The sequence below is a fragment of the Macrosteles quadrilineatus genome, unplaced genomic scaffold, assembly GCF_028750875.1.
Source record: "Macrosteles quadrilineatus isolate MER2022 unplaced genomic scaffold, UCM_ALF_1.0 Scaffold_8__2_contigs__length_117827958, whole genome shotgun sequence".
In the NCBI taxonomy this organism is placed as follows: domain Eukaryota; kingdom Metazoa; phylum Arthropoda; class Insecta; order Hemiptera; family Cicadellidae; genus Macrosteles; species Macrosteles quadrilineatus.
In genome coordinates this window covers 77,038,223-77,182,401 of record NW_026542601.1, presented here as the reverse complement: position 1 = coordinate 77,182,401, position 144,179 = coordinate 77,038,223, and the positions used below count along the sequence as shown (strand labels likewise).

Below are 144,179 nucleotides of genomic sequence, written 5' to 3'. Positions count from 1 at the left end.
TATAGAAGCCTCCCCTGATTATATTACCATTTTCATCTTTCAAGATATAAGTCACAGGCTTTGTATTCTTTACTTCTGCTATTGTAAATAGCTCCCCTGTCCAATTCGGGGTATATCCTTTACTAAAAACATGTTTATACTTGGAAATTCTCACACTATCACCTACCTTATATCTTGGCTTTTTAACTTGCACTACTTTAGAAGTCAACCTCTCATGAACATATTTACTGTTCTTAATATTCACTTGGTTAGGCTTCATTCCTATAGATCTATGCACCTTATTATTATATTTTCGAATTAACTTTGGAAGTAAATCCAACCATTTATAACTCCCCTGAGCACTAAATTCCCTATATAACCAATTCTTTAAAGTTCTCTGAAACCTCTCCACAATTGCAGCCTTAGTTGTAGAAAATGTGTGATAGTGATTAATATTTAATTGTTTCATTAGTTTGCTAAAATATTGATTAAAAAATTCTTTTCCATTGTCAGATTGAATGTTTTTAACCCCCTTTGGTAGAATGGTTTTAATGGCTTCTGTAACCACCAAACCCGTCTTATTCTTTAGCGGAGCAGCATAAGCTTTTTTAGAAAATGTATCTATTAAAGTTAAAATATATTTATTGCCAGAATTCTCTCTAGCATAGTTTTGCATATCAATTAAATCTATTTGTACAGTTTCGTTTATACCTAATACTTTAAAAGACCTTCTAATGAAATTCTTTCTTGCAGGCTTATGAAGTTCGTATGCAATTTCATTCATTTTTTATAACATCATTCTTTCCTTGTACTGTAAATATATTACCATTAGCCCCAATCAATAGATTATCTTCCATTCTTTTAAATACATAGTTTTCTGGTATATATGGTCTATTATCTATATACTTAAATCCACTCAAAGATGTGGGGTCGGCAACTAATAAATCAGGATTGTATTCCATCAAATTAAATTTTCTTCCTCCATATACAAATTTTGATCCATCATAATACATAGCTTGTGACATTAAACAAATATCATCTAAATATTCCCCCATTGGCAGATTTCTTATATATTGTTTTTTGGCATCCCAACATTTTTCTTTTTTATCAAAAGTTATAGTCTGTTCTTTTGTAACACAGTCAGTGTCATCAACGGCAGGTTTAACACGTACTAACCTTTTATTATTAAAATCCCAATAGCCTGCTTCCATTTTTGGAACTTGTGAAACATTCACAGCATCCTTACTATCTGTACCTTCTATCAAATTGCTAAGTTTCTGTTTCTTAGCATTCCAAACACCATTCTCTGATTCTAAAAATTCATAATTATTATCGTCTTGTACAAATTTACCATCTTCTTTTCGTATTAAAGTCTGTTGTAAAGTGGGCACATCATTTAAACTTTCACCCTTTTCTACATTAGTAATTTTCCGTTTCTTAGCATTCCAAACACCATTCTCTGATTCTAAAAATTCATAATTTTTATTGTCTTGTACAAATGTACCACCATCTGTTCGTATTAAAGTCTGTTGTAAAGTGGGCACATCATCTAAACTTTCACCCTTTTCCACATTAGTAATTTTCTGTTTTTTAGCATTCCAATTTTTATTCTTAGATTCTAAAAACTCATATTTAGTTTTACCTTGTAAAAATACATCACCTTTTCTAGTTAATGTCTGACCCAAAGTAGATACATCATCTACAAACTCCCCATCTTTAACATTACCAATTTTACGGTTTAAACAATTCCAACTATCGTCTTGTAAATTTAAAGTAGGTTCATTACTAGCCCTGGGTTCTGTAGGCTTATTATATGGATTATATAAACGATAAAATTTATCTATAAACATATTTTTATTTAATAAATAATTCCACTTTCTCTTAATTCCTCAATAATGGAATCTATTTCATTATCCACTCCTGAGTTACCGGCTTGGCGACTTAGCCAAAGAAGTCTTAACCTATCTACAAGCTCATTAGGATCATCCCAATAAATATAGTCTATTTTATTACCAGTCACTTGTCTCAAACCTTCACCAACAGATTTAAAAAGAGGTTTAATTATATTAAGATATTTAGTATGTCTATTACTTGAAATTGGTGCACCATCTTTGTAACTCTTTAAATGTCCATTTGTGGTTTCCAAAATCTCTTTATAATTTTGCAAATCAACCTGAGTATAATCCTCAGGTTCTTTTAAAGTTAACAACTGCCACAAGCCTTTTGTCCCCTTGTAGGTTTTATTTGCAACTGTGACATCATCATTGGCAATATCAACTTCCTTATTTCCAATAAAAAATTTATTTGCTTCTCGTCTAATACCATATGTAGTGTCTGTCATACTACTTTTACTGAGGTAATTTCCTAAATAGTCTGATGCTAAAAGACCAAAATCTAATTTCTGTGGAGTGGATTGCTGTAATGGTTGTAATGGTTGTAATCTTGGTATCATTGATATTCTAGATGGAGTCATTGGGAGTATCTCCATTTGAGGCCTCTCTGTTTTGCCAATAGCTGTGATTTTTTTTAATTCTTGTAATGGCTCTATTAAAGGTTGGAATGTTTGGAACCTCTCTTCAGCCTCTAGAAACTTGCCACGTTTTAAAGCTCTATATTTCTCTCGTATTTGATTTGCAGAGTCAACCAATTCTTGTTGAATGTTTTTCATCTTTTATTTACATTTTATTTATCTCATTTGACAAAGGATTGTACTCAAACACTTTATCATGTATTATCAAACAATATGCAGATGTATTTGCTGGCACATTTTCTGCAGTTTCAATCTCTAATTTAATATCAACAATTCCTTCCTTCACTGTTTCATTTTGTCTAGAACAGTCTATTACAATTAGTGGATATTTCTTCATAAACTCAGCCCTACTAATCATAGGATCTGGGATAGTATTATAGTAAGTCTCTCTAAACCTCATAAACATCTCATAAGCTTTAGAGACATCTCCATTTTCAAAGTCAAGATTTAAATCACTATAAGGATAATATTCAGAGTTTAGAAACACTTTGAGATTTTTTAATTTACAGTGATCAAATTCATCAGTTCTTTTTCGTGCACTATTATCCCTAGCTGTTTGGAAACCAAATATAATATACCTAGGCTTCTCCAAACTTGAAGATGTCTTTACTGACCATGTATGTCTTGTAGTATTGGGATATGAAGGAAGTTCATGCAGCTCTAAACTTCTAAATGCAATTTGCAAATTTTTATTTTGCAATAACATCTTTTGTAATTGTAACTTCTCCCCATCTGATGGTATCACATGTGGCATGACCCATTGAATAGAGTTAAGTGTAATTTTGGGAATTGTATCAGCAGTGCCACTGGCTGGAGCACTAGTGGTTGTTAATATACAATTCAAATCATTTTTGGATCTTTTCAACACCAATTCTTGTTTGACATTTACTAAAACCTTATTAAAATCCTCGAATACACCCATTAACAACTCTAATGGCAAACAAGTACTGAACTTGCCACCTTTATGGAACTCTTTTAAATTCGTGTCAGAATCAAATGCTACATTTGACAATTTAGTAGTTTTATTGTAAGAGCTCAATATTTTCATAAGACTAGAAATTCCTGGGTTTCTTACAATGTCTATTTCTTTACCTGCGACTTCATATCTAATTTCATCAAATAAGAAAGCAAATGCATTATTTATAAAATGACCTTTATCATGATTTTCAATTTCTCCCTTAATATACAGATAACTCCTACATGGGAGAGTTAGCAAATCTTGATTATTAATACATATTCGAATTTCATCAGAATTATTTATTGCCAAAGTGTTGTGGGGAACATAGGAGTGATTTGTAATTTTAACCACACTATCGTCGAATTGGGATTTCCCTGTAACGTCTAGAAAATCTTCCATTTTTATTAATAGAAAATTTTAACTTTAGTCCTATTGACTTTAGGAACCTAGCATTTTGTACACTTATAGATAAATTCTTATAAATTCTCATATCTTTTTTATATGACAAGTAATTGTAGTTTCTTCTCCGTTAAAGTCAATTGCCTTGTCGTGTTGATCGGCAAATGTAATACTGACAACATCTAAACTTCTCTTATTTACAGGAAAATATATAATATTTCTTGGAACTTCAATAATTTTGTAGCCAGGAGGAGCTTCTGGATAAAAGCTATGTATGGTGTGTGATTTGTTGCCATTTAAATAGGACCCGTTTGCAATATTACATTTTACTCTAATCACATTTACATTATTAATGTTTATTTTATTTGTAGATTCAAACTGAACACCAGGAGTAGAAACACCTTTAAATCCCAATAAGACAGACCCTAAACATGGTTTTGTAAAATCAAACACATGGCTAGAAAGTAATGTCGCTTTCATAGTTTTATTATTAGCTGTAAGGAAAAAGTCTGGGATTTGCTTTTGAATTTCCTTTGCAAGCTCAACCACCTCATATGTTCCTTCAGAAATTTCTATTGTAACTGGAGCATTGTGATCATAATAGAAAACATCATCACCTTTTCCAATGGTTAATTTGTTGCCTTTAAGTTGATTTAATTTTGGAATAAGCCCTTTGAATAAAAGTTTGGATTTAGTATTAATTAATGCGTCTCCATTTTTATCTATTATAACTTTAAGTTTACCATCTAATAACTGGTTTAAATCATCAACTGAGATATCTCCTTTTGGTAATGTTTTTTTCTCTACTTTATAATATGTTAAAGTATTTAGAGGTTTTTTAACATTAAATATAGAATTATAACTTTGAAAATCTACTAATCCAATTACATAATCATCATTTAATTCTATGGGAGGAAAGAACACTGACTTAAGCTCTGGCTCTGTACCCGAAAATGTTATAGTAAATGAATCCATTTTTATAAACAAAAATTTTTTATGAATGATAAACATAAAATTCCACAAATAGAACTATTTAAATCTTGTATTTGATCGGTTGTATAGAAGATTTTATATCCCTCAAAATATTTAATTACTTCTTTTGGAGGTTGGATTCCAAATGGGTCAAAATAAATTACAATATCTTTATTTTTACGATATGCTGTCCAATGTGTGCCAGATGAGCTATCCAAATTAACTATTCCGCACTCTTTTACTCTTGGTTTTAGATTTTTTAGCTCGTTTTTTAGGTACACCCCCCGGAAGTGAGGCACGTCTTTTGCGGCCTCTAACAGCTGGTAGTTGTCCATCTTTTTTATTAAATTTTAATCCCATTCCCATTTTTGCTTTTGCCTTCATCAAATTTGTCACGGCATAAGCAGCTGCTCTTTCAGCAAGATTTGCGTCCTTGGCCGTTACTCTAGTCCAAGCTAAGTCTGCTAATCTCATGTCTGCTTTGTTCCGAGCAGCGGTATCAGGATTATTCATGTAGAATATGTCATGCTCTTTACAATAAGAGTCTAGTTTATTTTTTGGAGGTACATTTTTAGCTAAATTCTCATGTACATTCGTCCCAGGTCCACAGTACTGATAAGATGGTATGTGAAGTGGAAATGGAAGGTTATTTATAAGAGTATTCAATAACCCTCGACCCCTGTAAGGTTTTAAGAATAAACCTTTCCCCTTTTTACATGTTTTCTTATTAACATTTTTTACCATTTTTATTATATAAAAAATGTCTTTTATTCAACAAAAACATAAATTTAAAATAGTACATACTAAGGAAAATATACCAAAGAAGTTGGGTCTATTTCCTACCAATATTCGATGTGTTATTTGTGGTCCAAGTGGAAGTGGGAAGACGGTTGTAATTTACAATTTAATTGTAAGAAAGGTAGGATTAAAATTTACAAACTTATATTTAATATCTAAATCTTTAGAACAAGAAAAATATAAAAAAATAATTGAAATATTTAGTTTGTGTGATGAAGTGAAATTACACACGTTTACTGACTGTGAAATCACACCAAATGATGTAAAATCACAGTCAGTTGTTGTATTTGATGACATAAATAGTCCAAATATTACACAATTTTTCTCAATGGGTCGACATAAAAATATTAACTGTTTTTACTTGTGTCAATCTTACAGCAAAGTACACAAACATTTACGTGATAATGTAAATTTCCTTATATTATTTAAACAAGATGATTTAAATTTAAAACATGTATATAACAATCATGTTGGTAATGACTTTTCATTTAACCAATTTAAAAATCTCTGTCATCAATGTTGGGATAAAACTAAATATGGCTTTTTCGTAATAGACAAAGAAAGGTCAAAGAATAATGGCAAATATAGATTTATGTTTGACCAATTCTATCAAGAGGATGGTAAGGGTAAATAAATAAAAGACTTTTTTTAACATTTGCATTTATTTTGCATCTACATACATTTTATGTTTGATCAATTTTATAGTGACCAAGAGCAAGAGTATTGATGCCATCTTCCAGAATAAACCTCTTGTCATCGTCAAAGGATAGTACTTTCTTTTTCATGGTCAAGGTTTGAAGATGATGATTTGTAGATTTAATTCTTGTCACATTCTCATAGTAATCTTGCCCAGTTGCAAGGCAGTTCAAATAATGTTGATGTCTGAGGAGATGTTTAACAGTGGCACCATCAGCTCCTTTAGCTTTCTTCACCTCTAAAGCTTGCTTGTCTTCTTCATATAACCATTTTAGAGGAATATAAGAATATAACTTTGGTCTTAAACCACAATATTCATACATAATATGACCATCTAATTCGTCTTTAAACTTGCCTGTGACTTTTTTATTTTTATCAGAGTATAAGAAATGGTCTTTACTATATCCAGAGGTATCAAAATAGTGCAAGTCACATTCTATTTCCTTGTAAAAGTCCTGTGTAACTATAGAATACATTAAAGAATCTGTATCTGTCATAAGAAATCTTTTGTTCTTAAATTTTGACATATAATTATAGTGGAAATCATACATTATTACTTTACTTATATCCAAAATTGTCATTCCTAAATATATAGGTTTATTAAACTTTACAACTAATTTATTTAAATGTATAGCATGTAAATTGTTATCGAACTTTTTGCTACAGTCAAACCTTGGATTAGTGACATATTTTGTTAATAGTGACTCATCCTTGAGATAAATGTCACGAAACTTTCGTTGATTCATAATTGTTCGACCAAAGAGACTATTATTTAACAATTTGTAAAAGTCTTTTTCGAAATCATTTTTAGCCCATTTTCGTTTTTCAATATTAAAATTAATATAGGGCACAAGCCATTTAGACTGTCTAAATTTTAAAATTCTGTGGTATTTTGTAACAATCAAACCCAATTCCTCATATTTTTGTAATGCTTTGTAATGTAAAATATATTTAGTTTTGTCATTTAAATTTGGTATTAATTTGCCATTCATTTTCTCAGGTGCTAATGGATAGTCATTATGTAAATCATGTAAGCTTTTATCATATTTTAAATCAACTTCTAAAATGTATCCAAACTCATCATTTTGATTGTATTTGTAGTCTATCTCATTAGTCCAACGGAATCCATCCACAGGCAGTGGCTCGCACATAGCTGTAGAGTATAGTGAGTTACAGTCTAAATATATTAAATAGACACTCTCTTGATTGGGATCATAGTGTTCACCCATATATCTATTATTTGCTTTAGCGTAACGTGTAGAAATCATACTGACTCCTCCTCTAATCGCACTTTCTATGAACAAATGCATGTCAATATCTTGAAATAATTGTAATTTTATACCAGTCATTCTAAGACAGGCCTCCCATGTAAGTCCAGGAAGTGAATACATATGTACGGGGTCAAGTTTGTAATCTTTTAAGCACAGGTCTCTAAAAGTCTCAAAGACATCAGCCAGTAGCAATACATCTGTTTTAAGATATAAATCATGATATTCTTGTAAATTATTTATATTAAAATGGGACCATACATTTTTAGCATGTTCATATTCATTGGGAGAGATATGTTCTTTAGTTAGAGTACTATAAAATGCCTCAATTGGGGGTAGAGACTCTGCAAACTTATCTGGTCCCGTCATATATTCATAGGGAAATACACCTTTACGTTGTAGTAGTGGATTTTGTATGAATCTAAATGTGTTTAAATTGGAAGCCAATTTATACAATGGAAGGGACAGAAAGTTGTATGAATCTAAAAATACTAAATCGTCTACAGAGAATGATATATATTTTTCCATATCTTTAGCTATACAATTTAATTTACATTTATTAAACTTTCCCAAATGTTGCATTATTAAATGTCCATCGTAATTTTTCAAGTTATGGAAGAATACTGGGATTTTCTTTGTTGCTTTATAGTTTAAATTACAATCATTGTGGGCAGCTCCACGGTATTGGCCATTTGAATGACAATGATCTCTCACCCTATCAAAATATAAGGGCTTTTCACAAATATAACAGTGTGTTGAGTTTTGGAAAGATACCTCTTGCTCAGGAGTCATTGCTAGGGGAATATATATTGCCATTTGATTTTTAATATAATCATAAGTCTGAAATAATTTTTCAAAAAACACATCCATAACATTTGTACCACTGTACAACTCTTCAGAAATAATTTTTGAATCTTTTACTACGACAAATGCAAATCCCGATGGAGTATGTATATTAGAGTTTATAAAGCATTCAAAATCTGCATAAATCACATATGGAGCTTTAAGTTGATATTTATAATTTTTAAATTGTAATGTATCTTGTTTAGACATTTCCACTCGTTGGGCGTCAAAGTTTTTACAATATGTTGTGTGACGTTCTAATATGTCATTAGTATAAAAATGTTGCAAACACAACTTGCAAAAATGCTTCTTATGGTCATCTTTTGTAGAGTGGAACATTAACTTATCAAAATCACGAATTAAACAGTAATGTGATTTACGACCTTGTTGTAATAACAATAGATCTATATGAGTACTACTATTTAGTTTGGTTGTTCTTAATGGATATATACATTTATCATATTCAACCCCAAATACATTAACACTTATGTTATTTTGTATTTCAAATTTATCTATATCAGATATTTTCACAGGATATTTTATGTTTGTCATATTCAACTGACTTTCATAGGGTACATAATTAGAGACTCTATTAGCACTTTCATTGATACAATTCCTTGGATATAAAGCTGCTAAAATTGACCAAAGGAAGCATTTATTATCTGAATTTTTTATATTTAAAACTGCATGTTTTGATTGAATACTTTTTGGTGTGGGTATATATGACTTTGGAGTTAGGGGCTTATACTTGTAAACATGCAGCTGCCAATACTTAGTATGGTCATATATCCAACCACTGCCTTGGGCTTGATATTTGTGAATGGATGCATCAATCTTTAAAAGTGCATTTTTAATTTGAGGCTTTAAATCCTGCTTCTCAATAGTTAAGGTAGTAAGACTTCTAAAATCCGCTATACATTCTTTTTCATTAACTAATTTTCCATTTTTATCCATTGAATATTTTATAAATTTAATTCTCCTAACTAAAGTCCATTTTATTGGGATAGGACAAGACTTAAGAGTATTTTCAAGTTCAGCTCTAATCGATTCACCAACAAATTTAATCATTGTGTATGGACATTTGTTACAGGAATTGACATGTCTTCTAAAATGTCCAACAACATTCATTTTACATAAATTACAAGTCTTGTGACTTTGTAATATATGTGATTTTAGAGCCACATTATTATCACAGATTAAATTGCAAACTTTGCACAGTTTCACCTTCATTTTATGAATTACCTTGTAGTGGCGAATCAGGTTACTTTTGGTGGAGAGCGACACGGAGCAGTGTTGACAGGTCGGCATCATGCACGAGAATGAGGTCTTGGGCCGATGCCACCTCTATTTATAGACTTTTTGAAATTTGCAAAATTTTTTACCAGAAATTGTGAAATTTTCTAAATTTTTTACTAGAAATTAAAAAAATTCAAACAATTTAACTAAAAATTACTTCAACAGGAGGTCTCCCAACTAGGACTAGACCACTAGAGACAAGAAGACCGACCATGGGTCAGGAGCAGGACCATGGGTCGGGAGCGCGCACACGCCATGAGCCGAGTTCACGTACAAACCTCGCACTGTCAAGTTGATGATTTTGAGAATATACATGTGAATGCATATGGATTTGAAATAGTAATAGTGTTATACAATGGTATTGAACATTTATATAGGCCTGTATAGGCCGAGAGCTGGATTTTTAAAAAAGTGGTCAAAAAAAGCTCACCATGTTATTCTTATGGGGAAAACGTGCCTAAAGTGATGGCTCTTTCTGGGTTCGCCACTACTCTACATTTACACTTGTAAGGGTCAATAAATATAAGAAATAGCTTTTTTAGCTTAATATCGAATATATTTATGGGGAATAAGTAAGAAATAAGGTTTAACAATTATATAGGGATATTTAGGCAAAGATCAGGATTTTTGGATTTGGTGGCCAAAAAATGATCCCATGTTATTTCTTATGGGAAAACGTGCCCCAAGTGCCTTTAAACCGGTAGTTCGCCACTACTCTATGATAATTTAGTCTCGAAATCCAAATGTTTAGACCTATCTATAGATTATATCCGCTTGTTTGGATCATACAAATCTAGATAGTATTTTTTAAATTTTAAATATGGTATTTTTTTTTATTAAACTCATTATGCACTACAGACATTTTGCGTAAAATTTACTTTGCTAACATACACTCTCATATTTGTTACGGAATAAAGATTTATGAGGGAACAAGTAATTGTAACTATAATCAAATTTTATATTTACAAATTAATGCTACAAGATGAAACCTTAACCTGGATTAATCCTGTGTAAATTTTTTCCGAAAAATAGGAGATGAAAAATAGTGGAAAAAAGGCACTACGACTTATTTGCGTTGTGCACCACGAATATTATGTAGAAAAAATTTCGAAATTTCGTACATACAGCTGAAGAAGTTAAGACTAAATATTTTTCATAGTTTAGAAATTTTAAAACGTGAACTAATACTGTATTTCCTTAATATTGTTGTTGGAAGACGGCAATTGCTAAAATACCGTGCGCGTAAACTAATTCATTCATACCTCGTGGTGGTCATCTAAGTCGATTATTGGACAAACTAAAAGTCTTACGAAAAAATGTTTGGAACAAAAATTGAAGAACATCTTATTATCTATACTTTTCTCGCTGAAAGTTTTCATCTGACAAAAAAATAAAAAAAATCCTCGCTCACTTACTTTTTCATGTTTACATTGAACAACCTTTTCATATTTTTCATTATTAAAAATTAATCATCTGCACGAACTAAATTTTATTTATATAGTATTAAACATCAGTTTACGCAGAATTTAAATATGTAAATTTCATCCTCTCACTATTTGTATTACAATTTAGACGAACGTGCAAAGCGACAGGGAACGCACCACTTCGAATAGTCTCGCCAACATCGGAAACTCTCTTCCAGCATGTGTGTGTGTAATGGGTGCGTGTGTGTGCGTACGTTATCGTTTCCTGCACGGACTGTACCCATTGTCACTTGGAGTTATGAAACTTGGTGTTATGAACCCTTGGAGTTATGAAACTTGGACTTGTGGTCCTTGCAAATCTGTACGTTTGGAGTTATGAAATTTTGTATTTTAATTTACTTGGTTTTATTTTAACTTGGACTTATGAATCTTGGAGTTATGAACGCTTGGAGTTATGAAACTTGGTCTTATGATATTTTGGTTTTAATTTACTTGGACATAATTTTACTTGGAGTTATGAAATGTTGTATTTAAAAGTACTTGGAGTTATGAAAACTTGGAGTTATGAACCTCACCCGGAGTAGACTGGGTTTTCTTTTTTCCTTCCATATTTTGAATACCATATTTTTACAAAATGTATTACTCCATTGTTATCTGTTAATACATATTTCAGTAATTTCTGTGAAATAACGTGTCTAGGCAGTATTTTGTGTGTGTATGTTACATTTTAATTTTCGAGTTAAGTTCGTGAGTCATGGAAATCAACGGTAAATGGTCATGGATAGTCATGGAAAGTCATGGAAATCAATGACAAATTTTCAGTGGACACCCTGGCACTTTATTGATTTAAATTTATGAACATAAATTTATTAAAATATTGAAAATAAAACATATAGAATTGAAACTGAAACAATATGAATTAAAAATCTATATCTGTACATTTTTAAAACGATTCAATATTGTTAGGGATTTACTCAAGGGAGGTACAGAAGAGGATTCGATGACGTCAGCTGTCAGAAAAAAAGTTGTTGACGTAATCGATTGAGCGATCTGTTGAAGGTGGAATATCGTACTCGTACTAAGTTTATCGCTATCGTATAGTTTCGACTTTCGTTATTGTATGGCTGTCGGCTGCCGTTTGTTTATATTTATGTGCTTTCCTCATCACTCTCCTCCTTCACTTCAACTAAGTTACTAAGTTTAAGTTTACTATTTATTTATAGGCCTACATACAGTTTAAAGTTAAAGGTAAGTAATTATTCCTAATTAACTTTTGAGGTATTAATAATTAGGCTTAAGTTATGGCTATTTTTAATTTGTATTATGGACCACATGATAGTCCAAACCCAGAAAAACCTAATCTTAACCTGATTTGCTTAGTTAATATAGGCATAGGCTAGTCATTGATTTGTGTTTGTAAAAGTCAGGCCCAGAGTAGGATGACCAGGTTGTTTCAGAATAAAAACAGGACATTCAAACAAATCTCGGCCTCCCCCGTAACTTACAACACACACCTGAGTGTCTAATTAAATTACACAGAGGGTCTCTTATTTGCTAATTTTGTTGAGGTAGAAATCAAGTACGTTTAGGCCCTTTTATCAACCTGGTTTTAAGCTTTTAGACCAGTAAACTTACCTAATCTTATTTTCCATTAAAACTTATTTACACATCACACGATTGTCATAGTTGTTTTAAAAATACATTAATGGCATGCAGCTAGGGGCTAGGCAAGGTAAATACTTTTGTGAATCACCACATAGGCCAACTGAGAATAAAATAATCCAACAAAATTTTTAAGGGTTTTAGATCTTAGGGTAAAGTTTCTTAACTGGGCTATGCTAATATCGATTGAAACTACCTATCGAATTGGAAATATTGGTTAATAATCGATATTTTAAAATTGATCTATTATAATGTAAAATTAAACTATCATAACCTAACCTAACCAACCAAACTTGCTGACGGTGAAAAAATCGCATGAAGGTTTACTAATCGAATCGATAGTTTCAATCGATATCAGCATAGCCCAGTTAAGAAACTGTACCGTACCCTTTATTACTAATAAAACATAGGTGGTAATAGCCTACCGGTATGTGAAACTAAGTTATTGATTTTAAGTATCATGAGCATCTTAAATTTAATTTTGTTATCGTTAATTTGTATGCTGGGAATAAAGTTAGGCCTACAGTTAACTTATAAATTACAGAAATTCATAATAAACTAAAAAAATGTTTTCTGTTTTGTTCTAAGAATAACTTGCTCACTTGCTTAAGAATAACATTAGGTTAAGTTATCCTTTTCGCAGAGGATACGCAACCGGGACCGTGGACGTGGATTATGCGTCCGGCAGTTATGCCTACAGTCATAACCTAACCTAACCAACCAAACTTGCTGATGATGAACAAATCAAATGAAGGTTAAATTCTGTTCATAAAATAAAAATAAATGCAAAAAATTCTAACCAAAGATGTACAGTTAAGAAGAAATGGGATTCTAAGCAAAATCTTTGACAAAAAGTAACTTCTAGGGCCTATCACCGATGTGATTCGATCTAGATACCTCATGTACATCAGCCATGTACTTTATCTACACACCACGAACACCAATGGCTAAATATCGTATCGTTGTGGAAATGGTGTTCCGGTCCCCCACAACCCGGTGACGTCAATGCCGGGTGCCTAAGTAATCCACATTCGGTAACCAGACGCGTATCCTCTAATCTGCGTTTTTGTTTGTTTTTTTTTATAAAGCAATAGGCCTTATTTACTTATAAAAGTTATAACCAAACAAATTGAAAAAAAAACCAAAGTGAACTTAACCAATTTCAAATAATAATAGGCCTAAGTTAATACTATCTATAACCCTCTAAGATTTAGCCAATACATAGTGTAGGCTAATTGAGTTAAAACTTTGATATTCAAATTCATCGCCTCATATTACTATTGGTGTACTATTGCTGTTACAAACAAGTCAATCTATTGATTACCGGTACCTAAGTTATTTCACCTTCAATTAGTTACGGTAATCATATAGCCTAGCAATAATGGTACATTCATTGAGTAGACCTAGGCCTATTTAATGTAAAACAAAAGTAAGAATGTAATGCATAATACGCTATCGTTGACGCGCCGAGACCCTGAGTCCTTATCTAACCCAACCCAACCACAATGCAATAATATCATTGTTTTCAATTATTCAAAAGTGTTATTATCATTAGTCGTAGAATCAAATCCAATCGACAAATTATAAATATGAACGACTAAGATTGATTAGTAAGAACAAAGTAGGCCTAACTTACTTATAGACTAAATTTTGTGTAGGCTACTTCAATGTGTATCGGCAATCAAACTGTCGATGTGTTCACATTTTGTGTTTTTCATACTAACCGATTAAACTGTCAGCACATGCAGGAGCCCGGAACATTTACATTCGAAGATAATGTGTGTTTTTAATAACTTAGCTGATTTGTTGTCACGTCAATTTATTACACGTTCTTATTAGAATATTTTGAAATAATGCCTTAGACCTATGCAAATATTTAAATAAAATGAATAATGTTAAACTCTACTCTTTGACAAGCAGTCCTGATCATTCAAGACCCCAGCATGATTGATATTGACTACAATCATACCGATAATTAAGTTAATCTATTATACAGTATTTGTTTCAGGGCAAAAAGTGCTGCTGTCGCAACCATCAATGATTAGGATTGGAGTGGACGAAGAAACATTTATTTCCATTTTATTTGATTTTAAAAGTTTTTGTAATTTCTTTACATAATTTGGTTTTAACTTGCATAGAATATAATAAATAGTTTTGTCTAAACTTTGAGTTTTTATCCACCAAAAGTTGAAAAATAGATTTATTTTTTAATGTAAAATTTATAGTTGAAGGGTCTGACTGAAGGGAGGTACAAATGAGGCAAATTTAGTTCAAATTTCCTCCGTGAACAGCGCTGTATAAGAGAGCACAGCAGGCCATGACGTCATCGTTGATTCGGTCGAGTACTCGAGTCGTCAGTCGCCAACTATCGATATAATCGATAGATCCTACTACAATCGATATTTGCCCACCGTAGTCGTACGTTTACGTCATCGTAATCAGACTGGTTGGTTTGTGGTTATGTTACGACCTTTGATCTCTGGTTACGACACACTTGAAAAAAATTGACAGTGTGTTGTGTATATGGAATATACCGCGAAATCCCTCACTATGGGAACATACTCATACTGTATTAACATAAATAAAAATTAATCAGTTTGAGTGTTCTTTATCCAAGGTATTAACTTATACCATGCTTATACTCTATTTACAAAAACATTGCCAAACTTAGACTCAGGGGCTTCCATGAAATAAGATCAATCATTTCTTTACATAATTTGGTTTTAACTTGCATAGAATATAATAAATAGTTTTGTCTAAACTTTGAGTTTTTATCCACCAAAAGTTGAAAAATAGATTTATTTTTAATGTAAAATTTATAGTTGAAATAGATAACTGAACCAGACACTTTGTGTGTCACCAAAGATTGCGGCTTTTCACTGTTTTAGTCAAATAATCGTAATGTCCAATTGTACATAAATCGAATTACAGTTTTATATCAAATTGATCATCAATTGGACTAAATATACATATCAATGTTTGTGACGTTTGTACATTCATTGAACATTAAATAGTCTCAATTTGTACAAACATGAATGTGCATATGATGTTCACTAGATGTCCAATTGAACCTTAATTTAACCTAAATTGAATAACAATTTGATGTAAAATTGATCATCAATTGATCGAGATACGCACATCATATGTATATCGATGTTTGTGACGTTTGTACAATAATTGAACGTTAGTCGTAATTTGTACAAACATGAATGTGCATACGATGTTCAGTTGAACATTCTTGAACATCAATTTAATGTTCAATTGATGTACATGTGTTATATGGGTAGGAACGTATTAAAGTGATGCAAACAAATGTTATGTAAATGGTTAAGGCCATTTACCAAATAAAAATATAGACATATGGAATATCAAAATGAAGCTTAGAGTGTGTAGATTTTCTGAAAAGTTTTGATATGGACAAACTCCCTAAGAGGTCTGCCCCACAGACTGATTTCCAAAGGGCTACGCCTTGCATGTTTTGGAAGTTAACGTTATTTGAGTAATTTAGTGAACAACAGCTGGCCAGTGCAATTTACAATATAGTTTGTTGGTTTATGTTCTTAAAAGAGGTGCAGTGAATAGACAGTGAAGCTATCTCTAGCCGTTTGATACAAGTGAGTGGTTAAAGGTGTTCGAAACACGATGAATATGAGATTAACAAACCATGTATGTCGTTCGTTCCAAGAGGTTGTAACCGATTTTTAACAGGTCGCCATTTCATTGACAAGTATTTAAGTAAAGTATTAAAGACGTGAAAGAGAGAGGCGAGTTCAGGTACAACCCTACCCACCTTAGGACGTAAGGTTTGAAGGCTCCAATGCTTTTTTACCATCCTTTCAGATGACAATTTCTCGAACTTGGGCCCTTTAAATGAAATATAAAGTCAAAGTTGATTAAATTAATTTAATGGTGGCTTCTGTACACCCGTGAATTTGCGGGTAGAACCTCTTATATTGTTAATAGCAGTTTTCTTAGACTTAATAATATATTTTATCTAACAAAGTAATGTACCGGTAATGTCAAATCTGACGTGAGAAGCGAAGAGAGGATGATATGTTGTGTAAGTGCCGTATCTTTTCCTGCAATTTCGTTGATCCTTTTTATTCCAAAAACTACAGTTTGAAACTATTTTATGCCAAATTTATTTTCAAAGTTAAGGTAAGTTTTTTGGATCTATTGTGACTCATACAAATTAGTTGGGGTCTATTATTGTTTTCAATTTAGGATTGTTGTTATCTTGCACTAGTCCTATATCATTATTCTGGTGGAAAGGTTGGTGAGATTTACATCCCTGGGTAAATCTTGACACCATCTTTGACCAAATGAAATTATTTGTACAGGAATATTATAGTAGCCTACCCGTTATAGCTTGCCTATATTCGATTAGCTACGTTAGGTGTAGCCTACCTATACATTATTCAAAATTCTTTATTGGGAGGATACAACTTAATAAAAAAAGCTAGACTTGTCCGCTTTAAATTATCAATAGTGCTGATTTATTAATGGCATTTTTAAAAATTAACTCCAAGACAGAAACTGGCCTAAGTTAATATAAATTGGCTTTGGAACCGTAATGAAAATGAATGCCTTTGAACCAGTCTTTAAAAGCTAAACGAAAAAGGGACCTAAATAAACCATTTTTTGCCAAGTTAACCAATTATTTCAAGCTAAAGATTTCTATTTCAACCGGTATATTTAACATAATTGATAAATGATTGATCTTATTTCATGGAAGCCCCTGAGTCTAAGTTTGGCAATGTTTTTGTAAATAGAGTATAAGCATGGTATAAGTTAATACCTTGGATAAAGAACACTCAAACTGATTAATTTTTATTTATGTTAATACAGTATGAGTATGTTCCCATAGTGAGGGATTTCGCGGTATATTCCATATACACAACACACTGTCAATTTTTTTCAAGTGTGTCGTAACCAGAGATCGATGGTCGTAACATAACCACAAACCAACCAGTCCGATTACGATGACGTAAACGTACGACTACGATGGGCAAATATCGATTGTAGTAGGATCTATCGATTATATCGATAGTTGGCGACTGACGACTCGAGTACTCGACCGAATCAACGATGACGTCATGGCCTGCTGTGCTCTCTAATACAGCGCTGTTCACGGAGGAAATTTGAACTAAATTTGCCTCATTTGTACCTCCCTTCAGTCAGACCCATATTGTTATAGTCTAGTAACCAATCATTAGTAAATACACAAAACCATTAGCTGCTTCCAAACAAAACAGCTGTTACAACACCACTTTGCGACGTTGCCACTTCGAAGGCCGCGGCCGTGGAGGCGAGACGGTCGTGAACAATGAGTAAGCACTAGATCCACTTCACTCCACTCGTCAAAACAAAAGCAAACGACAAGACGAAAACAGTTTGCAGAACACGACGACGAGGTATTTACTCAGGGGAGGTATATAGATGAGCTTACGATGACAGCTGTAGTGTAGGCTTCTCATTAGCTGAGGGAACACCATTACCGTAACAATAAGGTTTGCAGCCATCGGCCTCGGTGGTCTAGTGGTTAGCGTGCCGAGAGTCCCGGGTTCGAATCTCACTGGTGGCACTAACTGTCATTATCAGCAAGTTTGGTTGGTTTGGTTCGGTTATGACAGTTTAATTTTATTATTAAGTCATTATACAATTTTAATTGAGCAAATTCTAGTTTTATTTAATAAACGGAAATTATTTTTTTTTATTAATAAACTTTTTTTTATATTATTTTATTATCAGCAAGTTTGGTTAGTTCGGTTAGGTTATAATAGCAATTTTATAATAAAAAAAATATAAAATTGAATTTGAGGCATTTATAATTTTATTTTACGAACAGAACTATTTTTGCGATTAGTAAACCTTCATTGATTGCCAAAATGCTCTCTTCTACAGCGCTGTTCACGGAGGAATTTTGAACTAATGCCTCAATCGTACCTCCCCTAAGTCAGACCTCGACGACGACATTAGGAATAGGATTCATTTTTTTTGTATCCATACTACTACATAACCTAACTTAACTCAACTAGACATATTTACAAGAACTTGCCATAATTTCATAATATTCTTGAAATATAAATAATTGGCTTTCATAAGCATGTTTATCCATGGTAGTTGTTACTTGCATGAGTGTGGCATGATTAGACATATCGTAATGTGAATGATATACAAATTATAGTCAATTTAATTAAACATAACCTTAAATTTGGGTCTTAGATATGAAGACATGATATTTGTCTCTTGTTTTAATGCATTTGTTAGTAGTATTTCAAAACTTAGAGGGCGTAATCATCTAATTAGACTTAACTCCACTCAAAAAGACGAATCATTAATAAATTTACTTAATAAGACATTCAAAATGCCCAAACCAACTCCTCATACTGTTGCTTTAAAGAAACAACGCCTTAAGTTAAAAGAGAAGAGCTTAAAATATAATCCTGGTATTGTGAATCTTCAAGTTCTTGGAAGTGGTGCACATGGAGCTCCGAGGTGTTTATATGTATTCACGGACCAGTCAAGGTAAGTTAGCCTAAGTGGAAACAAACGTTATTCCTTAGAGTGCCAGGCGAGAAATAAAAGTAACGCTAAAAAAATGCCGATGATTTTTCCCGAAGGTCGCGCTAAAAATGCCGAGCGCGATCTGGCGATTTTTAGGTTAAAATTTCGTAAAAATCGAATTTTCGATATTTCGACCAACGAAAATCGATGTATCGCATCTAGTAACTTTCGACTCAATGTTAATATATGGGTTAAAAGAATCCGAGTATCCATTCGGTTGTTATGACAACTGTTCGATCATTACGAAACGTCCGGTCAGCCGGACGTTGGCACTTTTGGCTCGTTCTAAAAACGTCCGGTCGGCCGGACGTCGGCACTTTTGGCTCGTTTTAAAAACGTCCGGTTCCCCGGACGTTGGCACTCAAAGGGTTAAGTTAGGGGTATATTTATACTCACTAGGATTGGTGTGAACCTGGCAATAACTTAACTCAGCAATAAGTAGTGTGCGGGCCTGATAAAATCTATTGCTGGCCGTTTTGCAGAAAAATACGGCCACGTAGGTTATTACCGATAATGTCACCTGATAGAAAGGACACATTAACGGACACAACAGTATCAATATCATGTACCTGGAGACTAAGTTAGGGGGGGGGGGGTAAATCAGCAATAAATAAGTTAATGCGTGCGCCCTATAAAATCTATTGCTGGCCGTTTTGCGGAAAAATACGGCCGCGTAGGTTATTACCGATGTTGTCACCTGATAGAGGACCACATTAACGGAGGTAGGGTTCCCAGAGACCCTTTATCAAAAAAGAGGACATTATGACTCGTGGAGCTTAACCCTCCGAGTGTTATTTGTCGATGCTTCGACACATAACATACTTTGTGTAGTGTTTTGTGTCGATGCATCGACTCACAAACACTGTTTACAGCGAAGGCTCTATGACTGACAAAATCGGATTGAACTGGATCAAGTTAGGTATCGTTTTATTTGACAGATTCAGAGCTTTCTCCGGAGGCCTGTCTCTAAGCGCTTTTTCATTTTAGTTCCAAAAATATTGTAGCAGACAGCTGACGTGTGTATTTGTAAACAGCTTGGTTAATCTCGCACCGATGACTGATGTGTTTTATTACGTTTATCATTGTTTTAGTGTTAAAAATCAAAAGTAGTGATATACGTGGTGCATTATAAGAAGATTTAAGTGATTTTGAAGGGCTTGTTGATGATCCTGAAGAAATAGGTAGTGATATTATGTAAATTATCAGCCAGATTCCTAGCTATGGTTAGGCTATGCATTCTTAGCTAAACGCTATGTACTGAAATCTGTTTTTTTGCCCATAACTTATTTATTTGCAAATCTACTTCCTTTTATATATTTGTACCTAATCCTCATAAAATTTATAACAAAGTGGCTATTTAAAAAATATTTATAGGCCTATAATTTATACAATTTCATTGAGCACGAACATTTTTTTTTAAACAAATGTTCCTTATGTTTTATGTATAATATTGAAGCCCATGATTTTCCAAACAAAATGGTATATAGAACAGTATAATTAACATTGTTTTCAAGCTTCTCAGATCCGTTTTATTAAAACTCTGCAAATGAGCAAAAAATAGGCAGACATTAAGGCCAAAACAAGGGACACTCGGAGGGTTAAATAACTTGTAGGGGGGGGAGGGTCTCCTAAATTTTTAAAAATGTATAATTACTTTTATGCGTTTTAAGGGTTAAAAAAAGTGTTTAGACTAGCCTATTCTAGATACTTAGGTATACTAGAACTTTCAGCATTTTGGAATTTTTTTAAACTGAATCGCCTATTGTCTGACAATTCCTGAAAAAAAATAGCCTAAGTTACTTATATTGTAAGTTTTAGAAATTTTAAACTAGAGTTTTTGATTTGCTAGCCATTTTTTACTATCACTAAAATTGCTTTAAATTTTCATTCAACCATGCTTGTGTTAACAAATAGTACAGTATTGATAAAATTTGGCAATTTAGCCTGGGAGTAGGGATCCCAGACGTCCTCTTTTTCCCGGACACGTCCTCTTTTTGGGTACAAAAAAAAACGTCCGGGGGGATTTTTGGCAATACTTTCAAATGTCCGGGATTTTGACTTTGTGAGAAAATAAAAAAATATTTCTGCAAGTATTAATATTAGCAATCAGCTTTTATAATTAATCGTCATCATAACATTAAACTAAGTTAAAATACTACACTTTAATAATATCTTACATATAAAAGTGTCATTTCCTCTTTCTTTAGGTCAAATTTTGTGTATAACGTACGCTAGAATCCATTGGAAATACTGTAGAACAAAACAGAACGGAAGGCGAAACTGAATAACTCTGCTCACTAGTAGCCAGTTTGCCAGGCCAGTAGCATACTAGCGACCGTCGGCCGTCAACCAGTGACTAGCTCTTCGTCTGCTTACTTGCTTACTTTACGTTACATGCCTACTTAAAAAATAATTATCTTACTTTTTAATTTGTCCGTGTTGATCGTCCTTAGGGCCTACCCTAATGCCGAAAAGAAAATGTGTATTTTCAGAAAAGTTGAAAGAAAAGTTTACTTGTTTTAAGCGTGGTCGACATGAACTGTTGCTTGCTGGGCAGGTATAATGCAGCCGTGTTGGGTGCTAGTTCTTAAACACTTCTTAGATAAAATAAGTTCTCTGGTTCAAAATCATGGTCTGATTTTGGACAATTTCTGTTTAGCATGCACATTGGCACCAGGGTGTTTTTTGTAAATCAAACATGCTTGAATGTGTTGTAATGTTGCGGTATTCCTTTGATATTAAAACCACAAGTCTCAATAAAAAAAAAACAAAAAAAACATGACATTATACGAGTACAAGTTTATTTTTTAACATTTCTTGACCTTTAAAAAATAAACTGGGAAGCTTGAACACATTAAACTAGGTCCTCAAAATAGCTTAAAAAGTACTAATTTTAGCACGTTATTTCCAAATTTTTCCATACCCCCCAGGCCCCCCGGTGGCCCCCCCCAAATATACGTCTAGGACCACCCTTGGTGAGTAATTTTGTCCTCTTTTTTGATGGAGGGTCCCTGGGAACCCTAAATTAAGGCTTTTAACTCCAAAACTTTTGTCTGGATTACTGGACCCCCCTCACTTAATATAAAATTACTGGATCAAAAATATGTTTTGTAAGACTTAGGAGTCTTTAAACAACACATTTTGAAGCTTAGTGGTACAATCCATGGACTCCAAACTCTGGTGATGTTTTTACTACAGTGTGAAATGCAGTTTCTGCAGCAATACAAGCCAAATAATTGAATTTAGAGCCAGGTTTAAAGAACAAAACTGTCAGTTTCTTATAATTTTTATTAATTTATTCTGTGGTTAATAATTTTGATAAAAGTCACCTGCTATCAATAAGTTAGACAAAATTTATAATGATTTTCCCTAAAAAAATCTGCAAGAGTACAACCATTGACTATTGAGTCAAAGGTACAAAATAATAATTATGACTTGCATGTTAGTCCGACACGCCTACAAGAAATGGGAAATTGCCAGATTAATAAAAAGCTAGTAATCATCATAGGATTAAAAATAAATTTTCAGTATGTTTACTGAGTTAATCACCTTTAACTTACAGGCAAAAGTACAAACAATTTATCCAACAAAACAAAGCCTAGGCCTACATACTTACCTTTAATGTAAGTAACTTAGGAAGCTGAGCTAACTATTGAAACTAAGCTAATTTGCTCTGTGTTTCTTGTTATAGGTATCTTTTCAACTGTGGGGAGGGTACTCAGAGACTAGCACATGAACATAAGATGAAATTATCTAAATTGGAGCACATTTTTGTTACTCATACGTCATGGGAAAACATTGGTGGACTGCCTGGCGTGTCACTGACCATTCAAGATGTAGGCGTTCCGCAAATCACTCTTCATGGACCCCCAGGCACGGTATGATTGTCTGTTTAGAATCGTCTATCCGTTAACTAAACAAGCACTCTCTAGATCTTATTGTAGGCTACAGCCAATAAGTATGACTTAAGAAAATCTAAAGCCAATGTTGTTTAAATAATGTTTCTTTTTTAGAAATGTAATGATGATGCACCAGTTTGATGTTACCTGCTGTAACCCATAAATGTTATGTGCAAAAAAAAAAATACTTTGACTTTGATAAAACCATTACTTAAACAAAGCTTTGAATCATTCATCCAAATGCATTTAGTCTCTATCATTTATCCAAACGCATATAGTCTCAAGTCTAACTAGGAAAAGTCCATGGTTGATATTTTTCTGATAGTTTCATCAGCATGAGGAAAACATGGCTTGAAGTTGTGTGAATCTGAAGCAAGGCGTTTTGGTGAATTTTTGGTCCAAACAACAACATACAGAAGCTATATGGTTGTTTTATTGTGTCATACCATTATCTACTTAATAGGCCCTACTCTTGAGTATCTAGTCTCTTGTTTGATCAGATTGCGACCAAAGTTTTTGTTTCCAAATATTTCATAATAGGTAAAAAGAGAAAAAAAAATTGGTAGGCCTACATTTTGTTGGAAAAAAAACCATGTTAAATAAAATAGGCCTAGTTGTATGATGTCCCCTACTTTTTGCGGTTACGCTTCGTAGTAGTTTTTAGTCTATTCAATGATGGATAAACCTTTAAGTTTATTTTAAAAATTACCTTCCATATTCCTTTTCCCCAGTGTCTCAGTTTGGGTCTGGAAAATATGGAGGCCACCTCAGTTTTAATGAAGTTTAAAACAATGTACATTCCGCACCAGGCTTTCAATCATTAGGATGTGGCATAGGGCGTAACTTTGGTGTCTTAATTTGTCTTAAAACTTAGACAATCATTTACCGTAGGTGAATTGGATGATCTTACAGTGTAATGTTTGGTTCTACAGGACCTAGTCTTCTCAGGAACTCGAAGGTTTGTTGTTCTGCGTCACTTGGCGGTTCAAATGGCGTCATGTGAACGTGACACTGTGTTTGAGGATAACATATTGAGTGTGAGATATGTTCCACTGTACAGTACGGCAGGGCGTGCTTGGCACAATACTCCACTATCTGACAAGTAAGTTGTTTTAAAATGAGAACAGTAGACCAAGACCCCCGCCTATCTGATTCTGTATTAACGGCTACTCTGATTTGTCATACAGTGGTGGAGAAGCATTGGTTCTTATGACCATTCTACACACTCGTGCAACTTTGGACACTAGTGCAGCCGCGTCAAATGCAGTTATCCAGTTTATAATTCAACAGTTTTTATACCCTAAATATTTAAATACAATGGAAATCCATTCAATTATATGTTTGTCTGAAGGTTTCAAAATAGTATCTAACTTTATTTTGATATCTTCTGGGCTCTGGCAAATACGTCACTGGTTTTTTCATACACGTTCCAGTGTTTAACTCTTCAAAATCTCTTCCTCTATTGCAATAACAGTAAAGAACGAGAAGCGAGAGCACTGCTTTGAATGTCGTACACCCTCAAGACTGCCGGCGTGTGGCTATACGACTTGAGTCACGATCTTGCGTTTGACAAGTAAGATGTGTCGTAGCACGACCAAAGTTAGTGTGTGTCACGGGCTTAACTGAGTTGGATTCTGCTAATTCCTCTCTCTCTCTCATTCTTAATATTGATTGAAAATAGTATTAAATTATGAAGTTCTTAAACTTCTAAGATTGGCAGAAGCATCATTAACTTAAGTTTATAAACTTTTACGTTAACACCCCACCAGCTGTTATCTACGCTCCTCTGTATGTATAATCTTGTGCCATGTGGTAGTAAATCAATGGTTACGATTGTAGATTTCTGATTCCATCAATATTTTTAGGTCTCCCGACCGAACCACTCCAGATGACTCAACCGATGATGACACTGACTATTACGCTTACTGGCACAAGGGACCAAGGTCGAGATCTAATTCTCCAACAAATACTGGAAGTCCAGGCAAAAGCAAGAAACGTCGCCACCTTTCACCAGGTCTGCAACTATTTTATGCTAAGCTCGTTTCAGTTGGTAGCAGTTCACATGTAAAGTTGAATGAGTGGTCAGCATTTTTCAATAGTTTAAAATTCAAATGGCAATGAATAATGATTGATCGACCTTTTGAAGTCTGTTTGGTGTCATTATTTTTATTGAAACAAGTTCTTTCAATTTTGATGCAACTCAACATAGTCTCTCATCAAGGATTTTTATCTTTTGTGGAGCTGCCTAGATATGTAGGTTAAACTTATATGGTAGTGGAATTTCATTCTAAAAGTCAAAAACTAGTTTTAATTTGAAATAAAGTACATTTTTCATTGCATGTCATCTGATAATAATTTGCTAAACATGCATCTACTAATGGATTTTTTCAAGTTAATCTCTCGTCAAGGATTTTTATCTTATTGTGGACTGTCACCCACAAGGGTCATCTGTTTGGGAGCTGCCTAGATATGTAGGTTAAACTTATATGATAGTGGAATTTGATTCTAAACATCAAGAAACTAGTTTTGATTTAAAATAAAGTACATTTTTTATTGCATGTTATCTGATAATCATATGCCAAACATGCATCCACTAATGGATTTTTTGAAAGTGTAGCTATAGGCCTAACTAAGCTATATTTTTTTTATGACCAGATAACCGTAACAATCCCCGTAACCTTCCACCACCCGGCAGCATCAGTATGGCATACATATGTAGGCTACAGGATCGCCCGGGGACACTTGACTTGAAGGTGAGCGGATATTGGCAAGGGAAAGATAAGCAGTTGTAAAATGTCAAGTTTCAATGCAGTACATCAACCTATTGTAAGATCCTAGGGCAAAATGATCATTTGGCATTTTTTCAACACTGATCATTTTTTTAAACTACACCACACTCAGTCAATGTATAGAAACTGTAATGATTTTTTTTGCTAGAACTAGAGTAGAACTCCAATATTATCCAAATCAATTGGGAGCGTACAACATTCGGATGGTTTAAAATTCAGATAATTGGATTTTTACCAAAATTCGGTGTATTTTACAGATAGGCCGAATGTAGCTGAGCTTTTACGATTGTGATCGCAAAACGCATCTATAATGATTTTGCAATCTACAAATTCATGCTTTTTCCATGATCTTGACTTTTGCCTTCTTTAATAGCCATTCTTATTACTGTGGCTTTGAGTTTTTATGGTTCTTTCTGTAAATGATTCGTATAGTTTGAGTTTTACTGTAATAAAATCTCCTCTTCCTGTTTGAGTGTGTAACGTACTTGAAATTGAAGCGACTGAGGGATCAACGTAATAGGACTTGCTTGAGTAATTTGCTCTTAAACCAATTCACCAGACCGTTAATACCAATACTGACAAGCAAAAGGCAAACAAATTATTCAGGTTTAATAATTGTGCTCATCACTAATGTGTAAAGTGTCTCTTTTTGACCTGAGCTCAAGTTCGGCGAGGTTAGGAAATAGGCGAGGCATTGTATTTAATTTACTCAAAACATTTTCTCTCCAGTAGGCTTTCTGTGTAAAGGCGTGTCGGTAATATTTCTTTTTTGTGGTAGGCCTGTGTTTCACGAGGGGTGCCTCCTGGTCCACTACTCGCCAGACTAAAGGCAGGAGAAGACATTCAACTGCCTGATGGGACTATTGTTATGTCGAAAGATGTCAAATCACCCGACGAACCTGGGCCTGTATTCATAGGTGAGTGTTTTATAGTTTTAACTCAAAGACTATTAATTTTAAAGGCGGTAGGTTCTAAAACACAGTTTGTTTTCTTCATTGGAAACAATTTTGTTTTAGTGTCATTAAAATGAGGACTCAATATGCCTAGCTGGTATAGTCCTCGCCACCCTAACTTGAGGCAGCCCAAACTGACCTCCAGGGCCATTACCGGTTGGTCCCGCACGATCTTTTTACAATCCTATTAGCGACGCTTCGTTGGACGCCCTAGTACAATATTAACATTAATACAGTTATAATCATAATCTGATATATTAATGTACTCGTTTACATTAACAACATAAATTAAACAAACATTTCTGTTTTTGTCCCATGTAAAAGGGGCAATTTTTACTGTTTTTGAGCTATAAACATAATACCATGTAACTTAAGTATAAACCGTAATCATTGTCTGTTTTGGATGGGACAAAAACATAAATGTTTGTTAAATCAATGTCATTAACGTAAACAAGTAAAATTAATACATCAGATGAATTTTAGCAATGTTAATATTGAACTAGGGCATTCATGGAAGTGACGCTAATAAGATTGTAAAAGGGTGGAGCCGGACCAGTCGGTAATGGCCCTACCCTGCAGGTCAGTTTGGGCTGCCTCAAGTTCAGGTTGGGAGGACTATAAGATTATTTTAAAAGAAAAATAATCTTTTAGCACATTACTGTACATACTTTGCATGTTATCCAAAATAAAACTACTTAATTCGTGGCACGAGTCGCTTTTAGTCTCCTACTTGACACACCACATTCCTGGATTTCCCCAAAACAACACCAACCCTTCACCTTTATTCAATCTTAGTTGCGAGTTAGTGAGTGTGGTTAAGTTGCGGAGGTTTTTTCTGTGTGCATTCTACTGCATTTTTTCAACTAAGAAATCTGTTTTTGGCAAGAATTTTAATATCTCCTGAAATATGCTTATCCTGATACATGATTAATTTATTATCAAATACATTTGTTTCAGATAATTAGACCAATTCGCTAATTAACAGGGCAAAAATGTGGTTCGGATTCCACTATAAACAGTAGGCCCCTTAGTTGCCATTGGCTGTATGGGCTATTAATTTAACAGCTGTGTATAAGGAACATGTCCGCCTTAGTCACTAACAAGACTAAGCGCTCACTCGAAGGTTAAACAATGTTAAAAATTGTACAGTGGTGGAGTGTCCGAACGAGGAGTTCCTGGAGAGTTTGACGCAGGAAGAGTTGTTCAAGAGACACCAGAGTGAGACACAGAGAGTAGAAGACGCAGCATCACTGGTCGTGCACTTCACTCCAGCTAGTGTCATGACTCATCCCAGGTACCACATACTGCCTGTATAAGTAAATACTAAATACTTAGTTTGAAAGTAGAGACACATTTGGCATGATGAACCTGCTATTTGGGTTAATATATTGTAGTAGGCCTAGTTTAAGCCGCGGTAGCATTTTTAGCATTTCGCTATACACAACTTTAAAATGCTACATTGTTTTTGCAGGCTATAGCAAATTTGCTACTAATAATATTGAAGATGTAATATTACTGGACATTTTTTTAAATGCTTAATGAATAATATTTTTGCTACAGTTGTCTGAGAGTTTGTAGAATTTTTTCTTAAACAATTTTCATCCCAGCCTATACTCTGTAAAGTAGGCCTGGTTTAATTTTCGTGTAGTCTTGACTTACAGATAAAAGTAAAATGGTAATTTAAATTATACTATGATTAACTTCCTCTACGGGTTGATGACAATTCTATCATTCACTATGTAGCCGTCTTTGGAGACTTTGCAGATTATCAAGCTCTGCTTTTGTTGAGATGCATAAACATTGAACACGTACAACTATAACACTTATACGTTTCACATAGAATATCTGACGGCATCTTAAAACCACCATGTTAGGATATGTAATGGCTGCTGATGTCATCAAAATAGTGCTTGCCTGTAGTCACAGCAATTGTCACACTATTTACCAAAATATATGTTTGAGTGTGTGTGTTTAATGTTTTGTGTGTAACGTGAGCAAAGCTTGGTAATCTTAGGATGGATCTAAATAAGTAAACAACTTTCATCCACCCATACAGAAGGTTACAGAATCACTTGTAAGAACCAATTAAAATTTTTTTTATTTATGTATTATAGTTGTGTCACCAGTATTTCTGAGGTTGATTTTCACTAGTCTAACATTCATTCGTCAGTTTCATAATTATTAAATCCCCTTCAATTCGGGACCAGCATTAGTGAGGCCATGTCTATTGCTTATTTTAATTACGTTTAGATATGTTTCCCAACCACACCTAAAAACCCCGACATTCGGGCAAGACTTATTCACTGACAGCCCATTGTCAATCCAATCCTGTCCAACATCATGCTGTACTGGTACTTGTTTCAGACCTTAATTTGTAACCTATTTAAACTGGTTAAATAGGATCTTTTTTAACTTCCTTGTCATTTTTAACTCCATAAGAACATTGTCCATTTCATACTGCAACAACCTTTTTTGCATTTATCAGTCGTTAGCCTTGGAGCTTCATTCGGTAAACAAAATTGTAGCACTTTGAACAAGCTTTTAATACTTATGGATTGAACGAACATTGGAGCGATCAAAGTTTTTTTTTTCGGACAGTCATACCAGAGATCTTTTGATCCAATGTACCATTTAAAAGTAAAAACACTTTAATCATTCTGTACCTCTGGAGAGAGTGTTCATTCAACTGAACAGAAATTTACTGCTCACAGCAAACAAGTGTGAACTGAAAATCACTTAGCGTATGGCTTTGAATGTGTTCATTCCACAAACTATGGATGTCCAATCAGAGCGTTTTTTCATACATCCAATGCTTAAAATGAAAAGGACTTAAATTAGTCTTGTATAGGGATTGTTTAGTAAATAGTATAGAATCTTACAAGCCACATCTTATACATGTGAGGTGGTTGCAGTTACCGCAAGTGGATGTCGCTTTTCCCTCCAAGTACACAACACCTGGTCCTCAATGACAGCAACACCTGCCTAGGCTCAGTAGCTGTCCATAGGATACAACACAAGCTGCGACTACTGTCAGAGGACATGTTCCCACTACTGGCCGACCACTACGAGGGATCACAGGTCAGTTGTGACTGCTGGTGAAAAATTGTCATTAGTCTTGAATAATTAACTTCCACGATTACTCTATCTCACCTCCATGGTAAACTCTCCCAATAATCCTAAGTTAACGTAGTAAATATATTCTCACAGTCACATAAACGTTTGAAATCATAGCAAAGTTATTAAATAGTTTTAATTAGTTTGCCATTTTGAAACCTTGATGTTCAGGTTTAATCTGTTATGTTTAATTATTTCCTCAATTTCCATTTTTTAGCGTCTCTAATTTCAGTCATCCATCATCAAGATTTTTGCATTTTTTCCGTATTTTAAACATGCAGTTTATTTTTTTAAATAACTCAATATGCAGCAAGATCAAAATACATAGCTTATTCCTTAGTCGATGATTCTGAGTTAACACCTCTTGAGGAATTGTTAAATACGGCCACTCACCAATAGATTTTATCTTTGTGATAATGCAGCGACCCTCCAGGATTAGCCTTAAAACAGTTCTGGGCTAGAACCTAGAGTCCTAGGATCTAAAGTTGGGACGGTTAAAAAAAATAATAAAAATAAAAGTAGAACCCACATAAAAAGGTATAGCCCGCAAACCACTTACTTTTCATACCAAACTTATTAGGGTAGGTTTCAAAGACAGTTACACCTTGATAACAAACTCAGAAGCAATATTTATAGTTGCTTATGATTATAATTGAGCACATGTTGTTTTGATAAAAGTTTTATTTGGTTCTTATAGTTTGCTTGATTCAGATACAACATTACCTTTTATTTTTAACTCCACATAGCTACATCACGAAAAAAATTATACTTTTGGAAACTAATATAGCAAGATATTGACAATAGCATTATGTTTTAAGTCTTACAAACACAATAAGCTTAGTGTTATTGGTCCAACCTAAAAGTAAAATTATATTACAAGGTTTTTAATACTGTACTAATTGGATCTAAGACATGTTTTATAAAGTTTCAATTTACTTACTGTTTGAATTTTTATAATTTTCCTCTAGAATGGCTCAATGTCAAAGCACTCAGAAGAAAACGACCTTGATAAACTGAAGGAATCTTTCGCCATACTTCCTGGCCAGACGCTCAGCACGATTCATCTCCGGCCGCAGAAAATCTTAGATTGGTGAGTTGTTTAAGTTTTTACTGTACGACACTCATAACAATACAATTTTTGTACGAGAACAAAAGTTTTGTTGATTGATTGCAGGTCCCCAAAGTTGCAGATGATGCCTCAAGCTTGGCGACAGGAGACTTTGTCCGTGGAAGGTTTCCCAGATGAGTTGGCTGCACTGAGACAACAGTTGGCAACATTGCCAGAGGACGGAGAGTACCCTCACGTAGTGTTCCTAGGCACAGGCTCTTGTATTCCCAGCAAGACAAGAAATACCAGCGGCATTCTGGTAAATCTCAGGTGGGTTCGGCTTTCTTACTAAACTCTTTTGTTGGGGGGGAAATTTATATTTTACATTTCTCTTACTTTCAATTAAATATAAATTTTAACTTTTTTAAATATATATTTTTAAAAGTTAAATTTTAGATATAAATTTTAACTTTTTTTGTGACTGGGGAGAGAAGTTCAACTTGAAAAGCATTACCCATCTTCATCTTTTACTTCTCATCATTTATCAAATTATCAAAATCTTTAAGAGAAAATAGTATTTTGACAATATGACACTTAGTGAACAGAATATGTTTTTAATGTTCTGTGTTGTTAAAAACACTGTGAACCGACAGTGTATTCCATGAATAAAATTAAAATTTTGTTAACAGCTCATTAAACTACAGTAAACCTACCATTAACCAATGGAAAGAGGACAAGGCCGTTTTGGATAACGTATTTTTCAGATTGATTATTGGTTGGAATTTAAAGGTTTTGCCGGTTCAAAGTGATTTAGGCCTACGATAGTAGTATTTTATGTTATTTAATGTTTGTCATCTAAAAATATACAATAATATTGAAAACAACTTTTTTTAAAGTAATCAACAGTCGTTTTCTGAACTTTATCTCTATCACAGTAAGAGATCCATTTCGTCGTCTGCTCTATTACATTTTGTTGGCAAATCCTAGCCTACTACCAGCGCCACAGCCGACAGTTCCCCGCCTAGTTAATTTTTTAATTGATATACATTTTTTATCATTGTTTTAGTTCGAAGGGGTGCTGTTTTCCTGTTAATATGGGATTTTCTGTACGTCCAAGTAGGTGGGATATCTATCCGAGAAGCCGAATGTCAATTATGAAATCATAAGAGAATTGCACCTCACAACATTTATAGTATAGAAAGTTCAAAAATGTATAAAAACAGTAGTTGTGATGCAAGTAAATATTCATCTTACAAATTGCAACTATATCTCTTATCTAGAATGGTTATTTATTTGACATTTCTAGATTTACTAGTAGAAGCCTAGATGGCCTAGAAAATCTACATCTTTTCTATATCTTGTGGGACATTATTTTAAGTTGACTGTTTGCAGTCATGGGTGGATCCAGTTTGTTGAAAAGGGGGAGGAGAGCTGTTTTGAAATAATTTCATGTAGAAAGAACTTTGAACTTGAATTATAAAGCAATCTGAAGGCAATAAACACCATGTACTCGTATACTTCTTGGTTTTAGCTCTTTTGAACATTTATTATCCAAAAGTGGGAGGGGAAGCCCCCTGAATCCTACCATGTTTTCAGCTATTTCCTTATTCTTAAGAGGTAAAAAATGTCTTAAAACAAAAACTTACATTTTCCTGTCCACATAGGCCCTGGGAGTGTGGGTGAAACGTGCCCACAAAGCAAGGGGTGAGTCAGTTCAGTACAAGAGTTGAAGTGTAATGATAAAATGTAGTGTTGGGTACCAGTATCCTAACCCACAATATAACTGTCGTGGAGCCATACTCCGTTGCGCTACAGACTCACCAGTAATACACGTTAATAAGTACAATTTGTCTCATTAGACTTTATATACACTTTAAGGAAACAAGTGTGTCATGTAGTGTTCAAAAACCAGAAATGTATATGTTATGTTACAGTGAGTCGACCTCCATGATAATGGATTGTGGAGAGGCGACATACGGACAACTAGTCAGGATGTACGGGTGTCGGACTGGTAATGTCTTGGAAGGTATGTACGATTTGTACAATTGTAGTGGTGGTATGAACTAAAAATCTCTCATCTCGAAAACAAAAATAAAAAATCAGTCTCGAATCTCAAACTCAAAGCCTAAAACTTTTTACTAGCCTGGTTAAGGTTACAAAAAATGCAGGTAATACTGCATTGTTGTTACGAACCTTTAAAAAGCTACTGACTTCTTAGGATTGAACCGGCAATCTTTTGGTTATGAGACTAAATAATATCACATTTAAATTTATTACCTGTAGTAATAAAATACATTAGCTTTTTATACTTCAGCACTGAAATGTTTTGTTTTTAACTGTAAGTGTGGTTGTCAGGTCTGCGAGCTATCTACGTGTCTCATCTACACGCAGACCACCACATAGGGTTGGTGGCGCTGCTGAGAGCTTTGCCGAGGTCTGGACGTCCCGTCTACCTAATGGCTCCCAAACAGATCAGGACTTGGCTGACAACCTACCACAGACACATTCAGCCCGTCATGCACGGAGTTAAACTGGTGCCTAACGATCAACTGGTGAGTCGTAGGACAATATGTAATGTTGGGTATAATTGGTCAGGAAACGACCATGTCAAAATAAAGTCCTACTCATCAACGTTTTTGCACAGTTGACCACGAATCCACAGTATGTGACAGTGGAAGCCATATGAAAAAATATGTCGTGTAATAATTGTAGACTGTAGACCAGTGTTTCCCAACCGGTGTGCCGCGGCACACTGGTGTGCCGGTAGGCCTCTGTAGGTGTGCCGTGAAATTTTAAGTAGTTTTCTTTTTCTTCTTCCTATTCTACTTCGTACATTTGTGAAGCTGCATTCCTATCAATGAACGCAATCAAGACCAAAACCCGTTCTCAACTTATGTCTTTTGAAGATGATATGAGAGTCTGCTTGTCGACCATTCGTCCAAGAATTAAACTTTTAATGAACAAACGTCAAGCACAAGTTTCCTACTAGAACTGAAACCAGGGTTTATTAAATATTTCTCACTCATTAATTGGTAAACTCATACAACATTTTAATCAAGCTCAATGTTTTATTATTATTCAAAACTTTCCATTTAATAAACACTAAATAATGTACGTTAGATAACAAATTGTGAGTTTTATATTTTTTACCTTGGTAAACCCACCTTTATATTATTTACACAAATTTTTATATTTACTAGTAAAAAACAGGTTTTACGGAGTAAGATGTAATTGAAAAAAATAGTTTTTTATGCACTGTAATTTTAACCAACAATATTTTTGTAGACAAGTGTGCCGTGACTACAATCGTGTTCTAGTTAGTGTGCCCTGAACGGAAAAAGGTTGGGAAACACTGCTGTAGACCCTCATTTACAGTAGTTATTATCTGGTGGTTAAGAGTTTAAGTTAACTCAATGTGGTTAAGAGAGGTCTTAACCAAGCCTGGATAAATCATTGGATAAATCCTCTACCAATTATCAATTTACTGGTCATACATTTTGAAACTGGTTGGGTTAGGCCTAATGTATTTTAACCAAGTGTTGTTCAAATACCTTTTCAACTTTGATGATTAAAAAGGTTACTGGTTGTTACAGACAACTCGATGTAGTGCCATATCGCATATCACTAGGGTGCACAGTTATAAGATCTTTGCTCAAACATTATTTATTGTTTGATTTGGTTTCGTGAATAAATATAAATAATAAGAGAATAAAAGAAACAATTTATTTCTCTGAGATTAAGGATGTAACATATAACACGAGAGCCTAGGTTTTAAGCCTGCTATCCTAACAAAAATCCTATACAAGTGTTATTCTTGTTGTGCAGCTGTACAACAACGCAACACTAGACTCGGATGTTGAGGCTGGTCTACTTGATGCTCTGGGCCTCGCCCAAGTGCGGACCTGCACAGTGACTCATTGTCCGAATGCCTTTGGTTTCGCCATCACCCACCGAGACGGCTGGAAGATCACATACTCGGGTGATACAATGCCTTGCGATGAACTGGTCAAACTGGGCAAAGACAGTCACTTGTTGATTCACGAGGTAGGTCTTGGTTATTGATTAAAGAATCCTTGGAGGCTGGTGGCCATCTTGGGTTAATTTCAAAGAACTGCGGACAAACTGTTTATCATCCAACAATATTTTTGCAAACACCAAAGTGATTATGATTTTACCATTTCAAAATATTTGGATTTTAATTCAAATATCAAGGACCCTGATAAAAAATTTTATTTTAGCGAATTTCCCTATAGGGAATAAGCTATTACCGTAGGTCTCATGGTAAGACCTAGACCCGGGACCGATTTACTTTTTCGTTTTGAGGTCCCCAGAGACCAAAAACACCATCCGTTCAAATTCATATATATATATATATATATATTTATATATGTGTCCGTTAGCGCGATAACTCGAGCAAAAATGATCCGATTTTGATGAAATTTGGTACAAACGTGTAAACCTACATTTATTCGAACGAGTTCGCGAACCAGCATAATCGGACCATGGGAACAGGGGTTTATGGGGGGTTTTATGGGGTAAAAATGGGTTTTTCCCCTTTTTTACGCTAAAAACTAAAAATTTTGCAATTTCTTTTTCAACCATTTTGTAGAGCTTAAAAAAAGAAATAATTTAGTATATTGAAGCGCTGTTGTATGCCTAACGGTCACGGAGAAAATTTAAAAAAAGTGTAATTTAAAATTCCCATGTTATTCTTATGGAGAAAATGAAAACTGTTCTGGTTTACTTGTTTAGGGATATATTGATAAAATTTGGCAAATTTATTTATTTCATCCTATACTAATTGACATATGGTCAAAAACACTTTTTACCTTCCCCGTAGCAGCAAACCTAAGCACTTGTTAAATCTAATGTTATTTAAATTGGGAATAAATATGTCTTATTTATAGAAATGTTTTAGTAAAAATGTAATCAGACAAGTTGAAATTCGCTTAGTCTGCAGGTTGGCTGCGGCGGGGGTATTTGTTTTGTTGTTTTAGTAAAAATGTAATCAGACAAGTTGAAATTCGCTTAGTCTGCAGGTTGGCTGCGGCGGGGGTATTTGTTTTGTTTGCTAGGATCCAAGAACTCTTAAGTTAGAGAATTGACTTTTGATACTGCAGTAGACTTCCCATCTCTTATGGACTAGCTGAAGCTATTTTTTTACACATATATAACATAGTTGTATGAGCTTCTCCCGGTTATACAGGGTGTTTCCAAATTGTCTGGACATATTTTGTGACTTGTTCCTTGGGCTAAGACAAACATAAAATGCCATATAAGTATGGGTCTAAAATGCCTAGATTTCTGTTTGTGATTTTTAAGAATTATTTCATATCTTGGGCATTTTTCAAGATAGAAAATTCAAAATTAGTATAAATATGTATTTTAGTAGGTAAAAAGAGCTGACAAAGTTTTGTTTCAATATCTCAAGCTGTTTCAATTTGTCGGCCATTTAAAATCTTTAATGCCGAATTTCATGAAAACCGTAAATATTAAGAAAATTGTTTTCAGATCAAAAAGATAGAAAATTTAAATCCAAATCAATTGAGACCTTGTTTGTTAAAATCGGATGACAAAGAACCGAATTATCAGTTTTTTTTCTACATTCGGTTATGCAATTTAATAGGACTACCATACCGCTCTGTAAAATAACAAAAACAAATAATAAACAATACATTAGATATTAGATATAAAATACATGAAATAGCAGTAAAACCTGCAGGTAGTTTAACAGTCATTGCAAATTTTCAATTTTAGGCTACTATGGAAGATGATTTAGAATCTGAGGCCAAAATAAAAATGCACTCCACAACAAGTCAAGCCATTGAAGTGGGAAGACGGATGGGGGCTAAATTCACCCTCTTGACTCACTTCAGCCAAAGGTATGTACTGTAATGAGACATATAAGTAGTGAAGGTTGTTTGCAGTGCTCTTAAAATTAAGAACTATAGTATATTTCTTACCAAGAGTAGAAAGTAAATCATTACTTATTTGTGACCATGTTTGAAGTGGGAGATTTATCGACCATGGTCTGGAATATGTATAGTTTCACTTGTGTTTTGAACGTTACTTTTCGCTACACTACAGAGACTAATTATTTTCTTGGTTAAAACAGACATTGTATCTATATATTAATACGCAAGCAGTTTTCTTTTCACAGTCATAACACGATAACGGCTTGACGGATTTTAACGTTTGATGTGTCAAATTAAAGGTATTTTCATGTAGATGTGCAAATACGTCTCAGAATATATAGAAAGGGCATCACTTGAGTACAGTTAAGGGCTAAAGTTTGTGAAGTGCGCTATCTGTTGACATTTTATCAAACTCAATTCCCTTTGTTTACAACTAAACATATGGACGTAGTTTGAAATACTTTTTAAGGTTAACCACAGACTGCAGGATTTATTACTTCCAGAGCAAAGCTGGAATTTATATTTGTATTCAAACGTGTGTTAATTATGTCTGATTCATAAATTAATAGTGTCCTAGCAAGACTTGAAAACAAATTGTTTGTAATCGTTTAATTTATTTACCTAACATCGCATTTTCCAAAATATCGTGTTGTTTTGGTGTTTCAGTTCGCTGTGATGAAATGAATGTTTGAAAGTGATTATTTACAGTGCAGTTACCCATTACATTACCATATCATGTAATTTACACTGTATATCAAAGTTCCGTTGTAGTGTTTTATGTTTTTTGGTTTAACTTTCGTATTTTATCTAAATTTAAGATTAAATGCCACCTGTAAGACGAAGAACTGTGAGTGGCTGGAGGAAATGCGAACGTGACCGCTTGCATCAACCTCCCAATACGTTAAATTGTTTAAATTGTGGTTGCTTCCATTTTAAGCACAAAAAAAACTGGCCGAGACAGTAAACTTAATTGTTGCTCTTTGTTGCCACAAATGAGAGAACCCTTTACCTCATCTGCGGAATTCATCATACTTTTAAGAACTTATTAGAAACTCCCAATCTGAGAACAGGGCTGTGAGGCTAGATCTAGACATTATTGGGACGAAATTCGTCAATTAAATTCCGCCTTTGCCAGGTCAGCTCCGAAGCTCATTTAGATCAAAGGACCAGAATCTACAATTTCAAGATCCATGACACGTTTTACCTCCGAGTAGGTAATCTAATTCCTTAAGAAGGCCATCCTGAACACGCACAGATGTATAAGTACGACGTTGGCACCCAACAGCGCATGAAACCCAATTGAAAGAAGGAATGCAATGAAAAATGTGTGGGAAATAGGGCCACATTGCCAACCCATTTGCCCAATCTTTTAAAACTTTGGCAGAAATGTGTAGGGACGAGAGATCCGAGGAGTCAAGTGAGATTCTTATGTACATAATAAGAGACAAAAGAAGTGACTTTCCTAGCCACAATAATGCTATACCTGGATAGATGTTGCACCAATTTTAAAGGCTGAAAACAGTGCACCACCTGGCCAAATAAATCTTAGTTTCTTTTTTCAAAAAATAGTGTTAAACGCGAATCCGTTCTAGATCCGTCGTTGGATCCACTTGCATACCTTCTAATGTTCCCAACCGGAGACTTTGGTTGGACCCCCTAATTTAAATACGCCTAAAACAGAACCTTACGGTAGTAATAATTTAACAATGCTTCGAACTGGTTGGCGTCAAAAGAGGGATTTAGGTCTAGACATATCTACAATAACATATCTGAACAGGTCTACATTAGGTCTTAAAAACTCACTTTACAGTGTGTAGTTGACATCTACGTTCTCATAGAGGGCACCCACCTACTGCACATAGAGATAACCAAAGCAGTATGAGAGCGGATCTATATTTAAATATTGTAGGCTACTTTTATAATTTTTTAAAACATAATATTTACCATATTTCTTTAATCAGTCATAGACTTTAGAATGACTCTTTAATTGAGGTCTTGATGTTTGTGTTTTCGTTGTTTATTTTTCTATTACAAGTTACAGTTTTGCTCGATTCCGAGCAACAGGTTATCTAGTATTTCTTTATTACAGTTAGGACCATAACAAAACTCATAAAATTTTTTAGGTTATGCCTTAAATTTAAAGTTAACTTTACTTTGGTTGTACAGTTTTGGTTTATATTTTATTGAAACAGTTGACAACACAATAACAAATCTTTGTTTGTTTACGTCGGCAAAATCCAAAAAAGATAGTAAACATTACTTTCGCATAGTACACATTCTTTTTCCGTTGTAAACAATGTAATGATGAGTTTTCGCAGGTGTTAATGTAACGAAAACACATCATTGTACAGTAGTGTAGCTAAAAAGACATACAAATTGTATGTTGTTAATGATTAAGATGAACAGGGTTATAGGCAGGCTTACCAAGTGGATTTAAAATATACTCGTGAACAAACGGAGAACACAAAAAAAATACATGGGATTGTTTGAACGCTATTCATTTCTTCAGTTGTTGAGACTGTTCTTGGCGTCAATAAAATTCTTTTATTAATTAATGGTCTCTGATTGATATGAGATCTAATGATTATCACAATACTAAAGTGTCTGGCCTGTGCAAACCATGCCAAGTTTTTTTGAGTACCAGTCTTACAGTTAAATAAAAGTCTGTGACCTTGAATTTCACAAAGTACATCGATTAGCTACCAGTTTTGTTTGTTTAGTACACATGTAGTTTATTTAAAAAATTGCTTTTCGGATGGTGCTTCAGTGAATTAAAATGTAGGCTACTGTTTCAAACTACTTAATTTTTAATTTCCTAATAAAAGTCTTCTTGATCTGTCCTAGGTATGCCAAGGTGCCTGTATTCAGTGAGAGCTTTACGCCCGATGTCGGCATCGCATTTGACAACATGAAAGTTCGGTTCTGTGATATCCCCAAGCTACCTAAGATGTACAACGCCATGAAGCTCATGTTTGCCGAACATTACGAGGAGATGGAGCAGAAAGCAATGAAGAGACAGCTGACACTGGAGCGAGAACAGAGAGCAAAGGGTCTTGTAAACTAGTAAACAATGTTGGTACAACTTGTTGTGTTTCAGATAGCCTACTTCCCTTTTGTCTTATTGGTGTAGCTATTAAGTTTAGAAATGTAAAGAGAAGTTAAAACACTACTTTTGGAACCGAGAACATAAACAGTTGGCCACATTTTCGTGAATACTAAACAGTCTAATTCAAATTTGTTTTGGATGAGAAAATGCATATTTAAGTCTCGCTATTCTGTGATTTTTATGTTGACCATGTTTTTTTTTAAGAGGTTGTCAACCTTTTTTAACCTTGTACTTGCCCGTCCACATAGACTGTGGGTGGAACGTATCCAGCAAAACAAAGGGTCAGCCGGTACAGTACAAACGTCTAATCCAACAGTGTGCATTGGACGAGGCAGTTAAGAAGCACAATATTTATAGCAACTATATCGTATTTGGTGAAGTGTACTGATAAAAAGTAGTGGCAGGTACCAGGATCCAAACCTTTGATATCACTGCCTTGGGCCTCAAGTACTGGGGCGCTATCAATTAACTATAGCCTCCTCTAATACAAGGCCGCGGTGAGAATAAAGTGGCAACACCACTGTATTAACATGGCAATATAGGCAGGACATTACACACACCAACGCCGCGACCTTGTGTTAGAGGCTATGATTGCCCTAATATTAATATTTAGTTTATCACCAGTTAAAACCAAAAGTTTAACTTAACTAAAAATTAGCTTTTTAAGCAAAAATTAACTATTTTTGGCAAGGATTATTCCAACAATCAATAAAGGTCAATGAAACAAGGGAGAATGCATCTCTAATAATTATGACATCTCAAATCTTTATCTCAATTTAGTATTTTGTTGTGCAATTTAACACAATTCTACTTTATTTCAAATAGCCTAACTCGAAATAGAGCAAAATTATGATTCATCTTAGTAAGCATTGACTTTTGGACACTAATGTTTGGACATTCCACCTATGTAACTCACAGAATGTGCAAGTCAAAAGTTTTATTTTTCTGCCTTAATTTTTGTTACTGGGGTAATTTAGTTGATGATACATTAAAGATACTAGCTAATAATATGTTGTCTTGTTTGGAATACAAGTTGACATGTTCCAATTTGGCATGAACACTGTTTAAGATTTATAGGCTACATGAATAACAAATTCAAAACATTTTTATTTTTGGGGCTACTATACACAAGGGAATAACTAATTAGAAAATACCACTTAAAATTTTTATTAAAACAAACAAAGTATAAATTTGCAATACAACTAATGTTTGTTAAAAAAATCACACTCACATTTCGTCACAACGGTCTCTGCAGGAATTACACCTTAAAATATTTTACAGTAAAAAAACTCAAGATATTAAATGTGTGCTTGAAAATAAACTAAACTCAACTAAGATGGCAAACTCATAAATTAAAACTCTCCTAAAACACAAACCGTTAATTGTTTCAAACAAAATATAATTATAGTATTTTACAAAATGTGGATTGGGGTGTAGAGAATAGATACAGGCATAATCAATAGATCACATTTGAAAGTATTGTACATGTTGAGAAAGAATATCTAAAGACCTGTCAGCTGCGCAAGGTGTTGTGGCATCATTCAGTTGATCAGGTAGCCTTTTTGCCAAGAGCTCGCTGCGTTTGCGCTGTCTTCTGCTTCACAAGATCGTCTTTTGCTGAAAAGATAAAAGGACAATGAATGAAATCAGCTGGAAAGAAGATTGTGTTTTTTAAAAGAGCAATTATATCGAACAATAAAATTTTTTTTTGGGGGGAAAAACATTGCATATGGTGCTACACAGGTGTTATATACACCTGAAACGGGTTTTGCCTTTCCATATGGTGTGTCCGGATATAGTATAAACACCTATGTGCTGAAAACTAAAATTATGTGTTTTTATTTTATGTAAAAAATCACAGTTTTTGTTGTGTGTGTCAAGAAAGGTCGTAAATGTAGTGTAGGTCATACAGTAGAGTCCCGCAAACTCGGCACTCGATAACCCGGCAGTCTGGATAACTCGGCCATCACCTGGCTTAGAAAATTTGTGATTTTTTGAATCCGAGTTAAACATGGGCTCAAGTCAAATCATTCGCAACTCGTACCAAGGATTTGTTGTACTATATCTGATGACTTAATCCTGATTTGTAATATAAATATAAATAAATAAGGCAGCTAAAAGGAATAAAAATTGTATTGTTCTTATTTTTAACCCTAGTTCCCGATAATCCGGCATTTCACAAACTCGGCACCCTTCCAGTCCACATTACGCCGAGTTTGCGGGACTCTACTGTAGTAAAAAAATATACCCACAGTAGATGGTTCAAAACTATTGATAGAGATTACGGCAATGATCTGAAACACTGCGAGTATCAAAAATCACTGCGCCAAAACAAAATTGCTAAAAACTAAAATACCAGGAATAATTCAAACAAAAATACCAAAACTAAATGATCAGGGGTCATTCAAAATCAGTTTGCTAACTTAAATAAAATGAATAGCCAAATAAATCATTAGGAGTTCTAGCTCAGCTCCTTTTGCACTACTTACACTTTATATTAGGATCAACATTTCCAAAAGAAATTTTATACTTTAAAGGAAAGCCAAGTGGGTGGTAGGATTTTCTTAAAAAGGATATTGTTTGACCCCTTTTAAAAAACATCCAAAAACATTTGTTGTAGTATGCTGTTGTAGTATTTTGACACCCCCCTATAATTCTATAAACTCTCTATAAATTGTGGATAATGATGTAGTGTCAGCACTAATAACATTTACAAATGTAGTTTTAATGTAGCAAAAGTTAAATGGAGATGTATGAATTTATATTTAACTTTCTTAGATGTTTACAAGTTTTCAGCTTTCTGCAAATTCCCATTCACTCTTAAAACTGGTTCTTGAGAAGGTTTATTGGTTTATGGATTGCCATTTTAATTTTGGTGTGGTTAAAATTAGCATGGTGGTAAAAAAGCCTAAGATAAAATATCTTACTGCGTTTCACGTGTTCTGAGAATTTTAAGACCGCTAGAGTTGCTGAAACTGCATTTAATATAAATGGCTTAAGCCATTAAGGACGCTCTGTAACGTCAGTGATGTTGATTATACCTTTCTTTTCCTCCTCCCGTCTCTTGGCTGCCTCTGCTCGTTGCTGTTTGACGATTGCCAGCCGTGCCAGGTCCGCACGTGCCTGCTCGGTCTTGCCTTCCGCATGCAGCTTCTGGTAGTGAGCCGTCGCTCTCTGTTTCTCAAGCTCCTCTCTACAACAACGTCCTTTTAGTTTGGATCTTATACTCACGGTACTTGGTAGTAAATAAATCTACTTGTGCACAACAATCAGTCTAAAATTAGAGACAGCCTAAATATTAAGAACATAAGACTTTTTAATTGTTATGAACGTTTTAATCAGTTTATATAGCTATAATATTTTGGTAATAATTGGGTATCATATTATATTTTAGATTTTGTGATAAAAGTGTTAAGGTGCGTTCACAAAGAAAGCTGGTTACAAGTAACATATTTTCAGCGCTTGGTTTTTGTTAAGTCAATGTCTTCATCAAGTGATGAAGAGTTATTTTTGCTTGAAAATGTCAAATTAAAAATGTGTCAATTAGAATAAAAGTCGGTGTTCATGTAACTATCCACGGAAGAGGTTTTTGCGGAATACCACCATCTATTTCCTCGATTGACATTGGACAAAGTGAAGGTTACTTTTCTTTTATGAGAATGGAGTTAACCACGTTTAGTTACAACCTCAAGAAACTCTATTAGCATGTAGTTTGAGGTGTTTGTCCCAAATAGCCCCTCTTCTAAAGACTTGAGATATCAGTTTTCATTGACATCCATACTGCACAGTTGTTTTTCACTGGCTGTTTCGGTCAACAAAAGCCGGAAAACAAGTAGGTACAAAATGTTCTTGCATTTTATAACTACGTTTTTTATAAGTTTATTCCGATAAACTTTGATTAACTTGTGTCTTGGGTTGTTGACAGTCTCAGGAATGATCAGACAAAATGTTATATTTGTAATACAGTATGAAAGTTTATTTTACACAAGAGTATTTAGGACCTGAAATGTGTAGTCTACTCTTAAGATAGTTGCCTGTTTACATATTGACAGGTATACCAAATTACACTAGCAAAAAGGTTTACTAGGCCCAGGTTATTTTATTAACACCAACTGAATGTGTTTTATTCGTTATAATTTATAACGATATTATTTTATTGCTATTTTGTCATTATGTCTACTCACCTTTCTTTCCTCGAGAGTTCTGGTTTTGTGTTTTCGTTTACAACTTCATTTAGTTTGGACAATTTCTTCGCTTTCTTCTGTACTCTGTTGGGATTCTCCACCTCTATCAGTTTTTCTACGCCCTTCCCCTTTCCCTGTAAAATGTTGAGAGTGATACACCTTAAATAGATAATGGTTGTTAAGGAACCCTTCGTAAACAGACATTAGTCAAAAGTTTTTGAAAATATTTAATGCAATCCATTTTATAAATGCACATCAAAAAAGCCTACCTTGAAATTATCAAGATTTAAGATAAAATGTTAAATTCATGTACTATTGTAAATAGTGCTTGATACAATTGGTTCAAAAATATTTTAAGGGTTTTAAACTATAGCCTAATAATAGGTTCTAATACACGGCCACAATGTACAGGAGGTCAATATCATAAAAAATATTTGACCACATTTGAATAATTACCCGTGAAAAATTTTAAATTTATTTCACTGAATTTTGTTCCTAAATATTTCAAATCGGGGTTTATTGGTTGTAGGTTAAACAGGTAAAAACACTGGCATTTTGTTGATACAGTGGCTAAGTTGTGGATAATTTATTATCAGAGCTGTTCATATCAAATTTATCTCTTACTCATTCTTTAATGTGCAAGATATCACTTGTGTTATATTTAATACACTAAAACCAGTGATTCCAATCAAATGAGAGAATGAATTAAACATTTAAAATTAAATTATTAATGAATTAAAATTACAAGCTATTAATAAATTATTACATCCAATGTTGGTTTCTTATTTTAAATCCAAATCCAACCAAATGCATGGAAAATAATCACCTCTTCCTCGCTTTCGCTTTCACTTTCAGAGGTTGTTTCACTGTCTGAACCCTTCTTCACGTTTGTAGCCGCATCTTCTTCTTCTTCGCTGGATGATTCCTCGCCTCGTTCTGCCTTCAATCACATAAAAAAATTCACAATCATTTATGCCAAATGTGGTCTGCTAAGAATCCAATTAATAATAAACAGTGTGTATATTCTTTTAAGTTTAGTAAAACATATTTTTTAAAGTAAACTTTTTTTTAGAAATATGTATTTGGTAGTCTACAATGGACATCTTCCTGATTTTGCTGTTGGCAGTTCAGGTTATCATTGTATTGCATTTAAACACTTAAGTGTCTAGATACTTTTTGTTACAAATTCAGAGTAAACTTATCAAATAATTTACTTACCCTCCACTTTCTTTCTTTTTCTTCTCTTCTTCGTTGCTCCTCCAACTCTTCGGGGTTTGTAAACCTCCGGTTCCTTCCCTTGTGGTTGGTGTATTTACCTACAATTTATAAAAAATATTGTTTTAGTAAATAAATATACCCACGCCACAGTAAACCTGCAGACTAGGCAAATTTCAATTTACCTGGCTGGATTTCTGCTCAAATATTATTTTAAAATTGTCATATTTACTTCGTAATTAAATTACTTTGAATGTTTAGGTTTGCTGCTACAGGGAAGCGAGCGTTTTATTTGAAATTTTCATAGCTTAGTATGAAAAAAAATACCCCCTCTGCAGCAAAACTGCAGACTAAATAATTTCCATTTTACCTGATTGGATTTTAAATTAAACCTAGCGTCAGTAATACTATATATCTTGAAATCCAGCGGAAGGATTTTGACTAAATTTTGTAATTAGGGACTTAGGCCTATAGCCTTCAAAACGTGATTGGAAACAGCCACTACCACAAGAAAATTTGTATTTCGCTACACAACTCATTTAAAAATTTAGCACTGGCCTTATATGGGTTGCCAAGAAACTACCGGTATGTTGGCTGAACAAAATAACAAGTAAAGAGTAAACAAAAGACTTGTAACATGTTAAGTAACAAGCCATCCACAGAATACTAGAAAATTAAAATACCGAACAGTACAAAGTGATAAACATCAGCTGTAACCATTGAGCAAAGATTACACACTGAATATTAGCCTACCTGATAGTTTGGGGAAAATAGAACAAGTCAGTGCTGATTAGAGTTTTTTTGTCCGTGACGTTTAACTGCACTGGCGTCAACTCAATGGGTATTTATTGCGGTTAACATGGCCATAGGAAAGTGACCATGGGAACCTATACAGATCTATACAGTATATCACCAGAAACAAGGTTTTCAGCTGAAAATAATGGTGCAAAAATGTCTCTGTGCTCACAAATATAAACGGAACTACGGCCATTTGAAGTTTTGTTTACTTTTGTAAATATACTAGGCCTAACCTATTTGTTAGCCTACGATATTATTCATCACCAGTAACTTTAGATCTTACTTTAATTCTAAGTGATTAAAGTAACTATTAGAGCATTAGACTCACTTTTAACCTGAAACTAACGGTGCAAAAATTCTCAGAGGTCACGGATATTAACAAAGATAGTTTGATGTTTTGATTTATCCCATTTCAATGAAAAGTATTTAAAGTATTCTATTTACATTCTTGTCTGCTTACCGCATTACGATCAACGATCAACTAAAAGCAAAACTGAAAAAAATGGAAATACGAAAACTGAAGAGGAGAAGAGAAGAGTTTAAAAATAAGTTAATGCAAAGGCATTCAAAGTACATGTTTTACAGACATCCAAAACACAACTGAGCACTGAATATTTCATATATCTTATCTAGGCATGGGTGGAAGGCAAGTTGGGCTTTATGCGGAGTCATGTTTGAGTTTTTGAAATTGTTATTTTGTTGTGTTTTTAACCCACTATTTCAATAGCACAACAGCCTGTGTGTAATATAAATTATCAACATCATCTCTGTTCACTATATAACCTGTACACTTTATCTTCCTAATCTAACCTAACTTCAAAACACTAAATACAGCCACGAATCCGCATAAACCCAACTTGCTTTCCACACATAACTAAGCTGCCTAACACATATATTCCTTTTCTGTCATAAAAAGTAATCTTTATGTTTTACAGCAAGTTTGGTTAGGTTATGTTGGCTTAGAAACAATTTCATTTTATGATTAATTTAATATTATCTTAGTTGGTCTTTTGAAAGAGGTAGCTTATAAAAGTATTCTAAAGGTACATGGTAAAAACTTAAGCCAAACTAAGCTTGGCATAGATTATTGAAACTGGAACTGGATGAGTGGATGGATATCCAAATCTCTCTTGGCCACCTTCAGTAACATTCAGTTCAGTTGTCTAGATGGCAGTTTTGTTGTTTTTTGTTTCCCAAACTATTGATATTTTAAAATTAGCGTACAAGTTACTTACTTTTAACGGCCGTAGTTCCATTACCTAATATTTGTGAGCGTAGAGAAATTTTCACACCTTTTTTCAGCTAAAAATCTAGTTTCTGGTTATATATAGGCTAAATATATATAGGCTACTTAGGTTCCAATAGTCACGTTAATCGCAATAATTACCACTCAATGTTTTACTCTTAAGGGTTGATTTTACAACCTGTGTTTTATAGTTCACTTAATTTGGTTGTAGGCCTATTCATAACAAATTAAAATTCTATTAAAACGTAAATAATAAAAGCCAAAATGACTTGTAAAAATAGTAGGTTCCATTAATATTGCTCTTACAATTGAAATAAACTATGTTAAGAGATGTTTCAGGCCCCTCGGTACTATAGTCTGTCTAGAAAATAATTGTGCGGTTAGAATTCAACATATGATTTCCCTATCATAGGAACCCTCATTTACCCTTTTCTAAACTGAAATCCCCAAACAATCATCTGTTTTATATTGCAGACATTGTTTTTAGGAAGTGTTTGTTTATTATGATTGAACTAAGTTACCACAGAATAAAACTAGATGATTTATTTTAATTAATTCTAGTTTGGATTGTAATATCTTGGCACCTTTGGCCATTTCTAATTAACACTAATCAAGTAAACTCAGACAACTGCATAATATTAAATTGCACAAAATACCAACAGAATAATCACAATGTTAGGCCTATTTAAACCACTAAATGTAATCAAATTGACACCTGTTGCAAAATTATGAACAGTAAGAACCAGCTGTAGGCTAATATGCGGTGGTGGAAGGGGCCAGGGTGAAAGCAGGGGAAAACAAAATTGCCCTTCAACCGCACATTAAATTCAAACAGAGTATATCCCAGGATAAACTGGCTGCACTTCAGTATCTGTCCTACACTCATTCGAATTAAATATCAATATAGATTATTCTATATAGGCTATTATATCGATTATTTCATTTGGTTAGTTTTAGGTTAGGGTACCGGTAACCTAACTAACCAAACTTTATTGAATGAAATAATCAATATATATATCGATCGGGTACAGTTTCTTAGCTTGGCTACGCTAATATTGATTAACACTATCGATACAATTAGTAAACCTTCATTCGATTTTTTCATTGTTAGCAAGTTTGGTAAATGTTATGAAAGTTTCATTTTAAATAATTGATTACCGGTAGGTATAATTAAAATATTGATTACTAAACAATATTTTCAATAGATAGTTTCAATCGATAGTCGTGTAGCCCAGTTAAGAAACTGTACCCAAAGAGGGGCCTAGGCTAAGGACTACAAGTTTAGTTTACTTCTCTTCTAGCCTAGCCTTAGGCCTATCATCTATTTTTTCCATCCACCAATCGATATAAATAGGCTAACCACCAAATTACTTGTTTAGACAAATCAGCAGGCAGCTTTGTTCCACAAATTTTGCTTAAATCCCGATTGCCTTGCCAACTCGTGACATTGATTCTGCTTGAATATTAACTTAACCTATAAAAAGTGGGCTAGATCTAGATGGGACCAAACTTGTTTAGAAATCTCTAACCTAAATTTCATATTGCTTTGATTTAAATTTCTGAAGTAAATTTTAAGGCGTTAACGAAAAAGAAATAATAAGAAAATACATAATATAATAACTCACCTCTAGGCATGATGAAACTTTAAAAATTTAACAAATTCCACAGCACAGACAACTTTATTAGATAGATACACGAAAATGGTGGTGTAAAAACGCAACGTAGAAATATTTTTTCCGGTAACACTGAAACTGAGGGCAAATTAAAGCCAGTAAAAGAAGTGCTAAATGTACTATAAAGTTTGCTATAACCGCCACAACGCTTTTACACCGACATAATTAATCTATGCTTGAACCATAAACTAACCAACGCGAAGTAGACTTCTCATCCCATCGTACATTTTGAAGCCCGTTTTTTTTTGTGTCTGGCTTATGACCGGTGACACTGATCGCTAGTGTCGACGAAATTTAGTTTATATTATTTTAAGGGTGCATCCATGATTTGGGCTTTACTTTTTGGTTATATTGCTAGGGGACGAGTTTTTGTTTACGGTTAGATTGTTTTATTTGGTTAAACGAGGTTTTAAATGTCTGGATTACCAAGAAACAAATAGTAACCAAAACACATCTACAGTGCAACGCACAGAACTAGCAATCAAATTGGTGTTTCTGAACGACATGCTTTTAGGTGAGGGCGAGGTGTTTATTGCTTTATTCACGAAGATTATTGTGGGCTTCACTCCTTTATTTTTGTCTGTGACTGTGATGTCCGGGACTCATCAAAACACACACACACACACACACATATATATACAGGGTTAGTAAAAAGTGTGGAGACCCCCTGTTATTTTTTTAACGGCCCATACTAGAAAAACTAAACTCGGCACACCATTATGGCATGTTATGAAGTACTTTTTGGGCATAACCACCACTTGGTGTTCATCCCCAAAATGGGGGATTTTGGGGAAAACTAAAAAATTTCAAATACAAAGACCCATCGAGTGACCCCTCATTTTGAAGGTCCTGGTAAATGAAAACCAACAACGCAAACTAGAGGTCTCTATCTCAGTTCAGTACAAAATTGCAGCCGATTGAAATTCTCATAAGTTCCCAAACCCAAAATGGGGGATTTTGGGGGAAACTCAAAATTTTTTAATGATAAGCCCCATTGAGTGACCCCTCATTTTGAAGGTCATAATAAAAGAAAACTAACAACACAAATTATAGGTCTCTATCTTAACACAGTAAAATATGGCAGCCAGTTCAATATAAAATTGCAAGTTATTTCCGATTTTAAATATTTCAATCACCTTCCATTTTTTACTGAATTGAGATAGAAACCTCTAGTTTGCGTTGTTAGTTTTCTTTTACCAGGACCTTTAAAATGAGGGGTCACTTGATGGGGCTTATCATTAAAAACTTTTGAGTTTCCCCCAAAATCCCCCATTTCGGGTTTGGTAAGCAAGTGGCTATTAGGCTTAAAAAGTACTTCATAACATGCCAAAAAGGTGTGTAGAGTTTAGTTTTCCTAGTGTGAGCCGCTACAAAATTTACAGGGGGTCTCCAGACGTGGAAAGCTGCAAGTTAAATTCAACTTCTGAGAATTTCAATTGGCTGCCATTTTTTACTGGATTGAGATAAAGACCTCTAGTTTGCGTTTTTGGTTTTCTTTTACCTGGACCTTCAAAATGAGGGGTCGACCTTCTAAAGACTCGATAGGTCTTTGTATTTGAAATCTTTTAGTTTCCCCCAAAATCCCCCATTTTGGTGATGTACACCAAGTGACGGTTATGCCCAAAAAGTACTTCATAACATGCCATAAAGGTGTGCCGAGTTTAGTTTTTCTAGTATGGGCCGTTAAACAAATAACAGGGGGTCTCCACACTTTTTACTAACCCTGTATATATACACACACACAACACGAAATCGTCCACGGCATCAAAAGTCCGCGGAAAGTTCCTCTTCCTCAGGGTGGAAAAATACTATTTTATCCCGCACGCGGGGCGAACGGCACAATTTTTATTTCAGCTGCAGTTTTGAAATACGGACAAAATGGGAGTTTAAAAATTAGAAAAAAAAATTATTATAAAACTAAAAAAATATAAAATTAAATTTTTAATTATAAAATTAAACTGTCATAACCTAACCTAACTAACCAAACTTGCTGATAATGAAAAAAATTGAATGAAGGTTTTCTAATCTCAAAAATGGTTCTATTCATAAAATAAAACTATAAATGCCTCAAATTCAATTTTATAATTATTTATTATAAAATTAAACTGTCATAACCTAACCAAACTTGCTTATCTTACTTGCAAAAATCTTAGACAAAAAGTTAGTGCCACCGATAGGATTCGAACCTGGTAGACTTCTCATCCCATTGTAAACTTTGAAGCACGTTTTTCGTGTCTAGCTCATGTACGTGACACAAAGGCGCTAGTGTCGACGAAACTTTATTTCTATTATTTTAGGGTTAATTTCTTGATTTGTGCTTTACTGTTTGGTTATATAACTAGGGGACAAGTTATTGTTTATGATTAGATCGTATTATTTGGTTAAACGAGGTTTTAAATGGCTGTAATAACGGGAAACAAATTGTAAACAAAACACGACCTCTACATAAACAGTACATGAACTAACAATAAAATTGTCTTCAGCTGTTCCATAAGGATGAGAAATCTAGCTGGTACCTTCAGCTTCTCAACCCAGCATGTTATCCATTAGACCACTGAGGCCGATGGCTCCAACTCGTATCGTTACGGTAATGGTGTTCCCTCAACCAATAGAATGCTCTCATTTTGGCCGTATTAAAAATACTGCAGCTGAAATAAAAATTGTGCGGTTGAACGCCTAACCACGACTGCCAGATCAGCTGAGCTTGGAAGAGGACGGGCATGGGCGGGGGTAGGTGCATTGTTGATAAGCCACTCACGCTCCTGGCCACATCTCGTAGTTGTTCTCGTTCGTTTTTAACAATGTTTAAGTACACCGTAATGACATCCACCGATGGTCGTGAAAGTGGCTCGTCTTCTATTGCCATGAAAAGCTACTCTGCCGTATTTCGTTTCTTCCAATCAGACACCTTGTAAATAATTGCAGACGAACCCCAATCAACAATATGATTGAGGAAACGAAATACGACAGAGTCGTTTTTCACTCAGTGTAGTGGGGTCTTGCTTCACTGATCTTGCACTTGCATCCACTCACGAACCCGTTCATGCTAAAAGACGACGACGTTCACACAAAAGAAACCGATTTTTATTGCTGCTACCAAAGATTACACATGCTACGCAAAGATTTGTGAGTACAGTAGCATGTGTAATCTTTGCTGCTACGAATTGGAGTGACTGTGGAACTATTTTTAATGGCTATAGGAGAAGAAATTTGCGAATCGTATATTGGATAAACAATATACAATATTATTCTTTATTAACATTAGTATCTTTGGATTTTGATTTTATATAGATAAGCAAAGTATTTTTTTTTTATTCTTCCAATGACATAGCCAAAATAACGGAACATTAAATTCAAGAGCAACTGGTGGCCAACTTGTGTGAGACTCTTGAATTGACCTGTCTACACACTATATTACCTCATCTACATTGTTGGACACAGACCTGGTATTGTTTGTCACACTTTTTCAGGTAGGACCTATATATGTTTCTGTTACATATTTTTTCGATGAACTCTCCAGGGTAAAACAGTCCACATAGACACAGTTTTAATTTAGTAATAATTGCATCCTTGTGTAATGCTATGACATACTGTAAAATTTAAAAATATTTTTTTAAACTTATAATGAAATGTTTATATCATTAAGGATTTAAAATTTGTTTCTAAGTGACATTTAAGATTTTTTATTAAGAGCCTCACGCCCCACATCCAAAAATATTTATAAAAATACACGTAGGGAGGTCTTTTAGAAAAACAATTTAATATTTTGTTGTATAGTGGACTAAGATGATTGCATAATGACATGGCAATGACTGGAGTTTTGTGTATATAAATCTAGTCTAGTGTACTTAATTGTCATTTGGCTGTAAACATTAATTTGTTTAAAAATATATAGGCCAAAGCCAGGGGAAAATATTTTGAAACTAGGTACTTAATAGCAATAGCTATACAAATTATTAAAAGACAACATCTTCTTACATAAAAATATGTGACTGTGGTTGGTATAGTAGAATAACAAACTACTCAAGGCTATTAATATCTTATCAAAATGAAAGATTTTAATTACTGTTATTGAGATTTGAATACAGATGGTCCTACTACTTGCCTTTTTCTTTGCTTTTCTAGTGCATATAGAAATGAGTAGTGGTTGTACTTCTGGTAAGATTCCATTTTTCATTGTTATTCAATCCTATTTTCCTTTATTTGAAATGATATTCTTAAGTATTTTTTTTTTAGCTTTTCCGCCAGGTGAGCCACTATTTACAATGTCCTCAATTATTTGGCAATAAAGTATAATTTTTTTCTCAAAGTACTAACGATCTAAAACAGTGTTTAAATTCATAAATTACTAAAATCTTATATTACTAATTACTTGACAGAAACTTATCATCATATGTTTATTTTTTATCTCAACTACTTTGATTTTGATTTTAATGGTGCAAGTGACAGCTAATATAATTGAAAATTCGTAAACTTAATTTAATTGGATATCATTCTTTTTGTCTATGATATTAGGTAAAAATTAAAAATGTATCATTAGCTAATCCATCTTTCTCTTTCTATTATATTATTAAAGTGATACAATCAAATTTTATACAAAACGGTTAAGATAATTTACCGAATAAAAATATAGGCATATGGCACATCAAAATGAAGCTAAGAATGTGTATATTTGCCGAAAAGTATTTTATATTTACGAACTTCCAAAGGGCTCTGCCCCACACGCTGATTTCCGAAGGGCTACGCCTGGCATGCTTCCAATGTTTAAATTATTTAATTAGTTAATGAACCAGCTGGTCAGTACAATTAACTGGTGTTTGTTTATTTACTCGAAAAAGAGGTTTGTGATGCTTTATGTAGATTGATGAGGGTTATGTTTGGTTTGAAAGTGAGGTTGTATACGTTTTGTAAAGTATTGCCATAGATAAAACAAAATTGCTCAACATTTAATTTTTAAATTTATATAGTAAGCTTATATGTGAAGAGGCTTGACTAAAATTGAAGAATTATAGTAAAACATGTCATTCATTAAGGATCACTCTGAAGCAATTGATGCTATTGCTTCACTAGGGTGTCTTGTCATATTCTTATGGATCTGGGATCTATTAACATCAAAAGTAGGGCTTTAAAAGTAAGTAGGTTTACGCTTTTAAATCAGTTTATATTTTGAAAGTAAATCATAGACTTGCATGGTTTAGACTTAACCAATTTCAATTTTTGATTACGCCTATATAATTTTAAAGTAACTCAAAGTTTTTAAATTTTAACATTGGTCTTGTGGGTTGCCATGATGGTTACAAAATAACGACGTAAATGTAAACAAAATAAAGAATAATAGCATATTTTAAAATCAAGCCACACCTAAACACAGTACAAGGGGGAAAAAATTGGATGATGACAACTGATCAATACATGGATCAATACCCACGGCCGCCTTTAACTCCAGGCCGCGGCCTTCGAACTGGCAACGTTGCAAGTGGTGTTGTCACAGCTGTTTTTGTTTGGAAGCAGCTAATGGTATTTGTGTATTTACGAACGATTGGTTACTGGACTATGACAATATTGTCTCCGTTTAAAAATGTACAGATATAGATTTTAATTCATATTGTTTCGGTTTTAAATTCTGTATGTTTTATTTTCAATATTTTAATAAATTTATGATCATAAATTTAAATTTAAATCAATAAAGTGCGAATTAATGAGCTGATGTCACCTGTCTGCCATGTTATCTTATGGGAAGTCTGTCACTGAACAACACCACTTGCGACGTTGCCAATTCTACCAGGTCACGGCCTGTAGTTAAAGGCGGCCGTGTCAATACCAAAGAGAAAGTCTTAGGTTTACATTTAAGTCCCGATTTGGAAACGACCATTGATCGAATAGACAGTCTTAGATAATACATAATCTTTTAGGTACAGCATTTAACAGATTTGATTTGTAGCTAAATAAGGTTATAACAAATAACATTTTATCTTAAACAATTTGTCGTTAAATCGTAAATCACATTCTTGAATAGCAAACTTAAACAGGTCCACGACGTAGAAAGTGGTGAAGGAAGTAGTAAAGGTGAGAAGTGCGGAGTGTGGGAAACGTTTGTGGCATGGCAGTTAGATAATTGTATCTAAAATAATAAAATGCCATGGGAAGGGAACAAGGAAATAGTAAAGGCTGGCAATGCAGAGTGTGGGACCGTTTGTTGCAGTTACATTAATGTATCTGCGATAATAAAAATGTTATGGGAAGGAGGGAAACAGGTCCAAGACGTATGAAGTAGTAAAGGCTTGCAGTGCAGAGTGTGGGAACATTTTGGGGCAGTTATATTAATGTATCTAAAGTATTAAATGCTTTGGGAAGGGAGGGAAATAGGTCCAAGATGTAGGAAGTGAAGTGGCGAAGGAAGTAGTAAAGGTGAACAGTCTGGAATGTGGGAACCGTCTGTGGCAGTTAGATTAATGTATCTGCAATCCTTAAATGCGATGGGAATGGAGGGAAACAACAGGTCCACAGTTGGAAGTGGTGAAGGAAGTAGTTTAAAGGCTAGAACTGCTAGCAGTGCTTTGTGTGGGAACATTTGTATTTTGTATTTTATATCTATAAACATTTTTTATTTATTGCTTTATTGAAAATCATGAAACATGATTCCTCCGCTTTCATTGCTATGAAAGCAATCCTAGTTTAATATTGTCTAGAGTTGAGATTTTGTAACAAGTTCGATGTGTTTCATTGTCAAAGATGTTGAAGACTATAACTACTAAGAAGGCCATGCTCTATTAAAAGATTAAAAATACAAAAAAAATCTAATTAAAATTAGAGAATTTAAAAATTCTCTCCTTGTACTATCCACTATGGTACATTTGGTCAAATTTGCTCTTTTACCAGGGCATTATGTACTCATATTTTCACACGTAATGGAATTATAGCTACGTACACAGTCTCTCTTTTCTTCAGGAACAATGCAACAAAATCGATACTAGGCACAATGAGGTTTTTTTATAATTACGCAGTAGGCAATGTGGGATTATAAACTAGGAAATACCATCATATTAATAATCTTGATACTATAATATTTTGTAGCCCAACCTTCTATTATTATTATTCTATGGTTGTTACTCTTTGGTATGTTTGTTTGGGATTTGTGTTTTTGTGATATCAAAATGGCGACGCCTGTCTGCGTCTGCGGCCGAATGGAGTATTATTGAGAATGTGTGATGTGACCCGTTGACTGTTGTTATCGACCGAATTACACAATTCAACTTTAATAAACATAATTATTTTCCACAGTTACCATATCTTATACGCATTTGATGTGAGTTTTGTTTTGAGAGTGATATCTTTATATGTTGTTTTTGTTCTTGAATCAAACTTCGTTCAGCTAACAGGTCAGCATAATCATCGTGCAATTGAGGATTTAGGCTATGCACTAACGGAAATTAATATATTGTTTTGTGACATTCGCGAAGAACTGTATTAAGTGTTTCAGAATATAAACGTAGAACTATACCATTAAATTTTCGATGAATGTAACTTCTACCAATAGGCCTACTCTTTTTGGTAATGTCATCACCTAACAATGATTTAGATAACAGTGCTTTGGGGTTAGAAAAATCCGAACCTTTGATTGATGATTCTAGGCATATCATAAACAAAACCACCACAGGCCTACATGAATCCTCTGAAACCCAGCTGAGCAATAACGCTGTTACAAACTCTGTTGATAAAGTTAGTGCCAGTTTTAAAAGTAAAATGAGCGAAGTAGACTCAGATATCAACGTTGCAGAAAAAAATGACTCTTCTAGTGAAGAAGCCATGCAATTGGAGTATCATAATACCAGTGAAGATTGTCTTAATGATAATATGACTATTGACAAGAAAAAACTTAATATTAATGATGGAGATGATAATAGTGCTGAGCCAACTGTCAGTGAAGACGACAACCTACTCTCTGAAATTTCCAAATTAGTTGATCAGCAACATGGTGACAGTGATTCTCAGATAGTAAGTGAATCTGACTGTCAAGACAATAATGTGGAAAAGGACGATGCAATTGACATGGAAAGCAACATTGATGAAGTAAACAATGATGTTGAAGGCAACAGTGAAGGTAAGTTAGATAGTGCTCCTCAAGATAAAGTAGGTAACACATTAACAAGCGAAATAAAGAAGCCGAAGGAGAGTGCTGTTCAGAGGCTAGCGAGCTTGGGTCTAATTCCTGAGGAAAAACCTGTTGTGGAAGATAAAGAAACAATTCTAAAAAAACTGGCTAGTCGAGGTGGAATTTCCATTGTGCCAGCAGGATCCAGGCCCTCACCATCAAGTTCTCCAGTGTCAGTAAAACCTGTGTCTAGTAATGTATCACCAACCAAACAAGTAACATCTAAGACAGGATCTGTGAAGCCTTCATTGACGTTGAAACCTCCAGTGGCTGGGAAATCTCAAAATATTAGCAATCCTTCTGTATCCATACCTACTCCAGTGAAACCTATTTATAAACCTGGGCCTAAGTCTGCAAAGAAGAAAATAAAAATTGATCCCGGTAATTCTTTAGACATTGAAAAGGATTTTAACTCTCTTATAAATATCCTCTCTACTGGGGCTGATGTGAGTAGCACTTCAGTTACCTCCAGTACCGGTACTACTGAAGAAAAAAGTGTATCTGGTGAAATTGTTTCAGAAAAAGTAAATGAATCTAAACTTGAATCCCAGCTTGAAATGAATGAAGCATCTAATCAGAGTACAAACGATGGACATGTAAGCGGGATGGACGTCGATACAAATGACGATAAAACCTTCGAGTCAGAAACTGAAAGTCATGATGACTCTAAATTGGATCAATGTTCTGAAACTGATGAGAAAGATCCATCCAAAAACAAGAATAAAAATGTTATTGAAGAGGGCTCTGCTGAAATACTTCTCATAGCAGACAAAAATGTATTTTACAATAAAGTTCAAGAGTTCAACAGAGACATGAGGTATGTTAGTTTAGTTAGTAAAGTACCTATTTAGGCCTTAAGCTTAGCTAGGTATTCGGTCCAGCTACTAAAAGTCTAGTTTAAGTGAATTTCCCATAGCCTATAGAGAATACCCTAAGCTATTTACTGTAGGTGTCATGGTAAGACCTACCTAAACTTAGAAACACCATCAGTTTAAATTCATAAATAAAATTATGCGTTTTTTAGGTCGATAACTTGAGTTATTAAAGGAACACTTCTGTTTTATAAGTAAAAATTATCCAATTTTGAATGAATTTGGTACAAACTAGTATAGGTTTAAACTTCTACGTTTATTCAAACAATTTCCATAAACTAAGTTAGCATGATCAGACTGTGTGGGAACAGCAAGGCATCGAGTTATGCCAGAGATACTATAACTCATTAAACCGGCCACTATCAAACTTGAGAGATAAGACTTATACAGTAGATTCCCTCTTATCTGGACTCCTTGGGACCGAAGCCAGTCCGGATACCGGTAACGGTTTTTCCGGTTAAACCGACATCCCCACAAACTCATTAAAATGGACCGTTTACGGTACTGTGATATTCAACTTAAATTTAGGAGAGCTTTGTATTTAGACACGTGATTACTGGTTTCAGTACTTCCTGCCGATCTAGTCCGGTTAAACCAATGTGCTGATAAAAATTGTCTGGTTTTGAAGAGATGTAATTTTTGCTGAGTGTAGTTTGGTTAAACCGATGTCCGGTTAAAATGTGTCCGAATAAGAGGGAGTCTAACTGTACTGTGGTTGGCTGGTTCTAACTCACTCGAATGCCCTGGACTGTATAGAAAAAACGGGCACTTAAGCTAAATAGGTAATTATTTTGAAGAAGAATGTGATGAGATAGCCTAAATGGTATATTGTAAGTAATTAACTAATTTACAGCAAAGATTGTGTAATTAGCCTTTTTATTTAACTAAAAAGAAGTAACTGTACAGTAGTAAGTGTGAAGGACCTAGTCAACATTATATTATTACACTAAATACGGTACATATTTTTATTTAGGCCTATTGTCAAATTTGTAAAATTGTCAAAATTGTAAAGTCAAAAAATTGTAATGTAAAACTGTATTGTCAAAATTTGTAAACTGTGCCTTTTAAATGCCCGATATTGGTTTGTATATCTAAGCTATTTTGTTACAGTATTGCAGCTCTGACAGTGTTTTCTGAGATGCATCAACAGGATCCCAGGATTCGAAACCGGGGCATAAAGCGGAAAGCCAACGACTCAAGTGAAGCTGACTCCAACCATGCTGAGGGGACGGAAGAGAACGTTTTTGAAGCTGGAAAAAAGGCAGAGGTACAATTGCTGTTTAACAGACATGTAACATAGGCCTACTTAAAAAGTTACGATAGCCTAAAGATTTTAGGAGTAGAACGCCTTATTTGACTTTCCTTGTTTCAAAAACTTCTTTAAATTTGAATTTTTATCATGACTCTTAGAATTGCAATTTTATGTGATCAGTGTAAAAAAACATCACTTATTCTCAAATATTCTTAAATGGCTGAAATGATTTCAAACATATGGAAACTCGGTTTCACAAAAGTAGAGACATTAGCCTACACTATTCTCTTTCTATCGACTATGGAAAAACAACTTGATTAGGTAATGTACTGAGTATTTGACATATTAACGATGCGTGGAGTTGGAATAAGGCCTAATACTGTACTGCACACCCAGTCAAAGTGCAGTCCCTGCCTTTTCACCTGCTCCTTTACCCGCCATAGTCCCATAGTACACCCCATAGTTGGTGAGACTGTTTTGCCATTGGCTAGTCACTTTTTTTGAAAAGCTACGTATGCAAAACCGGAAACAAGCATTAAGTATTGCACTCTTAACCGACCTATAATTTTATCTGTTTCATAACAGTGTTGAAACAGTTTATAAATGCTATTTTCATATCATTTCCTACATATTGTAGTAAGATAACTTAGTTTTTGTAAAAATTCAAAAGACAATAAAGAATATTTCATTTCACTATTTTAAAGTGTCATCTAGTTGTAGTCAAATTCTAATGCTAAAAATGTCTGAAATAATCTCCAAAATAACCCAAATAGTTGAGTTAAATGACGTGTACCTATGTCACAGATTAAATTATCTTTCTCTGTTAACTTACAGAATGGAATTACCATCCTGGAGGCTTTGTCTGCCACTGGTCTTCGCTCTATCCGTTACGCTCGAGAGATTCCTGGTGTCAAGGAGGTGATCGCTAATGACTTCAATGAAGACGCTGTTGAAACGATAAAGAAGAATGTGGAGCACAACATGGTGGAAGACATGGTCACTACCAGCATGAGTGATGCGTCGTAAGTCTCTAGCATGTCATTGAATACACAATGGTTAGGGCCTAGGCTTAGTTTGGTCTGAATGTAAACAAGATTTTAATACTGTGTGGTAGTGCCTCAGTATACTAGCTTTTCCATTTCAAATGTGAATAGCTTAGGCCTATAGATTTGTGCTCTGACCTTTTTCAGTGTTTTGCAACCATATAGCAAAAGTATTTTAAAAGTTTGATTCCTCCACAAAATGTTATTATAAACTTTACAACTCAAAGTAGAGTTACATGAAATTTTATAGTGGATGTGGAAAAGAAGACTTAGCCTACCTTACCAAAAACAGTTGAAAGTACATAAACACCCCTAACACATTAATTAAATTGTACTTTAGAGATGCTAATTGAAGAAGGAGCTAGTGGTATAGAAAATTCTATGTTTCAGGTGTTGATACAGTTTACTTTCAACTATTTTCAACAGTATGGTACACCTGCTGTTCATCCTATACAGTATTAAATCCTTAAAAACTAGGCGCAAACCCATCCTTGCCAACAATTTTAGTATTCAAATTATGGTTTTTAGTAGTCTATACAAAACTACATCTGTCTGACAGTAAAAGTCAACAGCTGGGCATGTAGAAACAGAAAGGCAAATTATAAAGGAGATATAGTTAACAAATCTTTATGTCGGGAAGCGAACCATATTTAAATAATAACCAAAAACGGCTTTGATGTAGGCTGTTAATGTACCAACGGAAAGATGCACCGGAAGGGTTCGACGTCATTGACCTGGATCCTTACGGGTGTCCCTCACGGTTCCTGGACGCGGCCGTACAGGCAGTGAGGGACGGAGGACTGCTGCTGGTCACTTGCACTGACATGGCCATCTTGGCTGGTAACTCTCCTGAGTCATGCTACGTCAAGTATGGTGCCGTCAGTCTACGCATGCCTGCTTGTCACGAGATGGTGAGTATTGGTAAAGGCTGGACCACAGTTCTAGGCGTCTGGCTGACGCATGCGCATTAATTTGCTGTGTTAATTCTCCATCTGTCAAAACTTGGGCTAACATATGATTAAATGCAAATTAGTTACTACGCATGCGTCAGCCAGACGCCTAGAACTGTGGTCCAGCCTTTAGTAACCACTTCAGCAATTTACACAGTCCATTCATTGGCACATGACTGAGGCAACAATATCTTGTCAAAGTATCTGTTATATGAGCTCCATTCCACCTGATTGAGTTGAGCTGGACCTTGACCCTAAGCCAAGTTCCACAACCACATGTGAGCTTTTGCATTCGTTTCACCTTAAAGGCTTTTAGGCTTAAAACCTAGAAGATAAGAATTTAGTTTATTAAAGCTCTAGGAACATAAGATAACAGAACAGAGTACTCTCACTATTACTATTTATAGATGGGGATAGTCTTACCACAATATTTAGGTTACATATGGGCAACATATTTTTAGGTTGAACCTAGGGATTCTTGATACCACCTATTCTTGCACGATAATAAAAAGAATGTTTTTTTACCACTAAGTATACGAACCTTGTTTGCAGGGGCTGAGGATAGCTCTGCAATGTATAGAATCTCATGCTAATCGCTACGGCCGATACATCGTACCTCTGCTTTCCTTCAGTGCAGACTTCTACATTAGACTGATAGTACAGATATACACATCACCAGTTACCTGCAAGAAAACCACAAGGTTTGTGTTTGTGGTAGTCAATACACCTAAAAGTTCAGTCCTGCAAAATTCTTTGGTCTATGAAATAGTTCATGGGAAGAAATATGGATCTTTAACTTTTATTTACTAATTGACAGAAATATTGAATGTATAATTTTTGTCAAACTAGTAATTTAATTCTATACAAATGACAGTAAAAACTGAATACATCTTTAGTTAAATTTGAACTACTTGCTATAAAATCAGTTTGTAGTAGGTACCTAAACATTTTCATAAAAACCTAATAATATTTTCTTAGTTTAAATTTTATTTTCCAGCAAGTTGGCGATGGTGTATCAGTGTGTGGGGTGTGGCACCCATTCCTTTCACCCGCTCGGAAGTACCTCCCAGGTTGGCCACAACTCCCAGCCAAAATTCTCATTAACCCAAGGCCCGCCTGTTGGTACCAATTGCTTCCACTGCAACCACAAACATAACGTGAGTATTGCGGCTCTTTGGGTGCATTTTCAGTAAACTTTGAAGTAATACTGGGTAACCCACTCAACCATGAAAACCGTAAATGAGCTGGGAATTTTGTCGACCATAAAAAACTAAGACTGAGCGAAAAATGTTACGCTTAACCGTAGATACTGGAATGTGCAGATTCCAATTGTCAATTCATAAAAACATTCATCGATTCATCTTTTATTGGCAATATTAAGAAATTATTCTTTGTTGATATTCATCATTGAATTTAATAGTTGCTCTCAGGATAATGATCTCTTGCAATCTTGGTGACATTGTATATATTTAATTATTAACTCAAAAGACAGCCTCTTCAATTGCTTTAATATATCTAGATTCAGATTCCCATCCTTAACAAAGGTCAAAGCTCGTTAGAACCTCACTAGTTAATTTTGAAACGGTTTGTTTGAATTGATTAAGTATTGTTATAATCTAAGGCTTACCTTACGATCCAATTGATTTATTGTGGAGACCTAGGTTTCTACGTCGGATAGTTATCGTCAGTCCTAGGCTAAGCTAAACTTTGGAGGTTAGGATTGAAAAGATCATGGTCATGCATCTAAGTTCTCCACTATATCTTTGTAAATATTTATGTATATTCAGTGTTGGTATTTGTAAAACAGGGTGTCCACATTCTGGAAAGTCAGGGATAGTCATGGAAGGTCATGGAAAAAAATTCTGGTCATTGAAAGTCATGGAAATAGGAAAAAGATCATGGAAAGTCATGGAAATTCCCAATGATGGATGATTTGAGGGGACTATTCAATGCTCTAGCCGGCCGTAACTCCGACTACTGTAGCATTTTTCAGGATTTTTCACAAATATTCAACGATTCAATTTATTACAGTTGTATTAGTTTATGAGTTTTGAGTTTGTATTAGTTCATTGTTGTACCATTGTACTCCATTGTTATCTGTTAAATACATATTTCAGTAGTTTCTGCAAAATCTAGGCAGTACTATTCGTGTGTGTATGTTATATTATAATTTGAGTAAAGCTAGTGAGTCATGAAAATCAATGGTAAATGGTCATGGAAAGTAATGTAAATTAATGACAAATTTTCTGTGGACACCCTGACTTAAGCCACTTATGGAGTGACGACGTGTAAAATAGAGTTTTATCATCATCATAATGCCACACAATGGGCAACATATTGTTGAATGTATCTTTGTCACCATCAAATTGTATCGTATGGAAAATTAAAAGATAATCTATAAAATAATAGAACTTCAACTCTATAAGATGCTCATCCGCCTAGTCTGTGAAAATAATAGAATTGGCAACAGGTGGTCCTTGCTATTTTACACGGAGATTTCAATAAACTGATATCCAAGTGTGCTCTTGCCATTAACACCTTTCAATCGTGCCCAACTAAAAGAATGGCTGATATTTTTGTGTATTATACGTCTTTTGTGTTTGAAGTATTAAGAAATAAGGGAAAAAGTATTTCGATAGTATAACCCTGTACAACTTATTTCTTTTCAATCAAAATTATTGCGTCCTGTTTAAAAGATAACAATCTGGGTAGTCTTATAGAGCATTAGGAAGATTAGTAGAAAGTATTGTACTTTACGACAAGGTTACGTCAAGATCTATATTGAGATAATTATTGATAAACAACATAAAGCGAATTTCAATCGTGAAGATTTTCAAAATTGTTATTGTATCCCTGGGAACTACTGAACAGTAAACGTCTATTCCACCATTGTAAACGGCGCTTATACAGTTGAGCGGGACCCGCTTGAGATACTGCATTGAGCTTGTATCGTCACAAAGCCAGTTTGTTGTTCTTTAAGTCAAACAGCTGTGTGCGCTCCGTACAAGTCACACCAATGTGTTGGAAGTGATGTAAATGTACAATCATTTGTTTTGGCCGGGACTTATTATCATAGACATAATACAGGGTGTCCACATTCTGGAAAGTCAAAGATAGTCATGGAAAGTCTTGAAAAAAGGATTTCAGTATTTTCTGTGAAATAACTTATCCAGGTATTATTGGTATTATATGTGTGTGTATGTTATATTATAATTTTCTAGTAAAGCTTGTGAGTCATGGACATCATGGATAGTCATGGAAAGTCATGGAAATCAATGGCAAATTGTCTGTGGACACCCTGTAAAAATTCTATTCACCCGACAATATCTCAAGTAAGAGATGAAAAACAAAAAGTTTAGCTTAGCCTAGGACTGACGCTCCTGTGAGATAACGCTCCGGTGTAGAAACATAGGTCTCCACAATAAACCCATTGGACCGTAAGGTAAGCCTTCGATTATAACAATGTTTAATAACGATCCAGAGGCAATTTCTCCAAATGATTAAGTATCTCCATTTCATCTTGAATCGGAATGACATATCGTGTTGCATGTGTTGTACCGCAGTTACTGTAGTTCCTCGAATCCTAGATCTGTATGCCTCAACTCCATGTTCCTTATGTTAAGTTGTGAATTTAATTTTCATAGTTTTAGCTACATTACAGTACAATGTTTATTCATGTGAAATGATAACCTTTTTACCTATTTGTGATTTACCCTAGTGTCTTGGCATCTCTACTTTTTTAACTTTTACTTTAATAATAAATCCTTAACATTGCAGATGGGAGGCCCTATATGGACGAACCCTATATACAGTACAAAGTTTGTAGAAAGCATGCTGCAAGTGTTGGAAAAGGGGAGGTTTGGAACTGCTAAGCGAATGCAAGGTAATTTTGTTGGTAATACAAGCACAAACGTATAATTTTAGACTTTTCATTGATCCTGTGTCAGATCAAAGTGGAAATAGGGATGATTTTTAGAGATCACAAACACTGCTCAAGGGGCAGAAGGCCTAGCATTCTTATTTATTTGTCATTATTTATTTAGAGCAAACTGTAAAAGAGGTCCTTCTTGATCCATCTCACTAAATAAGAATTTGTATATCATTAATTACTTTTCATGGTTTCACAGAAAAAAAAACCCAACAAGGAATCAAAATTGCTATAGGCTACATTATTTTATTTGTGACAAAAGTTGTACATGATCAAAAAGATATTCACAGAAAAAAATTGATACTGGCTCATTGCTTATAAGTTGTATGGCTTCTTCCGCTAACAGAGATAATCCAATTTGTTAACAAAATGTTAGTACTATCTTTAACCAAAACGTTCTAGTTGTATAACAATTTGGCTGGTCCATATGTAGATGGGAGTTGATACTAGGCCTACCTAGTATCAACAATGAAATAAAACTAATCAATCCATTTTGCCAAACCATTTAAGTCCTATTATAGTATTGCCCTGTCAGCTTAGAGTGAGCAAAGCTTGATTAAATAGTAGACAGTTTATATTATTTTTTTTTAATAGAGAACAATATTAACATCTTCTCAACATGCATCATAACTCCGGTAACTTAATGATACATTTGTTTTGTATAGGAATGCTGGAAGTTATCAGGGAGGAGTTACAAGATGTTCCATTGTACTACACCATTTCAGGGCTGTGCACAAAACTACACTGTCAGGCCATACCTCTGATAGACATCAGGTAATTATGTAGAATAACTCAGTCTAGCTGATAATATAAAAAAGGGCACAAGCCTCTAGATTTAATTTTTTCGTTGGGATAGCATGTTTACCTCCACAGGAAAGTCCATTCTGGCACAGTAAAACAAATACTTTATTGTGTGCAGTTTATGTGTTTCTTGTGCTAGAATGGTCTCTTTTCCATTAAAGTCTATCTCAACAAAAATTCTTAGTCCACTAAATTATTTTTTCTAATCAAGTCAGTCAATCAATAAATCAATTTTTATGCAGCAATACTCTCCTGGATATGTATTTTAAGTAGGGATGGACGGGATTGAATTTTTAGTTCGGAACGGGATTTTTATTTCCTTCCCAATTTTCAGGACAGGACGGGACGGTATTTTTTCCTGTGCAAAAATAGGGTTTGTTTTAAAAGTCTTGAGTATTGCAGTTACCAAAAAAGACAAACAAAATCAATTTTTACAGTTTGTGGCACTGATCTATAAAAACTTATAACGGGTCAAACAAATTAAAGGTATAGAAAAAGCTTGTAACTAAATAATGTCATATCTGGTGAAATTTAACTGTAAATCATCAGTCTCATTATAAAATACCCTTACCTAACCACAAACAGGTAGGCCTATTGGAACAGACTATCACTACATTTTAAAACTGATTGTCAAAATGACTCTCGGTCACGCCACGATCTTTGAAATGACGACGGTTACGCCGCGATGGTAGAAATGACTCCCGGTCGCGGTGTGATCTTCAAAATGACTCCGCAGTTACGACACGATCTTCAAAATGACTCAGCAGTCATGGCGTGATCATCGAAATATTTAAAAATGTAGCCTATTGCATTGTTGTACCCTTGTATTTTTTTACTAGAAGAATAATGTTATTAAAGGATATAACCGTATTTACAATCAAGCTATTAAAAACATAAGTGCCTAAATTGCCAAGATGTTTAGTTAATGTTCTGTTGTAGGTCGGCCATTTTGAACGCTGGCTACAGAGTGTCTGCCTCCCACGCAGCACCAACGGCCATCAAGACCAACGCACCCTCCAAGATCATCTGGGACATTATGAGGTAGAGTTTGGCTGTAGTTGTTTAACTCATTATATTACCAATGAAGTACCGTACTTATGAACATTCAGTTTGCGATCAATTTGGTATGAACCCTTATTGACGCTAACAGACGAGTTTTAACGCTCAACCCCTCTTCTCACATATTTCCTTTTGCTCTCTTTCAAGCCACCCAAGTTCTGTGTAAGAAATCATTGATAATAATGTTAGAATGTTTTTTTTTTGTTGGACCAATTTCTTTAAAATTTTTATTATCTTTTAGACAAAATTCTTTGCTTATAATACGTACAAAATACACATACCTACCATAAAGTCTATGCTAAGCAAAACTTTAAATTGTGAGATTGTAATCCTAACTATTCTATTATTATTTTATTTTAGCACCAAGATTACCTGGACTTTTTCTATGACAAGCTAGCTGATATCCCTTTAGCATAAAAATTACAATCCTTGCATTAAACCTTTCCTTAAACATGACTAATTAATTATAATTAAAGGACAATCAAACTAATTGTTATTATTGACAGTGATATTCGGTAAAGTGTTTGAGAAACGCTTGGTAAGGTTTGTACCACTCCCAAGTTTGTTATCTGCTGCAGATGTTGGGTGCATATGAACCCTGTATCAGAGAAGCGTCTAGTCCCGGGGTCCGTCGCCGCAGCCATCATACTGGAGCCGCCCAACCTCATAGCTAACTTTGACATCCACCCTCGCGCCAGGCCAAGCAGTGCCATCCGCAAACTGGTCAGGTACCAGCAGAACCCGGAGAAGAACTGGGGACCCGGCACTCGAGCTCGGTGCAAGTAAGTACCAGTACCACTCGTCTTCATGAATGAGAAGCATTCTAGTGTACCTTTTCGCTTCAGTCTTTTTCCATCTGGATGTTCAACCTTTTGAAATACAAGTGGAATTATAAACAGAACTAAACTTCCATTTATCTATGCATATGACCTACAAAAACGGCTTCGGATTTTTGTTGACCACGTTTTTTTTAGCCAATTTCCCATTAGGGAAGAAACTATTACCTTATTAGTAGGTGGCGCGGTATACTTGTTCATTTTTATGTCCCCAAAGGCCAAAAACAAATCTAATCAAATAACAGTGGAAACATCACTAAGGATTCGCACACTATTAAGGATTCGTATCCCGTCTCAAGTCCAAGTTAGGTCTGGTTCGCGGTGTGCATCTCATGGTACCCACACAACCAAAAAAATAATCACGCTTACTGGTTCAAGAAATCCGCATGATTTTTTTGTTCAATCCTGAGTGTTAGGCTACATTTGACGTATCATGCTTAAATAGTTGTTTAAACTTTGCTATATTTTGCTACAATAGTTTAATCATTTGGAGTTTTTTTTTATTAAGTAGAAAAAATCAAAATAGCAGTCATAACTGAAAATCCCGATTTATCCCGCATCCCGTTTTAATACTGCTCACGGTCTAAAAATCCCGTTTTCGTTATAATAATCCAGCGTATGGATACACTGCTCATGAGAAGCTCATCTGTCTCCTCTAAGATAAACAGTGGGATTGTATTAAATAAACATAGGTTAATTTAGAAAACACCTCATTGCAGTAGTAGAGTTTCTGATGGATATAAAGATTAGCAAATTAGTTAAGTATGTTATTAAAACAAGTACTATTATGGCTTAAGCTTATAGGAATGAAATAAAGGATTAATGGTGTTTAACACTATCAGTCCTTCATGGTGGCTGATATAAAATACCCTTAGCTCCTTTTATTCAGACTGAGCAGCTTGTTTTACTCTTAAGGTTTTTAGATCTTCAAGGCAAGGTGGAGAAAAGGCATGTGTTTTAGACTGAAACTTCAATTCATTTTTCAATTTACTAATTTAGCTAAACCCAGGTCTACATTCTAAACACTGTACATGATAGTAACAAATGGGTGTGTAATATAAATTTTGAAGCTTACATCTTGCATTTTTAACAGCCCACAACCATGTGAGCTGCCGAAATTGAGAGTTCGTAGAAGAGCCTTTTGTCAGACTATTCCTGTCTTCTGGGGTTATTGGAAAAGTGGGCTGTTAACTAAACTGTACCCTCTGAGATCTTTTACTTGGGAGGTACGTCGTATGTGACCACTGATTGATTTTGAGAGGAGTAAACAATTAAACACTCCTTATTGTAAAAAGCCATTAACAATACCATTAGATTTGAATGATTTTGAATGAATGAATGATTTAGAATGTAGCATTGATGGTTTCATTTAACATTTTAAGGAAATTTAAAAACTGTCTGGCCCCATTCATGTGAATGATTGAATCACTGGCATTTATTTTTTACCTAAGAAAGTAATTTTTTGATCAAATTTATGTATTCAAACACTTTTTAGCGAATTTCCCCATAGGGAAGTAGCTATTACCGTAGGTGGTACGGTAAGACCTAGTACCGGAACCGATTTACTTTTTCATTTTGATGTCCGCAGAGGCCAAAAACACCATTCATTCAAATTTTTATAAACATCCGTGAACGCGATAACTTAAGTAATTTTTGTCCGATTTTGATGAAAGGTGTAAGGCAGGATAAACTTGAACGAGTTCGCGAACCAGCATGATCGGACCATGGGAACGGGGTTTTACGGGGTATTTAAAATTCCTTATGTTATTCTTTAAGAGTATGCCGTGCTGTAAAATGTTGTAGTTTGCTTGTTTATGGATATATTTTGATCAAACTAGGCAAAATATATCCATATATCCATTATTTTATACCAAGTTATAAATATTTTATTAAAAAACATATTTTATTAGTTTCCTTGCAGCAAACCAAGGTGTTAAACCTAATGTTATTTAAATAGTTTTGATTGCAAATCAATTCAGACATTCAGACAAATGGAAATTTGCTTAGTCGGCAGGTTTGCTGCGGCGGGGGTATTTCATTTCAGAGCATCATTAAAATTCATCGAGTACAATGCATTTATACATTTTTTTCTCTGTGGTTTTCTTTATGAATCCTATGTTATTACAGTAGAACCCCTCTTATTCAGCGACTAGAAGACTGAGTCCCTGGCAAGATAAACTAACCTTTTGTAAAAACGAAATTTTTTTCCTAGTCTAATAATTATTAATCACTAAAAGTAGGTTGAAAAGTCAAAAGCAGTGTTTAAGTATATTGGTAGGTCTATTATTATTATTATTTAGAAAAATTCACTGTTAGTTAGTAAAAACGAACACACATTTTATTATAAAGGTTTAAGTGCCAAGTGGTTAAGTAATGATCATAAAAATATTATGATTTCAGATATCATAAACACTAGATGTGTAAAATTTCACACATTTTTTTTGTTCTTAGACGCTAGGCACGAGCCCATGATTGTTTTTCTTCACATTAGTTTAGGATAGACCTAGGGGTTGCGGAATTCTCACTTAGATAAAATCCATTGGTAATTGGCAGGATTCTAACACAGGACTGAAAACTCGCGCTCTACCACTAGACCAGCTCACTCCCCCAGAGTTTTTCACACTAGAGCAATTATTACTAATAACTGGTAATGATTGTTGATGGTACGAAAACGGGTACCGTAACTGAAGTCACTCAGTTTTTCAATATCTCAGTAACTGTCTGAACTCAAAACTTTTCTAGGAAACTTTGAGCGTGGTTTTTTTATAAACTTTCAGAAGAACAAACATTGTCATTCTCTATTATTAAGTTACCTATTGTTAAATACAATTTTTGTTTTCAGCAATGCCGAAGAAACGAAGAATGAAAAGAGGCAGATTAACCAAAATAAAAACAAGAATAAAAAGCATGTGTCAATCATTGAAGTTGTAACCATAGATGATGAAGACGAAACAACAGAAGAAGCGAAAACAGCGGAAACGTAAACCAGACCTTGAGTTGATAAAGAAAAGATAATATGTTGTGCTTCACAGGACTTCAGTCGAGAGTATTTAAGAGTGGATTATTTAAAACAAGCTATAAATTTTTATTGGTTATTTTATACAATTTCCTCTGTTATTTGATATTTTATTTACCTACAGGGTATTTTTTACATTAGGTCCAAGATTTAGGTAGAATGATTAAGAGAGATATTTTCATTTAATATTTGGATACTTAATTTCTCTAAATTAAAATAATTTTGGTTAAAAAAAAACAATCAATTATGCTGTGTATTGTAGCATTTGATTATTTAAAGAGATTTCTTAGTAATATTTTTCTAGGTTTTTTTATTGTATAAAATTCTAAAAGAGGAATAAGTATCTTTCCTCTATACTGCAAAATTTAAATAACTTTGCAGGACAGATATGTTGGAAGTTGAATATAATATTATATTATGATGTAAATAAAGACAATTTTTACTTAATTCAATAAGTACTACAGACATGCTGTACAAAGATGTATAATTGAAGTAGAGTTTTGAGTGTTAAATAAATGTCATTTGTGGTATTTATGCTTTTGGTTCTTGGAAGGCTGTAACAAGCATCCTCATCCCTATAATTCATTTACAACTTGTTGGATTTAAGAGTCATTGGAGGCTAGCAGCCATCTTGGATAATTTTAAACAGCTGCTGAAGAGCTATTTATCGTCCCCAAATATTTTTTTCAAACACCAAAAGTGATTATAATTTAAATATCTAGTATACTGTGAGATTAGAAATGTTGTGTAAAGTTTGTAAGGCACTTGCGAAGGCTCGTATGTTAAATTTTCTACTCGTGTCGTTAACACTGTCTTTATGCGATCGTTGTGTAAACTGCTATTTAAACTCCATGATTACCTTACAGTTTGGGTGTAGTCTATTGACTTCGCTATTGTGGCAATAGTTTATTTTAATTTTAAGGTAACTAAACGCTTTCACAATTTAGCAATTAGCATAACAAAGGGTTTGACAGTTCCCTTTTAAACAAATAACCTTAAAAACTCATCTGGCGTAGTTATAACATACACAGAATGAAACCTTGTTTAAATCAGATCTGAACAATACATTTTGCGGAGATATAGACCCTGGGTTGAATCAGTATGGCATTTCAATATTTCAATGGAAATAAAACAACCGGTATCAGTAATCTGACACTTAACGTCTCCCATTAGCTTGCCTACAACCCTTATCATGGGCAAGCAGTGGGAGAAAGTATGGTATTTTATGGCTAGAATCACACAAGTAGCAATAACTCTTGAACCGTAATTTTTACAGCAATGGTGGCTATACCACTGTTTAGAATAAATCACTTAAACTCGTAAATTTTTACAAAAACAATACTTTCTCCATTTACTATGTCTAGGAGGAGAAAGTAAACGGGTATAAAAACCTGATACTGATAAATTTATAAAACATTTGCTAAGACGATATAGTTTTTAAATTTTGCATGACATTTATACATGAAGATTTAGATGTTATTCACGAAAAATAAAGCTATATGCAAAAAAGGAAAGAACAAAAGATCATATAAACATTTTATTGGAAAATAATACAATAGTATCAAAGTATGTAAAAAAGTTATAAAATACATTATATAACTTAGAGAGCAATTACAGTAAGGTTACATGGTTGTATGATGTAAACAACAACTAATAGTGTCATAGGAACAAACTTAACAAGGATTGTCGTGTCTAAATATTTATAGGATCGTCACGGCCGCGAATTCGCCGCGCAAGTTGCATGTCCTTGGCCATTAGTGTGACGCGTCGCGCGTGGATCGCGCACAACATCGAATCTTCGAAGAACTGAGTCATGTACAGCTCGGCAAACTCCTGCAGAGCTTCTAGTGCCAACGTCTGAATCCTGAAATATCATTCAACCATGGTCAATAAAATGTAGGACTTTAGGCTGATTGTTATTCATTTTGAAAAGACATTTCTTCAAAGAATAGTTGAATGTAATATAAAACAAACCATAATGACATACGTTAAATAAAATACAGCCTGAAAATAAAACAAACAAATTGTTGCCTAAAATAAGTCATATCTCTTCTACTTCTAGACTGATAATGGTAGTAAGTGCCTTATGTTGACACAAGTTAATTTTTATGGTCACCACTCACATCCATGTTGTATCCGAAAATGGTATTTTTATCAAAGTGATTTCTCACCTTTACCGCCTAAATACACCCTTTCTTGACCAAAGATTTTTAAAAGAAAAGATCAATGAATTTAGTGTGAAGTGATATATTGTTGGCTATGTTGGCAAAAGTTCATATTTTTTATATGATTCACCATGATGTATATGAATGGCAATGATTTTTTTTTGTATAAAAAAGTAGAACTGTGACTTAACATTTCAGTGGATTTTGTACTTAAAGAGTGGGATTAAAAATCAAATTAACAACCTTCCGAGTGATAGTGTTGTGAGGATAGATTTGCAACTACTGAGCTAAACAGTTACAAAGATAACTCGTCCTAGCAAAGGACTTGCTCTATAAAGAATTGCCAGTGTTATGCTGTGCTCTTTTGTGTATTTACAAGCCTCTGGATTTAATTTTCTCAAGGAAGCTATCTGAATAGAATCATTCCCAAAAAAATTAAATTATTACTTTTATTATAAACCCAGCACTGTTGAAGTTTTTTCATATAAAGCCCCTGGCTTTGTTTAACTAAACCTCTACGGCCAAACCATTTTAACGGTTAAACTTACCTCAACGGTTCACTACCATAAGGGTTCATCTCCATGATGATTTCCTTTACCAGCCGCATGAATGGCAGTTTAGGGATTAACAGCTTCGTTGACTTTTGAAGCGCTCTGATTTCCATTAATGCTCGAGTGCCAGGTCTGAATTTTCTCTTTTCTGCGACCATCTGAAATGAATAAAACAGAATTTCGTAATAATGGTGTAGTTATTTTATGAAATGAAAAATTTTAAGTTTTTTTTAGTTTATTACAACAAGGTAACTAGGTGCACAATTCTAAGGCTCATTTAGTGACAAATATAACAAAATCAGGTAAACTTAATTTAAAAAAAGTGAGTTTTTTAGACATTTGGGTCAATATTTTTGTTTCTCAACCACTAACAAATTTTCAACAAAATACGTTTTATTCGTAATAAAAAAAATAAATCCTCTTGAGTTTCAAAGAAAAAAAACACTCATCATGAAAGGAAGGGATTTTTCAATTTCCACATAATAAATCAATAAGGGCCATACAATATAATAATACCGTACTAAATTAATCCAATAGACAAAACAGGTACTAATTAGATTCAACAATTCATGAAATATTTGTAGAGAAAATCCTAAAAAAATACAGGGTTATTCTAAATGATGGACCCATTTTTAATGCTTTATAATTTTTATACTATTAAACTTAGCGCTATAAAATACACATCAAACCAAAAAGCAACTCAAAGAGTTTATGCCGTCCAAAGACACATCATTTAACAATATCGATCCAACAGAACTGTAGATTTAATTGTACAAAGTTAAAAAGTAATCTCCAACTTTTTTTACCACTAGAAATTTGGAGGTTACTTGACGTTTTTGCAAATAACATTTAAATGGTGAGGAAATCGACCAAAGTGGAAGGTATTATTCCGAAAGAGAATAAAATTTCCTACAATCTACTATTATGCATTTTTTGAAAATACTCAAGAAAGGTACCAAAAATTGCCTCAAAATTAAAAAAAAAAAAATTGAAAATCCCCGTCTTCAATTGTAGACAATAAACATAGCAAACATTAAATTTCACACTTTTTTATTTTAAGCCAAATTTAGGCTACATTTATTGAGTATTTTCAAGATATGCGTAATAGTAGATTGTAGGAAATTTTATTCTCTTACGGAATATTACTTTGGTCGATTTCCTCACCATTTAAAAGTTATTTGCAAAAACGTCAAGTAACCTCCAAATTTCTAGTGGTAAAAAAAGTTGGAGATTAGGTACTTTTTAACTTTGTACAATTAAATCTACAGTTCTGTTGGATCGATATTGTTAAATGATGTGTCTTTTGGAAGGCATAAACTCTTTGAGTTGCTTTTTGGTTTGATGTGTATTTTATAGCGGTAAGTTTAATAGTATAAAAATTATAAAGCATTAAAAATGGGTCCACCATTTAGAATAACCCTGTATAAAGGTGTGACAGGAATAAAAAGTTTTAAGCCTAAACCTCTGCCTGTGAAACTTGCTAAATATATAAATGAATTTTTTTAAATAAATAAGTTAACTTTAAAACGAGAACATTTTAACTAAACAAAATTACATTTGTGTTTAGTAAGTATAGCAGTAAAAAAATTCTAAATACATAGCTAAATTTTGAATGTAAAAACAAAAAGTGATTGCGATTAACCTTCACGATTGAATTCTCAACTTTCGATTCGGGAAGATGAAAAGCAATGTCGGCAAGGTCCCGAGGCCAATGTTGAACAGCTATTTCCATCCATCAGCTGATATTCGATTCATACCTTCTGGCACAATAGGTCTGCAATCATGGTTGCTTGCCAAAACTCCTACAGTATTTGACTGTCTGTCTGGTCGCGTGTTTTGATTGGCCACCGAGTGATTTTCCTAGTTTTGAAATTTAGAAACATAACTTGTAGTCGTTACTGTAGCCCGTCTGTCAGCATTGAAATTAAAGTGTTATAGGCGAATTGAGTGAGTTTCCATTGTAATAACAAGTAAATTAAGTGCAAATAAGCATAGTGAAGATAAACATTTATTTTTATTTTTGATTATAGGCCTAAATATTTAATATTCATAAATATTAAATTTGCTTAAAATTTGACGAAAAACTTTTGGTTGTAGGATTTCCCTGGAAAGTTTTATTTACCAAACTTAAAAATTAAAAAGTTATTACAAAATCTAAATAATCCCAAGTTGTTCGCTGATTTAATAGTTTTTCCAAAATAATTAACTTGAGGCTATGTTGAAAAACAAATATAAAATAAAACAATCTTAATGTATGTGAAAATAGCAAACTTAATATCATTACTACTAAATTACTAAGAACTACATTACCGTTACTAAGTATTAGGCCTACCTTCATTCAAATATGCTTGGTGTAATCATCTTTTATTTTAAGAGGATTACATTTTCTTAAATGGAAGAGCAGGATATGGGATAGGCTGCAGGAAATATGTAAAATTCATAAATTAGTTTATAATATGTCTAGATAAAATACATTCTTAGTAAAGCTTTGAAAGAACTTGTTTGCTGATTCGCTTTAAAATTTAATTGAAAATCCTATACGCTTCGAAACTTATTCATAGTGTGGTTTCTAGTGAAGTGATAAATCCAAGAACAAAAATGGAAACATGACAACATGCAACGGGAGTTACGAAATAATAAATTTAAACCAGGTAAGGATCACTAATATACTAGATACTGCTGTACCGGTATTGTAATAGGAATTAGTCATGATCCCACAACACCACGTAGGTAGGTTACTTACACCATAAATACAAGGGATAGTTCTTACAATAGTAAAATACCCTCGCCACAGCAAACTTGCAGACTAAGCGAATTTACATTTGCCTGAATTGATATACAATGAAATATGTTTGAAAAATCATTAATTCGGTTAAACGAGTACCTAGGTTTGCTGCTACAGGGAGGCTAATAAAGTGTGTTTTTTTGTAAAATATTAAGAGTTTAGTATAAAATAAATAAATAAATTTGCCATTCTTCTCCATAAGAATAATATGGAAATTTTAAATTTACAACTTTATTGAATTTTCTCCGTAACCAATAACCGCACAAAAACACTTCAATATACTATTAAATTACTTATCTTTTTAAGCTAACAAGATATAAGACAAATTTGGTGGTTGAAGTTTTATTTAATTTAAAGAGTTGCCTCATTGGAATTTTACAAAAATATTTCCATAAACAACACAAATTAATTCCCTGTTTGGATGACATTAGATTTAACGAGTACTTAGGTTCACTGCTATGGAGCAGGGGAAAAATTCAGTCAAATACAAAAAAAATTAAAAAAAAATATAGGTGTAACACTGGCATTAATTAGGCCGAAGTAGCCTATTTACTTACAGATTTTGATTTATTGACCGAGGCATTTTTTGAGACCTTTGTGGATTTTTTGCCAATACTTTTTCTGGATTTTGGAGGCAATTTCTTTTTTACACTCCCTCCTAGAGAGTCGACTGAAACACCAGTCGTATCCAGAGATGTCAATGTAGAATTTGTTTTTGGGCTCTTCTCCATGAACAGTTTCTTTCTGAAATGTACATAAAGTGTCATTCGCTGTTCCTAAGTTCCATATTTACTAAGCAGATGCTTAGTAGCTTAATTATTTTGTAACATGAAAAGACAATAAAATACAATCATTAGGCCTACAATAACCAAGCTAACACACAATTAATAGTTAGTGGGATGCACAATTTTCAATGTTCATTGTATGTGAAAAATAACTTAGGCTAACAAAATTAATAGGAAAAAATAACATGATACAATATAATAACAAATATAAGCAAGCAACAGCAATCAGAAAAAAGTTAAAAATCAGTTCATCCAGTTGGTTAAAAAATTTTCAAAAAGGAGCTATCACCCGCCGGCACTTCTTTCACCATATATTTGTTTGGCTCATTAAAGATTTGTAATTAAACTGAGTCAGGCTACAATTGAGCGCCAAATTATTGCCACAAGAATGTTTCCCCTCAAAATGAAGGTTCCTCACTGAAACCAACAATTTATTAAGCGAAGATATGTGACCACATTGGTCGGTTAATACAATTTAGATTACATTTTAGAACTTAATCAGCTAACTAAAACCGCTGACAATCAGTTTGGATTCAGTTCAGTAATGAATATCCAATTGTTATTTCACTTGAAACTAGTCTAGGTAGCCTACTATTTGCCTACAGGGCAGATAAAGATTAATGAGTATTTTATGGCCAAATTATTGGTCTGATGCATTTATTAATTACTTAAACGATTTTATGTTGAAATGTTACCGAAAACCTGTAGCCCCAAAAACACATTAGTTTGTGTTAATTTTTAATGTTTAATGATAGTAAAATGACAACTCTAATGCCAATAAAATTAAAAATTCTCAACCTCTTTCCATGAGAGTTTTTATTGATTCAATCTGGGAACCGTCCGCCTATTTTTTTATCATGTTTTGATTTATTTTATGTACAAAAAAGCAAAATACTGCATAAAATAAGTTAAGTTTTTGGTGGACATAGACGGGGCTATGTCCCGTACTGATAAATTTATAAACTTTCATGTTATGGCTAGCCCCGGGACATAGACACATGTCTAGCCTATGTGAAAGTTCTCAAAATGTCTAATTTAAAACAACTTAGGCTACAAAGAAATATATCTTGTCGGGTCATTCCATATCAAGTGATCAAAATAAAAAATAAAATTTTCCCTTATGTTTTTCATTCTTGTTAGTTTTTGGTTTATTTAATATACACATAAAACCAATTTAAAATTTAGAAAAAAAATATTTTTATCTCCTTTGGTTTTTTTGTAATCTTACTTTAAAGTTCCAAAAAAAGTGTGGTTTTGCGCTTAAAGGGATTTACGTTTTATTTAATATCTCAAGAAAGAATAAAGATTTTAAAGGTAAAACAAAAACCATTCTTTTCAGGATTAAATTAGCTTTAATTTGATATACAACATGACAGTATTTAAAGTAATTAAAATTTCAACCCCCCAAACTCAAAATTTCAAAAGCCAATCCCAAAAAACGCATATGATTAAAAATTTTCAAAAAAATACCAACGATCCTTAATGTTATTAATAATTTATGTCCAAAAATTCAAGTTGGGATCTCAATGGGATCCATATTAAAATAATTTTTTTGTATAAGCCTGCAATGTAAATAGACAAGTCGTAGGCTACAGGGCTAATCGTTACATTCATTAGCTACAAAAATGTCTAAGTAACGTAACATACAATAAAAAGCTCAGTTGTACAATACAAGTACAGTAAGCCTAAAGTGTCTAAAATTTGGTAACTTCACTTTTTAAATAAGATATCAATTTCCTTTGATACAAGCTTCTTTGAGGATGAAGAGCAAGTTAACCCAGATTCAGAAATAATTGCGGAATTGAAAGAAAAATTTCAGAAAACTACAAAAAAAGTGAGAAGTTCTTGAGACTTACAACATTACCTAAAAGTTGGACTGTGAAAAATTGAAATCGAGTTTGGTGTCAGTAATAGGATGGCCAGAAGAGCTAAATCGTTAGTTAAAGAAAAGGGAAATAATGTCATGTCCAGACCCAAAGCCAGGAAACACTTTGGACCAGAATGTTGTAGATAAAGTCAAAGCTTTTTACAACTCTGATGATGTGAGTCGAATTATGCCAGGCAAGAAAGATTTTGTAGTGATGAAAGTAAATGGATAGAAAGAAAATGTGCAAGAGAGACTGGTTTTATTAAATTTAAAAGAATACTTTGAACCGTTCAAAAAAACAGAATCAGCTGTGAAAATTTTTTTCTCAAAGTACGCTGATTTAAGACCGAAGAACTGTATCTTGGCTGGGGGAAATGGAACTGACTCTGTTTGCGTGTGCACAACGCACCAGAATGTAAAAGGAATGATTGTCGGAGGAAAGCTGAAAAAGGTGAAGATTGATGAAGCTACTGATCTTGGCGATTACAAACAATGTTTGTCACAAATAATGTGCCAAGAAAATACCCCTGACTGCTACCTAAACAAATGTGTAAAATGTCCAGGAGCAGGGTGTCCACAAAAAATTTTTCATTAATTTCCATGACTTTCCATGACTATCCATGACCATTTACCATTGATTTCCATGACTCACGAACTTTACACGCAAATTATAATATAACATACACACACAAATATAACTGCCTGGACATGTTATTTTGCAGAAAATACTGGAATATGTAATAACAGATAACAATGGAGTACAATAGGTACAACAATGAACTAAAACAAACCGAAAACTCATAAAATAATACAACTGTAATAAATTGAATTGTCGAACATTTGTGAAAAATCCTGAAAAATGCTACAACAGTCCGGGTTACAGCTGACTAGAGCATTGAATGGTCCCCTCAAATCCATCCATAATTGGAAATTTCCATGACTTTCCATGACTTCTTGCCTATTTCCCTGACTTTCAATGACCAAATTTTTTTTCCATGACTTTCCATGACTATCCCTGACTTTCCAGAATGTGGACACCCTGCAGGAGTATTAAAACCAAAGAACTAAAACTAAAAGAAGTACTTCTGAACCACTTTGAAGAGGGGATGATAGAGACCATCACATACAAACAATGGGTTTCTGTGGATAGGTGTACATTTGAGACATTTTGCGAGACTGTAGAAGAATTTGTGGACAGTTTTTGTGAACAGCTTGTTGAACTAAAGAATCATTCATTCATATCCCGTCAGCAATCCAAGTACTACAAAGATTTGAAAGAAAACATCCAAGAGGATAAAGCAGTTGTAAGTTTGGACTTTTCAGAAAACTACTCTTTTGTGGTCCAAGACGAGGCACAGTCTTTCCACTGGAATAATAACCTCTGAGCTACTGTGCATCCATTTGCTGTTTATTACAATGAGAAAGGAGAAATTAAGTATACAAGCTTTGTAATAATATCAGAATGCTTGATTCACGACTCGGTAGCAGTCCATTTATTTCAATTGATATCTTATTTAAAAAGTGTTAAAAAGTAAATTTTATTACGGTACCAAATTTTAGACACTTTAGGCTTACTGTACTTGTATTGTACAACTGGTTAGGTCTATAGACTATTAGCTTTTTATTGTATATTACATTACTTAAGACATTTTTTGTAGCTAATGAATGTAACTATTAGCCCTGTAGCCTAAGACTTGTCTATTTACATTGCAGGCTTATACAAAAAAATTATTTTAATATGGATCCCGTTGAGATCCCAATTTGAATTTTTGGACATAAATTATTAATAACATTAAGGAGTAATGGTATTTTTTTGAAAATTTTTAATCATATGCGTTTTTGGGATTGGCTTTTGAAATTTTGAGTTTGGGGGGTTGAAATTTTAATTACTTGAAATACTGTCATGTTGTATATCAAATTAAAGGTTATTTAATCCTGAAAAGAATGGTTTTTGTTTTACCTTTCTATCTTTACTCTTTCTTGAGATATTAAATAAAACGTAGATCCCTTAAAGCGCAAAACCGCGCTTTTTTTGGAACTTTAAAATTTTTTTTTTCATATTTAAGCTTCTTTTGCATAGATGTATCTAATGTAAAAAGATCAATCCTGTAAAAAATGGTGAGGTAATTGGTATTTGATCACTTGACATGGATTGACCCTGTCAAATAAGTTATAGCCTAACCCAGTTTGTCCATTAGTCTTATTATAGGCACACCAACCTCAGCCAAAGACAGATTCCTCAAATAAGTTGCACATATTACTTCTGTGCAAAAAAAGTTTGCAGCCTTCAGTTTTCTTTTCCTCTTAAGAGTAAGTAACATGGAGATCTTATAGGCTAAGATACCTAGGCCTACCGTGATTTTAATTTTCTTTGTAACCTTTAATTTTACAGCATCGCTTCAATATAGGCCTACATACCTAATTGTTTTTAAGCTCTTTGAACTTAAAAACCTGCGATGGCTGTTAACATTTCCATGTTTTAAGGGTAAAAATTTGAACCCAATTTTTGAAAATTGCAAAATACTCAGTTCCCATGACCCAATCTAAGTTAACTTACTTAGCTGGCTCGCCAACTCACTCAAGTTTATCCCACCCTACACCTTCAAGCCAAATTTCATCAAAATCTGACCAAAATTTACTCCAGTTAACTTATCCCGTTTACGGACAAAAATAAAAATATCTTAATATAGCCTAACTTAGGCTAAATATCTTAAGATACGTAACTTACGGTGTGTAAACATTTTAACGAATAGTGTTTTTGGCCTCTGGGGACATCAAAATAAAAAATTGAATCGGTCCCAGGTCTAGGTCGTACCATACAACCTAAGTTAATAATAACTTAGGAAGGCCTAATAGGCTGCAAAAATTTGATAGTCCTATCCTAGTGGTAGATAGGCCAACCGGAAGAGAGGCATAACTTAGGCTATAACTTAACTTTGGCATAGGCGTAAAAAATTCAATTCAAGACCTTTCAAAACTGCCTGTAAGCCATCCACTTGTCTTAGTTTAGGCCTATCAATTTAGCCAAGGTCTAGTTAGCTGATGTGGGAATTGAACACATTTTCATAACCAAACTAAATGGAAAAGTCTGACATTCAAAGTCAAGATACTAAATAAATATGGCAGCCTTTCATAATGCAATATTAAAGGCCTAGGCCTTTACAATTTGGTTTCCAACTAGGCCTAGGATATAGGTAGCCTAGGTATTATTATTATCCTAAATACTTACTTGGCTGCCACTTGTACCAACTTTTTATTCTCTAATATTAGAGAATCTGTCTTCCTTCTTACCATCTTAAATAAATACAAACGACTAAGGTTAAGGTTTACGGGAAAATATCAAGTCAATTATTAAACAATGAACGAGGAATGGACTTTTAGGTTTTTAACGAAACGACGTTAGACGTTAGTCTTAAAATTTGAACTGACTAAAATTGACGAATGAAGAAGTTTTATCTTGAAGCTTAAAGTTTTTCTTCTTTCCCTAACAAAATGAATACGAATGTGATTTCTCTCCTTTGCCGCCAAAATCAAAATACACCTTGCTTGACTAAAGATTTCCAAAGAGATTATGAAGTATGGCATACCACCAGGAAAAGATCAATGAATTTTGTGTGAAGTGAAAATATATTTTGTATATATTAATTATTCTCAGAGTGGAGGTGTTTAGGGAAAATTTAAACAAGTGTAAAAAAAACAATTTAAACTATAGAGCAAGCGAATTTATTTCACATTTATATTATTACAAAACATAAAATAGAATTGACCAGTAAAACCTACAGCTTATAATAAATAAGCATTCATATAATCTTTGGTATGACCACGACCGCCTCAAAGGTGGCCGTGAGTATGACTATGTCAAATAACTGTTTACAAAAGGCAGGCATTTTCATTTGTATATTATTCACTCACTAAAAAAAACTTTAATATGTAAATTATATGCCTGTAAGATGATTATTACATTTACTCGGTTTGGTTCTTTTACAACACATCCCATTCACTTTTGTAATGGAGGTTACTGGAGGTAATCGGGAATCTTTAGGTTTGTTGGAAACATAGTTTAGTTTGTGATTGGGTTATCTGGTACTGTCATATAAAGGGGTGTGTTTAATCTATATTAGTGGATATTGCATATCGCGATCGCACCTACAAGCCAGTGTTTTTGCTCACCTGGGGCCCATTTCATAATAAGCTACAAGTTACAAGTTACAACTTGTAACTTGTAATTTCGATTAGATTTGCATTGGGTGATCAGTTGATTTACTAATAATATTAGTTTGTACTTTATTATGAAATGGGCCCCTGTTAGGTGGTTTAGTACTGTAGCTTGTAAACTCGTCCTGTGTAATCGAACCTTTTAATTGTATTATAATGACGATACGATAGATAAAACATAGTTAATATATATGACGATACTTAGGGTGAGTCAATTATAATAGACTTAACTCCAGTTCGGTGTTTTAAGAGACAGTTTTTCCACCGAATAAAGTAATACAACTAAATGGGTAATGACAAAGGAAAAATAAACATCATTCCATGCCATGGTGCTTCTCCTTGTAAATCGAAGTACCCCCCCACCCCCTTTTAGCCCACCTCCTTTTCGAGGGCTTTAAAGTAAGTTTGGGAAAGACAAACTATGATAACTAAGTTTAGAGTAGGAAAAGCTGAAAAATTTTCCCCAAAAGCCGGAACACTTACCATACGGTACATTAATCATACTAAAATTATTAGTCAAACTTGTTACAATTTTATCAACACGATTGTGGTCACCGTATACAATATTTTTATAGAGTCGTGCAACAATTTTAAACACGTGTTAGGGACTAATTCCCGACTAAAGCTAATTCGGGAGATAAACCTTACGGATTGTATACTGAGTATGAGTATTTCATAGCGCTCATGCGGAAATTGTACACTAAAGACTCTGTTTCAACCCGCTAATTGCAATCCCAATTATTGTTATTGCTAATAATAATACCGTGACCGGCCGGTGGTTCAGAGGTTATTTCTCATTCTTCAAAAATAGGATCTACAGTATTCCACAAAGATTATTGTTAGGTACATTTTATATAACAAGAAAGTCTCTTTTGTAGGCAAACGGAACTGACTTTATATTATTGGAGGTCTGCCTCCACTAGAGAATATAGACATATAGAGAACAGAAAATCTAAATAAGTTAATCACTTTAGAGTTTAGAGTAGGGGTTATGCATGAATTTATTGATAAGTGAATTTGAAGATACTGTAGTAGTATTTTAATATAATCAAACTACAACCCTTTCTGAATACTGTATATATTCATCGAAATTTAACCATTTTGTCGGAACGTTGTTAGTTCGACACGAACTTCATATAGTATATGATCTATTTCGCCAAGGGCTGTTTTGGTTGAAAACTAATTACAACTCGCAAAAAATATCTGTGGAGACTGGAGAGTGGAGATACTGGAGAATCGATAGAATTTGTGAGTGACTGAGGCAGACGACAGAACCTCGGTTTTATGTGTCTTGAATCTTGATGACATTCCTATTTTATCCCCGAGTTTGTTGCAGAACAGATCATAATGGGGATGAAACCTCCCCGGTGGTTAGTTAAAGGAGGAACGAAAATTAAGTGCAAGAAAAAAGGAGGACTGTCATATCCATCAAGTTAAATGAATTTGGTGAATATAAATATAAAAATTACTACCGTAGGCTAAAATTTACTTGTATAAAAATTTGTTTCTATCTTTATCAATCGTTAAGAAATTAAAAATAATAATATTCTGATACCTTATCTTATGCCTAGTTGTTGGGCTTTTGAAAACATCCAAGCACAATCTTTTCTCGATTTTAAGCATGGGTGAATTTCATTTCAGAATCTGAACTCGGGGGTGATTATTTTTTCTTGCGGATATTTCTTTGAAGATTGTTATGCCATCGACAAAAGGATTTGTACATTTAAGTTTTAAGTTACATTTCGTCATTATATTTTGGCATTTTTGCCTGGAAGTCAATCAATCAATCATTGAGATAGGCCTCTAATAATGAGGGTTGATAATTTAACTTGTTGTTTAACTTTCACCATAAATCATGTAGCCAATAATACTACCTAACTTAATGTTAATAAATTCGAAGTTAGCAATTTTTACACAAATGTTGTTTTTTGGAAGGTGTTATTATTCCTAAGTAGGTTAGGTCCTAGGTATGTCTATTTTTTTTCGTTGTGACTTGATTGGGGTTGGGGAGGAAGAAATACGGTAACTAGGCCTAAGTCAAGACATTAAAGAATACGTCATATGAAATAACAAACAGTTGTTTGGATAGAGATTTTTTCTCCAAACTGTCACTGATATGTTTACTTCAAAGGCTTTTTACAAATAAAAGGCCTATTACAACTACTTCCGAACATGTAAGTTAACTTATTGTACTTGTTGGCCTATGAAAATCCAAAACCAAGAGGGATTAATAACCTTTTGACCTAAACAACGGACTAAATATATTGCAAGTACAATACATAAAGTTAGTTTGTAATTGTAAACAAAATACAATGACTAACTTTGGTAGATCAGGAAACCAGAGATTCTGCGTGTATCAAACTGTAACTGTAGGGTACTTGAGTTTTTTATATATAGGCTAAGTTAGGACTGGGGAAACTTACAGTTTAGGTAATTGTCGCCAGTTTAGCCCACAATTTAGGCTTCAATTTCTTAAAACAGCGTGTCAGTGGCTGTTGTGACAACTAAAAACTCACAACTGTAGTGGGGGTTCACAGATTTTGCTGTGATTTTGAGTAACTTAGGCTTAATAAACTTATTTATGATGTTGTTATAATCGTATCAGTGGTTCACAGATGCTGAAAAAATCACTTTTCCCATGTGTTGATTTCGGTTTTGATTCATCACTATTTTGCACCCATTGCTGGACTGGACCACCGTAGACCTATGACCCATCTCCTTTTTTTCTTTCTTACAGTCAATATTTTTCCTACAGTAAATTATTTGCTTTATTAGGCCTGGGAAATGTGTAATGTTGAACTACGGTATATACTTAATAATAACTATGTTTGTAACTTAGATATATTTTGTTGCAGGCTAAAATATTCAGTCTTGGTTGTTAGTTTATGCAATGCAAATTTTAACACATTTTAGTGAAAAATTTTCACTGACACAACTGGTAAATTGTATTGTAACTAAAATATTTCGTTGAAAATGTCCAAAACTCAAAAACCTCGTTTTGGTGGGGGGGGGGGGGGAAGCGAGTTGGTCTAGTGTTAGAGCACGGGGCATTGGAGCCCGAGGGTGAATAAAAACAAGTAGGACGAGTATTTACTTACAAGTAAAGTATAACAAGACTTTGGACACTAAATAAACTGGTGTGAATTAAGTGTACAGTTTGCTCGTGAAGGTTTACTTGCGATCCGAGGATATACTTGCAAGTATTTACTCGGATGCCAACTAAGTAACATTAGAAACGCAAGTAAATTCTTGTAGCGGTGCATGAGTACACCAGATGAAACTGCAGATTATGGCTGTATGCAGTATACAAGTACTGTAGATTATTACCAATTTGTGTTGGTTTTTGTTGTTCATGTCTTATTGATTCCGATCAAAATTATGTCCACATGTGCATTTTCCTCATCGTCATTATCTTCTTCGAATGTGTCTTCTACCTCCCAAGCGTCATTCAAATGCTTTGCAATTTTGTCAAGTTACTAGTTTGGGTACAATATTCAGCGCTATTCTCACTTGGCTTGACAATATAGGAAATTACGTTTGAAGTAGAGTCCAAACACTCATTCAATTATTACTCTTTTTTAAGCATGGGTCAAATTAAAATTCCGTTCGTGAGCAATTCTTAATTCATGAAAAAGAGTTTTAATTAGTCAAGGAGTAATTCCATATCCACTTTTACCGTGGAGGCAAATCTCACCATCATAGTTCCTCAATACCACTAAGCCGCCAAATCTTACTGGCATGTACACTGCCTGGCCATTGGGCGCAACACTTGTATTTTTTTCATTGGCGTCACAAGTCATAGCTGCACGTTTATTGGTGTTTGACCTTTTCTGTTAACATATTCCTCATTGAATCCCGAAGGTTTAATTATATGAACATGAGTACAGTTTTTCAATACCAATGCGGAATTTTGATGCCCATAGCTTCATACATTTCCATAGTACTAGACAATTCAATCCAATCTTCTGACTTCACTACTATCTGGTCCAATAATGGCAAATGTTTTGCAAACAGTAGGCCTACTTCTTTTCATTCCAATATCGTTAGTGACCTCACTTTGATACTCCGGGTCACTGACCTTTCGGAAACAAATTTCCATTTTTTCAGTGACATTCATCCTCCACCTCGAGTATCATCTGTGTGCTCATCAAGGAAGTAAGTTTAAAAAAAATCCTCACTTTTGCTATTGAACCATTGTATTCTCTTAGATTGATCGGAACTTACATTTTGCCGTCGTCCGTAGTATTTAACTCAACTCAAATTCATAAATGCACCCATCGTACACATGCGAGTACGACTGACAAGTCTGGGGTCAGGCAAACTTGCCACTGTGCAAGTATTCACTTGGCCTGGGAGTATATACTTGCGCTTATTCACACCAATTTAGGCGTTTTTCAGGGGTATTCACTCGCAAGTAAAAGTAACTTGTTTTATTCACTACATTTTAGATTTTACTTCTCTTTTGAAAATTATAATTACCGTATTTACTTGCCCTACTCGTTTTTATTTACCCGGCCCAATGAATTTTATCTATGTGATAGTGCCGCGATCCTCTGGGACTAGTCCAAAGTGATGTGTAAAACAGTTCCAGGCTAGAATCCACCATCCTGGGATGTGAAGGTGGGACAAAAAAAACATTGTATTAAATACATCGATATTTTAAACATTAAACCAACCAATTCTCAAATTTTTACTTTTAATAATTCTCATAATACAATTTAACTAAGAGGACAGCTCAATTTGAAATGTAAACTAGATTTTCAAGACACTATTTGAAATGAAGTGTTGAATGTGGGTTAGATCGTGGGGAGGTGTGAGGAGGGGGGAGCAAAGATTAGAGGTTGAAGTCGGTCAAAAAGAGGATCAAAGTTTCAAGGGTTGTATTTTACTCTGCAATGACACTGTAGTGCTGCAACATCAAGACGAGGTTGCTTCTAGCAATATGTTACACTTCAGTTATTACTTTTTAGTAAGTTTGCCATATCTATTAAATTTCACTCTTTTCGTTATTTTTTAAAGTGTATCTTTAACATGGCAATGTGAAACATTACAGCATCCTTATAATTATAGTATAGAGGAAACCTTATTGTTAACAGATATGTAAGCCTGTTCACTAAGTCTTAGTTCTTTTTACCTTGGCAAAACTATGTTATTATACAAGCAGTCTCACTATTTTGTAATTTAAAATATTTATTATTTTTTATTGTTACGGTGTTTTAAAATTTCCAAATCATTTTTTCACTTTGAATCCTAATGACAAACAGCTAAATGATAGTAATAATACAATGATAACCCCACCGCAGCAAACCTGCAGACTAAGCGAATTTTCATTTACCTGACTAAATTCCTACTGAAATAATTCGTTAACATTTTCAGATTTATCAAATAACATTTATTTTAATGATTACTTTCAAGTTTGCTTCTACAGGGAAGGTAATAAGTGTATTTTTTTTTTTTATTGAAATATCGATAGTTTAGTATAAAAAACAAATTTACCAAATCCAATGAAAATATATCCAAAAACAAGCAAACTACAACAGCTTATTATTATAAAAAAAATTACATAATAATTTTAAATTTACTGTAAAAAAATGCTTTTACTGTTAGGGTTCAGAAATGCCAACATAGGTACTAAATTATTTGTTTTTAATCTTTACAAAATATTCCGGAAAGAAGTTGGAAAATGTTTTGTTTTGAAGGTCAAAAACGAGAAAAACATATTTTTACCCCACTAAACCCACAATAAACCGCATTCCCATGGTCCGATCATGATGGTTTGTGAACTCATTTGAATAAACGCAAGTTTACTTGTTTGTACCAAATTTAATCAAAATCGGATAATTTGTACATAAGTTATTGTGCTAACAGACACATGTTTATATATATTAGCCTAATTTGAGCGGGTGGGTTTTTTGGCATCTGGGGACATCAAAACCAAAAAAGTAAATCAGTCCCGAATCTAGGTCTTACCATAATTAGTGAGGTCAGTTATCAAAAGATTTAAACAACTTTTGAAAGGAATAGTCTAGCTTATTTAAAATGTATTTTAGTTCAGAAAGGTTTTAAGACCTATCAATCTTTAACAGGAGCGGGTTGTTAATTCTCCATTTTACTTTCCCAGTGCATTTTTTCCTATTTTCTCCTGTTACCACTACAAGTCAAACTTATCAACAGTCTAGTATTGTCCCCTGACTTAACTTGTAAAATTTCGCTGAGATGTGATTTACTTAACGGAGGTTTTTGAATTATTAAGTCCATTATTGTTGTCCCTGTCCCCCAGTAACGGGACAAAAGCTAAAACTAGGATGTATGGCAAGTCTTAGGATAAGGTATAGTTTACTTTGAAACACTGTGGTTGGTTTTTTTCCTTCGTGATTTAAGGGAGACACACAAAACACAGTATTATTTACTCTTATTGTTAAGCTGTAATCATTTGCTGTTTGTTACAGAATCCATCCTCTTCGGCCAGCACAGCTTCATCTTCGCGGCTAAGAACAGTCCGGGCCAAATCCGGATCACTCAGCTTTATTTCCTCGAAATATGAGGTAGGCCTTTGCCTCAATTGTTTAAAATAAGCATTTGTTTACTCAAGCGTACTGGGTACTGCTTTAGTTTCTTTGTTAGCTAAATTTTTCTCTTTGGCTTTAATTATTATATATTTGTTCATCAGAAACAACTTAATAAACAGTTGTATTAGACAATGGAAGAAAATTATCACTGGGCAGTTTTTGTAATAATGAACTAACACAAATTCCAGACTATAAAAATTAGTGATGGCACCAATAATAATTTATCCATTTTCTGAAATTAACTGCAATTTTTTCCACTGTTAAAATTTAACTAAAAAATGTCTCTTGTAAGTTGATCCTGAGAAAAGTTGACTGACTTTTTTATGATTGATCAAGCTGCCTTGATTATTGGATTTCTTACTAAATGAGTAAAAGCAAAAATGAGTTGTAACCGGCTGTCTTTAACCAGTAACAAAGCTATCTCATTAATTTAAAACTCGTACACGCACCTTGGTATGTCCAGGTTGTCTGAATCTATTCTGACTATGCTTTAAAATATAGACTCTTTTATTCTATGGCTTTAACTTTACTTAATACCCTGCCTTCTTGAAACACTACTGAACTAGTAAATCTACTTATGATTTTAGATTGAATGAAAGTTTATAGAAATCCATTTGGGTTGATCTGGGGTGTAGCCTAAAGGATTACACACATTAAGTTCTTCATTAAATTACATTTTTATTTGTTTTCTGATTTATAAACATTTTACTTGTCCCAATACTTTGCTCACTTGAATGACTACGAAGCAATGCAAAATGTTTAAGCTATTTTAAAACTATAGTCTATAGTATAGTCTATTTTATACTAAGTCTATTTTTATTGAGTTTCAATCAATAGGAGATTATCTGTGGGTAAAATTAATTTTACGTGTAAAATGTTATAAATAATTAGAATCTGAAATGTGAATACAAGTTGCTGATTATAATTGTTTTCCAGAGTTTGGATTATGACACTTGCGAGAACAAACTTCTGGTCGATGAGGAGAGGACTCGCGGATATCCGTATGTTATACAGGTAAGCTACAATACGACGTGACTGCTTACTTTATTAGTTTTCTCGTTGTAATCTTCAGCAAATTTTCACAATTGATTTTCCGGAATATTTAAAGATTTTAAGTTTAAAACATATTCTTTGACATTTCTAATGGAGTGGGAATGATAATAAATTACTTTATGTCCTTAAACAGAGGATGTTTCTTTTATGGAGTTCCAAATGCTTCTGGAAAGGAGTTTCTGAAAAAGATAAAGATTCTTGGTGTAGAGTTTAGCATAGTGTTTAATATGTGTTTTTTTCTGTTTTTTTCCAATGGCTATAGCATATTTCATGAAGATATTGTGGTGATATTCTTAAGCCTCATAACACATTAAAAGTATATCTAAAATTTGTCCATGTAGACGTCATTTTATTTATTCCTTTGGAAAAACTAGTAGTAGGGCCTAATGGTGTAAAATACGATAATGGTGGAATTTTTTCCTCAGAAATGTTTTTTTGTAAGTGTTTAATGCTGTTTCTTATGCATTTTGTTTTGAGTGGTTTTTACAATCAAAGGATAACTACAGTATCTGATATCTTGTACAAGCAAATGGCCATGTTGGTCGGTGTATAAGTCTGCTGATCGTAGCTATAAGTCAGATTTGTTCTTTTCTTTCATACAAATTACGGTATCTTAAAACAATTTGTAGCAAATAAATAAGTATTGACCGTTTGCAGGTTTGCTCCCAATCTCTTAAATTTGCCGGGTTTAATTACATTTAGTTTTTAACAATTGATAGAAATGTTTTCATATTTACAATTAAGTTTGTAATATTTCCTGTGAGTTGTATCACAGCCAATGTCGGACTATCGATAGTGTTGCGAATGAATGTTCTTCTCTGTTCCAGACTGATGTTGCGAGATGGTTTTTGTTCTTCCTGATCGGACTATTCACTGCTGCCATCGGTGTGTTTGTGGATATCGCGATCGCACAGATAGCTGACTATAAATACTCTTATCTTAGAAGCGGTATCCTTTACTAGTATTTTAGTTTGAGTGGAATGCTTGTTTATTATTTACAGTATTTGAATACCTGGTAATAGTCTACAATTATTTTTAACATTCAGTAGCATCATGCAGATTTAAATTTGCCTTGAGTGGTGTGGAAAATTAGAGTTGGTTGTAGATTGTTTTCCAAAAATGCTACCAGCAACCTTTCTTGTTGCTTGGGTTGTTGCCATTACTTAATGCGTTAAAGTTGAAGAAAACCTGGTACCTCTTAGGCTAAAAAGAATTAAAAATCAATTGCCTGAAGGAATTTAACTAAAATAGCTTAATTGTATGCATGATGTAGAGATAATTGATTGTTTATCTTAGTTTGAAATTATTAACCATTGATAATGTGCTACATTGACAAATTAATGTTTGTAATTGATACAAAAATATTAATAGTTGCTGGTATTCTGAAACACTAAAGGTTTTGTACATTATTTAAATAGGTCTATAGTAATGTATATCTGTATTATCAGTATTATATCAGTTATCTTTACCTAATGTTTTACTTTGTATAAAAGAAAACATTTGGTTATTTTGAACAGAAAGAATGGACTATTCTACATTAGATTCATTCAATGCAAATACTGAAAAATAACAATCCGATTGTTCATAGTAAAGCACCAACTTCCGGTGTCATTAATATAAATGTTAGTAAAGTTAATTTAAAAGCCATTCAGTTCTGAGTTCTACCAAAATTGGACTTTTGAAAGATTGTACTTGGTCAAATGTGTGGGGGCCGTATTTGATGATCTATTTAAAGGAATACCTAATTTGGAATGGCAAACGTTCAAGAGCATTGTTTCCCAACAGCTTGTCGTAGTGATTTTCTGCCACAAAAATAGAGTGTAAAAGTTCAAAAATTACCTTGTTTTTTTCAGTAATAGGTCTTACCGGTACTAAAATAGTCCCACTGTTGGTTCCAATATTTAAGATTTTTGTCTTGGTTATCTTTATTAATTTTAGTACAAAGTTGTGCATTTTACACTTATTTGCATTCTTTTATGTATTTAGGCCTAATCTCTTTTCCATGCATATACATTTATTTATTGGAGTTTAATGTTGATTATGTAATTTCATTGCTTTTTAGATACTTTGTCAGAAATGTCTAGAAAAATGCACTAACACAGAGCAAAGTAGAATAAGCTACAGGTTTAATAAAATGGGTTTAACCAGTTGTTTTATAAGGCCAGTGATAGTTTACGATAATAGGCTTTATGTAGAATCTACCCTATCTATTGCAATTGGAAAAATACTATTTATTTTTAATGATAAATTATGTTATTATTGTTTTATTTTAAGTTTTTATAGATATATTCCACTATTGTGTTGTTATTTGCATCAACATTCTCCCTGTTAAATGTGTTACAAGATTTTTCAACATTTTACTAATTTAGAGTCGGCTTTAACATGTCACAATGGTTTTAATGCAAATTGTTGACATTTCACTGATTTATCACTTTTCTCATTTCACTGTTGTCGTGTTGCCTCCTTGACTCTGACCACAGTTATGAACGAATGTGTCGCCAACCAATGTTTCTACAAGACCTACTTTGTGTGGCTCGGTCTTGTCATGTTTCCTGTTATGGTCGCTTCTATTCTTGTTGTATACGTAGAGGTAAGTTGTGTTTTAAAAATCTATAACCAACCCTACATATTTGATATAAGAACAAGTTACAAAGAAATTTCACCCTTCATGTCTTTATATTCTACTGGAGTAAATTTAGTACTATTTTACACGTGTCCGGATAATATTTTACGTTGGGTCTTAGTTTGAACCTTTTGACAACAGACAGAAATAATGTTTTTATTATTGTTCTTCAAAGAGTTTAAAGATGTTGTTGAAATTAAAAACTGCAGACCACAACTTTGCATAAATAATAACTTTGTATGGTAATAATTTTTTTGTTTGATTCATTGCAACTGGATTTCTTTCTCCTCAAATTGGTTTGGAGGCAATCATAGTTTCAAATGCAATTAAAACCTGAGCTTGCAGTTTGTAGTGATTGATAAACAATGTTACTAAAATTGTAAATATAATTTTTTTTCAACCCATAAACAAATTGTAGTCGACACAATAGCACAATAGAATTCTGCGTTTGGCACGCATTCAATGGATGCAAAGGAAGAAAACAAATCCGTGGACAAATACAAATAACGCTGGCAGTGAGGTTAATCAATATCAGGTGGTGTTGGTGCAATTCAGGTGGCGGTGGCGATTAACAACAGCTGGCACGGTGCCATGATTGCTCTTGATTGACCCTTGTGTCCACTTTGCCCACATGAACATAAACACAGTCCGGTTACTCTCAAACGTCGTTTATTTTAATCACTTTTTCCTGATTAAAGTCGTTTATGTGCTGTTTAATGCCATTCCTGATAGAATTATTTTTAACCTTAGTTTCTCATGTAAGTTATAGGATTTAATTGTTTTCCTGACATTGTTGCCTGGTTTAAAAAAAGGAAAACTTATAAAACCTCTTTTTCAAGCTTCAGGAAACTTTTTAAGAGCTGCGGTTTGGCTTGACTATACCAAACTTAATCTTAAAATATAAATTTTCCTTAAAACGGTAATTTATCTTTTCTAAAGCATCCAGTTGCTTTTTTTATAAGATTATTCATGCTGAAGCAATCAAGTGTTTCTTGGCTTCTCTTTTATACATAGTGTAAACTAAACAAACAAAAAACAGTTTATATAAAATAATTTATAATATAAATTTAACTTCATTTACTTATTTTTGTTGATTTACATCTGTTTTAGATACATGCACTGAAGGAAAACTTTTGGCTGAATTTTGAATTTTAAGCCTTTTATAAATTGATCTATTTATTTGTGATTTTTTTGGTACTGAGGGATTGCTATTATAAACTGATTAATATAATACCAGGAGTTTGACACTCAAAACCACTTAATTTGGTTTGTCATAAATTATTTTTAGCCTAATCAAAGTATTGTGGTGTTTTAAAATATTACAAGTAAAAAACATTGTGCATGTAGTTTTTAATTCATTTTGAGGAAATAAAATCAAATAAAAACAAATAATAGGCTACTTTTATTTTATAATTTAAATACATAATGAAACTAGAATACAATACAACTTTTATTAGATTAGCTAAAATAATAAAGCACATAAAAATGTATTTTTGCCTACAAAATATTTGGTAAAGATTAGATAATAAGATTAACTTAAAAGAGGACTTTTTTTTGAGTTTTGAGATCGTTACACAAAAAATATCTTTGTTTTCTTACTTAGTTTGTTAATTAATGATGCAATATGACGAAACATATAGTTTATCACACAAGCAAAAAGTGTCTTTTCAACCCTCGCTCATTTTTCAAGCAAAACTTGAGCTCAGGTTGAAAAGAGTCACTTTACTTACGCCCTAGTCATAAGATAAACTTAAATTTGGAAAACTTATCTTACACTTAATTTTGAGTGAACAAATCGCTAAGCATTAAAAAGATTAGAACTACATTTTTGTTTTTTCCCCCATTGAGTTTATAGGAAAAATAGGCTGGCTTAGTGTACCCAGGCTCCAACAAAAAATAAATCTAAAACATGAAAAATGTGCTCTAGTGACACACTTGTCATTCAGATAGCTTTACATGACTGTAAACATCAGATAAAACATTTATTGTGTTGGTGAGCTTGTCCAATGGTTGGTTCGGCCAGAGCCAAACTGTGGTGTGTGTTTCATCTTTAACTCATGTTCATGTTAGTTTTTTACAGTTCTCACATATTTGTTGTTGTTTCCATGGTAACTAAATTTTACGATTTTTTATGTAGGCCTACCACAGAAACTTGGGAAATCATATGAAAACTGTTTTGTGTTAAATTTAATACCGTACATACATTTTCTTAACCAAATCAAGTATTGTTATAATGTAATCATGCTTATACGCTTTAAAAATTTTAACCTGCAAAATAATCTAGTTAATTTAAACATTGGTTCTCAGTGCAAAAGAAATTTTAAGTATTTAAATAGAAACTAATCCACTTATTGTACTGTAACCATTCAGTTTGCTCAAACAATTAATTTGTTTAACTTCCTAATGCATTGGTTGTTTTGTGGGCACATAGTTATTGTAAAAATGAATAAACAGAAAAAACTGCACTCTGGAATATATTCCAAACTGCTCGACTAAGTGTTAAAAAAAGTTTACAAAAAAATAAATCCATTTTATTTGTTATCTAGATCACAAAACTGGCTGAAAGATCAATTTCGTTAGTTGAACAAAAAAACCCACCATTCAGTTTATGTAAAAATTTGAAACATTTGTCCAGTAACAATAAAAACAACAGTGCAACATTTTTGTTTGAGTTTTTGTAAACAATAAATTACTATCAGTTTTATTTCAGTGTACGCTAGATCTATATTTAAGTTCCAAAAATATCCATCACCAAATAAAAACAAAATTAGGGTTGAATACCTTTTCTAATTTACAGACCATATAAATACAAAAAGAAATAAAAACATAAAAAAACCCCAAAAGATACAACATCATTTTATTAATAACATATTTTATGTTTGTATTTTATGTAAATATATGTTGGAATCCTATTCCAGCGATTAATATTAAACTGTGTACATAAACTGACCAAAGTATTTGTAATTTTTACAGACACAAAATTAAAAAAAAAAATATAGATAATTTTAATAAGGAATTTAATTATTTTATTTTATTTTTATTATAATAATTTTAAATATTTAAAATATTTATTATTTATTTCATTTATAAAAAATCTTTTTTATTTATGTTTAATCAACCTGAAGTTTTACCTGAGGACCCAACATGTTGGTAAAATAGTTAAATAATACTTCCCTACTAATTGAAATTACTTTGAAACAGCTGTTGACTTTAACTTGACATATTCCACAGCCACTGTGATCGTGTTGGTAGTTGGTTGTTGGCGGCCGGCCAGCTGATTGGGTGGGGATTGTCTATTTGACACACTAACTGCATTCCCATCCCACAAAACACGTGTTAACCCTTCGCTCGACAACTCTCATACTGTTAATATTTCTCCTCTGCGTTTTTCATTGCATTTATTTTCATACATATTTTACCAGATGTAGAAGAATATGAAATTTGACCGGTTTTTCTTCTTTTAAGTAAACTATTTTTTACCCGGACAAAATATTAAATATACTAATACCATCCAAATAGTTAAGTTACAAAAGTAAAAAATATCCATGTTCGTATTACTGAAATTATGTAGTAGTGTGCTGTTTTAAAAACATAAATTTTTTTAGGAGGTAGTAATTTTAAATGTTAATTTTGTTATATAATAATTTGATTTGCTACCACACTAATTTATTATTTTGTGGTACCTACCGTGTATCTTAATTTGGTAAAGACAAGCTACTTTTTAATTATTCAAGCCCCTCTAAGGTTTGAGATTACACTTTTATAGTCTAATAATAGTTAAAAAAAAACAGTCCCTGGTTTGATCCTGAGAGTCTCTGGTATGTCCTGAGCTTTTTGATTGTTTAAAACCGGACCCGGCTGTCCTTGATCATTGGGTTTTAAATTAAAGAAATGATCTATTTTTTGCTTCACCGCTCATATTCGAGTTAAAATATGCTCATAGGTGACTTCCCCATGCCAATTGATAATGATAATGAAAAAATATATATTAAAAAAAAAATACTTATTTAAAAATATATATTTAAAACAAAATACTTATTAATACTTATTAATTAGCCTATGTGCAAAAAAATATTTAAAAAATGTACCTAACTCAATTTATAATGTAAATGAACATTTAGTATTCAGTATTATGTAAACTTGTAAATAATATTAAAACAGACTATATCACATCGTATTAAAATAAAATAATAAAAAAATATATTAATAGAACTGCAGCATTTGAATTATAGTCTTAAGTCAATGTTACTGTTTGTTTGGAATCCCAGAAATAAAATAATTTTATGTAAAACACTGTACTTAGGAAAATAATGTAAATCAAATTTTATACAAATACAGTAGCTAAGTAAGCTGAATATTTTTAAAATATAAGGCCTACCTAAACCTTGAACTATCTGTTTTATACTTTCATAGCCCTTTACAATATCCCTGTTCTAAATATTTATTTAGGTAGGCCTAATAAATAAATTGAGTAGGAGTAAAGGTAAGTTTCATTGTTGTACTTGAATTAATTTCATCGTGTTAGACCCAACCAGACTTTGTTTATGTTCATGTGGGCAAAGTGGAAGTGGACACAAGGGTCAATCAAGAGCAATCATGGCACCGTGCCAGCTGTTGTTAATCGCCACCGCCACCTGAATTGCACCAACACCACCTGATATTGATTAACCTCACTGCCAGCGTTATTTGTATTTGTCCACGGATTTGTTTTCTTCCTTTACATTCCCCTGCTGATACAGCAGCTTTTGTTGTTTCAGAGTCCTGTTATTAAAAACATTTTTGTATAATTTATCGTTGAAAAATTGTTTTAATTTGTTTTCAAACTTAAAATTTTTTGAAATTTTTAATATCAATTAACAAGACTAGATGAGTATTATAATTGTTTTACAAATAAATACTCAATATTGACACAATTTTATTACAATATTTTTGGTATTTTAATTTAATGTTTTTGTGTTGATAATTGAAATTTTAAAATTTGTACCGTATTGCCTTTGTTTTCAGTTCTATATGTTACTGTGTGTTGTTTTTTATTTATTATCTTATGTAACATTTTTGTTATCTTGGAAGTGAGTTTTATGATAATTTTTGTAAAGTTGATTTAAAGTGAAAATATTGAAAAAGTTTCACAGACTTGTATTAAACCCTGTTTAACGATGTTGTGGACCAATGGAACACACTTACACTTAATATTTCTATTTGATACCATGTATATAAGATACATTTACTTACTAATCATTTTAATTATTTATTTAGCCAATGCCTTCACTGTTATTGTTTGTTTTTATTGATTTGTCAAAGAAAATGAAAATAATAAATGTATAACTACTACAAAGCTATTATGATCAAAATTGTGATACCAGGGGCCCATTTCATAATAAAGTACAAACTAATATTATTAGTAAATCAGCTGATCGCCCAATGCAAATCTAATGGAAATTACAAGTTACAAGTTACAAGTTGTAACTTGTAACTTGTAGTTTATTATGAAAAGGGTCCCTGTTGGTATCTTATCAAAATGTAGAATTTAACTTTTATTATGTACACAAACATGTGTTTAGATAATCTAAACAAAATAAAATGTTATATCATAAATAAAGCATACTCCCTAAGTAGATTTCTCATCCTTATGGAAAAGCTGAAGCCAATTTTATTGTTAGTTCTGTCCGGTGCACTGTAGGGGTTGTGTTTTGTTTACAATTTGTTTCTTGTTATTTCAGTCATTTAAAACCTCGTTTTACCAAATGAAACGATCTAATTATATAAACAATAACTCATCCCCTAGTTATATAACCAAACAGTAAAGCACAAAATGAAATTAACCCTAAAATAATAAAAACCAAATCTTTTAAACACTAATGATCAGTGTCACCGGACATGAACTAGACACGAAAAACAAGCTTCAAAATTTACAATGCGATGAGAAGTCTACTTGTGTTGGTTAGTTGATGGTGATATCCATGAGATTAATATTAAAACTTTAAAAACACAAAGGTAGAGCCATTGAATTTATCAAAAATATTTTTTACTGAGCATCTACAACTAGTAAGAAACATGTGCCTTAAATTACGGCCTGTTAAGAACCTGTGCTTCAAACTTAATTGCAATCCATTTGTTACTTATAAATTTATGTTTTCTATTTTACCTAACCCGCCATGTTAAACTTCCCTATCCTAAGCGTGATGTATACAACTTCCTTACTTTTCGAGTGATGTAAAGTATCAAAAAACTCACTCGGTGATGTAATGAAACCCATTTAAATAACATTGAGTGGATAACTTAAAAAATATAACTCTATGGAGCCAACGACGTTTAACGCTAGAAATCAGCTGTGTGCTTGAATTTTATTGTTATGTTTTGAAAAATTTTCCTAACCTAACTTTTGTTTGTAACTGAACGTTACTGTTAGAAGATGAGTGAAATGGATAATGAAAAATATTGTTCGTAACCTCCTGTATATTGTCGGGTCAGGTAAAATCTTGTACGTTACACGTTACGCAAGAGCGTGTTTACATCACTTACTCGCTTCGCTCGTTGCACAACTTTCACCTGCGTGATGTAAAAACGCTCTTACTACACTTGTAATGTAAATAGCTATTATATAACAGTAGTGATTTTATATTTATAAACCAGCTGCCATGAATCATTGTTAAAAAAAAATAATCCTGTCAAACGTATCAGCTTTGTAAAATAAGCACTTTATTCATTCATATTCTTCAGTCATTATCGCCTTGTGCCTGAATAACCACAAACCTAATTTAGACTCAGATTTTGTATTTCATGATTATTAAATACCCGGTAAGGTAAAAATTATATATAGAAAAAATAAAATAAAATTCCAGCTGATTACTATTTAACTATCTATCTATATATTAATAGGCAAGCATGTTTCTTTAAAACCTTTTTTCTCAGCTCGTGTGCATCGCAGGGAAAATCTACGCATACTTTTAGAAAGATATTTGCCTGTAGATGTGCAGAATCCCTTTATAAATTAAAATAGGCTAAAAAATAAGCACAAAAAACGAATTTGAAAACTTCAAAAAATTAACATGGACCAACTGGGTTGCCATGATGGTGACGAAATAACAACAAAATGTAAACAGAAAATCAAAACAAATGGAAGAAATCCCAATCACATGTTTTATTTACAGTGTGGGGAGAAAATAGAGTAGTCTGTACATTAATTATTTTTGGTCGAGTTTCGACCACAGGACGACCACTAGTACTATTTGAACGATAAATGCATAACTTATTTGAATCAAAATAATTTATTAAATGCCAAATTATATGCATATAATATTTGTGCATAGCTATTTACAATTTTTGAATTTTTTTGTAATATGTTAGTTTGTTTGCTACACTATTCATCTCATCCCGACCTTCAATCAGCTTTTTTTTACCGGTACTTAAATTGATGGAGTTTTAAATTGCTAAATTACTTTTAGCTCATTAGATCAATTAAATAACTGATAGTGGGAGACAAAAATTGATATTGTTAAGAATTAAATGACATTTGAAGAAAGGTGAATTCCCAATTCAAGTGGGGAGGTGAACATTGTGGTTTGGGTAGAAGTTTAGCTGGCACAATGCCATCGAGAGTCTGTCATAACGTTTATCAGTTATTCTTTTCCTCGCTTACAACAGCGAAATTTTTCTAAATTAAACTCGGTTATTGCTAAATCTCTCACATAATTTTAGTAATTTCAGACTTTGTTTGATATAAGCTCTTGTTGAAGATAATTTCTTCATGCCAGTATAATTATTTAATAATTAAAACATTACGTAGGTACCTTTTATATCTGTTTTGGTTGTCATGGTATGATACGGTTGGACGTGACAATGGAAGTAAATAAAACACTTGTTGGTATAAAAAGTTTAGTTTGGCTTAGTTAACTATTGTCTCTTATTGTTTTTAACAATTTTGGTATACTACTTTAAAAGTAAACTGATTGATTAGGCTACTTAATTATAGGCCGAAACATTTTTCTTATAAAAAATATATATTTTATTCCTTAGATAAACATAAAAAAAGTTTCAAAAAGCTAGAAACTATCCTCAATTTGACAAATAACGTTTTATCAAAAAGTTATTCCGTCAAAAATAAAACTTGTCACTAAAACTTCAAACATTATTTTAGTTGGTAATAAATTTAATTGGGTGTGGGACTAATATTGCAACTAAACTAATAGTGAACTATTAGTGTTTGAACTAATAGTAAGGTCATTAATAAACATTAAATTGGTTTTGGCCTGTTTTCAAACCTCCTGCTATTAATTGAGGCACTGATCGAACCGGTTAAAAAGTTAGCCCATAAATTCTTATTATATTATTTAAATTAATTTACTTTCATAATTATATTTTTTTATTTTATTACTAACTGGTTTTTACTATAATATGTAATACTAGAGAACCCGTGCGGCTCAATGAGCCGCATAGTATGAAACATAACTCCGAGGAAAACGTTATGCTTAAGTTTGAATAATTCTAGTTACATCTTAGAGTTGTTTAAACCCTTGTTAGAAAGTAATTTTAAATATCTCTATTTGCATCGTAAAAGGTTGACCTAGGCCTAAATTATTTCTGCCCTCAGAACTTCTCTACTCTGATTTCTGAACTGATAACTTCTAATGAATGCTAAACGATCTGCTTCAATTCGAGTTAACATGTTACAATAAAGTTTTTCCAGCATTGAGAATTGAAGAAAACTGTTGCCTTACTGGATAGCCTGTGTTAAGTAATTTAAGTTTGGGTCATTTTATTTCTTTGATTTGAGACTTCCCTCTAATCAAACAAATGTTCTCCGTAGAGAATCCTGAAAAGTTAGGTGATATCAACCATTTCATGTAGGCCTACCCCATGTTTTACCCACAAACTCTGAGTTACCAACTGGACAGCCATAATCTGCTTTGAATAGGGTAAAGCAGCAACATCATTGAAAGTTGGTTAACATATTTTAACGTGTTGTCTGTCAGTCATAGTATGTGCCCCGCATCAGAACGTTCTCACGTTGTTCAGTGGAATTCTTCTTTTAATACCTGTCTCAAAGTTTTGAAAGTATGGATTCATATATCGAAATAGGTTGGATAACTCTTCAAGCTATAAGATTTAAATATCAATTTTCATTTTCTCTTTTTGAAATGCGTACATTATTTGCCTCTCCTGAATCATAAAAGTAAACTTGACTGAATATGAAAAACTTTAATATTTACTCCCAAAAAGCTAATGAGTTTCCTTTTATAAACAGCTGTTTTTGTTTTTAAATTTGTTCTGTGTATTTCTTATGGGAAAACCCCGACCTTTGAGAGGGTCTCACGCCCTTAAGAGTAGGAATTTTATAATTTTAAAACCTTATTGCAAAACTACATATTGAGACGAATCTGTTGACACCTTAAAAGTTAAAATTGGTCCACAAATAAGGGAGGAGTTGCGTTAACAAAAAACGGCTTCACGTATTATATATATAGATAGATAGATTTTACTATTAACTGGATTATAATCCTTGTTTTTTGTTAAATGCTTTAATGTGCTAGGATATTCATATCACAATCAAAGGTTCCGCACATCTAATCTAATGACTGTGTCAGCCGGCAGCGACGGGCAGTGGTGTCCCGATCGTCATCTCATACCTCAACGGTGTCAAGATGCCGCACGTTGTGGACGTGAGAGTGATGCTGATCAGAGTGTGCAGTACCATAGCTACTTGCGTGGCCGGTCTGGCGGGGGGCAAGGTAAAATGTCAATGCAAATCGTATTATTACATCATAAATGCAGAAATATGAATTTTTAAGATATAATTTCTTATCATTGGCTTTATTGTGTTGTTTGTAAAATACAGTTCTATCATTGGTTGGTTAAAAACGTTTTGTCCAGGTTTTAATATGTGAAAGACATCTCACTTATCTGGATGGCCTTTTTCCTTGAAAAGTAGAAATCTGACAAAAAGACTACATATGGCAAGCGTAGATGACATGTTATATTATCGATTCGATTATATCTCTTTACATTCCACTGTTTGTGTATCACCTCACTGGATTCCTGTTTAATTGTTAGTTTACCAAAGGTTCCAAAATAAACATAAAATGAGGTTACTAACCTGTCGTCAATCAGTCCTCTATTGTCTTTGATGACTATAGTTTCGGGGTTATAACCCCATTTTCAAATCTTCTCTTCAGTTGTCAAATGTCAAACATATTCTCTTGCGTAAGCCGTCGTCAAAATTACTTTACACATACACATAAACACACACGAAAACATTTATAAATACAAAGCATGTACATGCGCGTGAGGCCGGCCAAGGACAAAACCAGACTGCAGGGTTTGATAAGACTGTAGGTTAGCCGATGCCTACTTGATGGTGTTGACCTTGGGGGAGGGGAACCAGCTGTTTATCTCCTCTATTGTTCTGTAGTTTGGTCACTCTGTCAAATAAAATGTTTGATCCAAAATTTAACTTCTCGTTCAAAACATCATTTGGGGAATTTTTGATTGCCTTGTAAATTTCAAATGTTTCCAGAACGTTCATTTTATTACCTTTATTACATTTGTGTAATATCTCTAAATTATCTATGCAACTGTTGACATTGTGATTTTCGTTCATTAGGTGTTCTGCAAACTTAGATTTTTGTGTTTGCAATTTAGGCTTGGGAAGGTGTTCTACATACCTTTTCCTAAATGAACGACCTGATTGACCTATATATACCTTGGGACAATCGTTGCATGATAATCTGTACACGCCAGATGTTTCAAGACTGTTACTATTATCAGGAGGGGATGTGTTCAATTGTTGTTCTAATTTATTGGTAGTCTTACATGCCAGAATGATGTTTTGTTTTTTTAATTCATTTTTCAAAGTGAAATGTAGATTATTGCCAAACTCAATGGATACGAATTTAGAATTATGTTCATCTGGAGACTTTTTGTTCTTCTGTTTATTAATGATCTTATCTATAATGCTGCTTGAGTAACCATTATTTACTGCTATGTATTTTAGAATTGTGTATTCAATGTTGTAATCTTCTTGGGTCATTGGCACCTTTAAGAGTCTATTCACAAAACTATTATATGCGGCCATTTTATGAGATTGCGGATGATTTGAAGTGGCGTGAATAGTATGGTCGGTGGTTGTAGGTTTCCTGTAGATTCTGTATGTAAGTTTATTGTTGTTTTTTATTAATGATAGATCAAGGAAGTTGATGGAATGATTCTGTTCAGTCTCCAAGGTGAATTGCAAATTATTGTATATACTGTTCAAATAATTGTTGAACAAGTTTAACTGTCTCACATTTCCATTGAATAAAACAATAGTGTCGTCAACATACCTTTTATAGAATTTAATTTTATTAGCAAATTTGTTATTTTTGGAGAAAATATATTCATTTTCAAAATTGTTGAGGTCAATTTCTGAAAGAATACTAGACAGTGGAGAGCCCATAGCTAACCCTTCTTCCTGTAGATAGAATTTTCCGTTGAAGGAAAAGTAGTTTTGTTCCAAAACTATTTCAAGTAAACTAATTAACTCATTTATAGCATCGGCTTCAAGTTCAGAGTAAGTTAGCAGGTTGTTTTTTGTAATTTCAAGAGTTTTCTGAATTGGGATATTTGTGTACAGGTTTACTATGTCTAGTGAGGCTAAGGTGTGTCTATTTTCTATCTTCATATTTTTAGTAAAATCAATTAACTCTAGGCTATTTTTAAGACTGTGGTTGTTGTTCAATTTTATGTTGCTCCGAAGTATCCTGTCTAGTGTTTTTGATATTTTGTATGATGGTGCAGTGGTAAAATTTACTAATGGTCTCATCGGCATATGTTCTTTATGTATTTTAGGTAACCCCTTAAGTGCTGGTGCTTTAGGCTTAATCATTTTTAGGTGATTACACTTTTTCCCATCTAAAATGAAATGTGATTTATTCATTGCGTTTTTTAAGGCAGTCTGGAATTTCTCTGTGGGATCATTAGGAATTTCTTTTATGTTATTGTCTCGTAAAAAACGTAACACCTTTTCATTATATTCCAAAGATTCCATTATCACAACAGTTTGTCCTTTATCTGCCTTAGTGATTATGCAATCATTAGTTACTAGCTTTTCTTTTTTTGCTTTTATAAGTTTAATTTCAATTTTTTGAGAATTATTTTTATGTTTCTTACCATCTAAAATAGATTTTATTTTCTTATCTATTACATATCTCACATAATTTCTGGAGTTTTCGTCATTGATGGAACAAATTGCAATCTCAGCATTTAGTATTTCAGATATCAAGTTTTTGTTCCAATTTCCACCTGATAAACTATGTTTGAGTCCTTTGTTTAGAATGCTCATTTCGTCGTCAGTAAAAACGACATCTGTGTAGTTTTTAACTCTTGGGTAAAATTGGTGATTTATTAAAAACTGTTCAATGGGCTTAGCTTGTTGTTCAATTAATCTATCTAATTTCTTTTTCTGGGTTTTCTTTTTCTGTTAAACTTGTTCAACAATTATTTGAACAGTATATACAATAATTTGCAATTCACCTTGGAGACTGAACAGAATCATTCCATCAACTTCCTTGATCTATCATTAATAAAAAACAACAATAAACTTACATACAGAATCTACAGGAAACCTACAACCACCGACCATACTATTCACGCCACTTCAAATCATCCGCAATCTCATAAAATGGCCACATATAATAGTTTTGTGAATAGACTCTTAAAGGTGCCAATGACCCAAGAAGATTACAACATTGAATACACAATTCTAAAATACATAGCAGTAAATAATGGTTACTCAAGCAGCATTATAGATAAGATCATTAATAAACAGAAGAACAAAAAGTCTCCAGATGAACATAATTCTAAATTCGTATCCATTGAGTTTGGCAATAATCTACATTTCACTTTGAAAAATGAATTAAAAAAACAAAACATCATTCTGGCATGTAAGACTACCAATAAATTAGAACAACAATTGAACATATCCCCTCCTGATAATAGTAACAGTCTTGAAACATCTGGCGTGTACAGATTATCATGCAACGATTGTCCCAAGGTATATATAGGTCAATCAGGTCGTTCATTTAGGAAAAGGTATGTAGAACACCTTCCCAAGCCTAAATTGCAAACACAAAAATCTAAGTTTGCAGAACACCTAATGAACGAAAATCACAATGTCAACAGTTGCATAGATAATTTAGAGATATTACACAAATGTAATAAAGGTAATAAAATGAACGTTCTGGAAACATTTGAAATTTACAAGGCAATCAAAAATTCCCCAAATGATGTTTTGAACGAGAAGTTAAATTTTGGATCAAACATTTTATTTGACAGAGTGACCAAACTACAGAACAATAGAGGAGATAAACAGCTGGTTCCCCTCCCCCAAGGTCAACACCATCAAGTAGGCATCGGCTAACCTACAGTCTTATCAAACCCTGCAGTCTGGTTTTGTCCTTGGCCGGCCTCACGCGCATGTACATGCTTTGTATTTATAAATGTTTTCGTGTGTGTTTTTGTGTATGTGTAAAGTAATTTTGACGACGGCTTACACAAGAGAATATGTTTGACATTTGACAACTGAAGAGAAGATTTGAAAATGGGGTTATAACCCCGAAACTATAGTCATCAAAGACAATAGAGGACTGATTGACGACAGGTTAGTAACCTCATTTTATGTCAATAGATCAATCCTGGAGGCAAATTATGTATAAATTCCAAAATAAAGCATAGAACTATTACTTTATAAATGTAAAATAGAATATTGGCCTTAACATCTCCACTGATTAAGTATTGTGAAATCATCTAGCGCTATGTTTTTATACAAAAGAGTTTTGTAAGTTTGAGTGTACTTTGTCATGGTAGATTTTAGTCAAATTTGTTGTTCGACAAAATTTTGTTCATTCGAGTTTAGCCTGGTTGTTATTTTGTTGGTTAAACATTTCTGTGCCTGCTAGTAAACCAATGTGTGACTCAGAATGAGTATAAAGTCAGCCTGAGTTAAAGTTAGGTCCTGTTGGACTGAATGAAGAATCTTTATCAAGTACCTGTAAATTCTCTTATCTAAGATTGTGATTTTGTTTTGTCGTAGGAAGGTCCCATGATCCACACAGGAGCTATCGTAGGAGGATCTCTCGCCACTCTGAGAGTCCCAGGCTTCAGTTGTGCCGACTCGGTATTTCACTTCTTCCGTGAGGATCATGAGAAGCGGGACTTTGTGGCCGGAGGATCTGCCGCTGGGGTCGCTGCGGCGTTTGGGGCTCCCGTCGGTGAGTGATTCTTTGTTTCTCGTTTGTTTATTAGGTCAACACCGTTAGTACAGTAGAATCCTGATAACAATACTCTCATAGTTATTATAAAATAAGACTTGTTATCAAGGTTGACTTCTTATCGAGGTTTGCAACATGTGATGTCATTAGGCAACATGTGTTTTAACATGTGATTAGGGGTAAACAATTTCAAGGGGGTTTGAAAAATACCCTCGTTATTAAGGGTTGTTATCGAGGCTCCACTGTATTTTTCAAGTTTCTTTTGTGAGTGAATGGTTAAAATCATGGGTTTTTAATACCTAAGGCAGACCTTTTAATCAATAGCCTAATGACTTGGCATCTGGGTTCAAATCAAGCCTCGCTGTGGATTGACCAGTAACTCTCAGACGTGAACTCGGCTACCGAGCCAAAAGTGAGTTTAACTTATAAAATGTATTATTGTTGAACCACTATAAAGAATTAAACAGTTTTTTACTAGATACATTATACATTTTTGTTGAATCAAACATAAAATAAATTTAGGAAATCACTATCAACAACATTGTGTGATGCACATTTTTTTAAGTTGGCCTAATTTTTATATGTTGTTAGAAAATGTTCAAACTAGTTAGTAATTATCAAAACTTAAGTTAACACTTTAAAATCGCCTCTGAGGCCTATATAGATTGATTCAATAGATTCATTCAAATCAAACTTATCTCAATTTGATTTAGTTTTTTACATAAAATTTCAAATTTATAACCAAATATTTGAGCGGTCTAAAAATTACACTCGTTAAAAAGATATTCCTCTGACATCTGCATTGATCTAACGTAGTCTTTCAGTTTGAGAAGCTGTTTATTTTCAGCACAGTTTTTACCATTGTTCTTGTACATTTTTCTCTCCTCTTCATCCATTTTCCGCCATTTCGCTGCTGCCTGTGCCACTAATACAGAAGTTGTCACTTCTTGATGTGTGATTTTCGCCATAAAGTCTTGTACAAAATTTATGTATGGGTTATTACTTGGTAGGGGAATCTTAAAGTCATTTTGGTCTTGTGAACGGTTTTGAGTATTGGAAGGAGTTGCCAATGATGATCGATCTAATTCAAATTCTGTTTTACTCACAACTGTGCTTATTATATCATCAATTAGATTTGTTTCTTTTTGGTCAAGCTCTGCAGATTCATTCATTTCTATAGGCTCAACGCACAGCTTCAATTCTTGTTGGTTGCTTGTAAAGCTATTCACTAATGTTGCTTCTGAAGAATGCTTGTTGATGTCTTCATTTTGACTACGAGTTGAGTCAAAGTTAGCCGATGCCAGACTGTCAGTATCTATTGTTGAGGTGATGGGATCCAGATCATCATCTAGTAGATGAGTAGAGGATTGAAGACTCTTCTCTGCGAATTCCAAGTCCTTCAAGATAGAGGCAAGCATGTCATCCATTGCTTGAGCTTGAAGAGCGTTTCTTGAAATTGTTTGACTTATTTGAACCTGACAAACGGTTTATATTACAATGTTATTTTTATCATTAGAGGTTACTTGTACCGTTGTACCTTTTTTAAAACTGATCAAATATTTGTTTGCAAATATCACTTTAGTCCTTTGATAAATGTCCAAATTGTTTGAAATAGGCTACTTAGGTTAATGTGTTATTTATTTAATATTGATCTTCTAATAAACATAAATATTTATTTTTTCCTCCTGCAAATTAACAGCTGTTTCAGTCCATCTACAAAATTTTTCTTCAACACTATTCTCAATACCAGAATTTAATTGTGAAAAATCTTTTAGCTACAGGCAGTATTGCATATTTTTTGAAATGTTTTATTACTGTCGTTTATCCTAAATGACAGCTGCTGAATATTTCCATTGTATGATGGTTTATTAAAACATCTAGCTAAACTAGTAAAAAGTATTTAAATTAAAACAATAAATAATTTGTAAACCCATTTAATGAAATAGTAATCTCATCCACTTACAGTATCTGACAGTATCGCCTAAAGACAAGGTACATAATATGGAATAACATCTTTTTATGTAAAAATATGTTTACTATAAAAAATTAATTCTTTGATGATGTTCTGTTAATTTAATTAACAAAAAGTATTTTTAAACGAGTACAAAGGTCTATATGATTAAATGTGTCAATTTCTATTCCAGGAGGGGTCTTGCTCAGTCTGGAGGAGGGGACCAGTTTCTGGAGTCTGTCGCTCATCTGGAAGATATTTCTGTCCTCGATGGTCGCAACTTTCACTCTCAATCTGTCCCTCAGCGCCTTCGAAGGACATCCAGGTGAGTCTCGATAAACTTAAGATAGTGTCAAAAGTGTGTATTATAGGGTCAAAGGTGACCAGTGACCACCTGAATGTGTCGTGCTAAGCACTATTTTTTCCAGATTTTTTTTTCTTCCGCTTAACGATTTTGGTTGGTCATGAAATTAGTTGTTACTGTCTCGTTGGGATTCACACGTTCCTGTAAATAGTTCTCTCTGGCTTGCTAGATTATATTTCCGCATTACATTCTATGACCTTATAATAACTTTATATTTTTATTTTTAGTTATAAGTGGACCTTTATGAGCCCGTTTAACAAAATCATAATCATTGTAATATTTCATGTAACTTCTAAGACGTTAAAGTAATTTAAAATGTTAAAATAACTGTGATATTAGTACAATTGAAGATCAAATATCTGTCAGTGATTGGAAACATTTGAATTGTTCCAAAAATTTTCATTCTTTAGAGTTTGGTTACTATGTCTATGTTCAGACAAAGATGTAAAGTTCAATGTAGTCAGGTTTAAGCAGATTATCAAGAAAATAATTTTTTTTTCTATCTGATAAGGATATCCTGGATTGTTCCTTACCAATGCCTTAAATACTATTTCTGCAATGAATAAAACAAAGAATAGGGTTTACATCACCATAACAAGGATAAATAAAGCTAACAAATTTCATGAGATGGATAGAGTCAATTGCCAATTTATACAATAAGTACAATCTGTATAAGCTATACAGATGTGGGTAAAAATGTATATAAAGCTGGTTTACTCGTTAATGTTCCCCTTGTTTATTTCTAAGCAAAATATGTATGATAAAGTAAACACACTGTTGCTCTGCTTGATTTTATTTGAAAATCCATGCTTGTTTTTTTTTCATTACTGTAGACTCCCTCTTATCCGGACTCCTCGGGACCAAGGCCAGACCGGATAACGGTTTTTCCGGTTAAATCAACGTCCCCAAAAACTTGTTAAAACGGACCGTTTACTGTGATATTCAACTTAAATTTAGGAGAGCATTGTATTTAGACACGTGATCACTGGTCTCAAATCTTTCCCACGAGAACAGTCGTTTCAGTGCCGCCCACTTCCTGTCGATCTAGTCCGGTTAAAACAATGTGCTGATAAAAATTGTCCGGTTATAGAGATGTCATTTCCACCGAGTGTAGTCCGGTTAAACCGATGTCCGGTTAAAAGGTGTCTAGATAAGAGGGAGTCTACTGTACTAAGCTTTTGGTTAACTTATTCTGTATGGTATTAATTAGGTTTCAAGAGTCATCAGTCTGTAAAATGTCACTGTGCAATTACCGGTCTTTCCCTCGGCTATTTACAAATTACAAGCTTTTCTAAGTCTATATAGTACATACACTCTTGTTCAAGTAATGTTATAATATAACCTCATTAATTCACTTAGACTTTTTAGTTTGTATTACTATCAAATTCCTGGTAAGGCAATTTGACAGATTTAATTTAATTTTATGTTTTGAAATTTCTGAAAAACAAGTCAATTAAAAGAAATTTGATTCTTCGTTTTTGTTTTATTTGATAGATGAACTGTGAAATAACAAATTTAAATCTTATCTTAAAAATATATTGTATATACTGACTGATAAAAAACGGGTCAAATAACAATATCAATTAATAAAACTATAAATAAGAAAAAATACTTAAAAAATTTCATGGGTTATAATAACATCTGGAGTATTAACATACATTTAACAAACATATTTGGTCGTAAAAATAAAAGCTGTGTTTTCTTAATAACTAACTGTTAATAGTTGAAAATAACTAAAAACATATTTAACTCTTTTATCTAAACTGGGTTAATAATGTTGATTTCTATTGAGGTATTTATCAATTAGGTTTTAATCTAAAACTGATTTAATATACTGAGAAATTAGGTATTATCATTGAGGGGTCCGAAGTACTTTTGGCTCCATGTGTTGCCTCTTTTATGTTTTATGTTGCTCTCAAAACAATTAAGTATTTTTAATTTGTTTAAATGTATATATATGAATTTCTTTACTAAACTCATACTTGCAACAGGCATAATTTAACTTGTTCTAACATTAAGTTGCAACAGTGAATTTGCAATTATACTTGCTAAGAACAAGATTCTGAGAGAACCTTTGGTTGTATCAAACACTTTACTTCAGAAGTGTTTTTGTTTGTCCCACTCTCAACCAATGGACATTTCTTCTACTCCAGAAGGTATTATAACTTAAGATTCTGTAGAAAGATATAATTTAAGTGAAGTACCACGCTGCCTTGCTTTGGTCAAAGCTGTTGTGTTTTATAGCGTATTTTGTTGAACATTAAAATTTCAACTTTTTAACATCAACCAGTTGTGTTAGCAATAAAAATAGCTTAAGATGTGTTACCAGCTAATTTTACCTGTAGGCTATATGTTCGGTTGTAGTATTACAGGATAGACATTTCTTGTTTGCTTGTAGAATTCAGCCCTCTAGATGCGCATTATACCTTAGAAGTAACATTTGTGCATCCATTTATTTCTTACCTGTTCCGCATGACTTTCAGCCATTCTAGATATTGAACTGTTAATAAATTTCCTTGTTCATCAATCAATTGCGCTTAAACTCACAATGGTTTTCCCAAGCAAGGATGCGGTGATTCTTTTAAATTGGATTCAATGTGTACAACTTAGTTTGGTTCTAGCAGACATAGAAGCATGATTGTCATTGACTGATTTTGAGTATACTAATTAAGTTTCATTAGAAATCATTTACTTGTTAGTAACTCCCTCATTCAGTTAAATTTCAACTTCGGCGAGAATTTGGTAAATTTCATTGTCTTTTCATAAACGTTTTATACGTTAGAACCTCCCTGGTAAAATTGAACACATCAGCTATTCATCTTAAAACAACACAAATTCTAAACAAACCATAATTTTAGGTACCTATTTGGATTTTGTCTTGTAATATTCTTCCTTAGTTTTCATATCTAGTTCCCTCCGTTCCATCTCAACCAAAGTGTTACTGCATGGTAGCCAACTTGTATTTTAATGTATTTTAGTAACTCCTGAGAGCTTGTATTTTAGATTTGAAATTATTTCATTTTGTTAAACAATTAATACTGATAGTTATGATTACACCTACTAGTAAGACAAAATAGCCTGTAGTTAACTTGATTCATAGAGAAAAAGAATTAAATATAGACTGTCAGCCATGCTGTGGTTACCATAGGTTCTGACGCACACCGCTGGGAGCCAGAACCTATGGTAACCGCAGCACGGCTGATGGTCTTATATTTAATTCTATTTTTGTATGATTGAATTTAACATAGTTCCGAACGTTTTGTAATAACTCTGTCAACTGCAAATTACTCCAAGTTTAACAGGTTATTTTTATTCAGGTGGTAGTATAAAGTATAACATGGTCAACAATAATCCAGACAGTTTTTTCCAAGGTATGTTCCGTTTTCATTTAAATCATTCATTCGATCATGTGTGTTGATTGCTTCCCTGTTTCCATCCTCTGGTTTCCATCTAACTAAAATTTGGTTGCATCATTGTAAATATTTATAATTCTAACCTGTTATGAAACATCATAATGAAGTCAGTATTACCAATTAACTCATAAACCTTGTTGGCCATGTTGTTGACGTAAACACTACCGAATTATGTCACTACAGAATTATGTTAGTATCAACTTTCTTTCCCACTTGTGATGGCTGCTTTTTCCCTTAGGCCCAAATTATTTTTGTTCTAAAGTTGCTCACGAGGAACCACTATTGATCAAAAAAAAAAAACAAACAACATTTTGTATTTTAAAGACATGTTTTTTCAACTAATGCCTTTTTTAGGGTTCGAAAAGATTTAAGTGTAGAAAATGTATCATTTAATGGCTTAAATATTATTGTAATAATTTAGTTTAATTTGAGTGTTTTTGTGTTGGCTTGTACCCAGTGCTATCAGAGATGCCAGGACTACTGAATTTATCTTGGTTGTAGTACTGACTGTACAAAGATCACCCAACCAACTAAGACAAACTGAGAATTTATCTATTGTAATGAGTTAATATTTTTAGTAGAGGTTTAATTGTTTTTTATCCCTTTTGCCGTGTCCCTGTGTTTGAAAGTTTGGTTTGTTGGCAACAAAATATATAATACAATGTTTACATTAAGTTCAAGACCAGAATTTAAAATTGATACTGTAATGGGAGGGGTCTGTATACTGTAATACTGTAATACCATTATAAAATATTTTCTGTAAAATATTTTTTCAAAAATGTTTTAAATTATTTTACCTGTGGAATCATTTCATTTTCTTTGTAAAACGAGTGCAAACGGAAATTGATTACAGTGCTCTCCCTGTTGTACGGTACCAGTACTGAATAACTTGTTATGAACTTAAAACATTTTTTTAAACCATTCTTGCACGTCTATTCCATTTTTTGTGTAATCCTATAAATTATTCGTTAACTATTTTTTTTTTTTTTACTCAAACATTTACTTTAGAAAACTTTGTTTTTATTTTACTAACCCAATTGGTATTTCAAAAAAAATATAAATTTTAAACGGACTTTTATCAATTGCAACATTCTATATAACAGCAAAGTTGTGAACAAAAATTAAAAAGTAACACTAAAAGTAATGGTTGTTAATGCAATCTGTTTTGAAAGAAATTATGGTTTTACATTTATTAATTTAGAGCAAGGGAAGACATCTTTTACATTTTTGTTTACTGTGTTAAAACCCTTACTCAACATACTCCATTGGTTCTGAAATAATTTTCTTAGTTCTCATCACAATCTCTGCTCAACTCTGTTACTTGAGAGGTGTTTAAGTGAACAGCCGTACTATGTGATCAATATTATGAGCCTGATTTCTAAATACAAGTTCCAGTTACGAAACCAATTTAGTTTCAACAACTGTCGTTTACAGGTCAGCTAACGCACCCGGGTCTCTTGTTCTTCGGCAAACTGAACGACTCCATCACCAACTACGAGGTGTTCGAGTTGCCAATCTTCATAGGGATGGGAGCTATCGGTGGTGTGCTCGGAGCTGTGTTTGTAGCCATCAACATGCGGATCACCACCTTCCGCATGAAGTGAGTCTTCTAATCTTGTACAAAGTCGGTATATGAGTCGTATTTTGGAGATGATGAGGTGTAGTCTGTATATGGTAATTGGTATAATGATATATGGGTACAATTGTCTGGATAGCCGAGTGGTTATAGTGCTCGCCTTCTAATCTGAAGGTCGCTGTCTCGAATCCATGCGAGATTGTTTCCAGACCCAGATGCCATTTGTCATTGGGTTATGAATTAATGATGTTTTTATATTAAACTAACAAAACTGTTGACATCAGATAGTAACAAGATCCTTTCAAATCGTAAAAAAATGTCACTGGGATAGAAACACAAAAATAATAATAATAATAATAAAAATAAAGATCCAGAACACCACATTGTAAAGTATAGTGAAAAGTTAAATTCCATCATCTAGTTATGTTTTTACTTTCACTGAATTGTGCATTATCGCAATAAATCTTCCACTTCAATTCTCTACACCCTGTCATAATTAAAGTGATATAACAGTCAATGATTTTGTGTTAGCAGAAAAATGAAAACATGGTTTCTCCTTTGTATATTTTATAATTCACTTGTACTCATTTTTTTATTCTCTGTGTTGCTTTGTTACTTTCAAACACAACTGGTTATGAAGGAAAATAAGACCACAATAATATTTGTATTTAGTAAGAAATGTATTTAGAACCAAAATTGCTTTATAACTCATATTGGTGGCAATCCAAGAAGTTTGCAGCACAAACAAGTACACATTGGATACACCAAGGCTTGAAAGTCTTTCAAATCTCAAAAAGTAAAATTAAGTTTTAACTACAATTCAAACTTTCAGTGTGTGTCAAGGCACATAATAAAACCAAATACACTAACATTGTCTTCTCATGACAATCGGTGTGAAAGCATTTTAAAAATCTTCAGAAAGACACCAATGTATCCAATGTGTACCAAGTAAATTATTTTCTTTAGTTAATTTATCTTTCACTATAACATTTTATACTCCACACTACATTTTTCAGTCGAGTTCACATGTTAAATGTTGTGTTTTCAGCGGCCAGCCGCGAAGTGTAAGTTTCCGCCTCTTCCTAACTCGCCTTATCACGCTTTTGATTTAAGTAGACAATATCTGTTGGTCTTATCTTTAACAGTGGCCTTTTCTATAAGATTTAGTCCCTTAGGTGACTTTTGACTTTTTTCTGAGTTCTTTTACCAAATTTAATGCAGTAAATATTTTGGTTTCATTCACTTATTCTGGTGCTAAAGCACAAATATTGCCAGGGTCTTATATTAGCGAATTTCCCTATAGGGAAGTAGCTATTACCGTAGGTCTCATGGTAAGACTTAGGCCCGGGGTCGATTTACTTTTTCATTTTAATGTCCCCAGAGGCCAAAAACACCATTCGTTCAAATTTTTATATATGTATATATATAGATTTATATATATATATATGTGTCCGTGAACACGATAACTTGAGTAATTTTTATCCGATTTTGATGAAATTTGGTTTGAAGGTGTAAGGCGGGATAAACTTGAATGAGTTCGCGATCCAGCATGATCGGACCATGGGAACAGGGTTTAATGGGGGGTTTTATGGGGTAAAAATTGGTTTTTCTCACTTCTTACCCTCAAAACACAAAATTTCCCAATTTTTCTCTAAACCTTCTTAAAGAGCTTAAAAAAACAAACAATTCAGTATATCAAAGTGTTTTTGTACGGTTATTGGTTACGGAGAAAACTAAAAAAATGATAAATTTAAAATTCCCATGTTATTCTTATGGAGAATATTATAAAATGTTGTAGTTTGCTTGTTTATGGATATATTTTGATCAAACTTGGCAAATTTATTTATTTTATAGTAAGCTATCAATATTTTACTAAAAACACACTACTTTATTAGTTTCCTTGTAGCAGCAAACCTAGGTACTCGTTAAACCTAATGTTATTTAAATAGATCAATTGAAAATCAATTCGGCCAAATGGAAATTCGCTAAGACGGCAGGTTTGCTGCGGCGGGGGTATTTTTCTCTTTGAACCTCTCAACTCTTATATAATTAGAACTGATGAACTGACGAATAGTTGTTAGTACTAGGTGTTTTTCAAAACTTCCAAGCAACTCTCAAAAAGTTTGGTTTGATAAATCAAATATACATACCTTAATTAGAATAATGATAAAAATTGAAGTAATGTACATTGTATACGTTCATACTTTGCGATTTTGGAATTAATTACCGTAATTAAACCCTTTATAGGGGGTTGAAAGTCCCAATCATAGTCTTTTAAGATGCTCGTAAGGCAGTGCCATAAATATTTTACCATTTTAAAATCAACCATTATGATTTAAAAATTTTAATACAAACGGTTATGGTAAAATATGTACATCTATTGCTTCAAGAGTGTGACGGTATTTGTTGATAATTTCATTTAGTCAAGCCAAAAGTCATCTCGTGCCAACCCACTCATTTTAAATATTCAAATTACTCGTACACATATAAAAATCACATACCATTTTTAGCACAGTTGAAGTAAACATTTGCGCACCAGTAAAATTGAAATTATACAAAGTAAGATTTCCCCAATAACCCATTAGAACCAGCAGTGCCCTACCTTCAATTTCAAATTGTTCTAAAGCACATATTCATATTGAATTACTTTTTGTGTAAAATATGAAACAGTTTGACATAGTTGATCCATCACAAATAATATGCTGAAATATTTGCCATTTTTACCTAGCTGAAACTGCAATTTATCTTCTATAATTGCATGTTGTAATTTCTACTGTATTTTCTATTCATCCAAACTTTGTAGTTGTTAGTACTTATGGCTTACTACAAATATTTAGCTTACACAATTACTGGTTTTGTTTAGCAATTTTCACAGTGCCTCTAAAATCACAGCTTCCATCTTTATATGGTAAATTTCGATAATTATCAAATCCAGTGTAAAGGCAATTCATGCAAAATCAGTCAATGAAATTAATAGTTTATGTGTTGGGAAAAAATTATAATATATATATATATATATATATATATATATATATGTTTGAATCTATTTACTACTATTTATTTAATACAATTTTAATTTACTCTATGTTTATTTTTATTTAACTCTTGCTCTCTGATCCTTCATGTAGAGTAACATTTTTTTTCAATTACACTAAAGTTATTAGCCTAAATCATATTTCAAGGAGTTTGAATGATCCCCCGTGAACATAACCCAATCCCGCACACAATTCATAAATACAATACTAACATTGGCAACATTATTTACATATAAGCTTTTACACATTTGACGTGTGATCATGAGGTTGGATTGCATTTTATTGATAGTTTCTGAGGTGAACGTGTGCTGTAGGTACATCAAGGTGCGCTACCTTAAGCTGTGTGAAGCGATGCTGGTGGCGTTCCTCACTGCGTCCGCTGGTGCCGCCTCTATATACTTCCTGGACGACTACTGCCATGAGGACACGGAGGAGAGCCTCAAATTCGCAGTGCAGGTGCGTCAGGTTTTGTCTTGTAAGAAGTTATTCACTTTGTACAGTTTCAAGTGGTAGTCAGTTTGATTACGCAAGGGACACAGCCAATGTTTTGTAATTTATTCTGGCTCATTTCACAGGTGTTCTGTCCGAAGGGGACGTATAACGAGTTGAGCTCCTTCTGGTTCCAGCGAGCTGAAGACACACTCCGCTCACTCTTTCACGATCCTAAAGGTGACAATTTTTGCAGACTATTCATTCTATACCATTTAATAAAAATTCTATGGGGGAGCGAGCTGGCATAGTTATGTGCTTCAATACCCAACGTCCCAGGTTAAAACCACAAATCACCAATCGCTTTGGCTGATATTGATATGATATTGACTAGCCTGAAGTAATGTGCAAAACTATTTTGGTTTGAGCTTAGTGTCTTAGAATATAAAGGATGGACACTCTCCTTCGGTCCAATCTCCACTTGATTTTTACCCATAAATATCTAAAATATTTCCCCCACACTGAGTGAGTCAGTGGCTCAGTCAGTAGCGTCGTTGACTTCGGGCCCAAGGCAGCGATGTCGTGGGTTTGGATCTTGGTCACTGCCACTGACATTTATCAGTACAGTTCACCTTTGTACTGTACCGGCTCACTCCTTGCTTTGCTGTAAACGATCCACGCACGGGCGCTTAGTCTATGTGGACGGGCAAATGCAAGGTTAAAAGAGGCCGCCAACCTCTTAAAAAAAAAAATAAATAAAAAAAAAATACTTTGAAATTTAGTTCAAACTTATCTTAGATTAATAATGCTTTTACAACTGTACATCACATTAACCTCTGTTTCCAGGGTCCTACAACGTGGTGCCGCTGATAGTGTTCTTTGTCTTGTACTTCATGATGTCAGTGGTGACGACAGGCCTGAGCGTGTCCGCAGGCGTGTTCGTGCCTGCGCTGCTCTCTGGTGCGGCCTGGGGTCGACTCATAGGCATCGGCATACAGAACTGCTTCCCAGAATCGGTGAGTGACGTTTACACCTTTCCCTTGTACTTGAAATTATATACAGGAAGAATATTTTGAATAACTCCTTTCCGAGGAAATGTTAACTCATGATATTTTGTGATTATAAATTCAATAATCCAGATTTTAATGTGATCGCATCGCAATGATGATCATATACCACGTTTGCTGTAACATGATAATGTCCCAAGACATGGTAAATTTCTCATGGGTAAAAATTAACAGATGGCCTCCACAATCCCTTCAATATCCCAAGGTTCCATCATTTAAATTTTGGCAATAAAAAGGCAATTAGAACAAGGAAAATTCCAAAACTTATGAGTTTAACATTTTTGACCTTAAATACTAAGTTCATTGCCCCTGAAGTCTGCTTCTGCTGTGATTCTTCTTGCTTCCGGCCTAAGCTCCCTAACCTTAATTAATATTACTTTAAAGAAATAGAATATTGATTGATGCATGAATACTTGGACAGAACCGGTATGGATCATACATAAACAAATGAAGTTGCTGGCCCAAATCCTATACTAATAGCATTAACATATGATTTGGACAGTTCCATTTAAGAAATAAAAATAATGTTTACTTTCCAGCAACGTCATTTGTTTATGTTTATGATCCATACCGGCTCTGTTCAAGTATTCGTGGATTGATGTTTAAATCTTGTCAAGATTTGCAGTTGGTGAAGTGGAAGGAGAAAGTTTGAATGAAATGTAAACAATGTTTAAAAATCAAATATGTTGGACATGTTTTCAATCAATGTTTATTTTGCAGAAATTCATTCATTATGGTTGTATTTACATTGTTTAGCTTGTTACCTTTGAGTACACAAGATTGCTGTGCTATTGGTTTATCGTTTACTAATTTCTTACTCTACCATTCTTCCATCATGTACAGGTCACTCCTGGGAGTCTCTGCAGTGTTTGACTCACGGTATCATCAATAAACCAATCATTTGTTGATTAATCAACTTCACTCTAGGTTGATTAATTGCCAGTGTAATGCTCGGCCTCACAGACAATGGCCACGCGTTCACTGCTTTTACTAGCTTTACCTCCTTCAGTGTTTTAGTTTTAGTGGTCATTGCATAGCTTGACATAAAGGCGAATCTGTAATGGGTACCCAAAAAGATGTTTTTGTTATGAGAAGTTTTAAAATGTAGTCAACTAAACATTGGGTACTGAAAAGTAATTTTTCTTTTAAGGTTAATGTTTAAAAACACTTGAGGCGTAAAATTTTTCTGTAAGTGGAAATAACAAAAGCGTCTGCAGATTTTTACGTTATCAGCATATAAACAATATCATTTGTGATCTATCTCCCATTGTCAAAAAATCAAACACATTTTTTATCCAGAATATCTGGATCGATATTCAATTTTTATTTTTAAATCTGGGAACAACTTGCCACCTTCCCCTAGATGTCTAACCCATAGACAACATTGTCCAAAAAATGTCAACATTGTTTAGTTAAGCACTGATAGTGTAGTTAGTGTATCATTCACCTTGTCCATTCCCAAAATTCACTGTGGATACTGAGATAGACGTTTCATTGCTCTTCCAATACCTGTTGTTGTTTAAATTTTGGTATTCCGCCCCAAGAAATTGAGGAATCAATTATCATGGTTTGGTCTTTTTTCATGACTGAATTGGCTTTTTACAGGTATTCTTACTGTATAGTATAACAAATATCACCTGATAGAACTCATGCCTTGATTGAAAAGTTTTGTTTCTTCTATAGTACAGAGTGATTGTAAGAACACAATTTGATATTAAGAAAGTAATAGTAAACATCAGTAGGCCCACACTATGGAGGAGTTTTAGGACGCAAAATAATCACAGACGAACAATATCAATGAAAAATCAATTTCAGTATCCTTAGTCTATAGCTACACTACTGTGATTTAGGTTTAGATTTTCACTTGTGTGAACTTTCTTATATATTAATATAATAATGTAAGAAACACTTTTTTGTGATCATTGATTTAACACTTCCTGGTCAGCATTCATTCTTTTAGCGAATTTCCCTATAGGGAAGTAGCTATTACCGTAGGTGGCACGGTAAGACCTAGACCCGGGACCGATTTACTTTTTCATTTTGATGTCCCCAGAGGCCAAAAACACCATTTGTTCAAATTTTTATATATTTATATATATATAGACTTGTGTGTATATATATATATAGATATACGTCCGTGAACGCGATAACTTGAGTAATTTTTGTCCGATTTTAATGAAATTTGGTTTAAAGGTGTAAAACGGGATAAACTTGAATGAGTTCGCAAACCAGCATGATCGGACCATGGGAACGGGGCTTTACGGGGGGTTTTATGGGGTAATAATTGGGTTTTCTCACTTTTGACCCTCAAAACACAAAATTTCCCAATTTCTCTTTAGACCTTTTTAAAGAGCTTAAAAAAACAAATAGTTTAGTATATAAAAGTATTTTTGTTCGATTGTTAGTAACGGAGAAAATTAAAAAAAATGTAAATTTAAAATTCCCATGTATTCTTATGGAGAATATTGTCAAATGTTGTAGTTTGCTTGTTTATGGATATATTTTGTATTTTGATCAAATTTATTTATTTTGTACTAAGCTATCAATATTTTACAAAAAAACACACTTTATTAGTTTCCTTGTAGCAGCAAACCTAGGTACTCGTTTAACTTAATGTTATTAAAATATATTTTATGGAAAATCAATTAAGACAAATGGAAATTCGCTTAGTCGGCAGGTTTGCTGCAGCGGGGGTATTATGTATATCTTGACATGTTGTCAGAGTATTACAAAACATCGGTTATTTTCATGAATAAAAATTTTTTTTTTAGTTTATGTGGGTACAAGTAAATGGTTGTTTAACCGTATATGTTAACTTTGTTAGACAGGTAAAAAAAATAAAATAGATTTACTTTTCTCTGTCATCCTAAATATGATTGATCATTTAAATTATCTCTAAAAATGGTAATATACTATTACTATTGCATTAATCTGGATGATTTAGTACAATAGTAAATTCAGTGGTAGAATTTTTGATTGTGATTTTTTATTTGTCCTTCATAACTAATTTTTTATTATGAGCAGTTCAGTCCATAGTTGGGTTATAATCTGGTAATTGTTTATTTTACATTGTTGGTTTGAGATTTAATCACCCTGTAAAATTTTTTTTTGTCCTTTTTAACCAGTTCTTGTTGGAATATATATTTTCTTTAGTTTTGACATTTACTTTCTGCTGAGTTCTCTGTGTGTTCCTACACAGTTCCACTCAGTATCCATTAATCCTTGACAGTGTTGTTGTGGTGTTGGCAGGCATGGGCGGAGCCAGCCAAGTACGCAGTGATAGGCGCGGCGGCTCATCTCGGTGGCATCTCGCGTATCTCTATCTCACTGACTGTGATGATGATTGAAGCCACGGGCAACATCACCTTCGGTCTGCCTCTCATGTTGACCCTCATCACCACCAAGTGGGTGGGAGATCTGTTCACTGAGGTAAGTAGTCACATTACTCTAGTGACTAGGAATCTCCAAACTGAAACCTATTACAGTAGAAACTCGTTAACAAGATTTGTGGGGATTAATGAATGAGACTTGTTATCAAGGTTGACTAATATATCGAGGTTTGCAATAACAAGTGATTAGGGGTTAGATAATTTCAAGGAGATTTCAAAATGCACTTCTTTTCAATGGTGACTTGTTATTAAGGGTCTTGTTATTGAGGTTCCACTGTAAGTTGAGTTTCAGTTCTCGAATCAGAATAAAATATTCATAAAATATTATCTTAAATACTATTTGTATAAAGTCTAAAACTTATAATTTATTGTCAGAATAACAGTATCATCGATCACCCAACCATGGCATCATCTGAAGGCATTTGTTATGATGACAGCAACCAAGCTACCTTGTGATTATTTCCTGCTATCACTATTATGTCGCTAGATTCCTATCTCGAAATGTCCTTAAATTATTAGAACTTAAAAGAATCATGAATTTACAGAAAATCTAAGGGACTTGACTATTTCTTTTTAGATTTCATTACATTTACTACTTGTAACAAACGGGTTGTGGTAATGTGGACAAACAGTGTAACTAAATATAAGATTCTGTTCTTGAAGTCAGCCAATCAAATTGCAAATTGAAATATTTGGACAGACACATCACTAGCAACAATCAAATACTGAATAAATCATCGTTTTAGGGTGAGAGTTGAGTGTAAAAGGTATGCTGGAAATGAGATGTACCGTACTTTGTGTAAGTAATATTGTTATCTCTCGTCTCTGCAGGGTGTGTATGAGATGCAGATCTACCTGTTGGGAGTTCCGCTGCTGCCCTCTGCTCCCCCGCCTCTTTCAGCTGACATCAAGGCTACGGAGGTGATGTCTGCCCCCGCCGTCGTCTTCCCTGCCAAGGTCCGCGTCGGACGACTAATCGACATTCTGGAGAATGTTCCCCACAACGGCTTCCCCATTGTGGACAGTGCACATACATCTAGTCAGGTGACTGATTAAACAATTATGTGGAGGGCTTGATTGAGGGGAGACTTCCAAGACTCTAGCCATAAATTCATTTTTAGAGTATTAGAGGGAACATTTGAAGTTTCAACCTATTTAACAAATAATAATGCTGAAGGATACTAATAGAAGAAGGACTAGAGGATGATAATCTCCCGACTTCGATTAGAGTGATATAAATAACATCTCCCATGTTCACTTTTGTTTCCTTTGATTCCTACCCTGGTTTTCCCAAATTATTAAAATAATATTTTAAATACCAGTTTAAATTCAGATAATTATTACTTTTCAAGAAAATAATGTTCTTAATTTTCTGGTGTTCAATATCACCTGAGTTAAAATTAGAATGCATGAATATTTATTTATTCCTAAACAATATTTAAGATTCAATCATATATTTTACTTTTTTAAATCAATCAGCCAAATTCAAACCGCTGTGAGTGTAGATAATTGTTTTTTTTTCAAAGTTCCTAATTACCATTAACCAGTTTTTTTTTTCTGGGGGAGTAGGTCTTTATTGTTATTATTGCATAACAGGGAGTGCTCAAGTCAGTCGGACGACTGAAAGGACTCATTCTTCGCTCTCAGCTAATCGTCCTGTTGCGCAACAAATGTTTCAACGAGACTCCGCCATCGACCAGTGACGAGCTGCGGAAGAAACTACGGATGTTCCGAGATGCTTACGCACAGAACCAGCATGTTGAGGTGAGTACAAAAACCCTCTGTGAAAACCTTCAAATTAAAACTTTGTTTAATTTTACTGAATTTTCCAATGTCATCACCTAAGTTTGGGACTTTTGACGGTGTTGTTTATTTGGATTCCCTTATAATGCAAAAACTCTTTTTAAAATTAGAGTTTGAGCAAGAGGTATGTATAAAAGCCGTCATGATTATGGTAAGTGGTTTTGACACCACAACAATTATGTCAACTCATTCTTGTAAGTTACATTGTAAAAACAAAATGCTAACAAACAAAATATTGCATTAAAGTAGAACTCCTAATATCGTTCCTCGGAAATTCCAGTCCTCGGTTTATCTGGTCATTTCCCGGGATCGATACAAAAAATATTTTCCTCAGCTGTACACGTAGTCTCCATGATTTGAGCGTTCTCACGGTTTATCTTTTTACTGTTAATATACATTTTTAGCAGGATGACTACTCGGATATCCAAATTATCGTTTTAGTAATAGGTTGGTTTATCCGGTCTAAATGTTATCCGACCAGGAGCTCGTCATAACTCATACCCTCCATTAAAACTATAACGCCTAAAACATTCTTTTTATGTTGGGCCTAGCATTTATTTCCATTTGTGCATGTATAGTTTTATTAGTATCAGTTGCATCATAATTCAGTTTAACAAACTCTAACAGCACCGATTGATACACCAATTTTATTCTAAACCTTTTACAAAAAGAGATTTCTCCACGATTAAACCAAATCATTATGAATCATAACAATAAAAGAAACTTTAACAACATTAAGTTTATTCTGTTGGTGTGTTATTAATTTCCCAAACATGAAGTTGTACGCTTGAGAAATCAGCCAGGCTTATCATCTCTATAAACAGTCTTAATTAATCAGGTGAACTACAGTAGTTAATAGTATGACTATGTTTTTGTGAGGATTTCAAGCTCCCCCTAACATTTTTCCTAGTATTAGTTTCCATGTTAACTAATTTGATGTTTCCAGCAAGGATATCGGGGCTAGACCCTATCATTGTGCAGCCGAACCAGCATGAACTATTTGTGCTAATTTTTGCTGTTTTTAAAGCTGCATGGTGGATGGATTGACGTAAGAACTTTTTAATATTTTTCGATACAGTTTATTTTTAAGCAATTTTAGTGTAGAATAGACATTTAACCACTGATGCCATAGGTATTTGTTTTGATTTATTATTGTACAGTATATTATATTTACAATCTCACAAAACTTCCTTAATTTTGAGTATGTGATTACTAAAATTCAAAATACCGGCTTATATTTTAGAGATTTATAATCATAATCGCTTCTTAAGCCTTAACTTTAGCTGGGGAGAAGTTGACGTTCCATTTCCAAGTTAGGGTTTAACCAGTTAAAAAGAACATTCATTAAAAAACTTCAAAACCCTTAAATTTATGGAAAAATTGTTTGAAAAATCTTTAAAACCCATAAATTTTTTTTGTATTTACCTACATAAATTCTCATTTATTGTGATTTATTTATTTTTTATTACAACCAGGTGTTAGGAAGGACACCAGTGATCCGTGAAAATCATTATTTTTGTCATTTTTTGCTGAAAATGTAAAAATCAGTACTGTATAATAATTTCAATATAGCTTGTTTTTAATTCCACCAATTTTTTTGCGATGTGTGGTGTCTGCAAAAGTACATTTTTATATGTTTTGTTGAATTTTTTTTCCTGAAATCAATTTAAATTATGAACACGCTTCTGAAATCAATTTACATTATGAACTATTGCGATATGATGACTTGGAATGTTTGTATATAGTTCTACATCTACTATACTACTGTAGTCTATCGTAGTTTAACTTTTAGTAAACTTATTCTCTCACAGAACGACGTGAAGATCTCGGAGGCGGAGTATGACCTGATGCTGGACCTTCGACCCTACATGAACCCTTCGCCCTACACTGTCAAATATGTGAGTAAACTCAATTACAATTTGTATTTTTTATTGTTCATCACAAAAGCCTACATTTCTAAATCACCCCGTACAAAAAATAGCTATATCGATAACAGCTGATATGAAAGAAAGTAATTGTTTCCCAAGCTCTGATTTAGATCAAGGGAAAACAATCAGCTGATCTTCCCTTTATCTAAATTAACTTTCCCTTTCCCTCAATCAGTTCTCCATTTGCCCACTGTGCACGCTAGTGTTTGTTTACAATTTATTTCTATAATTGAAATCAGCTGTTTTTACTGTTTATCAATACAAATATGAATATAAATTGACATATGCTAGTTTTGCTGTGTTTAAGCATTTGTTTTTTTTCGTTCCTCTATCGCAGCAGTCGCTACTGCCATTTTTGTGACATAAAATGTTATACATCTTCACTTTCTTTGGATCACCACAAGGATAAGTGGGTATTAAAGGGGATTGAGGTTTTAAATGGCATTTAACATTTAAGTAACTTCTTTCATGTTTCAGAACGCCTCACTGCCGAGAATATTCCGATTGTTTCGAGGCCTAGGGCTGAGACATATCGTCGTAGTGAATGATATTAATGAGGTCAGTATATCTTACCTACATTAGTACATTTCAGAACCAAGTATTTTGGTGTATTTTAGTAGACTATAAGTAAAATTATATTTAATAAATATTTCAAAGTACAATGGTAATAACAATTTTATGTCTTCAATTCCCCCTGTAATTCTCATTCGCTCATTGATTGTCAGAGCTATCGTTATAAAATGTGTATAATTGATCTAAAAAAATGTTAGATTCCCTTCGACACACTAGGGACTAGGGTGCATTTAAGGTGAAGATGTGTGAATGATGAGTTTACTTTACGATGAATGAAACGACATATTTGATTATTATCAGCCAGTTTGTTTGCCAGGACCACTTATTATAGCCAAATGATCAAAAACAGCTGGGTCCAATTTTCAACCATCAAAAAGCTGCTGACCTCTCGTGATCAAACTGGCAACCTTCTGGTTATTATGTGAGCCCTAGTGGTGGGTCTTATATAACGTAATAGGATAAATAACATTATTACTGAAACAAGTTAAATAACGCTGACCGTGTAATCCTGTTAATTAATAGTAAACGCTTGGCAATAGTTTGCTGAGAATAATATTATTTTTATAACGTCGTAGTACCCGAACAAGTGAAATAACGCTGGAAGGGGAAATAATAGGTGAGAAAAATAATAGTGTTATTTCACCTATTACCAAAGAAACTAAGGAACGTTCCTGACTATTACTGAAAAGTAACGGTATTTCCCATCTCTAGTGAGCACTATATAAGGTTTGACTCGTGAGTGGCATCCCAGTAGTGAATTGTATAAACTGTGTGTTTGTTTTGCAGGTGGTAGGCATGGTGACCAGGAAGGACCTGGCCAGGTACCGTACATGGCGCCACGCTGGCACCATGGGCCTCAAGGAGCTTAGAGTAAGAGTATGACAAGGTATGTTGTTCAATTCCTAGAATTTTCAATCTCAAATTTGATTATGAATTTTTAATAGTTGATTCTTAAATTCAAATGTAGTTTGTGTTTGCTAGAATATTCAGCGAAAACCAATCCTCACTGCCGTTTACTCTATTTTGAATCAGCCGTAAAACTTATGATTAATTTTAAAACAGTTTCCACTAAAATCTTAAAATTGTTATACAAATTTGCGTTTTTGAACATGAGCGGCCGTTGTCACTGTCAGTCAACTAAATGACAACTACAGGACCAGGGAAGATGAGCAATTAAACACTGATTTTGCTGGCCATGTTTTGGCAGAAAAGGCACAAGTTAATTATAGTTGAATCTCAGATCAGACCCAAATGTTAGTAGTTGACTGGGAAGAAGTAGACATCCTAAATAGCCAACGGATTGCTGATACCGTTTATTTCTTTTACGCAAGAAGCACCTTTATCTCCACTGTATGTTTCAGGGCTGCACATCGGAGCTCCTCCCGACAACTGTTTGTCGTTCAGGGAACGACGTCGGGCTTCGTTCAGTCTGGATAGCCAACAGTCGGACGAGATGTAGCTCCGAGTGGATCCGTAGCTCAGCAATACAAGCAGTAGACGGTAGACGACGCGCGGCTCCCATAGAACAGTGACCTGCCAGTCAAATTATCTTTTTTTGCAGTCCTTTTTTTGCTTCTAGCAATCAGCCATTGCTTCTTTTTAATGCAAAGTAATTTTTTTTTAACCTACACAATCTGCATTCAAAATGTTCAGAATGTTTCTATCGCAAAATAATGGATAAACAAACTAAATATGGAGCTGTTACAGATAAGTTAGTTATGGTAAATTAGTATTACCACATTGGAAAGAGGTTCCTTTTATTTGTTGCCATCTAAAGATAAAAAGATTAATCTTTAGTTTAACCTTTTTCTCAAATTACGCTCTTACCCGGAAATAGCTCCTTAGTTTAAGAATAAAATATATTTTTGTTGGTCTAGAACTTGGTCTGACGTTTCATAAAACCCAAATGTTATGAACATTAGCTTTGTTTAGAGCTGTTAAATATATTTTTTAGTTTATGTTATTTTGAACAGCTGTTCAGCCACATTCCTTGGCAACTGAGTGGTTATTCTCCATCTGTGTTTGGTCGGACCCCAGCTCTGAGTATCCACCCAGTGACAGACAAACGGTTGTAAAGTAATCTAGATGAATTAGATATCGCTATTTCAGATCTACAGGGTTTACAGTTTTAACTAATTCAGTTCTACCAAGTTTTGTGCTCAAATTTTGCTTGTTAAAGTCTGTTTTGGTAAGTTTTGTTAGCTTCGATTTCACACTTAAACTTTGTTCTTCATGATCCTATGTAGACTTTTAATCGCTTACATGACAAGTTCAACAAGGCGGGGGTCGTGAGTCTTGCGAATGTCAAGCCACTTGTCATCACTGCCTGAGCTCGTGGCTGAGCAGGAGGTCTAACTGATACCTACGATGTTAACAGTAGCGCCAACTGTCAGAATATTGGTTCAGCTGAAAACTTATTTACTTATTGCCTATTTAGAGCTTAATAATACTGATTTTAAAATACTTTATGATAGAGAAAAAAAAACATTCAGTAACTGTTATTCTTAAAAATTCTTTAAAATGGATAAAAAAATCCATCATCAAAATAAAAGTGGCATGTCCGCTCAGCCACGCAGCGTCTTGACTCGTCTTTCCGGATAGTGAGAGGTCACCCGCCTCGCCACGGAAAACATCAATTGAATTGAAATACTCCTATTCTCCTCTTTTTTGTAATCATACAAAATTCAAATGTTTTGTTTTACCGCAAGTGAATCATACAATGAAGACTTACTTATTTTGAGTACTAGAAAGTAAATAATGTTCACAATTTCTACATCTTACGGGAGGAAGAAAATTATTTAGTGAGATGATGATGTAAAAAGAGGATCTAAAATATTATGGTTAATTCAACTACTCTTAAAATTGGATGTTTCTGTCTGTGTTTAAAACTTTACATCCTGTTTTGAAACATTTCAATCGATGAAACATAACCGATGATATTGGCGAGTCGGGTTGAGATTAAATCATAAACATTGTATATAAGAAAACATATAGTTACCGTACATGTACTTAGTCGCCCAAAGAGGGTACTTGACCCCACTTACGCTTCTGTTAAAACTGATAGATATTGACTGTCTGTGAATGTGAAGTTTATTTACGATGTTGGATGTTTTTATGTTCCAAAGTTATCGTGTCAGAGGTACTATGGTGTTAAACACTACCTGTAAACTTGTTGAGTATTGTGTTATTTAATGAAAGTCTGTTGATTTTGTGTTAGTTTATGAAGAATTACTGCTAAATTATATTGTATTCAATTATTACTGTAGGCATTCAATGTAAAAGTCTCACATTTTTATTATAACGTTAATTTTTATTTATCTTTTTTTAATATTCTCTCAATAGGAAAAATCCATCAATTTGTTTTATTTTAACTATGTAAATTACGTTTACAAAAATCTTTTAATAAATATTAACTTCAAAGCTGATGAGAAACAAAGCTTTTAAAATGTGCTGTTCCAATATATTACGTTGCAGTCTTAAATCTTCATAAACTTAAGTTACCACTCTATATTTTATTGTAAGAAGTTGTTACTTTAAAAGTTACTCTAAGAATATAAGTTGTTTCTGTTGGAAATGTGTTTCTTATATGAAATGTTATCGGTTAGTTTTAAGAATCTAGAGAACTATGTAATTGTTATCTATTCGTATAGTAGGCTAGCGAATTTTATTTTTTTGTGCTCACATTGATTTCTAGATGAAGAATCTTCATGTACAGTTGTAGTGATGGATATATAAATATCACATGTATTAAACTATTATATAAAAGTATTTTGAAGGACTTTATGTACGTAGAGCTGTTAATAACTCTTAGAAAAGTAAATTTTAAGTATTTTTTTCAAGTGGGATCACTGGCTTGGTCAGAGCACATTGGACCAGGGCTGCCAACCGTGATGGATAGAATCATTTCAGACCATTCCATTAACAATAAATAAGCAGACAGTTTGGTTAACAAGGTCGGCAACCCTGGTCGTAGATCCCGCCAACTGACTGTGCCTATAGCTAGTGTTTTTTTTGAGGACCAACCAGCCTTCTATTGCGGCAAGCTCACTGTTTATAAATTTTGTTTCGATCGTTATGTTTTAGGTCCCATTTGTTACAAAATGTTTTTCTTGCGATCGTTAAAAAGCAGGTTGTGATCGGGTTACACTCGCCAGCTGTGATTAATCTTGAAAGATTATTTTGATTCTATTGACGTTGTAACTGTAGGGAGGTAAATTAAAAGCTTCGAATTTAGCATGAAAAATCTTGCATAAAGACATAAATGTGCCAAAGTTCATTTTCAAGTGTTTTTATTATTAGTCAATACTTAACGGTGATAACATATTTGATGAGCCTAAATAATTTTTGACGTATGCGAGTTTCGATTGCAACAAAGACATCGTCATTTTTAGATGTTTAGTTTTAAATTTCCCTTTAGAATCATTTTGCCTTTTGTATAAATCAAAAGTTGTGTTGTGCTCAATTTTAATATTTAGTTAAACATTAGTGACTGTAAATGTTATTAATGTACCTTAGCATCGCATGAAAGATAAGGTGATCTATTGTTTGAATTAATTAGTTCAGGAAGCTATAGCGTTTAATTGTTACCTTTCAATGTCGTCATTTTGAGAATGTAAGAAGCATTGTTCTTTTATAAGTTTCATGGTTCAAAGATGCTCGGCCTTAATATATTTTGTCTTTAAATGGGTTTTTCTCAAGTTTTTTACAGATTTTTGCTTATTGATCGCTAATAAGTAAAGAGCTGCAATTTAATTAATTGCTTTTACTAAAAATGTAACTGTAATAGTACCTCATAAGATCTTAAATTCTCTTGACTTGTTTTTTACATTTTTCCTAAAAAAGAGGCCTTCCACTTCATTTGATTTCAATGATGAAAAACATTTTAAAATCTTATTCATCTTGTGATACTCCTCTTCCATTAAACCGTGTCACTTTGGTATGCTCTTTCCTCTCTTCCAGTACGATATTGTGCCAATATGTACCTTGTTTTCCAGCAGGTAATTCTTCAGAACTAAGTTACTCAGAAAAACTTTAACGTAATTTGCATAATGTTTCTGTACAAATTGGAGTATGAATTTTCTTTTGCAATTTTAAATTAATTTTTAGTAGATTCTCCATTGTTTGACATCCTTCAGTAAGACACATATATAACAACTCGACAGATATTTCCATTAATGCATGAAGTGAACACTACAATGCACGGTGAATATGTGAATGCTATAGCTGGCAGTGCCGGCCTAACATGGAGGAAAAGTGTGCTGAAAAAATCAAAATGTGTTGTGAAACATATTTTCATTCAAATCAATTTTCCCTAAATTTAATAACAATAAGATTTTACGATATTACATCTGTAATTTAAAAACTTCTGCAATTCTCTACTTTCTACTTGTTACATCCTAATAACTAAGGGCCTAAAATTTGCAAAGAAAATAACCCAAGATGCAGAAATGTGTCTTTTTTGTAGCATGTTCTTATTTTTTCAGTTACTGAATGATTACCGGCTAGATATTTTAGTTTAGGTGAAGATTGCACTTTAGTTACTCTAGTCGCACCTCCCTTACTACCAAATCTTACTAACTTTCCTCATTTGCACCTTCAGTCTTCCAGTTTTAGTGAGTTAAAAGTATAATTTTAACTACATAGTATTAATCTATATGATATATATTTTAAATAGGCTAATATATTATGCTGTAGAAGTATTTTTCTGCTTCAAAACTTTAGAAAATATATTAACACCGCAAGCTTCTTTGACTTGGTAACCAAATAATTTGTATGTTTTTGTAATGTGTAACTGAGATCGATTTAGGTTTGCAAAGACGTTTGTTCTTGATTTGTTAGAAATGATTTAGGTTTTAAATTTCATAGTAAATGTATTCAGATTTTTTTTCTCAAAGTACCATACTCCATTTCAGTGTTCAAACTGTGTTTTTTTTTTTGTTTTTTTTTAATTATTTGTGTCATGTTTATTCATACATTTTTTCTATCTAACTATACGACCTTGGCTATTACTTGAAATTAAACAATTTCAACAACTGTGTAAGCCAAAAAGATCACAGTTACACACAATAAGTTAAGTTTAGTCTAGATGTAGATTAAGTTTCGGAAGTTCGGTGGAAGTTACAGGCCTAATATTCTCGTACACTGATTTTGTTGTTATTTTTTTATATAAGATAAAATTTTACAAAAAAATTGTGAGGGAGTGAATGCAACGCCTTTGGGCTATTGTTGAATATTGTGATCATTTTTCTGTGTTACCATAATATATTCAATGTCGCTAGCGTAAGACGCGGTACCTAGGGATTTTTCGCTGTTAGATTAGGTTAGGTGCACAAATCGTTCCATTTTAACGTTAAGGTTATCGACGTTCATTTTCCTAAGCACTTTCTGTTCAAGGCTACTCTAGTGAAATCACATAAGTTTACAATGTATTTTTTCTATTTTTAAAATTTATTCAATGGTTGATTGAAGAGTATTTAGGTGATTAGTCCAAACATGTCTTTTCTTACTGAACGAAGATTAAGTACCCGTGTAGATTTCTCACTATACTTTAACTTAATATAATAGGCTCAAATTGGATGAAAAAATTAAATAATATGTATGGAATAAATTATTATCACAAAAAATATAAACACATGTTTGGACTCAGATAAGTATCGCAAAGGCAATGGCCTAGCCTCGTGCCAAAATTAGTTTTACTGCAATTTTTCTCTATAGTGGTATCTATCTCGGCTTATGAGACTTTAGTGCTAAGTTTTCCAGATTTATTGGCTTCAATTATTCTAGTCTTAAATTCTCTGATTTTTTAGCTTCAGACTAATTTTAAATGTTAGGGGTAGTGTCTAGGGTAGCTTTACTGTTAGCGGTAGAGGTAGGGATAAAAGTTAAACACGGTCGATTGATTAAATCTCAAAGTAACTTTTCCCCTCGAGTCGTTAATATAAAGGCATAAACTTCAACTTAAACAATGTATGAAATTAGGAATGTGTTCAAAATTTCATTTGTACGATTTTACACGCTTTTATGATGTTTTTAAACAAGTTTGTATTTTATTGACGCTTTTAAAATTTTACTGTAGTTATTTTTAGTATGATTAATTTTTATATACAGAATTCTGTACATAAATGATTTAATTGGTTTTATTGTTTTGCAAGGAACTGTTTTATGTGTAAGTTTCATACTCAATGTTTTATAAACTCTACCAAACCAACATGTTGATGGCAAAGCAGATCTCTCTAAATTTCTGTCCCGGTACTCTGTTCAAATATACAGGCTCTACTTGATGTTACAAAATGTGTGTGTATACCTTTACAAGATTCAATGTAGGTCCTGATTCACGAAATAAAATTATACAAAAATACAGTCAGTATGACATATTTATTATTTAAATTTAATAGTTCTAGCAATGCATCAAAGTACAAAACTAAAATAAGCTTATAGTGTAGCTAAAATGTTTAGTTTCTGTCGGACCACTCTTTATTGGACAACATAATGAGGAAAAGTAGAGATGAGTGTATGTATGGTTAAGGAGGGAGGAGATAAAAGAAGATCATCAGGGAAGGAATTATAAAAACTAAAGAATTCGTACTAATGTTGTTCAGTGACCTTATGGTTCAGAATGGCTATTATCAAAAGCAAGGTATTTTTTTTGTAATGAATGAGTTTTAAATGCTACATTATTAACAAAACCGCTTAAGGATATCTTTTCATCTTTTAACTAGCTTTGGATATCAACATACGTAATTGAGTAAATCTAACCACAATACTTCAGTATCAACTAAGTACTGTATGTTCAAATACGATATTTGTTTTCTGGCTGCTACAGCAGAAGAAGTTGTAACTTTAATGTGATAGTAAATTGAGTGATTCAGCAATTTAAATCGTAGAATAATGAAATTATATTGTTCAACCGATGAAAGTTTAATATATTATCTAAGTTGCCTACTATCTAGTTGTAATTACTCAGTTTCCGTTACCGGGGAAGCAATAATGTCGTCAATGATGTAACTCGAGGTAAAGCAATACTCGGGATGTGACGGCTCACGTAAACTTTTGTCAATTTTCAGTTTAGGACAATTACTGTACAATAAATCTGTGAGTTAGTTCACTAGTTAGGGAGCGATTGTTGATCCTGTGCCATGGCGCAGAATAAATCTGTCTTTCCAAAACTACTTGTCACTTAATTTTTACCTCCTACAATCCTGTCAAAGCTGTTGATGTAATTTACCCATGTTACCCTCACAGTGAAGAATGAACTACTATAGACATCCCAGAAACAAAAGAACCCTGGGCCATTTCGAGCCATGCATGTTTGAAGGGTAGCCTTTCCTACCGGCGCGAACCACGTGATCTTTTCGTTTCTGGGCAGGTTGTTTTGTTCTTGGGATGTCTGAAGTAGCAAATACCAGTCACATATAGTAGTTCACGATTCTTGTGGCACCACCTTCAGTTTGAGACTCCAGGCCTGAAGGACTTTATGTTCCCTGTTGACATATTTTGGTGGTGGTTTGTTACAAACCTAGCAACCTAGTAACACAACAAATACTAGGATATGTACATCTTGTATAATTATTTTTGTGTTTGCACGGTTGCAGCTGAAATTGTTGCCCCATTACTCGGTCATTCTACTGTCATAGACAAATAGAATAAATATAAATATAAACAGTCAGCTGTGCTGCGGTTAGCATACGTTCTGGCGTCCACCGCTAGGTTTTCCGTGTAGTTATGGCGCACACCGCTGCAGCGTCTGCTGGTCACATACGGATCCTGCGCTCCTCGCCTGCAGCGGTACACGGCACTCCTAGTGGTGGGCGTCGGAACCTTCCTTTGACAGTCTATATTTATTCTATTTGTCTATTGCTACTGTATAATTTTTTTTTTAAGTTTAGATAAGAAAAATTAATAAATTCTTGGTTATTAAAATTTTTTAAATTGTCTTATATAAGCAAATAAATTGACGAAAGCCCAAAGAGATTTTTGACTAAAAAAGGTATATTAGTCTAGGCAATAAAAAGTTATAGAGGGAAATGTTTCAAAAACAATGTATATAACCTGTAACGGTATAGTTAGGAGGTGAACATATCAAAGAGGATGGAGGATTGGCTTGAAGGTACAATTCTGGTTTTTGGCTTATATCTCAAAAGCATGCATCCCATCGAAATCATTGTCCTGTACAAAATGAAAGGCTATTAAGAATACTCTGGTATAATAAGTTTACAAGTTGTGAAACAAGTATATTAGTGATCATAAGTTTCGTTCTGTAACATTTTTTATAAAAATCTTAATACGTCAACATCATCATAAAAATTTGTTGATTTAGAAAAGTGCATTTTTCCCTCTAGTTTTGGTCTTTGTTAACTCCTAAACTGTGCACCCAAGAAAGAAATGAATGCTGCCAAGGTTTGTATAAAATCAGAAATTCCCTTAAATCTCAATGATATAATGACTTTACTAGACTAGGCATACTTATTTCCGTTCAGTTCAGTTTGTTTCCAAAGCTAATTAACCTTTAGTGCAAAAAAAAAATAATGTTCATCATACTACTGCAAAAAACGGTCGTTTTTAATATAGGTATGCGTTGTGTGTCTAAAGCAGCTTAGTTCTCTCTCTAGAGAGTAAAATGCATTTTTAGTCCCTAGGGAGTAAAGCATTGTCTATTACTGTATTAACTCACTATTTGACGAAAAATATACACGGGTGTGGCAGCTAACACAGAGTTTAGTACATATCTGACCTCTTCACCAAATGGGAGCAGTAAGGACGAACCGCATCAAGTGGGATCATAGCTTATTTATTAATTTTCCTTAAATTAGAACACATTAAATTAGAAAAACATTAAATTAAGGATGTACGAAAGATTGAATTTGGAACCTGGCAATGGGAACGAAATATATGTCAAACATATACAATATTAAAATTTATGTTCTGATATCCGTGAATACGAGTACGAGCATGATACCTCGTGCAAGGCATGCTAAGAGGGGAACGCGCCAAGGCGCCACCACGTCAACCCGCCACCACGTCAACCCGCCATCAAAAAGAAGAAGAAGTTTGAGGTGGCAGGTTGACGTGGTGGCTCGTTGTCGGGGTGGCACGTTGACTCTAGCGTGCACGACAACCCGCCACCTCGGAAAAACGTGTGGTGGTGGGTTGTCGTGGTGGCACGTTGTCCTGGTGGTGCTTAGACGTGTTCATACACGTCAACCAGCCACCTCTTTAGTGTGGTGGCGGGTTGACGTGGTGGCTGGTTGACGTCTACGTGTGAGGTGGCGGGTTGACGACATTGAACATTGAGCGTACACGACAACCCGCCACCTCATAAAATAGTGATGGTGGGTTGACGTGGTGGCACGTTGTCGCTTACATGCGAGGTGGCGGGTTGACGAGAGTTAACATGGGGTGTACACGACAACCCGCCATCTTTGTAGGCAAAGCCGCTGTTGTCTGTGTATTATAAAATGCATCACTTTTTGCAGTTTACCTGGACATGTGTTATCTAGTTTACTGTGAAGTTAACTATACATTAGTTATTGTTAATTCATTAATGATTGTTAATTCATTATTGTTAATACATTTTTAGTTGAAGTTAAAGTAATATATTATTGTTATTTATTCTAATAGTTTATTTATTATTGTTACTGTTGAATTTTTACAGACATTTGTGTCAATGTTGTATTTTTTTTATAATTACTCAAGAGACAATTAAGAACTCATAAAACTGCATGCTACTGTTTCAAACTGACAAAACTGTATGGTAAATAAGAAACAATATTTTTAGTGCAGACAAACCATTTGTGGTTTTTGCACTTTTGTATCCTATGTATTGGTAATTATTGTGTAAATAAATTTCTTGATTGATTGAAAAAAAAAATAATTTTCGAATCGTTAGATCTGCCATAGAAATAAAGTACACGCATCCACGCAAGACAACTTTTCCTTTTAATCAACGGTTATTGTTTATAAGAATTTTAAGATAAACTCAATACAAATTAACGATTAAGGGTCATTCTAGAATTAAAATAAAAATATTAATTATGTTTTCGCATATTTTCATTGAAGACAAAAACATGAAACTTAATTTTGAAAAATAAGATATTAGTTTCTTATGATTTTTTGTAGGTGCACACCTGGTATAATACCCATACTTATTTTCTTTTTCAGCATTATGACAATGCATTACAAAATAAGTTACCTAAAAACTTCATTTATTAATTGTAATTCACGTGTGTATGGCCTAAACAAAAATGATGAAAATGTATTGTTCGGTTATACTTTCTCTTAAAACCGTATTGTGGTGAAAATAATAATACATTCAACCAAAAACATAAAACAAAATATACATCGTTGATATAGAGTACAACAGACTAAAATGTGCTTTGTGTGGACTAGCGCGCACCTGTTTTTCTATTTAGAAGAATTTGAAAAAGGATACAGAACTAGACTCGACCCAACCGTGTAATGTACTTTGACCTCTGAGTCAAGGGTATTGCCAAGAGAAGTTCATACCAGACAGATATATTCCAAAAAACTCATTAGGAGATATCTTAAACAAAGATTTTTATTGCATTTTTGATGTTCTGCTTGAAATTCCATTTCATGCTTCAGGAAATACCTTACCGTTACTTAGTTATTATTCGGAGGCCACTTGTTTTAGAGGGATTTTTTTACCTAAGACCAAAAATAACTACATAATTAGAAAGAACCTATTTTAATTACCTTACTGTCCAGATTTGACATGATTGCAATTAGCGGGTTTTGAGTTCTGCCTCCCAGAAGGCAGCGGTGTCGGCGAAGATTTAGTTGAATGCGTCACCGCCCCTAGCTGCCACATGAACTCCGTCGAGTATGTATACTGCGCACTGTGGGCAGTATACACAATGGGCACAATGGGTTCGGGGCATTCCACTAATGTACTGTTGAAAATTGTATGAAATAATTGATTCATATTTAACAAAAGTATCTTTACTAACTAAACTAAATCTGTGTACAACTTGTAAACAAATCAAATCTAAACAATAACAATAATCACATAATAATGACATCTATCTATCCATCTATCATTTACTATGTCTATCTATACTATTATAAAGAAGAGGTTGTGTAGTGTGTTTGTATGAGATAAACAAGCTACTGAACCGATTTGACTCAAATTGGACAAAAATCAAGCTACTGCTCCGAGGATACATATAGAACTACCCCTTCGATATTGAACTAGTACTCTGCTCCACGGGCTTTCAAAATTCTGAGGTGAGGGATTTTGAACTTATTTAATACGCAAGCAGGTTTTTTGTGACATTTACTCCTCCGATACTACTAAACGATTGGCACGTTTTTGGTGTCATTTGGAAAGTGCGTAAAGTGAAGTTGTACAGGAAACTTTCTTTTTAGGGAAATAATTAGGGTGAGGCCCTGGGGCCCTTTAAAGTTTCGTATTTCTCCATAAGATTCATGGGAAACAGACATTGTTATGTAACTCCAGCTGTTTTCAGAAATTAAAAGTGAGAAGAAGAACATATGTTAATTGTAAACATTATGTAATTTACACAATATGTGGTAGGTTTATTTATGCCATTGATTATTGAAATGAAGAAAAATTCTATAACCATAAGTTGTGAAAATTATGTTATTGATATATTTTAATGTTAACAGTAGGGCAATTACAATGTAGGGCATACTTTTTTGTAAAATTTGGTGGCTATTTGTTTAAAAATTCAATATACTTAACAAGTGTTTGGATTAGGCAGTATGGACGTTTGGCACATCTTCCCGTTGCGAATATTTTTATCAACAGCAGAATATTGGTTTGGTTCTCTTTTGCGATTACTACGTGAAATGAAAACAGTATTTAGGTTGGAAATTAAAGGACTACGGGAAAGTGAACTGACCTGAGTGATACGACACCCCAATAACTGGAATGGACTTTGATGAGAAAGAAAAATGTAAGAAATTTAGAAACGTGCGAGGGGATTAACGGGACACCCCTGTATTCTGTCCCTTATATTTCCTTTAAAGTTCCCGCTGTACTGACTGGTATGGGTTATGGGATTGTTTATATTAAACAATAGGCCAAATACTTTGCACCAGGTTTCCACGTCTACATTTTACAACATGCATTTCGTTCACTTTCCCAGTAATAACTCATGGTTCGTTCCTGATTTAGCAATAATGAGGCATATTGTGCTATTGTTTTAATACATACGAGAGAGATTCAAAAAGGCCAGAAGGCAGAAAACAGTTTTGAGGTAATAACATGCCTATATTTTAATCAGGAAAGTGTTATCATCATGCCAAATTTCAGCATAATCCCGATGTGCCCAATGAGTTGTTATTGAGTGATTGAACCCCAAACAAACACACAAACTTTCATTTGTAATATTAGTATAATTGTGACAGGTAGCCGAATGAAACAACGAAAATGCACTACGAATAAATGATTTATTTACTTATAATAAAAACAGTAGTAAAGTATTTAGCTATCGACTTGCTGTATAATCCTATAAATTTAGTTTACAACACAAATAAGTTATTGGGGGACATAGCCTCCCGAGGAGGCTATGGGGAAAGGCGACGCGACGCGGAATTTACATGACCGATTGAATTGGATTTAGAATTTAGACTAACTGAACTGAGTGCGCTCTTCCCATAGCCCAGAGTTGGGCGTGGAGGGGAACCAGCCAATCACGTTGCGGCTATGCCGCGTGACGTCAGTGCAAGCCCTGGACGGTGCTGCTGCCTAACGATTCATCAGGGCATTAGGCAAACTATAGTTGCGCATTAACTGATTTCATCGAGCGACTTGCTGAGCTGTATCAGCAAATTCCAGCCATGCGCGTTACACTTTCCGAGAACGTTGGCCTGACCCAGCGCTGAGCCATGCTGAGGGAATATTCCATGGTGAGGCAACTGGTTGACGCAAAAAGCTGGGAGGTTAACAGTCCAATATTACATACCCTCTTTTTATATTTGAAATAAAGCAAAGCTTCTGTGACGGTAAAGACAGGGTTTCCTGAGGGTGTAACCAAAACCTCCCCAACTGATATGTAATGGGTCTGGGAATTTTTGGGACCGTCACATCCCCCTCCTCCTCAGACCTTGCTGACCCCAGCAAGAGGTACAGCAGGAAGCAGTGAGCGAGCCTTGCACCTGAGGACTCTCAAATCTCCATACTATGGTTCTCAGCCACAGAAATCCGGTCAGCGAAGCCCAACGCCACACCAAGGCCAATTTAAACGCCTCGTAAAATGTAACTTGATGAATTTAAATTTTCCAAACAAAAAAAACCCATTAAAAGAAAATCATATAATTGAACCCTCTAACGTCATCGCCTTTCCCCGTTAATGCTATAAATTTAATTAATTACATCCATAACTCTGGATTCCAAAAACACTAACATTCAACCTACAATCCTTACACTATATATAAAGTTATTCAATTTAAACAGCAAGTCGAAGCAAAAGAACAAAAACAATAAACCACAACAAACTACAATAAATAAAATCCTTCATAACTGGACCTAACACTAACAGTAATAAAACATTTTGGTAACGATACATTAATTTTAAATTTCAAGAATAAAAATCAAACAAAACAGATTCAAAGCTATCTTCATCAAGGAAAAATTTAAACGATCATTGCTACTGCATTAATACAGTAATAAATCAATAGCTTAAACAAACAATAATAGTTATGTTCATCTCAGATAATGCTTGCTTCCCTCGGATGAGAGAATACACAGACCCACTTATCTTCGGTAATGATTCAGAGCAAGCGCTCCTGCCATGCTGGTTAGTAGTCCTTAGAAATATAAAGGTAACAATGAATTTAGGCAGTCACAGCCTAATCTATAAATTCTCCCCCGGTAATATCATGGGGTGTATTACAAGTTGGTTGATAAATTTGAATGTAAAGCGAATACGGTTTGCAGCAAATATTTCTCAGCCGAATATAAGGGGCGTTTACAATTTTCAACTTAATTTAGTTTCGTTAATACTGAATATAATGTACCAAATGCCGAAACGAAGCAAGCACTGTAGAGCAGAACATGGCACTACTAAGTGTCAACAACAATGAAAAAAACTATTATAACAAATGAACATATTAGATAAAAAAAAAGAAAGATACTTATGAGTGCATGCAAGCAAATTCAGTAGCAATCATGAACTAATATGGAAACTGATAACTCCTAAAACTCAACTTTTACCTTAACTTCAACTAAGTTTCCCATGGCTAAAACAAAAAGCCAACCAAATATACCTATCTAAATAAATAATGAAATAAATAATCTAATAAATAAATAAATAATAACAAATAGCAAAATCCGTTAAATGACAATTTACTGGGTCATGGGTCTGGCTACCGAGGTTGAAGGTGCCGGCCTACCTCCAAACAAGGCACATTGGCTTGACAATGTCCAAAATAGAGTTACCTTTGTTATTTGAATTGAAATAAATTTGATTATAATTTTTATCAGATAAGAAAATATCATAGTCCAAGGCCAAGGGTACGGTCCAGCATTATTAGATGGTAGGGAAGGATAAGGGTAATTAGGAAGTTAGTAGGACTGCAGCTGCTTACTTTCCCGTGTTGCCTTGACTCTTGGGCCATACACACTCACTGAGGAGTACATCTTCTTCATTTAGAATTTAAATTTCTCCTATAAATAGCTGTAAAGCAAAATTTCGGATCAAACTTTAACAAGCACAGCCAACCCAATCAACTAACCAATCAGGACTAACAATAACTAACAATAACAAACTAACAATAAGGACACACCAGTGCCCAATGGTGTGAATAAAAATAGAAAATCAATTAATTTATAGCAGCACTACAGGCATCGGCTACTACCAAACATCATACGCGAGTGTGCATTGTCCCATGGCGCCTACTTGTAAAACCGATAGTCCTTTTTAACAGTACATTAATAAAATACTTATGAAATAGTTACACAGAAAGAATACTAATTATATAATAATAGAAAAAGAAGAATCTATTAATGTCTGGAGCTCCATTTAAAAGTGTCCTGCCACTTACTTATTGCGCGCACTGCACTAGTCAACTTACGCCACCCAATGTGACTGCAATCGGGGGCGGTTTAGTTCAGCAACAAGTTGCAGGCTGGGCATGCCCTGTCTATCTTCCGCGGAAGGCCTGACCTCTACACTGGAGCGCTCTGGTTCCATCTCCCTTACTGCTGGTGCCTCTTCCTGATCTTGTGTAGTTCTCGCAACAGCGGCTCGCAGCCACAGGGCTGCTCTACGTCTCCACCTGTAAACGAGAAAACAGCTATTAGAATAATCGAGATGGAGAGGCCACCCAGTTTCAACTTTTCAACATTCTTTAGTTGCAAATGATGGAATCTGAGGAGCTGGAAGGCATTCTCAAAAGAATACTCCTTTACGCTCAGAGTGCCAAGCTGGTAATTATTTTGGCTACTTCTCAAGGACGTCCTTTAAACATTACATCACAAATACACACGTCATGGCCATGACCAGGGAGGCTCTTAGCTCCACCCCCCTCTACAGCTCAAGCGCAGCTGGTAGCGGCTAACAGGTTCTGTCA

The 144,179-nt window shown here is 33.7% G+C and overlaps 5 protein-coding genes and 1 long non-coding RNA gene across 12 annotated transcripts; 4 read left to right on the top strand and 2 right to left on the bottom strand.

Annotated features, from left to right (window-relative positions):
- Positions 1-12,317: 12,317 nt before the first annotated feature.
- LOC129000255 (uncharacterized) lies at positions 12,318-14,988 on the top strand. The gene is made up of 2 exons (XR_008491352.1): positions 12,318-12,411; positions 14,834-14,988. It is a non-coding gene; the product is annotated as an uncharacterized LOC129000255 (long non-coding RNA).
- Positions 14,989-18,850: 3,862 nt separating this feature from the next.
- On the top strand, positions 18,851-40,206 carry LOC129000243 (ribonuclease Z, mitochondrial-like). Its single transcript, XM_054427198.1, has 15 exons — positions 18,851-19,353; positions 23,084-23,270; positions 24,224-24,393; positions 25,157-25,305; positions 25,947-26,044; positions 26,859-26,997; positions 28,183-28,327; positions 29,946-30,111; positions 31,116-31,237; positions 31,322-31,525; positions 33,130-33,221; positions 33,551-33,747; positions 35,021-35,239; positions 36,953-37,077; positions 39,955-40,206. The coding sequence occupies exons 1-15, from the start codon at positions 19,061-19,063 to the stop codon at positions 40,172-40,174; spliced, it is 2,526 nt and encodes an 841-aa protein (XP_054283173.1). The 5' UTR covers positions 18,851-19,060; the 3' UTR covers positions 40,175-40,206.
- A 1,161-nt stretch (positions 40,207-41,367) lies between these two features.
- LOC129000254 (28 kDa heat- and acid-stable phosphoprotein-like) lies at positions 41,368-49,365 on the bottom strand. The gene is made up of 6 exons (XM_054427216.1): positions 49,285-49,365; positions 45,619-45,716; positions 45,227-45,340; positions 44,401-44,534; positions 43,258-43,409; positions 41,368-41,833 (listed from the first exon to the last, which is right to left on the bottom strand). Exons 1-6 carry the CDS (start codon positions 49,292-49,294, stop codon positions 41,766-41,768), a joined length of 576 nt encoding a protein of 191 aa, XP_054283191.1. The 5' UTR covers positions 49,295-49,365; the 3' UTR covers positions 41,368-41,765.
- A 7,152-nt stretch (positions 49,366-56,517) lies between these two features.
- Positions 56,518-71,763, top strand: LOC129000242 (tRNA (guanine(26)-N(2))-dimethyltransferase-like). Of its 2 annotated transcripts, XM_054427196.1 has the most exons (12): positions 56,518-58,301; positions 59,467-59,623; positions 60,443-60,630; positions 61,334-61,562; positions 62,154-62,302; positions 62,599-62,758; positions 65,379-65,484; positions 66,195-66,303; positions 67,270-67,371; positions 67,968-68,171; positions 69,319-69,451; positions 71,068-71,218. In XM_054427196.1, the coding sequence occupies exons 1-12, from the start codon at positions 56,887-56,889 to the stop codon at positions 71,089-71,091; spliced, it is 2,976 nt and encodes a 991-aa protein (XP_054283171.1). In that variant the 5' UTR covers positions 56,518-56,886; the 3' UTR covers positions 71,092-71,218. The 2 variants fall into 2 exon arrangements, with proteins under 2 accessions (XP_054283171.1, XP_054283172.1); XM_054427197.1 differs by lacking the exon at positions 69,319-69,451 and having other exon boundaries at positions 71,068-71,763.
- Positions 71,764-72,772: 1,009 nt separating this feature from the next.
- Positions 72,773-82,790, bottom strand: LOC129000253 (uncharacterized). Of its 2 annotated transcripts, none has more exons than XM_054427214.1 (4): positions 82,624-82,790; positions 77,300-77,486; positions 73,955-74,115; positions 72,773-73,105 (listed from the first exon to the last, which is right to left on the bottom strand). In XM_054427214.1, the coding sequence occupies exons 1-4, from the start codon at positions 82,686-82,688 to the stop codon at positions 72,934-72,936; spliced, it is 585 nt and encodes a 194-aa protein (XP_054283189.1). In that variant the 5' UTR covers positions 82,689-82,790; the 3' UTR covers positions 72,773-72,933. The 2 variants fall into 2 exon arrangements, with proteins under 2 accessions (XP_054283189.1, XP_054283190.1); XM_054427215.1 differs by lacking the exon at positions 82,624-82,790 and adding an exon at positions 76,290-76,374 and having other exon boundaries at positions 77,300-77,390.
- Positions 75,790-135,783, top strand: LOC129000244 (H(+)/Cl(-) exchange transporter 7-like). 5 transcript variants are annotated; one of them, XM_054427201.1, is made up of 23 exons: positions 75,790-75,904; positions 76,531-76,608; positions 84,946-85,055; positions 90,059-90,154; positions 91,115-91,192; positions 92,059-92,179; positions 93,712-93,821; positions 103,439-103,582; positions 107,920-108,097; positions 110,242-110,373; positions 113,730-113,783; positions 115,260-115,425; positions 118,751-118,892; positions 119,012-119,105; positions 119,712-119,881; positions 123,182-123,361; positions 124,153-124,365; positions 124,918-125,085; positions 126,152-126,172; positions 126,936-127,022; positions 127,530-127,610; positions 128,412-128,511; positions 128,987-135,783. In XM_054427201.1, the coding sequence occupies exons 3-22, from the start codon at positions 85,047-85,049 to the stop codon at positions 128,505-128,507; spliced, it is 2,340 nt and encodes a 779-aa protein (XP_054283176.1). In that variant the 5' UTR covers positions 75,790-75,904; positions 76,531-76,608; positions 84,946-85,046; the 3' UTR covers positions 128,508-128,511; positions 128,987-135,783. The 5 variants fall into 5 exon arrangements, 4 of the variants coding, with proteins under 4 accessions (XP_054283176.1, XP_054283174.1, XP_054283177.1 ...); XM_054427199.1 differs by lacking the exon at positions 84,946-85,055; XM_054427202.1 differs by lacking the exons at positions 84,946-85,055; positions 113,730-113,783.
- Positions 135,784-144,179: the final 8,396 nt, after the last annotated feature.

Bases quoted from the DNA above. Each gene is read 5' to 3' on its own strand.
- LOC129000253 (XM_054427214.1), bottom strand. From the start codon at position 82,688: ATGGTAAGAAGGAAGACAGATTCTCTAATATTAGAGAATAAAAAGTTG. The intron at 74,116-77,299 runs GTAAGTAAATAG...TATTCATTTCAG, and splicing joins CGGTCAATAAATCAAAATCT to ATGGTCGCAGAAAAGAGAAA. The intron at 73,106-73,954 runs GTAAGTTTAACC...ATGATATTTCAG, and splicing joins TATGGTAGTGAACCGTTGAG to GATTCAGACGTTGGCACTAG.
- LOC129000242 (XM_054427196.1), top strand. From the start codon at position 56,887: ATGTCATCACCTAACAATGATTTAGATAACAGTGCTTTGGGGTTAGAA. The intron at 59,624-60,442 runs GTACAATTGCTG...GTTAACTTACAG, and splicing joins AAGCTGGAAAAAAGGCAGAG to AATGGAATTACCATCCTGGA. The intron at 67,372-67,967 runs GTAGAGTTTGGC...TATCTGCTGCAG, and splicing joins ATCATCTGGGACATTATGAG to ATGTTGGGTGCATATGAACC.
- LOC129000243 (XM_054427198.1), top strand. From the start codon at position 19,061: ATGATATTTGTCTCTTGTTTTAATGCATTTGTTAGTAGTATTTCAAAA. The intron at 28,328-29,945 runs GTACCACATACT...AGGTGGTTGCAG, and splicing joins AGTGTCATGACTCATCCCAG to TTACCGCAAGTGGATGTCGC. The intron at 33,748-35,020 runs GTGAGTCGTAGG...CTTGTTGTGCAG, and splicing joins TGGTGCCTAACGATCAACTG to CTGTACAACAACGCAACACT.
- LOC129000254 (XM_054427216.1), bottom strand. The intron at 44,535-45,226 runs GTGATTATTTTC...AACATTTTACAG, and splicing joins AAAGCGAAAGCGAGGAAGAG to GGAAAGGGGAAGGGCGTAGA. The intron at 41,834-43,257 runs GTATAATCAACA...TTATCTTTTCAG, and splicing joins ACGGGAGGAGGAAAAGAAAG to CAAAAGACGATCTTGTGAAG.
- LOC129000244 (XM_054427199.1), top strand. From the start codon at position 76,564: ATGACAACATGCAACGGGAGTTACGAAATAATAAATTTAAACCAG. The intron at 91,193-92,058 runs GTAAGCTACAAT...TCTCTGTTCCAG, and splicing joins GATATCCGTATGTTATACAG to ACTGATGTTGCGAGATGGTT. The intron at 127,023-127,529 runs GTGAGTAAACTC...TTCATGTTTCAG, and splicing joins CGCCCTACACTGTCAAATAT to AACGCCTCACTGCCGAGAAT.